This window comes from Dendrobates tinctorius, unplaced genomic scaffold, assembly GCF_039654945.1.
Source record: "Dendrobates tinctorius isolate UK_male_01 unplaced genomic scaffold, ASM3965494v1 ptg000097l, whole genome shotgun sequence".
Classification (NCBI taxonomy): domain Eukaryota; kingdom Metazoa; phylum Chordata; class Amphibia; order Anura; family Dendrobatidae; genus Dendrobates; species Dendrobates tinctorius.
This window is the reverse complement of record NW_027361765.1, coordinates 9,816,763-9,934,106: the sequence shown is the minus strand read 5'-3', so window position 1 is coordinate 9,934,106 and position 117,344 is coordinate 9,816,763. Positions and strand designations below refer to the sequence as shown.

The 117,344-nt window shown below is 45.8% G+C and overlaps 1 protein-coding gene across 5 annotated transcripts; it reads right to left on the bottom strand.

The window, feature by feature from the left end:
• Positions 1 to 12,886: 12,886 nt before the first annotated feature.
• BNIP2 (BCL2 interacting protein 2) lies at positions 12,887 to 80,038 on the bottom strand. Of its 5 annotated transcripts, XM_073586884.1 has the most exons (13): positions 79,800 to 80,038; positions 58,169 to 58,248; positions 51,972 to 52,088; positions 51,283 to 51,344; positions 47,606 to 47,671; positions 46,291 to 46,476; positions 27,201 to 27,377; positions 22,034 to 22,136; positions 21,557 to 21,688; positions 20,729 to 20,815; positions 20,532 to 20,630; positions 19,369 to 19,404; positions 12,887 to 16,800 (listed from the first exon to the last, which is right to left on the bottom strand). In XM_073586884.1, exons 2-13 carry the CDS (start codon positions 58,195 to 58,197, stop codon positions 16,749 to 16,751), a joined length of 1,146 nt encoding a protein of 381 aa, XP_073442985.1. In that variant the 5' UTR covers positions 58,198 to 58,248; positions 79,800 to 80,038; the 3' UTR covers positions 12,887 to 16,748. The 5 variants fall into 5 exon arrangements, with proteins under 5 accessions (XP_073442985.1, XP_073442984.1, XP_073442986.1 ...); XM_073586883.1 differs by lacking the exon at positions 58,169 to 58,248 and having other exon boundaries at positions 79,800 to 80,037; XM_073586885.1 differs by lacking the exons at positions 19,369 to 19,404; positions 58,169 to 58,248 and having other exon boundaries at positions 79,800 to 80,034.
• Between the last annotated feature and the right edge of the window lie 37,306 nt (positions 80,039 to 117,344).

The window sequence follows — 117,344 nt, the reverse complement described above, 5'->3', positions numbered from 1 at the left end:
GCTCCACCGTACACTGCACAGACAGACTCTGCAACTGTGCAGTCTGTCAGGGGAGCCGGCTTTGTGCCGCTCTCTCCCTGACACCTCAGATACTGGCCATGTCTGCCAGTGGGCCCCTGCGTGTGACTGGGCCCAGGGCACTGGCCCCCCTCTGCCCCCCCCCAGTAGCTACGCTACTGGTAGATGTACTCTATCAATGACTATATTTACAAAATAGTAGCCCTCCGTTCAGTCACCTCAGAAATGACTAAACACAATAGAACATACTAAAAGGTCCTGTCTGCCTGAATGACCCACACCAACTAACACGTGTAGACACAAGATGTGGGCTCCAGGCCCACCGGGGTGCTGTCCCCTACATTTAGAGAACTTGAGATTGGTGGCGTAGTACAGCAATCCAGGATGTCTCATCTTGTTGTCTCTGACAGTTCCCGCTCATCCGTATGGTATGACAATACTCCGGTGTATGCCAAGGATTTTATTTATATGTAGTTGGCATGGTTGACACTTTTGTAAATCTGATGGTATGTGAGCTGCAACATGAACAGAAGAAAACATACCAGACAAATGTAAGATTTGATAATGAGAAGCTTTGGGGCTGGCATTGGTCTTGACCTCTGACATGCTTTAATGAACCTAGCCAACTACTTATCAGCCGCTAGGTTAGAGTTGTATAAGGCCGCTAAGACAGATGCCTGCACCTTAAGGGTGCTGGTGGCTAGGCCCATCTCCATACCCCTCTGCAGGAAATCCAATATTGCTATGATTGGGACCCTAATTCCGACACTGTCCTGAAAAAGCTAAAAACTTAGCCCATATCCTGCCGTATCCTAGTTGCTACAGGCTTCCTACTCTGCATCAGGGTAGCACCTAAGGCCGGAGAGAACCCTTTCTGTGCTAACAGCGCCCTCTTAAACTCAAGGATGTCAAAAGTAGACCTGACTTCTGAGGATGTGATACTGGGCCCTGCCTGAGGAGACCCGGAACGACTGGGAGAATCCATGGATCTGACAAGGACATCCTCCTCATCCATGAGAATCATGGTCTCTTGAGCTGTCGGGATCAACATCAACGGGGAAATGCGTAAGCCAGTTGAAAACCCCAAGGAATTTGTACTGCATCCACTGCGTACGGCTTTTCTCTTGGATTTAGAGAGCAGAAGATTTTTGTCATCCTGCTCTTTCTGATGGCAAAAAAGATTCACAATCTGATGAAAAATTGACGGATCCAATTTCCCGTTTTAGGGTTGTTCAGCTGAGGAAAATCTCCTTCCTCGATTTCCTTTCTATTTATGTGTAGAGCCGATAGCTGTAGATGATGTTCCTCCACAACCTGGAGAATTGCTTGAGCTAGCCGCATTAGGGGCTGGGATTTTGTGCCCCCCTGGTGGTTGATATAGGCAAATGATGTTCGGTTGTCTGACATTATGCGAACATGGTTTCCTTCTAAAATGGGAAAGAAACTATTACTGCCTTCTTTATTGCCAGCAGCTCCTTGTAGTTTGAGGAATGACCAGCTTCTGCCCTCTGACCAGATGCGCACCCTATCCTTCTACGCTTGCATCTGTCACGATCACGTCTAATATCTGGTAGGACCACGGAATTCCCCATGAGAGATTCCTTGGATCCCACCACCAGGTCATGGAGTCTACCGCTTCCTGGGAGAGAATAATCTTCCCCTATAGGCGCCCAGCAAGCGTCCTTTCTCCCTCTAGGACATCCTGCTGTAAAGTCCTGGAATGGCCCTGGGCCAACGGTACTGTTGGAATGCACGACGTCATTGATCCTAGTAGGGACATAGCTTTCCTCAGGGACATAGCTTTCCTCAGGGACATTATTGGATTGGTCAATGCTGCCGATACCAGGGCTATAATTCTGTCCTTCTCCTCGGGCAGGAGACAGACCTGCCTCTCCGAGTCCAGAATAAACTCTAAGATGGATTGAACCTTCAGGGGCTGCAGCCTCGTCTTCTCGATATTCACCATCCAACCGAGTCTTGACATAATGGCTTGGATATGCCTTAGTTGAGAACTGCAGTCATCTTCCGTTCTGCCGATCACTAAAAAAAAAATCCAGATATGGCACTATTTACAGTTCCTTTCCCGCAAATGTGCAGTCACCTCCAGAATTATTTTGTTGAAGACTCTTGGGGCCATGGACAAACCAAAGGGCAGAGCCCTGTACTGGAAATGTCTGAGTTGTCTATATACCCTTACTGGTGGTCTTGATGGATGGGGATATGGTAGTATGCGTCCTTCAAATCTAAGACACTCATGTAGCAGCCTGGGAACAAGATCTTTATTGCCGATTTTATCAACTACATCTTGCATGGTCTGTAGACCAGGAACTTGTTAAGACCTTTTAGGTTGATAATTGTCCTGAACGACTGGTTTGGCTTTCTTATCAGAAACGGGAGAATAAAAAGCTCCTCCCCTGCTGCTGAACAGGCACTTCCACCAGTACTCTACGAAGTTCCAAGTGTGACATGATGCAGTGGCAGGATGGCGGAGATTCCAGGGTCATGCATTCCTCCTGCCGCCATGTGTGGGTCCCAGAAATACATAAAGTGCAATGATAGGTGGGTGGGCGGTGGTAGGTGCCCCGGAGCTGATTGCATCATAAGGAAAGTAAAAGGGAGTATTAGGCTATGTGCACACGCTGCGGATTCACCTGCAGATTTGTATCTGCGGAGCCGCAGGTAAAATGACCTGCGGATTGGCCTGCGGTTTGCTACTTGGACAATGGAATAGGCGGCAAACCGCAGCGGAATCCGCAGAAAGAATTGACATGTCAATTCTTTCTGCGGATTCAAAACCGCAGCTTTTCCGCACTTGAAAATCCGCATGTGCACAGCAGAAGGTAAATCACATAGACTTACATGCTACTGTACATTGTCTGAAGATCTGCAGCGGCCAAAACCGCAGCATGTGCACATAGCCTCAATACTCCCCTTGAGAAAGCGGTGCATCAGTCACACGAAACATACATCGGGGTTAATTCACCTGGCCTAGGGTCCCTTCCACCTTGTAATTGGCAAGCTTTACCCCTTTTTTGTGGTTATTTTTGATCCTTAAAATATTCAACCTCTCTCTTTCTTCAGGTATATTTCCCTCCTCATTTAAACATGCCATCATAACCCCTTTACTTAAAAAGCCATCCCTGGACCAGAACTGCACTGCTAACTACAGACCTGTCTCTAACCTTCCCTTCATCTCTAAACTCCTGGAACGCCTGGTCCACTCCCGTCTAATCCGCTATCTCTCGGATAACTCTCTTCTCGACCCCTTACAATCTGGTTTCCGCTCTTTACACTCTACTGAAACTGCCCTCACTAAAGTCTCTAATGATTTAATAACAGCTAAATCGAAAGGTCATTGCTCCCTGCTGATTCTCCTGGATCTCTCTGCCGCATTTGACACTGTGGATCACCAGCTCCTCCTCACTATGCTCCGCTCTATAGGCCTCAAGGACACAGCCCTCTCCTGGTTCTCCTCCTACCTCTCTGACCGCTCCTTCACTGTATCTTTTTCCGGCTCCTCTTCTCGTCCCCTTACTATCGGGGTCCCGCAGGGCTCAGTCCTAGGCCCCCTCCTCTTCTCTTTATACACTGCCCCTATTGGACAAACAATCAGCAGATTTGGGTTCCAGTATCATCTCTATGCTGATGACACCCAATTATACACTTCTTCCCCTGACATCACCCCTACCCTAATTCAAAATACCAAGGATTGTCTGTCTGCTGTCTCTAGCATCATGTCCTCCCTCTATCTGAAACTAAATCTCTCTAAAACTGAACTTCTTGTGTTTCTCCCCTCTACTAACCTCACTCTACCTAACATCGAAATAACCCTGGAGGGTTCAACCATAACTCCCAAGCAGCATGCCCGCTGTCTTGGGGTCATATTCGACACTGAACTTTCCTTTACTCCGTACATCCGATCACTCAGTCGCTCTTGTCACCTGCATCTTAAAAACATCTCCAGAATCCGACCTTTTCTCACCTTTGAAACTGCTAAGACTCTTACTGTCGCTCTTATTCATTCTCGCCTGGACTACTGCAACTCTCTTCTGATCGGTCTCCCTCTTACCAAACTTTCTCCTCTCCAATCCATCTTGAATGCGGCAGCCAGGGTCATATTTCTGTCCAGCCACTTCACCGATGCCTCCATCTTGTGCCAGTCATTACACTGGCTACCTATTCGCTACAGGGTCCAGTATAAACTAATCTCTCTCACCCACAAAGCTCTCCACTGTTCTGCACCGCCTTATATCTCCTCTCTCATCTCTGTCTATCGCCCTACACGTGCCCTCCATTCTACAAATGACCTAAGACTAACATCCCCCGTAATCCGAACCTCGCACCTCCGCCTCCAAGACTTCTCTCGTGCTGCTCCAGCTCTCTGGAATGCACTTCCCCAGGCGATCAGACTGATACCTAGCCCTGACCTATTCAAGCGCGCTTTGAAAACCCATCTCTTCAAACAAGCCTACCACATCAACTACCCAGCAAGCTAACTTTGCCCTGTTCCCTCCTTCCAAATATTATTCTGAATCTGCACCCTACTATTCATCTGTCTCCACACCCTTCATGCACATGATAACTGCACTTGATACTTGTCTATTGCACTTAAACACACGGGCTGATGACCGGATCATGCAGCTTTATATGAAAATCCCTATTATAATTGCCAGACCTGAATTAACAAGCATTTTTCACCTACTGTGTCCCCCCATTTCCTTGTAGATTGTAAGCTTGCGAGCAGGGACCTCACTCCTAATGTCACTGTTTGAATTGTCTTAACTTGTATTGAATTTATTGTCTGTACATGTTCCCGCTTAATTGTAAAGTGCTGCGGAATAAGTTGGCGCTGTATAAATAAAAATTATTATTATTATTATATACTCTCTTTTGCAGTAAAAGTAACACTTCCACCTCTAGGGCCTGTTGTTCCTTCCAGGATCTGGGGGACGAGATCCTGAAGCTGTGCCTGGAATTGGATGAGAACTCTAGTCTCAGCCCTGAACTCATTCTGAGTACCCAGGCATTGGCTGAGATTTCCTCCCAGGCAGGTTGGGTGGGACAATCTTTCTCCTACCCGGGACAGCCCATCACTTGGAGGATTTTCGTCTCCTCGCTGAGGAACCCCCAAACATGAAACCCTTGCTCCTCAGAGGGTCTATTCCTGCTATACCTTCTCCTACGAAAGGAGCTTTTGAACGTAGGACAGGACACATTGGGAAAGCCTTTTTTCTTATCTGCTGCTTTGTCTAGTATATCGCCCAGGGCTTGACCGAAAAGATATTTCCCTTCACATGGGATAGAGCATAGCCTAGTCTTAGACTGGGCATCTCCTGGTCAGTTTTTGAGCCATATGTCTCTGCGGGCAGCATTGGAGAGGTTTGCCGATCTGGCTACTAATCTACCATAATCGATCGAGGCGTCAGCCAAAAAGGAGCTGCTTCCTGCAACAGCGAAAAGTCCGCCAGGATCTTTTCTCTCAGGGTGTTGTCTCTAAGATGGTCCTCAAGCTGCTGTAGCCACACCAGCAAAGACCTGGCCATGCAGGTTGCCGATATCGCCGGTTTTAATGAGCCTCCCGATGACCCTCAGGCTTGTTTTAGGAAGACTTCTGCATTCTTATCAAAGGGATCCCTGAGAGTCCCTAGGTCCTCAAAGGGCAACGTAGATCTTTTGACCGATTTTGCGCCCAAGACGTTGATCTTTGGGGTCTTCTCCCACATGCCCACCTCCTCTTCATCAAAAGGATATCTTCTGTTTGAAGAAGAATGTAGTGAACCTTTCCTTTCCGGCCTCTTCTCTCTACTATTGAGCACTTTGATTTTCGCATTAACTGGAAAAGAACGCCACTTCCTCTGCTCCATAAACTGAACATAATGTCCTGGACTGTTCTGGTAGTCTTGGGATCAGATATGCTCATAGTGGACCTTATTGCCCTAACCAGCCTGTCAGTATCCAAAGCTGGGAACCAGGGTCTACCTCCGGTGTCCTCATCAGAGGTTGGATCCGTCATATCCGAATCCTCCCCCTTGAATGCTACTTATCCCTCAGACTAATGACAGTAGTTCTGGATTCTCCTCTTCTCTTTGCCCCATCAGGTGGTTTAAGGACTCCTGGATCTCAGACCTAATAATGGCCTTTAGGTCCGTAACAAAGCCGGGGATTTCTTCTGAGACAGTCTGTTGTATACAACCTGGGCAGAGTCTCTTACTATAAGTGCACGGTAAGTCCCCCTTGCACAGGGCACACTCCCTATTGTTCTGCTTTGAACTACACTTCAGGGGCCTTTCCTAGTAAAGGAATACACAGAAAAAAAGAAAACCTGTTTTAATACAGTGCACTTTTATGTAGCTCACTCACCATCCAGCTGATTAATCTACGGTACCGGAGAGGGAGGCCGAACTGGTTCCAAAGAATGTCTCCTTCTGGAGGTGGGCTCGTGACCTGCCTTGCTTTTCAGGCTGGTCCTGCTGCTTGTACGACTGCCATCGCTGCGTCCTTGCCGATGCTGCTGGCGGCGCTGAAATGGCTCCTGTGTCGTCCGACGGTGCTGCTGTGGCTGATGCAGTTCATCCATGATCCAGATTGTTGCAGGAAATTCCACCAGCTTTCTGGGCACCTCCCCTTATATACCAGATGGCCCAGCCCTCCTCTGGTTCAGTGAAGTGTTCCAGAGTTACCTCAAAGTAAAAACTGGTCAGAATTGTAAAATTTGGCTTGGTCATTAAGGTGCAAACAGGCTCCGGAGACGTGTTTTTCTGTCAACCAAGTGCATGTATTTTGGGGTTAAAAGTCATTTTTTGCAATTGGGTTTCATTATAAATGTTGCATTGTTTGGCTCGTATAGGCAATTGTTTCCCTGCACATCTAGTTTCATGTGGGATGTAGTCATAAATCAGCTGAGAGGAGACAAACTGGTTAAAAATGGAGTTTAGGGAATTTTTCAAAATTGGATTACGATCGGCGGCGAATATTGTTTTTGCACCACAAAAGCCCGATTGCAAAGTGATTTTTTGTTCCTCCATTTACAAACAAAGGGGAAAAAAATGAAAATGTCCCCAAAAATGGACAACCCCTGTAATTCAAGTGGTGTTAGAAGTTTTCATTTCTTGTTTACTGTTAGGTTCTTATTTTGGGTGTGTGGAATTCATGGTTTTGCATATTATTTACACATAACCTTTAGGCCAGGTTCACATATCGCATATTTGTTGTGCACCAAAATTTCTGTACAATGTAGTTGAAAAGGTTTTGACAAACACTATTCACTCCCAGCATATAAGCTGTACCGCGCATGCCCTATGTGTTGCAGAAGATCTACTTATTGTCACCTGATATTTCATCTATTAGAATGTAATAGGTAAATCAGTGTATAAAAAAGGGGACTTTTTTTTTGTGTCAATCTATTTACAGATTTCTAGACTATTACTCTTCCTACAGGTTCCCATTGCTTGGTATCCATATTCGGAACCGGGTCCTCCTAATCTCTTACTCACATTGACACATTTAAAAGGTTTTAATACTATAGGTTAGGACCATCCAGATTTGGGTACACCTTGTCGCTGGTGGGACGGCTCTTCCATTTTTTTTTTTTTTTATCAAAAACTGTGTTTACTAAGTAGCCTACATTATTTATATGCACTAGTGCTTTTTCCTATAGGAGGGTATACGGTATGTTAATTTTCTTTCCGTCTTAGGTTTTGTAGATTTCTAGACTAGTTTAACCCCTTTCTGACATCAGACGTACTATCCCTTCCATGGGACCCGGGCCCCTATGCCCATGGACGGGATAGTACGTCTACCGCGATCAGCGGCGCCCACGTGACGAGCGCCGCTGATCGCGGCCGGGTGTCAGCTGATTATCACAGCTGACACCCGGCACAATGTGTCAGGGGCGGTCACGGACCGCCCCGACACGTTAACCCCTTGCACACCGCGATCAAACACGATCGCGGTGTACCGGGAGTTAAAGGGAAGCATCGGCAGGGAGGGGGCTCCCTCCGTGCTTCCCTGAGCCCCCCACGGCAGCGCAATGTGCATCGCTGCTGCGGGGGGCTCCTTTCCTGCAGGCCCCCGAATCCAAGATGGCGACGGGGGCCTTCGGGGGCCTGCAGGAAGCTGGCTTCCTCAGTGCCTGCAAAGCGCAGGCATGAGGAAGCCTTCGGCACTGCCTGTGACAGATCGCTGATCTGTCACAGTGATCTGTGATGTGACAGATCAGCGATCTGTCACAGGACAGTGAAGTCCCACCTGGGACTATGTAATAAAGTAAAAAAAAAAATTAAAAAAAAAAAAGTGTAAAAATAATTAAAAAAAAAAAATTGCTAAATAAATTAGTAAAAAAAAAAAAAAAAAAATATTCCCCAATAAATTCATTTTTTGAAAAAAAAAAAGCAATAAAAGTACACATATTAGGTATCGCCGTGTCCGTAACGACCCGCCCTATAAAACTGTCCCATTAGTTAACCCCTTTAGCGAACCCCTTAAAAAATAAAAAACAAAGCAAAAAATAATGATTTATTATCATACCGCCAAACAAAAAGTGTAATAACACGCGATCAAAAAGACGCATATAAATATCCATGGTACCGCTGAAAACATCATCTTGTCCCGCAAAAAACGAGCCGCCACACAGCATCATCAGCGAAAAAATAAAAAAGTTATAGCTCGCAGAATAAAGCGATGCAAAAATAATTATTTTTTATATAAAATAGTTTTCATTGCATAAAACCGACAAAACATAAAAAAACAACCTAAATGAGGTATCGCTGTAACCGTACTGACCCGAAGAATAAAACCGCTTTATCAATTTTACCGCACGCGGAACGGTGTAAGCGCACTCCCCCCAAAAGAAATTCATGAAACGCTGGTTTTTGTTCATTCTGCGTCACAAAAATCGGAATAAAAAGCGATCAAAAAATGTCACGTGCCCGAAAATGGTACCAATAAAAATGTCAACTCGTCCCGCAAAAAATAAGACCTCACATGACTCGGTTGGTCAAAATACGGAAAAATTATAGCTCTCAATATGTGGTGATGCAAAAACTATTTTTACAATAAAAAGCGTCTTTTAGCGTGCGACAGCTGCCAAACATAAAAACCGCCATAAATAGTAAATCAAACCCCCCGTTATCACCCCCTTAGTTAGGGAAAAATAATAAAATTAAAAAAAAAATGTATTTATTTCCATTAGGGTTAGGGCTGAGATTAGGGTTAGGGGTGTGTTGGGGTTCGTGTTGGAGTTAGAATTGGGGGTTTCCACTGTTTGGGCACATCAGGGGCTCTCCAAATGCAACATTGCGTCTGATCTCAATTCCAGCCAATTCTGAGTTGAAAAAGTTATATGGTGCTCCTTCCCTTCCAAGCTCTGCCATGTGCCCAGTGTTTTACCCCCACATGTAGGGTATCAGCCTACTCATGACAAATTTCAAAACAATTTTTGGGGTCCAATTTCTCCTGTTACCCTTAGGAAAATAAAAAATTGGGGGCAAAAATATCATTTTTGTGGAAAAAAATGATTTTTTTATTTTCACGTCCGAGCGTTATAAACTTCTGTGAAGCACTTGGGGGTTCAAAGTGCTCACCACACATCTAGATAAGTTCCGTGGGGGGGTCTAGTGTCCAAAATGGGGTCACTTGTGGGGAGTTTCAATAGTTTAGGTACATCAGGGGCTCTCCAAACGCACATGACACCCGCAGACCATTCCATCAAAGTCTGCATTCCAAAACGTCACTGCTTCCCTTCCGAGCCCCGACGTGTGTCCATACAGTAGTTTTCTCCCACATATGGGGTGTCAGCGTACTCATGACAAATTGGACAACAACTTTTGGGGTCCAATTTCTCCTGTTACCCTTGGGAGAATGAAAAAATTGGGGACTAATTAATCATGTTTGTGGAAAAAATACAATTTTTTTATTTTCATGCCCGGGCATTATAAACTTCTGTGAAGCCCTTGGGGGTTCAAAGTGCTCACCACACATCTAGATAAGTTCCTTAGGGGTTCTCGTTTCCAAAATGGGGTCATTTGTGGGTGTTTCCACTGTTTAGGTACATTAGGGGCTCTCCAAAGGCAACATGACACCCGCAGACCATTCCATCAATGTCTGCATTCCAAAACGTCACTACTTCCCTTCCGAGCCCCGACGTGTGCCCATACAGTAGTTTTCTCCCACATATGGGGTATCAGCATACTCAGGACAAATTTGACAACAACTTTTGGGGTCCAATTTCTCCTGTTACCCTTGGGAAAATAAAAAAAATGGTGACTAAAAGATCATGTTTGTGGAAAAAATACGAATTTTTTATTTTCACGCCCGGGCGTTATAAACTTCTGTGAAGCACTGGGGGGTTCAAAGTTCTCACCACACATCTAGATAAGTTCCTTAGGGGGTCTAGTTTCCAAAATGGTGTCATTTGTGGGAGGTTTCCACTGTTTAGGTACATCAGGGGTTTTCCAATCGCGACATGGTGTCCGATCTCAATTCCAGCCAAAAACGTCAAATGGCGCTGCTTCCCTTCCGAGCTCTGCCATGCGCCCAAATAGTGGTTTACCCCCACATGTGGGGTATCAGCATACTCAGGACAAATTGCACAATAACTTTTAGGGTCCTGTTACCCTTGGGAAAATAAAAATTGGGGTGAAAAGATCATTTTTGTGGAAAAAATATGATTTTTTAATTGTACCGCTGTGTGTTATAAACTTCTGTAAAGCCCTTGTGGGTTCAAAGTTCTCACCACATATCTAGATAAGTTCCTTGGGGGGGTCTAGTTTCCAAAATGGGGTCACTTGTAGGGGGTTTCCACTGTTTAGGTACATCAGGGACTCTCCAAACGTGACATGGCGTCCGATCTGAATTCCAGCCAATTTTGCATTGAAAAAGTCAAACGGCGCTCCTTCCATTCTGAGCTCTGCCATGCGCCGAAACAGTCGTTCCCCCCCACAAATCAGGTATCAGCGTACTCAGGACAAATTGCACAATAATTTTTGCAGTCCAATTTCTCCTGTTACCCTTGGTAAAATAAAAAAAATTGAACCTGAAGTACTTTTTTTGTGAAAAAAAGTTAGATGTTCATTTTTTTTTAAATATTCAAAAAAATTCCTGTGACGCACCTAAAGGGTTAATAAACTTCTTGAATGTGGTTTTGAGCACCTTAAGGGGTGCAGTTTTTAGAATTATGTTACTTTTGGGTATTTTGTATCATATAGACCCCTCAAAGTGGCTTCAAATGTGATGTGGTCCTAAAAATAAAATGGTGTTGTAAAAATGAGAAATCGCTAGTCAACTTTTAACCCTTATAACTTCCTAACAAAAAAAAATTTGGGTTCCAAAATTGTGCTGATGTAAAGTAAACATGTGGGAAATGTTAGTTATCAAGTTTTTTGTGTGCCGTATCTCTGTGATTTAAGGGCATAAAAATTCAAAGTTGGAAAATTGCGAAATTTTCAAAATTTTTGCCAAATTTCTGTTTTTTTCACAAATAAACGCAAGTTATTTGAATGAAATTTTACCACTAACATGAAGTACAATATGTCACGAGAAAACAATGTCAGAATCACCGGGATCCATGGAAGCGTTCCAGAGTTATGACCTCATAAAGGTACAGTGGTCAGAATTGTAAAAATTGGCCCGGTCATGAACGTGCAAACCACCCTTGGGGGTGAAGGGGTTAACGGTGGAATAATTAATGGGACGTGAAAACTGTGCCTGAAGGAGGACAAAATTAACAATTTTAAACTTGTAGAAGTTTTTAACTATAGGATAACGAAACAAAGTAGAAAAAAAAAAACAAAATAAACAAAAACTTTTGACATGTCTGAAATTTTATCTGATCACTGAAATAAAAAAAAAGGTTCTGAACTGGGACCCCGCATGGGCAGATATGTGTGAGAATCTTTCAGCTAATCCTCACATTCTGGAGATCAACAGCATGCAAGGAGAAATGTTACCCCTTGGATCCTGGTCAGACGCCTCTCACTCAGCCAAACTAGATCTCACACTTTGCACTGTCAAGGGGCAGCCTGACATGCCAAGGTAAGGAGACTTTTAAGGCTTGCAATGCTCCTCTGGGAAATATGAAAATTGTCTCTTTGAAGAGGAAGAGGACTAGAACTCTAGTGCCACCTACTGGAAGCAGGAATCTTAAAAGTCAATATTGACCCTCCAATGAGCCTTTCCACATGATTTAGGATAAAAGTCAAAACTAAAATCTCAATTTGCAAACAAGTCATGTGGCAAGGCACGTTAGAGGGTCGATATTGACTTTTAAGATTGCTACTTCCAGTGGGTGGCACTAGAGTTCTAGTACTCTTTGACAATTTACATATTTCCCAGAGGAGCATTGCAAAGCTCTAAGGTCTCAACACCTTAGCATGTCAGGCTTGACATGTCATTCTCTGCAAAGAGAAACCTTAACCCACACAATGTCTGTAAATTGAGATTTTTTCCTTTATCCAAAGTCATGTGGCAAGGCTTGTTAGAGGGTCTGTATTGACTTTTAGGATTGCTTCTTCCAATAGGTGGCACTGTCACTAGAGTTCTGGTCCTCTTCCTCCCTTAAGAGATAATTTGTAACAGGGATAACAAGTCCATGATCTGCCAATCAGTGCAAAAGTAGGAAAAAATGCCAGTATCATTATTCACTGACATAGTTGCATTTTTCAGACGTTAAATCCCTACCAAATCTTGGAAAATAAAGGAAAAAATTTACAAATGTCATAAATCAGATATTATGAGAAATGGATTAAATATCAGAGATTCTTTTTAGCTAAAACATTTAAGAGTAACCCATCCCACAAAAAGGCAGCACCAACTGTATAAGAATTATTAACATCAACTCTGTGACGATGTCTTGTGAAAAAAATAAAAAAAATTCCTAACAGAATTTTATTATTTGTAATAAAAACAAAAAAGGAAATGAGCCAAATCGTTATATTTTTGCCTGCCCAGTATAAAGGGATCATAAATGAGCAATTTCACAATTTTGCAGATAATGCACATTTGTAAGAACAGAAACATTGTCTGATCACAGCTGCATGTACAATACAGCTAGGTAGGGTTTGTGTCTTGTTACAACAGACATGGAGGAACACTTACCTGGGGCAGCAAGTACATTAGAAAATATTGTTCACAAAAATGTCATAAAAATATATATTAGCTCTGTCCTTTCCATTTTATGAATATAAATATTTCATTAAAGAACATGCATCCTCCAGGTAAAAATTGCAGAGTGAATTCTATATACATAAAAGAGCAAACAAGAGAAGAATGGGATTTGCCATTTTACATTATAAAATATAAAACAATACAATATTAAAAAGGTAATACACATGAAATAGCAGTTTCCTCTGAAAGCATCTAACATCCACAGAGATGCAACTTTACTTTCCAATATCTTTGGGATCTAGGCTCCAAGGGTTAATTTCCCTTCTAACCAGTCATTTCCCTGTAGATTATTGTGGAATCACCGGTGATATGATCCAGATATATAGGTTGTCGAATCATGAAGACACCTATGACCCATCAGACCCTCAGCATTGATAGAAGGGTTCCCCAATTGGAACTCATCTCTATTCTAGAGGTGCTCTGTAATGCAACATTTCCTCTAACAGAGAAAGGGTTAACGGTCCCTTTTTCTGCCAATCATTTCCTAAGAAGAACATTAAAACAAAAAAGTGGTGTGTGTGTAGGGTGCAACACCTTTGTATCTCTAGAGTTCATAGACACGATGGCCATTAATCTCCTGAACACATTTGCCATCACCTGCGGGCAAGTAGCTTTAAAAGGAAAAAATATTTCTCCTACAGGTTTTACAATAGCCCTTGCATAGTAATTGGGCATAACACAAAGGCGAGACATATGGTAAGATATATAAAGGACGGGATCACACAAATCAGGTCATCACCAACCATGGCAGACATTAGCGACCAGTGACCATCCAAAGCCTCTCCCGTAAACAATTTCTGGATAATAACTTAGAGGCTGGACGCTTGGACACTGCTATATTATAAAGACTGATTGTGCAGACACTATACAAAACTATTAAGGGGGATCTGATGGTTGTCACTGGCAGCATGAATCAGCAACAGACTTCATTATTGCAGCCGTGGTTGTTTTAGGCCAGACTCAGTTGGGAGTATTTCATGGTCTTTCATGGACTTCAATACATGGACTTATAGCCTCATGTGTGTCAGGGAGGTCGTAAGTCTGAGTTGGCAAATCTAACGTCAGCCTGGGCGTTGGGGTCTGTATTCAAACAATGAAATATACCTGTCCCTGCGTATAAATGAAAACATACTTTTAAAGGCTGTACGAGGCTAGACAACTAGCCTGTTCCCTTGTTGGTTTCTCTCCTAGTGCGACAACTCTTTGCCTATGTGTGTATATAGGAAAAGATCTGGGAGTCAAGGGGAGTGGGGTGTGGACAAGCCACCAGGGGTGTGGACAAGCCACCAGGCCGGCTCTAGGACTTTTTACAATATGTTTTCTCTGATACGCTGAAGATTTTTAGAGTATGAAACAGAGCTGGTCTATTTGCTACTATGCCACCTGGTCTTAACTTTAGTAAAGCAATGTGAAGGAGCTGGCAACGTCTTGTAGGTAGATGTCAAATACAGTCTTCAAATATACCCTATATCAGTCAATGTCCGTCATCACTGCACATTACATTCAGTAACACGTGTACAATGGCTTTAACATTAATGAATTGCGTGTGTGTACGCGGTCCGTAAACAATTCTTTTTTATAAGCTTCCATATTTTTACCATGTTCATAAGCCACATGGCTAAATAAGACTATTGCTAAAAAATTACTTGAAGAAAACCAAAAGGGCAGTTTTCATGGCACCATAAGTACTATAGGATCTAGGAACAAAGATGACAGAACAACTATTTATATTCGCAATGCATGAGAAAATATAAGCATTGATAAAAAAAATTAAAAAAAGAGAAATATTAATGCGGTAACACGACTAGATGAATTTCTTATATTGCAATTTCTGGAATCCTTCCACTTCACAATGAACGCTCTCCAATAATACAGATACCAGTGCACTAGGATTGTCAGCAGACCACATCCGCTGGTTGGTCAATGAGCGCTAAATGGCTGTAAACGGTCCGTGTCTACAGTAACCGATGGACAACACAAAATCCCTCACAGCCATGTAAGGCTCGCTGCATCTGACCCAAATGTTCACTGTATATTCTGGGGAAAGTTCCTAGTGTATATGGCAAATACAGAGACCACTTTCTTATTATCAATGTAAGTAGCATAATGTACCACTTACTAATATACCGTTCTCAGCAGCTCAGTCCCACTGTTAGTACAGTCTGGTCTAAGGACTCTCTGGTCCTAAACATGGTAGCTAATGTATGTGATCAAATCTGTCCATAAGCAGCCTCCACCGAAGAGAACTGCGTAGCACAGGAGAAACTAGCGCACACGGGAAGCTAGCGCACATGCACAGTGTTGTTAAACAGATGGTGCCGATTTACCATAGGGCGGTGCTTCCAAGAATAAGATGACATCTGGGCTGCTGACAGGCTGATTACAGTATAGAAAAAACTGCAAATAAAACAAAAAGAAAGTGTCCATCTTGTTTAAGTCTAACAAAAGGCTTCTTTCACCCAAACCCCAAAACAGTCTCCTTTTGACCCGTCAGGATGGGCTACCATTTAACAAGTATATGGGTGAGAATGGAACTTACGGTACTTTCTTACTGAGGGCCATAGAAAACAAAACATACAGTACATTTTTTCCCCCAATAAGACCCTATGAGTGACTCCTGTCACTATATGCCTATACACCGGCGCATGACGGAGCCTTCAGGCTCAAACACAAGTAATGAGCATATGATGTAAGGCTCCAGACCACCTACAATGTCCTATGTGCTGGAACACAATTCTGGTATCCATATTATTACATGTTCAGTGAGGAGGTATGTGGAAGACTGATTCACTTGGACTTGTAAGAACTTTGGGTGTGTTCATTTACTGCCCAATTTACTACTACAAAAGTTGGCAATAGAAAACTAAAAATAGGAAAGCGGATATTTGAAATGCTTAAAATAATGCAGCAATTTTTTGAAATGCAAGCTACCAAACAATGTGGTAATCTCTTACCTAGACTGACACTAGGTCAGGCACTAACAAGTTAAACTCTTTGCACATGAAACCCATAACGCGTAAAAGCTTTTCTTAGGTCAACATTCAGTGTTCTCAAAGCAAAGTTATGAGTCCCCTAATATAACCCACTGGACATGCAATATATATACCACCAAGAGATGTATCATATGAGTTAAATATGACAAAAACCATTATAGCAAAAGTGCATCTAAACAACCCAAACGGCAACATCTGAACACTTACTCAGTGGCCTAAAACCAACTTCTACAACAAGACTTGTGGTGTCTACTTCACACAATCGGCTTCTTCTCTGGTATAACCATGTGGTGTGCACACTTTCATTGTCACTATCACATACATTAACTATTCAAAGGTAGGGCACCAGCAATGGGTTAACAGTCAATATATTGCAACATGTCCAGTGCCTTTGTATATTTGTAACAGTATGAATAAGGATCAAGATGCCTTTTCAAAGAAAACCCATAGTCATATCTGAAAGGCACGTTTCAGAGCAGGAAAACTTTGACAACAGTATACTGCAAACAGGAGAAACGGACACGTGTCCCCATCTTGATGGACGTTCTACCGATTCATAGGACGTCATCTACAATCTTATTGCACATTGGTTTGGTCTTCCGTCTTCTTGTTAAGTTCTTTATCAACACTGGATAATAAATAGAAAATTAAGAAATTAAAGTTTGTTATTCGCTTAAAAAGAAAATGTAAAACGGCTCAGTCTAAGTAACTGCACTTGCAGATAATTGTAGTTATTTGCCAAAACGGAGGGATAAAAGTTCTCAGCTGGAAGTCGCTCTCCTCCGAGACTGAAGACTTTCTACTGAGCCTCTCTACTCGTGAGCAAAGCTCTCTGCTGTCCACTTCTGCCCATCCCATTTAGTGATCTTCCAAGGTCTTAAACCCCCACAGATTAAAACATCAAAAGTGCAGGTACATTTTAAAGGGGTTGTCAGCACTTTCTGGACTTATTTTTCTTCAATTGTGCATTAACACTATGTCTTCAACAAAAAAGGGAACCCATTGAGGGCGAATTTACAGCACTTATCTTGCAGACAGGCAGGCCACATTTCCTATTCGTACAGAATGATCAGTAAAGCATCGCTCTGTGTGCTCAGACTGTCATTGTTCTCGGCAGCAGATGTCCTGTTACACAGGGTCATGAGATGCCAAGCTTAAAAATCATTTCACCTGACAAATGAGTGTTTTGCGCTTTTGTCGGGAGAGTGGCAGGTTTCAACTCAACAATTATCATAAAACAGGCATTCCAGTGAAGGCTTATTCAAGATAACTGGCCAGTGTAAATCCAGATAAAGTGTGAGTATTTACGCCCCAGCTGATCACACTCCATAACAGGTCGCAGCAGCAAAGGCTTTTTCTTGAAGCGGCTATGCCTAGAAAAACCTTGGCAGGTGCGCCGAACTCTTAAAGATGCCTTGTGTGCATTGGGAGTTTTTGGAGATTTTATTTTACTTTCTCTGACGCAGGTTTGTAGAATTTGGACTTTTTTTTTTTTTTGAGTGGACATTGCCTAGTTTAGAGTGGTTTCCAACAGAATCCACTTCAAAGTGACATGCACTTAATTTTTTTCCACTAGGCATTTTTCAAGACATCTTTAGAACAAAAAAAAATCATGTGAACAGCAAAGTGGATTTTTCATAGAAATGAATTAGAAGTTTTCCAAAAGTATTTTGAAGAGGATTTTGGTGAGGATCCACTATATAAAAAAAAAAACCCTCAGTGAGAACATATCCTGAAAAGCTTCAAATGGCAGTCTGTCTTAACATTGCAAAACTGATAATTTTTAATACATTTCATGATAGAGAAAAAAAATATAATTGCATTTCACACAAAATCTTGATTTAAACAAAAGGTCATTTTCTGATGACACATTCCCTTTTCTAAAACATTTTTTAAGTATTAATTTATACAATTTATCTTAAAAAGTAGCCATGATTATATTAGGACATCCATAAATACCCAGCTCCCTCTGCATATGGCACATTTCTACCACTAAGGAGAAGCACACTGAAGTCAGATTTTAAAGGGGTTCTCTGGTAATAGGAAAAAAAAAATAACTAAAGAAAATATTATTGTAATTAAATTTCTAAATACATTTTCATAGCAAATCACGCTCATTTTGTCTAGGGAGGTAATCACTATAGAACTAAAGTGGCCGCCGTCTTGTTACCCCGACAGAAACCTGTCCCAGAAGCAGATGGGCACGTGTGCATGTGTCACCATTCTAGGACAGGTTTCGGTCATTGTAACAAGGGCAAAACAATTGAGATATGCCAATTAATAGTAATCGGGAATTTATTTATAAGGACATTTTCTTTAGTTATTTTTTTTCTATTCCTGGAGAGCCTCTTTAATGAACCTGTAAAGTATGCTGTGCTGTCCCTCGTGGCGATGGGTGTTCTGCAGAAAACATATGTGGATAAAAGGCACCACTGTTCAATAGTTATTGTATGGTTATACAAATTTACAGAAAGACAATGGTGAGTAAATGAAAAGAAGATGAAATTATCTGAAAAGCATTTGAGATGTGTCGTTTATGTAAAATAACTGGAATTGATTGTGCTTCTAATTAAATGATGCACCAACATTTCATTAATATAATGGACTCATGCAAGCTGTGGGAATTTGGTAACAGCATGTCAATGACAGGCAGGAGCACATAATGCAGATTGGAAAGTGCCTGTGTCCCTGCCGGCCGCATGGAAGCTGGGAGAGAAGGGATCAGGAGCAGACTCCGCTTTGGTGTAGTGGTTAGCCTGAACACCACAGCACGGCAAATACAAACATTGCACTGGTTATACACATTGCCATCATGTGTGCCCACAAACAATCATACCATGCCATATATGCCTCTGTATCACTCAACAGCATGCGGATATATGTACACACAGACACTGCTTTAGGCTCCTCTCCATCAAACCAATTAGATACTGGGACCAATAGTGAACAGAATAATAGATGTTGATTTAATAGCATCGTATAGAAGATGGATGGCAGAAAAAGACCACGATGTCCATCATGTCTGCCCTTATATTTTTATCCCATCATTATGTACAATATAAGATTACGTATAGGGTGCATGTTTGTATTTAGTAATGCAATATGGTATTCTCCAAGCCGACCAAGAAGGGAAGGGTTAGTTTGTGCAGAGCAGATGGACTTGTCTTGGTGCAACCCACAGAAGGTGTGCAGATACCTTTTGTGTTTCTTTTTACTTTTTGCGTCGTCATACCTTAGTAGGAGAGAGTTGGAATTCAGTAAACAGAAACAACGGCTAGATAACGGATATGACAGAGGAGTATTTAGTTACTAGAAATCAGCACAATAATGCAAACTATAAAGTTACGTGCTTCCATATTTTCAACAGTTAATGCTATAAAGACATGACCCCTACTGTCTAGAGATCTGCCTATATGGAGCAATGAAGTGCAGGAAGCACATCAGAGCGACAGGGCATCTGTGGGACACTATGAGGTGTCACGAAGATAACAGGTGACCCACACGTTCTAATGTGGAAACATGGATAAAATATCCTACAAGCAGCTGGTGTGTGGGGACAGCAATCTACTGATTAGTCACAGTCACAAAAAAGATTCCTTGACATAGGCCATCTCCGGTTTAAATGTAATAAGATGCATAAGTTAAGAGGTTCTCCGATCCTAACTATTTCACTAGAGAATACTAGAAAAAGGCCTCAGGTGTAGTCAGAACTACTATCATTGCACTTACAGAACATTCTTGCTCCCCCCCCCACCAAATCACAGGGATCAGACACTGGCGGAGCCATCAGCTAAGTTTTATTTGCTCTTAAACTTTGAAGCATGTCAGAGAAAGCTTACTTTTAAAAGCCAGCTTGGGATTGTGCTTTGGATGGCTAATCCGATGCAGGTCCCTGGCTGCTTTTCTCTGCCCCGCTCCCCATTACAGACAGGTCTCACAGAGGCAGGGAGAGACACTCCAATCAGTCTGGGGGACAGCGAGGGACCAGTTTTGGACTAGTCATATGAGACACAGTCCCTGGCTGGCTTTTCTAAGCATTTTTTTCTCTAAAATGCTCTGCATTTTAGCCAGAGTCGGATTCCCACTGCCCCTGGTTCATAGTTTGGGTGGCATGAGTCAGCTGACAGGTTTATATGATGTATTTAGATAATAGAAATATATACATAAAGACCAAATAATACATATCAACACGCGGAACTCTACAGTTCCTGCAAAACTTACAGCAGTCTCTGAAGACCTGTTGCCATCATGGATTGCTGCGAGTTATATTCTTGCAATAACCGGTGATCCAAAGGTGATCACTACTAATAATTTAAAACATTTGCTCAATTAAAGTCCAAAAACATAAATAGAACATACTCTTTTATGCAGTCTGGTATGACGACATACTCCATAGGAATAAGCTCGGCTAGTTCTACCAGGCTAAAGACATACTTAATCTTCTGACTGAATTTCGAGCTAAAGAATGGAGAAACAAAAAGCAAAAGAAATAATGAGGCTACACGAGATGAACAGCTTATAAAATTTATTGTATAAAACGGATCAACCAGCATTACCTGATGAAGGGCTTGGTAATAGCGAGCAATGTTCTGATAAACCAGGAAGGATGGACTATGATGAGAGACTTCAGATTTTTCCGTAGCCTTCAAAAAAAGAACATCATGTTATTGGGAAAAAAAATAAAATAAAAATCACATCTCAGGTTTACATGACTTTCACCTGATGGGCCAGGAACGTCCTTTGCAGTCAGGGGGGTGGTACATATGGAAATGTGCTACTGACACCTGACTACGTTTCTATGGATGTCTATCACAGACCTTATTGCCTGGCTATTACAGTGAACTCATGGAATGAGGTGACAAATCATAAACACCAGGTGGACCACCAGGATTCCGGAGAATGAACAGGAGTGAATCTCCAAATGTATATGTGATCACTGGCCATTGGACGGAATAGGGATTACATAGTGTTTATTTTCTGCTTAAGCCACAGTGGAGTGGACCATATACAGGGGAAAGTTGTAAAGGAGATCATTCTTCTACAAAATTCTTTAACAATTCCTGAGCGCTTGCATGTACAATAGTGTTTAACGGAGCGGTAGTGAGCACGATCAACCAACTTTACGTATTGCAATTTTTCTATAGGCTATGGTACAGTTAGTTTGTCCTCTCTGGAGGAAATAATGCAGACAGAAAAAATCTTTATGCCTGTGTCATTGCATCCTGTGCTGCTCCTGTGTGTACATACCAATACAGCTTAAACACAAAGTGTAGCAAGGAAAACATTTTAAAAAGAGATGACTGTGAAAAACAACTAGAAAACACTTTTCAATTAAAAAGCCGAAATTCTTAAAAAAGGAGGAAATAATGGTAAATCATGCTTACCGCCTATCGATTTGCTGATAGCATCTCCGCAGCCAGCCAAGACTTGGCATTTTTCTTCTGGTTGTGGCCCCATTTAAATAAACAATCATGTAGTTCTCTGCAACTAGCATTTCCAAAGTGCCAATGACATACCTGCCAAAAAAGTGGGCACAGGTCTTACATAGCTGGAAATTGTTAGACAGAAGCCAGAATGTATCACTGCTGTATGTGTGCGTATGAGAGGTGAAGGTGAATAACACCTTAGTATTCCTGGATCTGGTATCCTCTGTGGAGTCATAGATTGTAACGAGATCTATGCACAAGCTGCAGAAACAACGCTATTCGTACAAGAGTCAGAGGACACACTCCGCCACACAGGTCTTTACCCTAATGTGTTCCTACAATGCACAAACTGCAGTGCGAGCATGGCCAGGTGCAGCAGGGAGAAATCATTCATATACACCCCATCTACATGTTACCCAACACATCATCACTTACTTGAAGAGATTGTCCATTAGATATCGATAGTTCGGTTGACTGCTGTCTGGCATAAAACACACAGCAAATACAATAATGGCATTCAAGCCATCACCATAGTAACCTAAAAACACAAAGGAACAGGTTGGACAAAATTTTCCTTCAAAAATGCAATGCATATAACTGGTTTATATTTTCAAAATGTTTTACATGTAGAAAGTAACATTTATGAACATAGTCACCTGGCACATTGTTAAAATGCAGAGGGTATTTAGATGTGCAACTGCTCACTCCAGTAAACAAAGACCACCCTCCTTACATATTAGAGCACATATCACCTCTCCTTGGTAAGACTACTGGAGCTTACATTTAGGTTGGACAAAAAGGCCAATTTAGACCAGTCCTGCCGACCATCAACACGTTTTTTCTGACACGAATAGTAACAGATTCCAATCGATGACAGACGTGTCAAAAAAGTTAACTTGCCATGTTGGATTTTTCGGGTGCTGTAGTTCAAAATTAATTTGTGCGGATTGACATGTCCGAACCTCAACCAAAGCATTTAACTAGTTAAGAGCTGTGGGTGGATCGCGACTCCACCCGTTCCTGTTAGGGGCACGTCAGCTGATTAGATCAGCTGTCATGTTACGGAAAAGGTGCAGGCTCATTGCCGGAGCCGCACCAGAGGGGGAAGTGACCTACGACGGACACTGCACGTCATGGGTCATTGAGGGGTCAATGCTTCAGTATCAACCCCATGTCTGACATGGGGCCTTGTGTTGCAGTAGTCCTATAGCCTTGTAATTCTAGCATGTCTTACTGCCTGTCGTTTAGCTTTGCGCTTATTTAGGTTCTGTGGCTTAGTTGGTCAAAGCGAATGTCTTGTCAACAGATCCTGCGTTAGAATCTCAGTAGTATATGGCCTCATGCTTTGTACGTTGGACCAGCTGCCTCATGTCTTGTGTGTTGGGCTGGCCGCCTCGGGTATGGCCTCATGATTCAAGTTTGCCATGCCACCACATGTCTGGTCTTAGTACTCATGTTTGGCCTGCCTGAAGGTTTTCTGGTCGCTTTGTAGTTGTTGAAAAGCCTGCCACCTCAGGTCTAGGGTTTTCTTCAGCTGCCTCTGCCTTACGGCGTGACTTGATGGAACCTTCAGTTAATAGAAATAACCGTCCTGTGGATAGCTCGTGAGTCCAACAGATTTCCAGTCAATATCGCACACTTGAACATATTCAACTGGTCCGCATTTCGTATCTGTGTCCCAGTTTGTCCTCTTGGTAGGAGGTGTAAATTGTTGCGCTAATCAGAATGAAACCATTTTAAATCCAGTGTGGACTGGTCTACTTTTAGTTTAGCCGAATTTATAAGTCCCAGTTATCCTTCTAGTTGGAGTTGGTCATGATTGTGATAAGCCAAAACACTTTATTGTAAGTTCAGTTAATCTTCAGGGTCTGGAGTCATAATTTGGACTGTTGGGCATTTAAGTTGGTTAATCATTTAGGTTCCAGGTTATCCTTCTATTGGGATTTGCAGCTTGGGCATGGCTAAGCTGAATAAAACCAGTGTAAATCCAGTTGATCCTCCCAGTATGATGTCATAACATGGACTGTTAAAAGCATTTATGTTGATAACCATCTATATCTCAGTTTACCCTCCTAGTTGGAGGTGCAAGATGGACATAGCTACTTTGAGCTGAATAAAACCACCGGAAGTCCAGTTAGGACTCCTTGTTGGGGTCACAAAAGAGCCTTGTGGATGCAAAGACATTAAACTCAATGCTCCAATCTAATCTCCTGCTTTGGAGTGGTAAGATGAACTTGATTGTGGCAAGTCGGGCGGCACTATACCGGTTGCCGGTATGGGGCTGATAAACCATCAATATACAAGTACGATATATCCGCCTAACTGGCGTTGCACGACAGACATGGTTATACAGGATCTGTTGAAAATATTCTTCTAATACAGGTGTATCCAATGAGTCCATTTTCTGACTTTAGTCAGGGGGAAATTAAGTCGGTTGAGATAGAATACGCAATAAGTATTTCGGGATTGAAGTATAAAAACTGATAGTTTGAACTAAATGATGAGTTGGTTAAATATTCATTCAATGTGCTTTTGGAGGGATAAAACAGAAACTCTGCAATAAACTTATAAGGTGAGGAATCAATGCATGAGTTAAAATGTCCCCTTACCTGTTAGACTCCTGTGGCGAAGGAGGAACATCTTTGCTAGTGAAGACGAATGCCTTAGCACTGAGGTAGGATCATTCTGATTACTTAAGAACAGGATCACACGTCCATAAAAAGGTACATGGTTGAGGGGACATGGTTCTAATGCCTTGGTTTAAGACCATCTGAGCTTTGATTAATATCATATGAGATCTATATCTTTCTGACTGAATAGCTTCCTCATGGGGGAAAAAAACAAAAAAAACAGTGGGGCATCAGAGGTTATGGTTATCACTTGGTTTTTTAGTCTCTTCATTCAAAGAGCACCACATGAAGACCCCACACAGGCCGCCCAGGGGAACGGGCATATCATTAACTCAAAACTGAAAATAACTGTTAAACAACAACTAAGACAGATTTCAACCACCATGGTATCATTTTAAGGTCGGTTTCACACGTGCAATTGCAATGTGAGAAACTCGCATCAATACCCGGCACTGCCGTCGGCACCTCGGAACCGGAGTGTGCGGCTGCATGTACTTCTATGCAGCTGAGCGCTTTGGTCCCGAGTGCCGGCGGCAGTACCAGGTATTGATGTGCGAGTTTCTCGCATTGCAATCGCAAGTGTGACCCCGGCCTAATCACTATAACGGCGAGGACCTGACACTGTCTGTAGGTTACTGTGCACATTCCTGCAGACAGGTTCATTTTAAGGTTACCAGGTTTTTTGAATCACTCGTTTTCTACTTCCAATAATATCCTAACTCTTAGTACAAGTTCCTATATACTTCAGTCGTTGGTTAGGTGATTTAGCAAGTATAGAATATCTAATTAAATCTGAGGAAGATAACCAACCATACATATAAATGAAGGCCATAAATATATAATCTCTAAAAAAAAAAAAAGTTATTGTAACCAGTAAAGGAGTTCCTTTTTTCTCTGGTTGGTGCTTTTTTTGTTGGAGCTCCAAACAAGAGACATTATCTTGATTGAATGATAGTGCATCAGGAAGGAGGACTGTGAAAATGTTTAACTATCTGTTGAACTACAATATTTTTGCGATCTCTCCTCAGGTGTAAGACTTTACACCTATCAAAGGATTTCTGGATCATCATCTCTCAGGTGCAGTCATGGGTGAGAGGAAAAATAATAATTACATACAGGTAAATTTGATTTTCCTGAAACCCATGACAACACCCCTATTAATTCCTTCTCTGTGTCTAACCGGTAAGTAATTATAATGTTTAAGGGTAGTTTCACATGTCAGACCCTCACGCTCTGAGCATATTCACACCACAATCATCTCTCATGACCTGAACACAACAAACTCAAGAGTTTGTGATTTCAGGTCAGGACACCCACGGCTGGTCTGAACATCACAGCACACTCTGAATCAGTCAGTCTTGGATGTGTAAAAACAGCCTTACATGTACTTAGTATGTATAAATTAGACACTTGCATTTGAGTGTGTGTTATATACATATGTAAAAAAAAAAAAAAAAAAAAGTTGAAAAATCTGCCTCCTAGGTTTCTAACAAAATTAGATTTATGCAAATCTCAATACTGGAAATCTTGTAATTGCTGACAACATACATGTGGGACAGAAGAAACAGACCTGCTGACCATAAGAGCTTATACTCCAAAAAGAGAGAGAAAACCACACTGACCACAAGATCTTAGCCGCTATGAGAGAGAGAATCCCACTGATCATAAGTAGAGAGACCTTGAGACTCCCACTGATCAGACAGAATGCACAAAAAGAGAAAACGTCGGTTCTATTCAAAGAGACCATACCTTTGCCAAAGCACAGGGATTGAGTGCAGCTGATTGGCTTCTAGGACCAGTTACAATACCCCAGACAAGCAGAGTCTTAAGAAATCCTGGTAAAATGTTGAATAGTTGGCACTCTGTGTCCAGTAAAACTCTTCTTTATTTCAAGAACCTGGATCCGTTGATGCGTAGTCTGTGCACATAACGGCCGTCGTCCACATGGTGACCCACTCCCCCTGCATTCATGTTTTAAAATGTCTTCAAATAATGAAGAGTTTTACCGGACACAGGGTGCCACCCACTCATCTTTTTACCAGGATTTCATGAGAGAGAGAGAGAGAGAGAGAGAGAGACAGATGTAAACTCTTCATTAGAGTGGGACTCATCCAATGACTCTGGAGATGGAAAATTAGTCTGCTGTACGAACTATGCTCCACTGGAAACCGCTGATCTATGATGGCCTCATTACTGGCCACCACTGTATAAAGATATCTGTAAGGTGTCATAGCTGCAGGGAATTATGGGGAGGCCTGCGCAACAACCTAAAACTACATGAACCTGTTCTCTTATTCCTCAGCACTGTATGAAATGGTGCTGGACAAGTTTTTTCCTATTGCAATCCAAATCTCAAAATATTTGTATTTGGGGGAAATTTGCGAAATTCGACTCAAATTCAATCCTCCGCAGATCAATCAGCTCATCACTGACAGGTCTGCCTTGAGGGTAAGTAGTAGTATCTACTCTCTTGAACCCCCTGGAATGAATGCGGTGCGGCCTCTTTGCAGGTCAAGAGGAAATATAAATAACCCACAGCTATTTGTAGACTAGAATCCATAGAGCTAGAGTTGCTCTAATGTTGGTGTAGTGACTAAATGGACTGTTCTGCACATTCAGGTCACGCTTATAGTGCTGCAAGAAAGACTACTAGATGTTCTGCTCTCTCATTTCACAAGCTTTAGAAAGCCCCATTGAAGTCCATGAAGAGCCCAAAGGCAAAACTCAGAGATGGGAACTGTTCATGTCTTGTTATTATGTCAGGAGATAAATTGCTCTTGGTCTGTTTTATGTACCAGTGCATAGAGGTGGTTATTGTACACATCCTCCATCTCACCATGTAATAGATCATTACACATCGGTACTGTTCCCATTGTCCTCATAGCAGTGAACATCGGGTATTCATTTTGAAACATTAGCACTTCATTACACAGAGTGCCAGGTGACCACACTCAGACCATTGCCCAGGTTACCTCCATGGCTAATGACTTTCTTGTAAGGCTCGATGGCTGACATGTCCACTCTGTGATCCTGCTCTCCAATCCTGAACATACGCCAGCGTCTGCTCTCCTCCTTCTCCTCAGCAGCACTGTACTCTGGGATTGACCCTTTCGGAAGCACTTCAGAGGATTTTGGCTTTGGAAGGTCATCTGTTAAAACACAGAACAAAATGAAGGTGCGTGCTTCCAGAGATATCATGTGCTAGGATCTTTAACCACTTTCCTGTGGGTCTCTGGGAACAATTCTCTCTGGGAGAATTCTTTTCGGTTAAGCAAGAACATGGCTGCTTGTGTTGAAGTGGGATATTACCGACAACCTGTAATACACTTCATACACCGCACACCATTTGTAGGAAACAGTGCATTGATTTTGGAAGACAACACTGTGCGGCCTATCATGACTATGAATTACGTCACCAGCAGATCTCATGGTGCCACTGGATGGAGAGGACGCCCCTGTTAACATTTTAGTAGCTGTATAATACAAAGCGGGAATAACAATACCAGTAAGCCATATAGCGCACATTTAAAAAATATTACGGTACCTTGATCATACAGCAATCTCGGATATAAAACCCTTTTACTTCATGCCTTATTTTCTGTTATCCAATAGTAGGACTTCACTGATATTTCTGAAATATTTTCTCTCCTAACAGCACATTCATGGTGTTGCCTCCCAAATTCAAGACACAGCATTGCTGGATGATTTGGACATGTTCTTAAAGTTCCCAGAGTCCTTTCGCAGAGAGTGATTACTTGCACACACGGGGGGCTAACAACTGCTTATCGCACAAGACATACTAATGGTGCTGTGTAAGCGGGCAAGCAAACGATCAGATATGAATTAACACGTGGACATGCACCAGATCACAGCTAGGTATATACACTGACAAAGCATCCCATTACGGGGTACACAGTATTTTGGTTGATTATGTGATTAATTATAGGTTTTCATGATTTCTGCAAACCAAGAAGCCTGCTCCCTTACCACAAAGCAAAGAGGAAACGACCTACTGTTAGATGCCTCTTTCCAAGGCTTAGCTGTTAGAGTACACTATCCTCCACGGCAATGGAAACAGCAGCATAGAAAATAAAACAACAGATAGAAAGGAACCCCTTTACAGTGTCTTTCAATGAAGGGCACACCTCGAGCTGATTAATGGCTTCATGAGCACACAGGCATGGCATGCCGGAGAGAAGCCATGAAAGCATTAACCAGCTCGGTACATGAGTACTATAACAAGTAATCGGCAAGCCACCCAGTACGTGATACAGTTGTGCTCAACACCATAAGTGCCCCTGATTATTAGGTAAATCATGAAAAACTTCTCCCGAGGGTTTAGTGACACTCCTGGAAATACAGATTTATTCTTTTTGGGTCTTGCACAAACTTGGCATGGGAAAAAGAAACAGAACTGAAAGCAATGCAGACACGAGTAACCCTTGCGTCCACAGCCGGTTTTTGTATTTCTGTTTGAATTTCTTCCTTACCTTCAAGAGCCATAACTTTTTTTTGCCCATCAACCTAGCTGTATAAAAGGGCTTGTTTTTATTTTGCCGGTTGAGCTGTAGTTTTTAAGAACTCTTGTCCATTTTTATCACACAATGTACTGAAAAATGTGAATAAAAATTCCAAGTGGGATGAAATTGTGAAAAACAAATGCAATCCTGACATGGTTTTCTAAAATTTTGGATTTACTGTGTTCTGTGGAGGAAAAGGAAGCATGATTCTCCAGGTCAGTTCAATTATGATTACACATTATCAGATTAGCACAGATTTTTACAATAAGTGGCAAACAAAAATTCAGAAGTTTGCACCAAAAAAATAAAAACTGTTGCATTTGTGATGTCCTTTAGCGTCATCTGTATTGTTATTTTTCTGTCATTGGAGCAGTGTCGGGGCTTGCTTTTTGTATGGCGATTTGCTTTCTGGGTTACATACAATGCATTTTATTTAGGGAGGTGAGGTGACAAACACCACAATTCACCACATTTTAGATGTTTTTTTCTCTTCATGGCGTTTGTTTCATTTGATCATTTGACTGGACTATTATGGATGTAGTGATACTAAGTATGTTTGGGGATTTTTTCAGTCATTTCTTTATTTTTAATGGCAGACAATGGGAATGGGTGTAATGCAATATATGCATTTATTATACACGCTTTTTTTTCTTTATAATATTCTCTCTTTTCTTAGTCCCCTCACTGGGTTTGAACCTGTCAGAACAGGTTCCACAGTATTGCAGTACATGTTGTAAATCTCAGTCTCTTATGGAGGCGACCGGAGTCTTCGGTAGACCCCTAGGTGCCAGGGTAACATGCATGTGCACCAGCAGCTGCTCTGTTAAATGCCTCCGTCAGAAACTAGGTAGCGCTCAGGTGGTACAGTAGAAAATGGTGAATGGTAGGCAAGCTTTCACCTAGAGGGTGGGAGAAGGCACCAGAAGAGAACGCACTCAGGACTGAACAGGTTGACAATTTATCAAGGATTTGTCACTTTTTGGACTCAAAGGTAACATTGTTTGCCAAATATTGTATTTTATACCATTACTGGGCAGAATACTGCATTTTTTGCTGAATATTTATCTTTTGTCAAAGAGTAAGCAATCTGAATGGCTAACAGTACCAGAGGGCCAATCGCTGCTGTTCTAGACAGATGACAGCTATGTAAACAGCCGATATCTGCCGCGTGTGGAGGGAGCTCGGATTCTGACCGCAGCGCTGACGTACTGTACTTGCAGGTCATTTTGCAATGAGGGGTAAATGGCATGCGCAGTTCGGAGTGAAACAAAATACATTATCAGGTTAATCTGTAACTAACTTCAAATTAAGGGCCCCGTCACACATAGCGACTCACCAGCGATCCCGACAATGATATGACCTTGTCAGGATTGCTGGTGTGTCACTACATGATCGCTGGTGAGCTGTCAAACAGGCAGCTTCACCAGCGATCAGCACCAGTGACACAGGGGTAACAAGCAACGCACGTCGCTTAGTTACCCGCAGTGTACGTTAGATACCAGCTCGCTGGTTCAGGGAGCTGGTAACCAAGGTACACATTGGGTTTCTAAGCGCCGCGCGGACCTTAGAAACCCGATGTGTACCTTGGTTACCAGCTCCCTGCACCAGCGCGCAGGTATCTAACGTACACATCGGGTTTCTAAGCACCGAGCAGCGCTTAGAAACCCAATGTTTACCTTGGTTACCAGCTCCAGCTCGCTGATCTCCCGCCTGCCACACGCAGTGATGCGTGCTGGCCAGCGGGAGACCAGCGATCAAAAAAATGTCCTGGCCATTCCAGGACGATCAGCAATACCGGCAGGGGGGCGGTCGCTGGCAAGTGTCACACACAGCGATCTCGCTGGTGAGATCGCTGTTGCGTCACAAAACTTGTGACTCCGCAGTGATTTCGCTAGCGAGATCGCTGTGTGTGACGGGGGCTTAAGACTCACCTGCCCAATCTTGTTAGGGTACGGCCAAATATTGCTGTTTGATTTTGTGAAGGAAAGCTGTAATTTGCAGTGTGGTTTTGCAAATGAAACAGCTGTTCCTCAGCAAAATTAAGTGATTGCTGCTTAAATGAGTGGCATCAATTCACAAGCACCAGCAACTTTCTCTGGAAGAGGGGGTGTGCGCTTCTTAATGAATCAGGAGTGCCTAACCAGTGTCGTGCGTCTCCATGTGCAACGCCAGAAATCTCACTCTAGTCTCAGACTAATTGGGTAAGATTTCTTGGGTAAGGAATGACACAGCTTGTCATGAATTAGATGAGTTATGGTATCACACCCCTGCTGCGCCCCCTCCCATCTCCGCTCTGTATTTTATCAGAGCTGGGATAAACTTGTGTGAAAACACCAAAAGTCACAAAAGTTTTATGCAACTCCAAGATACTTAAAAATGTAGCAACTTTTCAAGAGCAACTTACGCCAAAATTCTGGTGAAATCGTTTTGATGAATTGGGGTCCATAGATCGGTTTACAGTGCACATTTGCTGACTTCAGATGCACATTGAACGTTCTTAGGAATGCTCCTTTCACGATAATTGTGTAGTTTAAACAAGATTCCCAGCATCCAATAAATGAGCAAAACACTCTTTCCAGTGAAATGATATTGCACAAAAGATCATCATTCTTGGCAGTGCATCATCCTGTGTAAACAGGACTCGCACTGTCAAACAATGGAGGCTGATGCGCACTGAACAATCTATTACAGATCATTCCGAGCACATCTGAAACAGAGTCGGCCCATGTAAAATAGGCTATCAAATAACTGCCAAGCATGTTGTCAGTCGAAGGACACTTAGCACTGCTAACTGTGCAGCATGTGTAGACCTTCGCATCCTAGCTTCAATATCTCAAAATGTTATTATGAAGCTTGCTACTCGCACAACTGTCAGCTTTCTATGCTATGGAATAAAAAGAAAGTTTGATGGTGCAACGTGCAACCCAATATTTGTTCGAAATGAGGCAAAGAAACCATGTACAACATTCAAAGCACTTCAGGTTGATCTGAAGTGATGGTTTCAAACTGTATTCTACGCAGCACATGGAGCAACATCTGCCTGTATGTGTGAATGGGTGCCAGACAGAACTTTGCCTAGACATATAGAAAAAGCACAATATTTTGGGAAAACATTCTATGGACAGATAACACTAAACTAAAGATTGCTATGTTTACAGGCAATAAAAAAATGCCTATAAGAAAAGCGCACACTGAATATAGTGAAACATGGTGGAGGATCCATAATGTTGTAAGGTGCCTTATTGCATCCGGAACTGAAGGCTGTGTGCCCACGTTGCGTTTTTAAGCGTTTACGCCACGCTTTTGCCGCAGCGGAAACGCTTAAAAAGCGCTAACAAAATGCATCCCCATGCAATCCTATGTGATTCCGCAGTTGCTGTGCCCATGCTGTGGATTTTTTTGCTGCGGAATCGCATCGCGGTAAAATCCGCAGCATGTCCATTAATTTTGAGGAATCAAGGCGATTCTGCTGCTATAGGATTGGATTGTAACACTCACTTTTCGCATGTGGCCATGCCCACCATGCGAAAAGTGAGCGCTTCATGTGCGGATGGTACCCAGGGTCTGGAGGAGAGGAGACTCTCCTCCATGCCCTGGGTACCATATAAGGAAAAAAAAAAAAAAAAAAAAAAAATCGGCAGCATCAATAGTAAAACCGGATTACTTACCGGTAATACTCTTTTGTAGAGTCCACGACAGCACCCACTGAGAGAGGGGATCCGCCCCCGGAACAGGAAACCTACAGAGAGATAAATGGGGCGGTCCCCCTCGCTCCCTCAGTTTGTGTTACCGAGAACAACGGAGGAACCGCCATACATGTTTTAGTCAAACTGTTTGGGCGATTCATCTATCTTACCCCTATGCAGTTTTAAGCTTACTAAGTTTAATCACATATCTAATTTAAATCATAATCTCCACCACCAAGGAGACCCATGTGTGAAAAAATTCTTACGGGAGGGAAGTGAGCGGGTGCTGTCGTGGACTCTACAAAAGAGTATTACCGGTAAGTAATCCGGTTTTTCCTCTTCGCCACGACAGCACCCACTGAGAGATTTTCAGAGATAATCACTTGGGCGGGCACACCGTGTTAAGGACTGATCTACCAAAAGTTAGATCCTCGGTAGAGGACAAATCTAGTCTATAGTGACTATAAAAGGTAGATGGAGAAGACCAGGTTGCAGCCTTACATATTTGTTCAATTGGGACGTTCGCCCTCTCGGCCCAGGAGGATGATATGGCTCTAGTAGAGTGCGCCTTAATCCCCAGTGGAGGGTCTTCTCCTTTTGTCAGATACGCCATTGTGATCGCATCTCTAATCCATCTGGATATCGTGCCTGATGTAACTGCAGACCCTTTCCTGCTGCCCTGGAATGAGACAAAAAGAGACCTACTCTGCCTCCAGGGACTGGTCCTATCAAGGTAGGCTAGCACAGCTCTTTTCACATCTAAGGTGTGATATTTCTCCTCGTCCTGTGTTGACGGGTTCTCATAGAATGAAGGTAGGCATATCTCTTGAGACCTATGAAATTTAGTTGCCCGTTTGGGCAGATAGGACGGGTCCGTCTTTAAAATGAGACTGTCTCGTGTTGTTAACAGGAACGGTGGGTCTACTGACAGAGCATGAAGATCACTCACTCTCCTGGCCGATAATAAGGCCACCAGCATAGCCGTTTTCAATGAGAGGCACTTTACTGATGCTGAGCTTATGGGCTCAAATGGTGCCTGAGTGAAGGCATCCAAAACCAGAGTAAGGTTCCACGCTGGAAGTCGAGGCACATGCACCGGTTCTGCTCGTTGACAGGCCGAGATAAACCGAGTCACCCATCTATTTGCTGCCACGTTATAGTTAAACAGGGCTCCTAGGGCTGACACGTGGACCTTAAGAGTGCTTACTGAGAGTCTAAGTTCTCGGCCTCTTTGTAGAAATTCTAGAATGGCCGTAATGGGTACTTCACCAGCTAGTTTTGTTGGGTGAAAGGCCAGGAACTTCCTCCACACCTTAGCATATATTTTTGTCGTGGACTCCTTCCTGCTTTGTAGCAGGGTATTGATTAGGTTCTTTGAGAAACCCTTCTGCCTCAGTAGCTCCCTTTCAAATTCCAGGCCGCTAGGTGCAGGGCTTTGGCCTGTGGATGGTAGCAGGGTCCCTGCGAGAGAAGATTCTGGTGCAGCGGCAGGATCCACGGGTCGGTTACCGACATGGCTCTCAGCCATGAAAACCACGGTCTTTTTGGCCAAAACGGGGCTATCAAGATGACCCTCGCCCTCTCCTGTCTTATTTTCCTGACTACTGTTGGTAGTAGCACCATCGGAGGAAAGGCATAGGCTAGTTGGAATGCCCAGGGTGCTTGGAGGGCATCTAGAATATCTGGGTTGTCCGACCTGTAGAGAGAAGCAAACCTTTTTACGCGCCTGTTGGCTCTGGTTGCGAATAGGTCTATCTCCGGTCTGCCCCATTCTGACGCTATCATTTCGAAGACGTCTCTGCTGAGGACCCACTCTCCCTGGTATAGGGCCTGGCGACTGAGATAGTCTGCTCGGGAGTTGTCCACTCCTCTTATATGGAGCGCTGACAAGGAGAGAAGATGGACCTCGGCCATCTCCAGAATCTTTCCAGCGATAGACATCAGTGGCATTGACCGCGTGCCTCCTTGCCGGTTTATATAGGCCACTGCGGTGGTATTGTCTGTCTGGATCTTTACGTGGGCGCCTCTTAACTGCGGGAGGAAGTGAGATATCGCATAAAAAAATCGCTGTTAGCTCCTTTACATTAGAGGAGGCCTCTATTTCATTCTCCCGCCACCAGCCTTGTACCATGTGCTCCTCTAGGTGGGCTCCCCAACCTAAGGGGCTGGCATCCGTGGTGAGTATCTTGGAGGGAGTCACCCACCACTGTACTCCCTTCGATAGATTGGAAGGAATTAACCACCATTTTAGGGATTGAACCACCTCGGGCGATAGGGACATCTTCCCTTCCAGCCGCCCCTGCAGTCTATCTATCTCCTGCAGAATAGCCCACTGTAGTTCTCTAGAGTGGAACTGAGCCCATTGCACCGCTGGAATGCATGATATCAGTGACCCCAGCAAGGACATGCCCTGTCTCAATGATATTACGGGTCTTCCTGTAGCATTCTGTACTTTGTCGATTATGGCCATTACTTTGGCGTTTGGCAGAAAGCACTCCTCAGTTACGGAGTCTACTTGCAGGCCCAAAAACCTTTGACAGGTCACTGGCTCTAGTCTGGATTTCTCCCAGTTAATTAGCCAACCCAGTGTTTGTAGGGATGAGATAATCCTAGCTATTCTTGCTTCACACTGTGAAACAGAATTCCCCACTATGAGTAGGTCGTCTAAGTAAGGGACAACTAGGGTGTCATTCAACCTTACATATGACATTACTTCCAGCATTAATTTGGTAAATACCCGAGGAGCCATGGATAGCCCGAATGGCATTGCCGCAAACTGGAAATGCTGAATCCGACCTCTGAACCAGACTGCTACCCGCAGGAACCTCTGGTGCCCTCGATATATGGGGAGATGGTAGTAGGCGTCCTTTAGGTCCAAGACCGCCATATAACACCTGGGAAACAAAAGCTTTATTGCAGACTTAATCGACTACATTTTAAACGACCTTAGTCTTAGGAAGGTATTAAGTTTCTTTAAATTTATTATAGTCCTGTAAGAGCCATCTGGTTTTGGGACTAAGAATAGAGGAGAATAAAAGCCCATCCCTGTTTCGTCGTCTGGGACCTCCACTAGGACCTGTTTAGTTAGCAGTACCGCAATCTCCATCTCCAGTGCTTCCTGCTGAGATCGGGACTTCATAGAAGTCAATAAGAAGGAGTTCGGTGGATACCGAATGAATTCTAATTTTAGGCCTGATGATACAATACTTAGGGCCCACGGGTTTGATGTCACCTTCATCCATTGGCGGCTGAATCTTAATAGCCTGCCACCTACCGGTGTAACGGTTTTATCGGGATCTGTCTCCTCTGAAGGGACGTTTCCCGAATAGGTTGCCTCTTTGCTTGGGGTCCTTATTTCCCCAGCGGTCCTGGGGTCTAAAGTCTTTCTTTTTACCGAACGGCGGCTTCCTGTAGGCCCTCCTGTTGAACGGAACATACGGGTTAGGGAACCCCTTTTTCCTCTCCCCCACTTTTGTCAAAATCTCATCCAGCTCTGTACCAAATAGGTACTTACCCTGGCAGGGTATAGCACACAATCTAGTTTTTGTTTGTGTGTCTCCTTTCCACCCCTTCAACCCTTCAACCATAAGGCCCGCCTGCCTGCATTGGTCAGTCCCGCGGCTCTAGCCGACAAGCGGAGAGAATCCGCGGAGGAGTCGGAGAGGAAGGCCGCTGCTCCCTTAATGAGGGGCATAGAGGAAAGAAGCCTACTCCTAGCTACTCCATTTTTAATATTGTCCTCCAAGTCGTTCAGCCACACCAACATAGATCTTGCCGTACATGTGGCTGCTATTGCGGGCTTAAAGGCTGCCGTACAAGCTTCCCAAGATCTTTTGAGGAATGTATCGGTCTTACGATCCGAAGAATCAGCCAAAGTTCCCGAATCCTCCACCGGCAAGGAGGATCTACGGGAGGTAGAGGCCACTGCCGCGTCCACCTTGGGGGCTCTCGACCAGGCCGTTAACTCCTCATCGTCAAAGGGATACTTACGCTTTGACGTTAAGGGGAGGAAGGTCCTCTGACCTTGTTTCTCCCATTCCCTCTTAACTAGGTCTTTTACAGCTGGGACCACTGGGAATGCTCGGAGCTTTTTACGGGAAATACCCGCAAACATTATGTCCTGAGGGGTCTTGGGGTCCTTACTCTCTGGCAACCCCATGGTATTTCGAACAGACTTCACAAGATTACTGACACTGTCCGTGGGGAAACACGTCTGATCCTCGTCCTCTGAGGAAAGGTATTCCTGGGACTTATCGGAATCTAGTTCTCCGGTATCTGACGGCGACCTTGACGCCAGCGAGACTCCTCCTTTAGATGAACGTATTTCTCTCACGGAGGAGTGGCCCCCTAGACTACTGGAACCGCCTAAGGCCCGTAGTTCCTCTCTTATCATTGCCCGGATATCCTCCTTCTTTCGTGAGGATTCCTCCTGCAAGGCCTCCTCCACACATGATTGGCATAATCTCTTTGGGTGGCCATCCGGGAGGGGCTGCGAACATAAGACACACTCTCTATGTTTCGCCTTCTCTGTTCTTTTATCCTAAAGGGGGTATGGACCAGAAAGAGAATACTATCAATTATCTAACCTGACCAAAAAACACTCACCCGTGAATTTCGTCAGCAACTACCGGCTGCGGTGTCCGGGACCCAGGCTGAGGCGAGGCATGGGACGACTTCTTTTCCTTACGTTTCTTCTCTAACGGCTCATCTTGCCTGGAAGGCCCAATGGATTCCTTCCTAGAGCTGCCACTTCTTCTGGTGCTATTGGATCTCCTCGTAGCACTGCTCTGTCTACTGCCAAGTGGGGATACCACTAGCTGACCTAATGGGAGCGAAGCTGAGTCATCTAAGGACGACATGACTGCGCACTAGCGCTGTGTCTGTGGCTTCCTTTTAAAGCCTTTGCTATAGCTGCTCCTCCTCTTTTTTTTTTTTTTTACCATTTTTTTTTTTTTCCGCCCTACTGCGCATGCGCGGGCGTTGTCCCGCGGTCTCTGCCTTCAGCCTGATCCCGGAAGTCCTCCTCCACTTCCGGGTTGCCTCTCCTGGAGCGCTGGGTCACCGCAAATAGTAATGCGGCCGGCGACACCGCGCGTCTGCGCCCCCTCTCCACGCATGGGGTCCTTCTCCTGCCGCAGGTATGACTCCCAGCAGCGCCGCTCAGCACACACCGCACAAGCCCTTCTGCCACTCGGGGGGGGGGGGGGGGGGGGGGGTGCCGGCCTCAGTACGCCCGATGGCGTTTGTGATGCGGGAGTATAGCCATAACCCCAGTGAGCTTTGGCACCACTTTCGCCTCCAGCCTCACCTGCATTACACCAGCTCTGGGGGGGGGGAATACACCTCTCCGCCCGACGCTGCCTCCGGTCCTGGGGCCCCTGCTGCTCATATTTTGCACGCAGGCGGTTACCAGACCAGGCATCCTCTTCTGGGGGTTCCTTTCCAGGAACAGGAAACCAAACTGAGGGAGCGAGGGGGACCGCCCCATTTATCTCTCTGTAGGTTTCCTGTTCCGGGGGCGGATCCCCTCTCTCAGTGGGTGCTGTCGTGGCGAAGAGGAAAAAAGACAAGTGTGACCAACCTGTCAATCACTTTTCCAAGCGATGCTTCAAATCGCTTGGAAAGCGCAAGCATTCTACAAGCTAAAAACGCTTGCAAAATGCTTGTGTTTTGCGTGAAAAGTTAACGCATGCGAACTCCGCATGCAGTTTACCTGCGCCAGGGAGTTGAGGAAATTCTGCGGACAATTCCGCAGCATTTCGGCAACGTGGGCACATAGCCTTAGAGAAACAATGAAATCAGAGGATCATCATAGCATTTTATTGACCCGTGCGCTCAAGTAGCAGAAACTAGGTTTGAGTAGAACAAACTTGGCCCTACAGAAGCATAATGACAAAAGAACACACGCAAAAGCACAAAATGATTAAAAAAAGAAAAAAATGGACTGTTTTCTCCTGGACATCTTTAGAGAGTTGAAATCTACTATTTGGAAAATAAATTCTGCAAACATTTAGGACCTTGAGAAATGCAGTAGAAAAAAACATGGATTTTTGTGAGTACTCACCGTAAAATCCTTTTCTCCGAGACGCTCATTGGGGGACACAGAGACTGTGGGTGTGTGCTTCTGCCGTCTGGAGGCTGACACTAAGTATACAAAAAAAGAGTTAGCTCCTCCTCCGCCGCATACACCCTCGCCCCCAGACCGGGCGTAACTCAGTTTAGTGCATAAGCAGTAGGAGAACGCGCCTTAAATTCAGGCAAGAAATTATACGTCTGGAAAAGGGACCACCCCGATCCTTACATAAGGATTTGTATAACTCAAAATAAGCAAAAGCCAACTGGCTAGTAGGGTGGGTGCTGTGTCCCCCAATGAGCGTCTCGGAGAAAAGGATTTTACGGTGAGTACTCACAAAAATCCATGTTTCTCCTTCGTCTCATTGGGGGACACAGAGACTGTGGGACGTTCTAAAGCAGTCCCTGGGCGGGATCTTAGCTCACCCAATCCATGCTATTTTGCGCCCCTGATTAGAGGTGCGCAACTGCTGCCTGGAGAATCTTTCTTCCCAGGCATGCATCCGAGGATGCCTGGGTATGTACGTTATAATGTTTGACAAACGTATGCAAGCTGGACCAGGTAGCTGCTTTGCACACCTGTTCCGCTGAAGCTTGGTGTCGCAGTGCCCATGAGGCACCCACTGCTCGAGCCGAGTGTGCCTTGATCCCTGCCGGAACCGGCGTGCCACTAATTTCATAAGATTCTTGGATCGTCAGGCGAACCCATCTGGCCAAAGTCGCTTTGGACGCAGCGAGCCCCTTCCGCCGCCCTTCTGGGATCACGAATAGAGAGTCTGTCCGGCGGAAAGGAGCTGTCCTTGTCACATACCTCCTAAGAGCTCTTACCAGATCCAAGGTGTGCAATGCCTTTTCTATCCTGTGCACCGGTGCCGGGCAAAACGAGGGTAAGACAATGTCTTCGTTGATATGGAATGCAGAGACAACCTTCGGCAAGAAGGGAGGAGCTGGCCTTAAAACTACCTTATCCTTATAAAAGGTCAGGAACGGCGGTTTACAAGATAAAGCCGCCAATTCCGAAACCCGTCTAATAGACGTAATAGCTACCAGAAAAACGACCTTCCTGGACAGGTAAGGTAAGGAAACCTCTTGTAACGGTTCGAAAGGAGCCTCTTGAAGGGCCCTGAGCACCAAGTTCAGGTCCCATGATTCCGTCGGCGCCTTATAGGGGGGTACTAAATGTGCGACCCCCTGCATAAACGTCCTAACCTGCCAGACCGAAGCGACCTTTCGTTGGAAAAGCACCGACAGAGCCGAGATCTGCGTTCTGAGCGAACTCGGAGCCAATCCTGCGTCCAGCCCTGCCTGCAGAAAAGCCAGTACGTTGGGGATCGAAAAAACCAGAGGAGCCACTCCGCGATCCCTACACCAACGGAAAAAAACTTCCCAAGTCCGATGATATACTCTCGCCGAGGAAGGCTTTCGGGCACTCACCATCGTGGCTACCACATCGCGCCTGAATCCTGCCTGTGTTAACAGCCAAGATTCAATGGCCACGCCGTCAAACACAGGGCCCCTAAGTTCGGATGGTAGATCGGCCCTTGGGACAGCAAGTCCGGGCGATCTGGGAGACGCCAGGGTACGTCCACCACTAGCTGAACCAGATCTGCATACCAGGCCCGCCGAGGCCAGTCTGGGGCCAGCAGAATTGCTGGAACCTTCTCTCTCCTTAACTTCCTGATGACTCTTGGAAGGAGAGGTAGCGGGGGGAACAAGTACGGGAGACAAAACTGGCTCCACGGAAGCACCAGAGCGTCTGCTGCGATTGCCTGTGGGTCGAGGGATCGAGCGACGAACCTTTGTACTTTGGCGTTCTCTCTGGATGCCATAAGGTCCACGTCCGGTGTCCCCCACCGTTGGCAGATCTGTTGAAAAACCTCGGGGTGCAGGGACCATTCCCCTGCCGCGACCCTCTGTCGGCTGAGGAAATCTGCCGCCCAGTTTTCGACTCCCGGAATGTGCACCGCTGAGATTACCACGCGGTTCTTCTCTGCCCAACGCAGTACCAGCCCGACCTCGCGCATGGCTGCCTGGCTGCGCGTGCCCCCTTGATGGTTGACATATGCTACTGCTGTAGCATTGTCCGACTGAATGCGCACCGGCCGGTGTCTCAGAAAACACTGGAAATGTTGCAGGGCCAATCGTATTGCCCGTATCTCCAGAATGTTGATCGGGAGAATTATCTCCTGACTGGACCACCGCCCCTGGGCTGTGTGACTCTGGAAAACTGCTCCCCAACCATGCAGGCTTGCATCGGTCGTCACCACTAACCACTGCTCCGGGGGAAAAGGTTTCCCCTGGACCAGGGACGAGTCGCGAGTCCACCACCGGAGTGAATGTCGGACCAGCGGAGACAACTTGCACCGATGACTGAGAGAAAGCAGCCTCCGGTCCCATGCAGACAAGAGCGCATGCTGAAGCGGACGGAGATGGAACTGGGCAAACGGGATTGCCTCCATCGCCGCCACCATTCTGCCCAACACACTCATGCCGTACCGGATGGGTCTGGTGCCCGGCTGCAGAAGGTTGCGTACTCCTTGCTTGATTTTTTGCGCCTTGTCCTGAGGGAGGATCACCAGCCCCCGGGAGGTATCGAAAATCATGCCTAGGAACACGATTCTTTGGGCTGGAACCAAGGACGACTTGCTCCGATTGATTAACCAGCCTAGACGGGCCAGGGTATCCAGCGTGATACTGACATTCTCCTGGCACGCCTGAAACGACGGCCCCTTTACCAACAGGTCGTCCAGGTAAGGTAGTACCGTTATGCCCCGAGCATGCAGGATGGCCATAACCACCGCCATTATCTTCGTAAAGACTCTGGGAGCAGTGGCCAGACCGAAAGGCAGAGCAACAAATTGAAAATGTCGCCCTCCGATCGCAAAACGCAGGAACCTCTGGTGTGGAGGAAAAATCGGAATGTGCAGATATGCATCCTGCACATCGATCGAGGCCAGGAACTCCCCTGGATCCATGGCTGCAATGACCGAACGGAGGGATTCCATCCGGAACCGCCTGACTCTGATGAATTTGTTCAGGATTTTTAGATCTAGTACTGGCCTTACTGTCCCGTCTCTTTTGGGGACCGAAAACAGGTTGGAGTAAAAACCTTGTGCCTCTTCGCTTTTCGGCACTGGGACAATGACCCCGTTGCGCTGTAGCGTCATTATGGCCTGTAACAAACCCTCTGCCTGCGATCCTGTTCCGGAAAACCGGGAATGAAAGAATTGCCGTGGCGGGAGTCCGACAAACTCTATCTTGTACCCGGACGATATCAGTTCTGCCACCCAGGCGTCGCGTGCCACTGCGACCCAAACGTGGCTGAACTTTAGTAGGCGTCCGCCCACCCTGTCGTCCGTAGGTACGAAGCGCCTCGAGTCATTTTGCTGGAGGCTTTTGGGATCTGGCCCCCCTCGTTCTGGGCAAACGGCCTCGGCCTCTGCCCAGCGGATTGGCTCTGTAAGAGATTTGCCTTTCCCTAATCTGACCATCATTTGCGGAGGTGGATACTCTGGCCGAAGTCCCCCTCCAGGGGTTACGAAAGGGCCGAAAACGCCTCTGTGTCTGCCTGAATGCTGGCCAAGTCCTCTGCTGCGGGAGGAAACTACTCCTCCCCCCCGTGGCTTCTGAGATAAGCTTATCAAGCTTCTCACCGAACAACCGATTGCCCTGAAAAGGCAATGAGGTCAAGGATTTTTTGGAGATAGAATCCGCTTTCCATAATCTCAGCCATAATGCTCGCCTAACGGCGATTGCATTTGCTGCTGCCACAGCAGAACACTCGGCCGCGTCCAGAGAGGCGCTGACGAGAAAATCACTTGCCCCTGATATCTGATTTGTAACCTCCAAGACCTCCGCAGGCAGATCTCTGTCCTGGAGGGCATTATGCAGAGCGTCTGCCCATGAAACCATGGCCTTAGCCACCCAAGTAGCCGCAAAGGAGGGGGCCAGGGCCGACCCCGCTGCCTCATACACTGAGCGGGCAAGCCCCTCTATAAGGCGATCAGTTGGGTCCTTGATAGAAGAACCGCTGGGTATCGACAATAGTGATCTTGACGCTAAACGTGATACCGGTGGGTCCACTACTGGCGACTCCACCCATCCTTTATGGAGTTCAGGAGGAAACGGATACTTCGCTTGCAGCGCTTTTTGCATTGCAAAACGCTTATCCGGGTGTTCCCTATGTTTCTGGACTAGCTCCTCGAACTCCGGATGTGTGGCAAACCTTCTATGCGGTCGCCTGGTCTTCTTGAAGGAGACCTTGTGACCTGAGGCCGTGGACACATCGTCCTCGATCTCTAAAGTCTGGTTGACTGCCTCAATGAGGCTGTCCACCGAGTCTTGGTATCCCAGGCTTTCTGGATTCCAGGCCTCCTCTCCCTCCTCCTCGCCCTCATCCTGCTCGCTTCCCGAGCTCGGCGACGGGGAACGAGATGCCCTAATACCCGCCGCCGAAACCCCAGAGGGTCCGGCCGACGGGGAACGAGCTCTTTTGCTAAGAGCTTGTCTGGTGCTGGAGCGGCCTCTAACGGTCGGAGGGTCCTGAGACGTGGACGAGCTGTCTTCCGCTGGCAGACCACCATCCTTGTCCCTGCCCGGGCCTCGAAGAGACTCAATTGCCCTTGTAAGGGACATCATAGAGTGTGATAAAGACACCACCCATTCTGGGGGGTCCTGACTTCTGGGCTCTGCAACAATGGGGGGCTCCTGGGCTCGCTCCGACTCGCAGGCTTCACAAAATTTATCTGGCTGCGCCTTAGGCAGCCTGACCCCACAGGAAACGCAAACAGCATATAGGAAAGAATGAGCTTTCCCTTTGCCAGACATATTGCAGGGTAGGGTAGGAGGAGGAGGATAACCCCTTCCTTGACCACTAGTGCGGCACTCGAAACGGGGTTGCACTCACCCACCGGTAATGTCCACCTTGCGTCTCTTCCACGGGGCGTGCGGCGTTACTCGCCGGGGCACTTGCGGCGCACTCCGGGAGATAGGCGGCGGCTTCCGGCCGCACTTTGCAAGGAAAAGAGGAGAGGGAGGGGGGCGGAGCTCCCCGGTGTCTGTGCGCGCCCGCCGCTCTCCGCCCCCGGAAGTTAGTGGGCGGAACTTCCGGCTACCCCCGGAAGTCGGCGGGCGGGCGCGCGGAACTCCGGACCTTCCCATACAGCGGGGACCGCGGCCGCCGCTGGCCGCACTACACGTGCGGCGTTCGAGGGAGGAGGGCGGGAGCTCCCCGGTAACTGAGCGCGCCTGCCGCTCTCCGCCCCCGGAAGTTAGTGGGCGGGGCTTCCGGCTACCCCCGGAAGTCGGCCGGCGGGCGGGCGGCTCGGGCCTCACCACACAGCGCGGCCGCCGACGGGGCTCTGGCTACACTCCACGCCCATCAACAAGAGAGGTGAGCCGGGCCTCCCCCCTGTGGCTTCTGCGCCGTGGGCTTGTGGTGCTCTCAACCCCATCCCTGCCAGCCCGACCTGACCGGGAGGGGGAGGCTACTGCACCAGTCTTCGACGCTTCGCTCCCTTGGCTCACCTGCGCCTCCAGGACCACCCCTGGTGTCCTACCTAGGGGTGGTCGGGGCATTAATGCATTCCCACGTTGCAGGAGAGTAACAACGTGGAGGATCACTCACACGTGCTCGCCCGCTGGGGTTCATGGGGAACCGAATCCTTTTATCAGGATGCGTTGCCACCTCTTTAGAAAAATAACAAAGAAAAATAGTTGTCTGGGGAAAAGTCCCAGATGTGTCCCTCGGTGCGGGAGAGAAAACACGTGGAGGGCTACTCACACGTGGTCGCCCGTTGATGATTTGGGGAGATCGGACCCTCTCTATAGGATCCGTCGCCCCTATCTTATCTTCATAGAAAGAGACCAAAAAAAAAAAAAAAAATCTAGTCTGGAGCTCCAGACTGCGTGTGCCTCCATCAGACACTAAGCAAAAAACTGAGTTACGCCCGGTCTGGGGGCGAGGGTGTATGCGGCGGAGGAGGAGCTAACTCTTTTTTTGTATACTTAGTGTCAGCCTCCAGACGGCAGAAGCACACACCCACAGTCTCTGTGTCCCCCAATGAGACGAAGGAGAAATACCTGCAGAAATAAGCAAGGGGCTTACAGAGGCAGGCATTGTTGCCAAAGCTTGCGCAACCAAGTGTTAGTGAAGGAAGCCATAAATCCCATCCATGCCATGTACTATGCTTTTTTATTTTGATTTTTGAAGTGACCGCATGTATTGTGATAGGACAACATTTAAAATATTCTAATACATAGAGTGTAAATAACCAATTATTTCTGAAGATATTGGCCTTTATGAATAATCGAGGGTGGCAGTGATGTCAAGCACAACTGTATAGTCCATGTATTCTAATGAATGAACATAAAAGGGCCAGGTTACAATATCATCAATCACCTTTGACCATTAACAATGTGAACTATTGGAGCCACCAGGATGCACCACCATAATGACTACAGCCAATCAGAAGCTGTAGCAGTCAAATGTGTGACATTTTCTGCAAGACCAGAACAATTTGGTGCTCGTCTGCTAACAACTTCCCTGAGAGGAGAATATTTATAGATTTTTTGTGGAAAGCGATCCCCAGCAATGTGTGAACATACCCTTACAGAAAAGAGTGTTTCAACACATCTCATATTTTGAGGCCGATAGATTATGTTTGGCCAAAAAACATTATTTGGGCACCACAGATGCAGGTGACAGGCCATGGAGACCATAACCTGCATCTGTTCTATCTAGTAGCCTGAAATGTACCCATTTATATCTTCAGAAATCATTAATAAATGAATAATTGTAATATATCTTTTTAGGAAAAAGGTCAAACCTTCCCCATTTTTGTGCAGAATCTCTCCCAAATTTAATAAGCCTGTAGGTTCTCTTTATGGGTATGTCCACACGATGTCTTTTAGACACTGGCATACCCACAGAGTTATTGAGGCGACTTCTTTCACATCTCTTTTTCATACATAAGATAGTGAAGCCACCTGAAGAATTGTCAGATTACTACTTTTAAAGCCTGAAGTGGTTAAAAGAAGAGAGAATAGATGAAACATATGAACAGCAATTCATTTTGACATTGCTGTGCTTATGTTCATTATTTTGGCATTTTATTAGCGCTTTTTCAGGTAGGTTCCAGGAGGAATCAGCCAGAAAAGAAATGATCTGCGCACATACCCTAAGGATCCGGAAACCTCCTTATTTTATTAAAAAGTCTGTGCGCTGTGGACAGGAGGTAAGAGGGAGGAGGGGTGTGCAGGTGCAGTTTCTTTCCTCAGTGTGTCTGAGACTGCATGAGGAGGGGCACAGCAGCTGGAGCGGACGGGCTCAGAGCAAACAATACAGCTCTTGCATCTCACCAAGAAGAGCCCACCCCTTCAGCAAGCATGGAAAGAGAAAAAAAGTCCATTAGCGAAAACCAGCAGAGTGCAAGAAAAAGACCAAAATCATTTCTTGTGGTTAGATGTAGACACAGACAGACAAAACCCATGACATTTGGCTTTACACAGGGAATTGCAGGTTATAACTGTTGCATCTGGGGAAAGAGGACTTCTCTATAAGCAAGCTGCATTTAGAGGATTAGCACTAATCCAGCTCTATGTATTCAAGGTCCCCATAAACCATGCGGCTCACGAGTTAAGCGCCTCTGGCATCTAAAAGTCATTATACTGCAGGAATGGCTTATCTCACAGACACGGGGAATACTATCGACCGAGTCACTACGAGCGCTAAAATAATTGCATGTAAATCATACTAAATACACAGCATGAAATAAATCCATTACCTTCCCATTCAAATTCATTGCTGTTTTCAGACGGTGTATCAAGATCATCTAAATCCAAATCTCCACTTTCATCCAAGTCTTCAGATAAGATGGAGCCTTCGCTGCGATCCAGAGTTAAGCTTAGGTTGGGAGCCATGAGTTTCTTCTTTGCTTTTTTACTGCCATTTATTTCCTCTGGACTAGGTACTAATAAGAAGAAAAAAAACAAAAAGATATGAGCACAAGTGTCACATACAAGTTCTGACAAGTCTCATCGGATACATAAATGTGTGCATCACAACATGGGAGAGCATGAGTAATAAAGGCGGGATGGGAACGCTTCTCGCAGAAAATAAAAGCATGGAAAACCATGAGGTATGCCATCTGCGATTGGTATTGGCATGTAGTGGTCTTGAAATTGCCTTAAGAGAACATGCTTATGAATCATCATTTCACCAAATGGTGAATTGCATCCTTATAATATATAAAAATGGGTCAACTCACAGTTGAAAAAGTAAAAAAAAAAAAACAAAAAAAAACAGTACTCATCTTTTTGCCCTAGCAATCCAGTGCGGTCAGTGGACGCAGCAGCCAACACCATACTGTACTAGCACCATAGCTTAGCCCTGAGGTATGACGACAGTAGGACACGACTGGTCACTTGTAGATAAAGGCTGGGAGGACCCCAGGAGTTTATTAGCCAGATCACAGTCGACTACGCTTTCCTATACAGTAAAAGAAAGGTATCCACGCATACTGCCCCAACAGTGACCAAAAGGACACCCATGGACTGCGTTGATTGAATGGGGTCCTATATGGAAATACAGACTAAATGTAAAGCTATAAAGCAGTGTGCACACACATAAGCTCTAAGGAAAGGCACACTCCATCCCTACGACTCCATACTACAGAGCTCTAGGCATCCTGGGAGCTACTGCCCGATGGATTTGTAAAGTGCTGTATTCCAGGAGTATTCTAGATACAGCCAGAATATGAAATCAGAGACATACGGAGGTACAGCACACCCCAAGCCATAAGATGTGCAGAGGCTGAATATAATACTGTCCATAGCTGGAGTTCTCTGCCCCATATATCCTTAGAAAGCCAAAGGTTTAGTTGTAATTCTTTAGTGCCAACAGTCTCCTATCCACATGTATATGCTATTATATGTGTAGGTTACACAATGTGATCTGTATGAGAGAAGTCATGCCTTGTCATAATCTTCTTCAGAAGGAAGTGAGTCAGGACGGTGCAGACACAAGGACAAACCACAGATGTTAGTTAATACAGCAGGCACAGAGTAGCATGCAGATATAGCTAGGAGGTAGATACTTGCGTGAGTTAGGAGATGCTGAGAAAGGGGTACAGTAAACTGACTGATCCAGCACTGGAAATGCCCAAGCTAAAGCAGACACACAGGGTCCACAGACAATAAAGGGACACAAAACATACATATATTAAAGGAGGAATACGGAGAAGAAATATTTCTACAGAGAAAAACTAATCACTTTATAGCCATGTTTTGTATTACTTGTATTCCGCAAGCGCGTCGTCATCAGAGGTCATTCCAGCAATGCATCCCTGGGAACGGAACTTGCTGGCAGCACCGCTAAGGGCCGGGCGGACTCTGGGGGGCCGACAGAAGGTGAGTATATCCCTATTTTTTATTTTAATTCTATTTTTACAGGAATTTGGTACCCAGGGCCTGGAGGAGAGTCTCCTCTCCTCCAGACCCTGGGTACCATCCGCACATGAAGCGCTCACTTTACGCAAGGTGGGCATAGCCACATGCATAAAGTGAGCATTTCAATGCAATCCCATGGCGGCGGAATCGCTGCGAATCTGCAAAATTAATGGACAAGCTGTGGATTTTACCGCTATGCGATTCCGAAGCGGAAAAATCCGCAGCATTGGCAAAGCAACTGCAGAATCCCATAGGATTGCATGAATGTGTTTTGTTAGTGTTTTTTAAGCTTTTCCGCTGCGGCAAAAACACTTGAAAAACGCAATGTGGGCACACAGCCCAAGATGTCCAAGAAACTGTGATGTGCTGCAACAAGCACCATTGTATTTAGTGGCATTTTTTTGTTACTTTTGTCACAATTAGTTTGTGCATTTTTTAAGTTATAGGAAAGCACATTGAGAAAAATGCCTGAAAAAGCAGCATACCCAGAGCATGCTGTAACCTGGATAGAACTTGCCTAAACCCATGTGTTCCAATATGGTAAAAATAAAGAAATAAATGGACAAAGTTTAACAACAAACAAAAATGTGCAAATTTGCAGATTATACCAACAAACTGGCAAAAAGTCCAAAATGATACTATGGCTGCTCTCTTGGCAGTAATACCACCTGCTTTGCAGCGCAATCCTGGCATTCTTTAGGTACGGATTACACGTCTGCTTTGTCTACAGTACATATTTATTGATGTTAGTTTTATACATCAAAAATTATGCGAAAACTGTTACAGCATTTTTTTTCACTTTCTCATCGCTTATGGGTGGAAAAAAAATTACAAAACTCATGATAGATGTGACATGCTACAGATTTAGAAAACACTGCAGTTCTCAAAATCAGGCAGAAAATAACATAAGCGTGTGTGGGATTCCTGACCTTGCCTAGCTTTTATTGGTACTGTAAAGGCAGAATTTAATTTGCTTATATATTAAAAAAAAAGAACATAGCCTAAAAGTTAAGATGGCCTAGCTGTAGCTTTTACTATGAAAAGACAAAAAAAAAAAAAATAGAAAATCATGCCTCCTGTTCACATTATTTGCTAAATGCAGAGCTGAGGTGGAAAAAAGGACATGACGAGCGGCGGATAGGATTTGGGACGAGGCGCACACAGGAGTGCGCTCATCTGATGCTCATTCTTCATGATGAGGCGTGCACCCCCTCCTGAATCAGGAGCGTTTGACTCCAGTAACGTCAGTCTTGATACATCCGGCTTAATGACTACAGCTTCACAATTTTATGAAAGCCATTAGTGGCTGGAGTCCCTGGTCGGGGTGGGGGTGGGTGGGGGGGGAATAGCGCATTTTAGTAGTAATAGATGAAGCTCATTATGGCCTCAAGCGTCACATTCTGTACGACACCCCAATGTATAGGGGGATACAGTGGAATACAACTGTAACATCTTATTACGGGTTTTCTGACAGTACCCATATTCAACAGACGCTCCCAAAATTGTAACATATCTGACTGATTATCAGGATGCTACGCTTTAGCTTAAAATGAATAGGGGTGGCTACATAAAAGGTGCTCGAAGTACAAATACACAAAACTCCACCTCACTCTATCCCCCATAACAATATAAATGTATGACGACATGGTGGTGGGCAGCCACTCAGGATCCCTGGCACAGGCATTAGGCTCAGCCTCCTCTGCCTAGATTGGGGGGCATGGCTGATGCACAATGTGGAGAACAGTAAAGAACTCCTCACTCTCGCTGGAGGGTTTCACAACATGTCATCCCGCAGGCTTCCCCAGTGGTGACCATGCGCTCAGCAATGCTGATAAATAGATGTGTGTGGACATACGCAACATACAACTATAAAACTGGGGGGTGCTGTACTAATGAGCTATCATTTTTTTTATATATTTTATATGTTACACAACTAGGAAGCAAACTATATGTACCTAAACGCTAAACTTTACTGCGAGGACGGTAAAAGCAGCCTTAAAAGGGTTAAATCGCACTTTTTCTTTCACTTTCTCATAGGAAGAACAAGCTCCTCAACAGCACTGACAGGAGTGAGGCTTACAGAGATAGCTATTTCTCCTGTCATCATGATGATTAGCGTTGTGATCAGTCATCTTGTGACTGATCAATCATGCCGATCGGCGAGCAGGACAGCTGGGATTGGCATCGTATCTGAGCTCCGTGATGATCAGCTGTCTGTCTATACACGCACGCAGGCAGAGGCTTGTCACTCTCTGTCAGCCGGCAGGGAGAAGCCTCCGGAGACCAGCCTGCACGACTAGTCACCTTTGTGGATTGGTACTCCATGGCGATTAAAAGTAAGTTTTTCTCCAAAACGCCACAGTGTTTCAGAGTAAAACATACATGGTTTTGGTCGCAGAGCCAGGGGCAGATACATGTTGTCCATGCTTTGAGCAACATGCATCAGCTAAAATAAAAATTACCTTTCAAGAAAAAAAAAAAGCCAGTTTATAAAAACATTCTTCTGGCTCGCATGCTCAAAACAAGCAAGAAATCGGCTAAAGTGTATTGTATGATATATATATAAAAAAAACAAACAAACATGGCAACTTGTTCTAAAATCAGCGGCACTCTGGATGGTGTGCGGTACAACAGCTTAGGTTCATTTACACGAATGGGATTCAGCAGCAAAAAAGCCTCTATCTTTATATATGGACGTGCAAGACCTTTAAGAGGACTAAAAATGTTCATCCTCAATGTACACAAATGATCACCTATTTACTAGAATGTCTTTTTAACAAAGGTTCGCAGTCTGACCTTTTCTTTTTGTCTTTCAGGAAAATATGGAGAAATATTCCTTTAGGGCTCATACTCATCTGTGAGGAAAACAGACCAGAGCAATCCGATAAAAAAAAAAAGAAAAAAAAGAAAGAAAATCGGATTGCACTCTGACCAATGTTAATCTATGAGTCCCTGCTCATCTGCAATCTTTTTTCTCAGCTCAAATCAGACTGAGAAAGAAATCGCGGCATGCTACATGATGCTGTATTTCGGACTAGACTCGCCAATGCAAATCAATGGGTGTGGTTTAAAAAAAAAAAAAAATAGGATCGTACTGGCATGAAAGTCACATGACACTCGTCCCACTTTTCTGGACAGAAATTGGACCTTTTTTTCCCTCACAGTGATAGATATGAGCCCTTCGTTATAGAACAGCATAAAAATAATAATCGCTGTACATTTTTGTTAGATGGTTTCAATAATATGGATACTGGTATTTCTGAATATGTACATACAGAATTTACATACAAAAATATAGGTGGTACTATAATTGCCAAATCCTCTCTTACCTTGCCTGCCATCTGCTCCAGATAAGAAATCCCCTTCAATATGGTCATCTTCTGGAAGTGGTCTATTAAAAAGTACATAGCAACATGATTACCTAAAAGCACACCAAGTGTAGACCTTGAACATATACTAAGGTCTTCAGGAGGCATCTGTTACACATGTGATAGAATTACGCACAACTGCAGCGATGCCAGGAGGAAAATGAAGGAGAAATAGATATATAACCTATATATTTTTCTATCTGAATTTAGAGGGTTAATCCAGGAACATTTTTATTTTATTTATTTCTTTAGATCCAACTGGTTATAACCAAACACTAGGCTCAGCGGTGATGCCAATGACAGTGACTGACTGCAGTAGTCACATCACCGCTGCAGCCAGTCAACAAGACCCAGAGCAGAGGCTGAGTAACTGCAGAGTTTGTTATCCTCAAAGAGCACAAGTCGATAGGACCTACAAAATTAATCCAATAAATCCCCTTGAAAAGGCATCTAGGGTAAATGTAATAGACTTCCCTCTATCAGCCAGACGGAGAAACTGAAAAACTGCTCTACTACGCCTGTGCCTTTAATAAAAAGGGATGGCTGGCATCTGATGAGACATGTCCCAGCATTAAAGAATTAATCTATTACATAGAGTATCAGGAAGATAACAAGCCGCATAATACATAGTTATAGTAAGAAACACACACCTTGGAAAATCTTCGTCCTGCCATTCCTCCTTAAGCTCTACGCCTTCCATCCTAAGCCTTGCTTCGGTTGTAGCCACAGACTCCTGTCTGTCAAAGGATCCAGAAAGTGTGTCTTGCCTAAAACACATTTAAGTGAATTAAAAGAGGATATTTAGAACCTGAAAATATTAAATGTTAAGTGAAATAAATGTGGCATAAAACTATCACACGTGCACCAAGCAATGCAAAGGCTACATAGAAAGTCGCCCAAACTGAGATGAAGGCTGCATTCACACATCTCTGCGCAACTGTATGTGGTACACAGCCTGGCCCACAATCTCATGACCCCAACCCAACAGCCCCAGAGGCATACAAGAGGCTATGGCGTTATCAAGGTCAGGAGAGCGGTGGCCTGTAGTGCACACAGATGTGTGAATCCGGCTTTAATAAAACATCTCTTGAACACCCTTTTCTCCAAGCACAACCACTCCAAAAGTATGTCTACATGTCTGTGGCAGTGAAAACGGAACACCTGACCAAGAACAGCAGAATGTAGATTTGGATTTCTCATAAGTTGCTCTGTCCAGTAATGAATACCAATCTAACGAAGAACAAGACAAACGCTCCTTTGGCCTTCATCTGGCGAATGTGGTCCTATGGGTAATGTGGGTACATCAGGCGCATGTACCAGGAACTTTCCTGCAACATGTCGTAAGAGTATGACAGTAGTTTGACATGTAAAGCACCATGAAAAAATGGCACTTTAGTAATAAATAATAATAATGTATCGAAAACATATCAGGAGGTAATTTTAACTATATTCCCCTCTAAACGCAGCCTACAAAAGGGTCTTGCCCCATGCTTGTAGCTTGGAGCACTCAACTTGAACAACAATTCAAATAAGTTTCACTGAACCTTATAGAAAGGAAGAACCGAGAATGACTAGAAGATGCACCAGATAATTAGGAGGCAACACATCTGGGTAGTAGTTTACACCTGGCTAGTGTGCAGCCAAGCGTGAGCTGGCATCCTGTCCTGATGCTCAATGAATGCAGCTGAACAGAACTGGTGTAAGGCAACCCATGATATATAAGGTAACATACAGAATTGCCACCGATAATAAACAGACATGTACGACTACAGTGAGATGTGCAATATAATTCAATTGTACCTATCCAAGCAAAGAAAGTATTCATAAGAAGCAGTGTCCTCCCAAAAACACTGAAGATGTCCACCAGAGGAATAGGTTAGGAAATCCTCTAGACACATCTCAGAGAGAAGGCTAGAACGCAGAGAACAAAGCCAAAATTTAAGTGGTTATCCACTACTAGGACAACCCCTTCTTGATCTAAATGTTTGGCCGCGATAAAATAAAAAAAAAAAAGCTTATGCTCACCTTCTGTGCAGACGCCATTTCAGCGGTGTCGGCACTCGCAGTCCCGGGGCTCTTGCGCGGTTGTAGGACACAATTAGCGCTGGCGTCACTGGCTCCACCTTTTTAAGACTTGAACATGAAGAGGAAGCTGGGCTGCGGCTCATTCCTGACTTCCTCTTCATGCTCAATTCGTATGAAAGTGGGGAAAGGGACGCCAGCGCTGATTGAGCACCACGTGTCATATAACTGCACGAGAGCCCTGCGACCACGAGTACAGACACTGCTGAAATGCAGCCAGCACAGGAGGTGAGTAAAAGCTCTTTTTTTTATTTTATCGGGGCCAAACATTTAGATCAAGAAGAGGTTGTCCTAGTAGTGGACAACCCTTTTAACAAATTGGGTTTCTAAATAAAACCCAGCTTGGTTTTAGTGTGTGGAGATGGTGAGAATGGCTGTGATACTCATGTTGGTGGATGACCGATAGGAAGTAATGTGGTGATAGCCAAGTGGTAGAAGTTTCTCGGTCATTCTATGCTGGAGTATGATGTATTTTTGCACAGACTTGTGTACAGGCCTAGAGGGCAAAGTTCTCTTGCTGCATGTAAAAAAAAAAAATGCTCTTAACCTATTTATCACAGATCTTAATTGACCTCCCTAATAGTCATGTGACATGCAGGTCCTCATGTAGCTAAAACTTCTTCTATTTCCAAAACATTGAATATTATATCTGCCCCCTAAAAGTGACATTAGAGTCCTGCAAATGACAGGGTGGGACAACTTTCCGCGTGGGACTTCCATAAGCATTCTTTGTGCAGGAAAGGACTCAGATCTCGAAAGCAGGAAAAGCATCCATACCCCTGGCAAAAAAAAAAAAACAGACAAGAAAGCTACAGAGAATCTTTTCCACAGAAATGGACAGACCCTAGTACTATATGACCAATGTATTATACATATTAACTTAGAACAAAACCAAAATGTGCAGGCAAACTGCAGTAGCCAAATAGTAAAACATTTAAAAAACATAGGGCGCTTAGTTAACATTCGTTATCAAAAAAAGTGTAACCACGAAAAGATGCAAGTATGTGCCAAACAGGCCTTAAGATAGACAAGGGCAAAGCAGAACCTGCGTCTGACTGTGTTGGGACCGGTCTGTGGAATGCTAAGTAAAGTGCACAGCCAAGGAGGTCACATTCCCAAATGTACCGAGCACAGGAAGCTAAAGCAAAACCAAGAACAAGGGCGAGAAAACCCTTTTTAAAAAAGTGTAAAGCCATCCCACCGCAACATTACACAGCAAGAGATATTTCTAGAACTTGTTTTCGTCATGTATCTCCTCAATAGGAACACTGACTTCTATTCTGAGCAATGTACCTGCACACTATCTAATTATGATAAAGAACATTTCAATTCTAATTTATACCTATATATTTTGATAGTAAATGGCAGTCAAAGGTCTTCTGACATAAGCAAATAATATTTTAATAAATAAAAAAAATTATATAACTTGCTATTAAACTAACACATCTATTTACGGTAAGAAGAAGGGATCCAGCGATATCAGTGGAAGAATAATCGAGGATAATGTAGGTAAAGCGCTGCGGAATAAGATGAAGCTATATAAGCAAAGCATAAGAAATAATCATCTATGGGAACAAAAAACAATGAGCTTAGGCTTCAAACACGCTTATCAGCTGTACAACAGGAAACCCCAGAAGGAAAACCGCTATACAGTGCTGGTGCCTGAGAGGAAGCAGGAAAGCAGCAAGGACTGTCACGCTACACTGGGAACAGCCTCCATGTGCACACAACCAAAACATAATGGCTCGCCTTAACATGCAGATTTATATAGAGTTGCTTCTTTAGTCTCTTGAAGACCAGTCACCTCTTCCTATTTGTCTATATTAACAAACAAGAGTGTTCTACATGAAATAATTCTGGAAAATTTTTAGAACTCTATTGTCCAACACTATGATGAGCCTTGCTAACAGATATTAGCTAAACCAGACCATCTACACTTAGCTGTTTCAGGGTACTTACCCCTCATCAGGGTAGTTACCGCAAGTAAGTGGCAATAGCAGTATAGCATTCTGCTGGTTCAGGAAAGAAAGCTATTGTGCATTATCTGTGAAGCATTTCCAATGAGTCTCAATATTTAGTGGAAAAACCTTTAGGAAAATCAACTACCAGAAACTGTGACCAAATGACTGTACTTGCAAACCAATAAAAACACATAGTCCTCACCCTCCACGAGGCCAGCGCCGGCTCTTTGGTGCTGTTCCGTTCTCTATATTGGCTGCAGTGCTGACGTCTACGTCAGCAAAGCAGCTTGAGCTAAAGGATTGGCTGCAGCAGTTATAAGTGCTTTAACTGTGATGTGCTAACGCTGTTATCGCAAAATAGAGACCAGAGCAGCGGCGGAGAGCTGACACTGGAGCCTGGGAAGGGCGAGCACCATCTGTGTTTCTTGTTTCACAACTCACAAGCATACAATCATTTGGGTACAAGTTCTTTGATAGTGCCCATTTAAGAAGAGCCATTCTATCTTCCTAAAACTCATCTGACATAGAAATCTACAGGTAAAATGAGCCCCTCTAGAATATGACGTGTGTATTTTTGGTCTAATTGGGACTGTATTGCTGGCTACTCACATCGAGGAAGTCATGAAAAATTTATTTTGCTATTCCTATTTATCATAGGTAAAATGCACATTCATTAAACATTAATGCATGAAATAAAGTCCATCAATTATGTAAAGTGCACTGCTACATAATACTCTATTATATATACTAGAATCAAAGCTACACAAAATATTCTGCCACCAGCACGGTCCAACGAGGGTCAGTCCCTGGCATGTAAATGACACAAAGTAAACCCTCAATAACAAACACACTGTGAATGAAAATGAACAAGTACAACCACAGGTGTGTTTCAAGAATGTGCACCTATGAAATACATGACTAGGATCTAGAAGTGGTCAAAACCTATTTTTATGTGGTTATACAGAATTAGTCCGGAGTCACACTACCGGATAACACGGCTGGGTGCTATGTGATAAAACCTGGCATAGCACTCGACCAGTGTTACTCTATGGGGCAGCTCAGATCTGCGGTTATTTTCTTATGCCGATTTGTCATGACAGAACAATGGCAGCATACGGAGATTGGCACCGAGGCTCGGCGCACTCGCACCCATACAAGTGGGCGAGAGTGACACATCGCACTGAACTCGGAAATCACCCGAGTTGCGGTGCGATATATGCCGACACCAGCAGCAGAGGTGGTGGAGAAATTACTTTCTCCGTCTCCTCCGCAGCTGTGCTCCGATCACGTGAGAGGGTCCGAGCACAGAGCACTGACACTCCGCTCCTGATCGCAGCAGCGCAGGAGCCGAGGATCATTAGCAGATCACATCCGATGCCATACCAGAGGAAGAAGACTGTACAAACAATTATCAATTTTCATTATAAAAACACTAAAGTAAGCATATTTTAGGTGGCATTGTATTTGGCCTTTCTCACTAAAGGTTCTCAGACCACCCAAATGTGGATTGTAGTCACGGAGGGGCTCTATGATGTAGAACATTTGGTGTTACATTTAGCCATTATATATAGACAGACTCCCCAGGTCAGCAGACTTTACACTGTTACTTCACAATTGTGTTCTTTTAGATCTTTAATCAAGGTTAAAAAAAACACCACTAAAATCCTTGTTAAAAAAAACCTCTGCAGACAATCTACAGGCAGAAATTTAGCCTAAAATACCCCATTCCACTGACTAACATCTTTTGCACTGGTTGTAGTAATGATGAATACTAAGGTCATGTGCACACGTTAAGTATTGGGTGCAGACATTTCTACACCATTTCTGCATCTCTTGGAAGGAGAAACAAACGTCTTTGCCGTGATTTTTACTTGCATTTTTTGTGCAGATTTAAATCTGCACCAAATCTGCAAGCAAAAAATAAGTAACGTGCACATGAGACTTCAGGACTCACTCACTTTGCTGGCATCAGGAAACCCTTCAGGTTTTGTGACAAATCTGCACTAAAAAAAAACACAGCAAAAAATGCAAGGTAGACACACAGCCTTAACCCCTCTCTGACCTTGGACGCAATAGTATGTCCAAGGTCAGATCCCCCGCTTTGATGAGGGCTCCGGCGGTGAGCCCGCATCAAAGCTGGGCCTTGTCAGCTGTTTTGAACAGCTGACATGTGCATGCAATAGGCGCAGGTGGAATCGCGATCCACCCGCGCCTATTAACTAGTTAAATCCTGCAGTCAAATGTTGACAGCGGGATTTAACCAGCGCTTCCGGCCACCGGGCAGGAAATACACGCATTGCCGACCCCCGTCACATGATCGGGGGTCAGCAATGCGTTGGCATAACAACCAGAAGTCTCCTGGAGACCTCTATGGTTGTTGATGCCGGATTGCTATGAGAGCCACCCGGTGGTCGGCGCTCATAGCAATGCTGTAATTCAGCTACATAGGCAATCTGCTCATCGCCTATAAGTAGCAGAGCCGATCAGGCTATGGCAGCTTCTAGCCTTCCATGAAGACTATTGAAGCATGACAAAATTTAAAAAGAAAAAAAAAAAAAAAAAAAAGGTTTTTAAAAAAATATGAAAAAAAAAATAAATAAATAAAAATAAAAAAGTTTAAATCACCCCCATTTTGCCCCATTCAAAATATAAAAAAAACAAAAACCACACATATTAGGTATCGCTGCGTTCAGAATCGCCTGATCAATAAAAAAAAAAAAAAAAAAAGACTAACCCGATCGCTAAACGGCATAGCGGGGGGAAATAAAACAAACAAAAAACATGGATTTTTGTGATAAACTCACCGTAAAATCCTTTTCTCCGAGACGATCATGGGGGGACACAGGTACTGTGGGTGTAAGCTACCGCCGCCTGGAGGCTGACCCTAAGTGAAAAAAAAGAGGTTAGCTCCACCTCCGCCATATACACCCTCGCCCTGATTGCGGGCGGAAACCATTTTACTGCAAAAGCAGTAGGAGAACAACAAAAATCAGACTTAATGCAGATAACAATATATCTAGAAAAGAACCACCCTAACATCAACAAAAATGCATATTAATTAACTAAACAAGGGCCAACTGGCTCAAAGGGTGGGTGCTGTGTCCCCCAATGAGCGTCTCGGAGAAAAGGATTTTACGGTGAGTTTATCAAAAAAATCCATGTTTCTCCTTCGCCTCATTGGAGGACACAGGTACTGTGGGACGTCCTAAAGCAGTCCCTGGGTGGGAAGTTGACTCACCGATCCAAGCTACATGCACCTCGTGTCTAAAGGTGCGCCACTGCTGCTTGGAGAATCCTTCTACCCAGGCTCCCATCCGCCGAAGCCAGAGTATGGATATTGTAGTGTTTGGCAAACATGTGCAGGCTGGACCAGGTTGCTGCCTTGCAAACCTGTTCCGTCGAGGCCTGGTGCCGAAGCGCCCAAGAGGCGCCCACTGCCCGAGTAGAGTGTGCACTGATCCCTGCTGGAACCGGCGCACCCCTGATGTGGTAGGCCTCCTGAATAGTCAGACAGACCCACCTGGCTATGGTCGATTTTGAGGCTGCGAGTCCCTTCCTGCGTCCCTCGGGGAGCACGAACAGCGTGTCTGTCTGTCGAAAGGGTGCCGTCCGTGACACGTACCTCCTGAGGGCTCTTACCAGGTCCAATGTGTGAAGGGCCTTTTCCACACGGTATACCGGTGCTGGACAAAATGAAGGCAAGACAATATCCTCATTAATGTGAAACGAGGAAACGACCTTCGGCAGAAAGGGGGGAGCTGGTCTGAGGACCACCTTATCCTTATAGAAGGTGAGAAACGGTGCTCGGCAGGACAGGGCTGCCAGCTCCGAGACTCGCCTGATGGAAGTTATGGCTACAAGGAACACCACTTTCCAGGAAAGGTCTGACAAGGAAACATCTTGTAGCGGTTCAAATGGAGCTTCCTGCAGAACACTTAGGACCAGGTTAAGGTCCCAGGCGTCCAGGGGCGCCCTATAGGGAGATACCAAGTGGGAGACTCCCTGGATGAAAGTTTTCACCTGCATATTGGTAGCAATTCTGCGCTGAAAAAGGTCAGATAAAGCAGATATTTGTTTTCTAAGGGAGCTCGGGGGCCAACCCTGAGTCTAGGCCAGACTGGAGAAAGGCCAAGATGTTGGGGATAGAGAATCTCAGTGGAGAATAACAGCGGTCTCGACACCAAGCAAAGAAAACCTTCCAGGTGTGATGTTAAATTCTTGCCGAGGTAGGCCTTCCAAGAGCTAACCACTGTAGCGACCACCTCGCACCCAAACCCCGCCTGTGTCAGAATCCAAGATTCAACGGCCATGCCGTCAAAACACAGGGCCCCTGAGCCCGGGTGGAAGATCGGGCCATGGGACAGTAGATCTGTGAGCTCTGGGAGTCACCAAGGAACGTCGGCGAGCAGCTGCACTAGGTCTGCGTACCACGCTCGACGGGGCCAGTCTGGGGCTAGCAGAATTGCTGGAACCCCTTCTGTTTTGATCTTCTTGATGACCCTGGGAAGTAGTGGCAGCGGGGGGGACAAGTATGGAAGGCGAAACTGGTTCCATGGCAGAACCAACGCATTCACGGCGACCGCCTGTGGATCCCGAGACTGAGCGACAAACCTGAGTAGCTTGGCGTTCACCCTGGAGGCCATCAGGTCCACATCCGGTGTTCCCCACTGTTGGCAAATCTGCTAGAAGACCTCGGGGTGCAGAGACCATTCCCCGGACGCAATACCCTGCTGGCTGAGGAAGTCCGCCGCCCAGTTTTCCACGCCCGGGATGTGGACCGCCGATATCGCCAAATGGTTCCTCTCGGCCCAGTGAAGAACGTGCCCTACCTTGCGCATGGTTGCTCTGCTGCGGGTGCCCCCTTGATGATTTATGTAAGCCACTGCCGTGGCATTGTCCGATTGAATCTGGATGGGGTGGCCTGCTAGAAAGTGCTGAAAATGTTAAAGAGCCAGCCAGACCGCTCGTATTTCCAACAAGTTGATCGGGAGGCGTGCCTCCTGTTGCGACCATTGTCCCTGGGTCTTGTGGTGGCGAAAAACCGCTCCCCAGCCGAGGAGGCTGGCATCGGTTGTGACTACTAACCACTGGTCTGGTGGAAAAGGCTTCCCCTGAAGCAGGGAGGAACTTGCTGTCCACCACTCGAGCGACTGCCTGACCTGAGAGGATAACCGGCACCGGTGATCGAGCGTGAATGGGTTCTTGTCCCAAGATGACAAGAGGGCGTGCTGCAGGGGGCGAAGATGGAATTGGGCGAACGGAACCGCTTCCATTGCTGCCACCATTTTTCCTAGTATCCTCATCCCGAAACGAATGGTGTGAGGGACTGGTTGGAGAAGTGTCCGGATTCCCTGCCGGAGCGCTATGGCTTGTCGCAAGGGAGAAATACCCACCCTCGGCAGGTGTCGAAGATCATCCCTAAAAAAGAAATCTTCTGGGCTGGGACAAGAGATGATTTCTTCATGTTGACTAACCACCCTAAGCGGGAAAGGGTATCCAGCGTGATGCGGACACTCTCCTCGCATGCCCAAAACGAAGTGGCCTTGACCAGGAGGTCGTCTAGCAAGACGACTATGCCCCAGAGTGCAAGATGTCCATGACTTTTGTGAACACCCTGGGGGTGGTGGCTAGCCCGAAGGGCAGCGCTGCAAACTGCAAATGTAGGCCATTGATGGCAAAGCGTAGAAACTTGTGATGCGGAGGAAAAATGGGGATGTGCAGGTAGGCGTCCTGGATGTCGATAGAGGCCAAGTATTCTCCCTGCCCCATGGCCGATATAACTGAATGGAGAGACTCCATTCAAAAGTGTCTGATCCTGATGAATTTGTTCAGGAGCTTCAGGTCCAAAACAGGCCTGACAGTCCCGTCCTTTTTGGGGATCGCGAATAGAAGCCCTGAGCCCTCTCGTGCTCTGGCACGGAGAGAAGGACTCCGCTGTGCTGGAGCGACTCAATGGCTCCTAGCAATGCCCTTGCCCGGGTCTCCCCTTTGGGAAGACAGGAAAGAAAGAATCGTTTTGGGGGGTACCTGACAAACTATCTTGTACCCCGAGGACACCAGCTCTGTCACCCATGAGTCGTGAGCGACAGTGACCCAGACGTGGCGAAACCTGAGTAGGCGGCTGCCTACTTTGCTGATGTCGCCTAAAAAATGCTTCGAGTCATTTGGCTGAGGATCTTTGGTACCTGGTTCCCCTCGATCTGGCCTGGCAAGCACGCATCATCCTCCCCAACGGGTTGGCTCTATATGAGACCTGTTGCTCCCTATCCTGGTTGGAGCGACCTGGAGCGGTGGAGCTGGCCGCTGTAGTCCACCCGGGGTTGCGAAAGGCCCGAAACCGTGCCTGAAACTGGTGGCGAAATGGCGGCTTGACCCTTTGTTGAGGGAGAAAACTACTCTCTCCCCCTGTGGCATCAGAGATGAGCTGGTCTAATCTTTCTCCGAATAGGCGGCCGCACTGATAAAGCAGGGAAGTTAAGGACTTCTTGGAGGTAGAATCGGCCCGCCATGTCTTTAACCATAGTGCACTTCTAATAGAAATTGCGTTTGCGGCCGCAAGCACCGCGCTATTGGCCGCATCCAAAAAAAGCATTGATTAAGTAGTCCCCAGCCATAGCGATCTGACTCGCGATCTCTGATACCTCCGCAGTTAGGCCTCTATCCTGCAAGGGTCTGTTCAATGATTCTGACCAAGAAATCATGGCCTTGGCTACCCACATTGCCGTGAATGAGGGAGAGAGTGCTGATCCTAATGCTTCAAACACTGAGTGGGCCAAGCTCTCTATGAGACGATCAGTGGGATCCTTAATAGAAGAACCACTAGGTACAGACAACAGGGTCTTAGAGGCCAAGCGTGACACAGACGGATCCATCGTTGGGGATTCCGTCCATTTCTTAGAGATCCGGGGCAAACGGATACCTCGCCTCGAGTGCCTTCTGGCCCGAAAAACGCCCGTCTGGCTGTTCCTTATGTCGTTGCACTATGTCCTCGAACTCTGGGTGAGTGCAAAATACTCTATGCGGCCGCTTAGCCCGCTCAAAAGACACCTTATGGCCTGAAGCCAGGGTGGAATCATCCTCAATCCCTAGCGTCTGATTGACGGCTTCGATAAGGCTGTCCACTGTTTCTCGACACCCCGGGGTTTGTCCTAGTCATAATCTGAGCTTTGCCCGCTCTCAACTACTGGTGAAGGAGAGCGAGACACAGAGCTCACGGATGCCTAGGCACCGGATGGGCCGGGAGACGCTGTGTGGGTTCGTTTCCCCCGCGTCTGCCTGGAGTGAGAGCGGTCCCTGCAGGCCAGAGGCTCTTGTGAGGTGGACCCCTCCAAGACAGGTGAGCCGCTACCCCTATCTGGGGCGCGAAGGGACTCGATCGCCTTTGTAAGCGATGCCATAGACTGCGACAGTGATAGGACCTATTCCGGGGGAACACTGGGCTCGGTCGCAGGGGAGGGCTCCTGGGCGCGTTCGGAATCGCAGGCTTCGCATAATTGTTTACCCTGCACCAACGGAAAAGCGGGGGGGGGGGGGGGGGTTAGGAGGGAACCCCTCAATTACACATAGCGTGGCTCAGGGGTTGGGGTGCAGCACTTACCCTCAGTTCTGTGTCCCCACGTGCCCTGGATGCACCGAGCGCTGCACCTCTGGGCGCCTCAGCTGCAGGCGGGCCGTCGGAAGCAGCGTCCTGCTGGTACTTCCGGTTGCGGCCTAGCACTGCTCCGAAACCGGGGGCTCAATTTATTCGGCGCCCGCCCAGGCCCCGGGGGCGGGCCGCCGAAAGTGACGCTGAGAGGGGAGGCGGGACTTCCGCCCGCGGCCTAGCACCGGCCGAAGCCGCGGGCTGGATACCGCGACGGGGGGGGGGGGGGGACCGCGGCTGGATACCGTGACCTGAGGAAGCGTGGCCGGACTCAGGACACGCCGTCATGCACGCCAGGGGGGAGGAAAGGAGACTACCTTCGCCGACCGCACTAGGCTGAGGGCTCCAGCCCTGTGAACGCTGCTGCAGGAGCCCTCCCCGGCCATCCCCTCAGACGATGCGGCAGGATCCTTCCAGAACAGGTAGAGGGGAGGGGGGCCACAATCAGGACGGTGCAGGCACCCTGGCTCCATCGTTCCTTACCCGGGATGAGGAGAGGGACTGTCCGCCGCCTTGCAGCACCGCAGTCTAGCATTGGTTGAGCAGTGGGGGCCGCACAGACTATGCTTGTGCCTCTGTACAGCCCATTGTTTCAATACCTAGGGGTGGTCAGGGCTAAGTCTGGCATCATGTCCCACGTTGCGGGAGAGGATACATGGAGGCGACACTCGCACATGCTCGCCCAATGATGGTTTGGGGAAATCGGACCCTTTCGATGGGGTCCGTTGCCCCTGTCTTATCTTCATGGCAGGAAAAAAAGTCTGGGAAAAAAAAAAGACCAGACATGTCCCACGTTGCAGGAGAGGATACGTGGAGGCGACTCTCACACGTGCTCGCCCGTTGTTGGTTTGGGGACATCGGACCCTTTCAATAGAGTCCGTCGCCCCTGTCTCATCTTCACAGAAAATGAGAAAAAAAAGAAGTCTGAAGAAAAAAAAACAGACGTGTGCCTCCAACGGACACCAAGCATGAACTGGTTTCCGCCCGCAATCGGGGCGAGGGTGTATATGGCGGAGGAGGAGCTAACCTTTTTTTTTCACTTAGTGTCAGCCTCCAGGCGGCGGTAGCATACACCCACAGTACCTGTGTCCCCCAATGAGGCGAAGGAGAAAATGAGAAAATCGAAATGCCAGAATTACGTTTTTGGTCGCCGCGACATTGCATTAAAATGCAATAACGAGCAATCAAAAGATCATATCTGCACATAAATGGTAGCCTTAAAAATGTCAGCTCAGCGCACAAAAAATAAGCTCTTACCCAACCAAAGATCACAAAAAATGGAGACAATATGGGTAACGGAATATGGCGGAATTTAATTTTTTTTTTAGCAAACTTTGGAATTTTCTTTCACCACTTAGATAAAAGAGGACCTAGATATTTTTGGTGTCTATGAATCTATGAACTCATAATGACCTGGAGAATCATAATGGCAGGTCAGTTTTAGCATTTATTGAACATAGAAAAAAAAAGCCAAACAAAAAACAAGTGTGGGATTGCACTTTTTTGCAATTTCACCACACTTGGAATTTTTTTTCCCGTTTTCGAATACTCGACATGCTAAAACCAATGATGTCGTTCAAAAGTACAACTCGTCCCGTAAAAAAAAAGCCCTCACATGGCAATAATGATAGAAAAATAAAAAAGATGTGGCTCTGAGAAGAAGGGGAGCGAAAAACAAAAACGCAAAACTGAAAAAAGCTCAGGTCATTAAGGGGTTAAACATGCACATTTTCTTCTTCGTCACAATGCTATTTTACAAGTATAAAAGTAATCTTCTAAATCAATTAGGACATTAATTACATGAATTTGGACATAGTGCAGTCTATCAGATCATGTTCTGTGCCTCTTTCTTCCTCTTTGCAATTCAGAGCATTGCTCATCAGTGCTTTGCAACTGTTTAAAGGTGGTTTACGCCAAAGTTCTGACATAAAAACCTTAATGAAAGGGGCATTTGATTCCTATGTCTTAGTTATGTCTGCATCTCAGGCTGCAGGGTGACCATATATTTAGCCTCTATTAGACTTTTTCAAAGCCCTGTAATGTAAGCCTGCCTGGCTATGTAATGAAACATGCTGGTGGGGGGATTCCTAACTCAAACATGCCAGGCTCTTCCTCAGAAAGACATGACCAGCGGACGCATAGCGACTAATTTACATATGATGCAGGAATGTCTGGTAAAGCAGGAGCAGCTGAACCAAACACAGGTTAGTGTGGCTGGAGATGCTGCCGAGTGCAGGGCACAGATGGGAGGCTATGTGCACACGTATGCAGAAAATTCCTGACAAAAAAACGGACTCCTTCCAAGAAAACGCGAGTTGTTTTCCGCGCAAAAAACACACGTTTTTATGCGTTTTTTCCGCGCATCCCCAGTCTCATAGAAAATAGCTAGAAATGTGGATTTTTCCGCAAAATTAATGAGCTTGCTGCGTTTTTTACCGCAATGCATTTTTTCGCGGAAAAAAACTCATCAATATGCACAAAAAGTGCAGAATTCATTAAAATGCATGGAATGCTTATTGTAAGCGTTTTTGACGGTAAAAACGCTTAAAAAAACATGAAAAAAAACGCTTACGTGTGCACACAACCAGAGGGTTTAAATTCGATGACTTCTTAAACCCCCCACATCAAGCTGTACATTCCTGCAGAGCTTCAATGTGGACACTGACTGTGAATGTAGCAGGAGCCACTCTTTACGCTGGTGAGTGGGTAGGACAGCATTGTTCTTCCTCAACCACCAGCCACTGACTGCTGAATGTGAACCAAAGTCCTCCATAATGTAATTTTTTAGGTGTCAAGTCCCCCTCTATTGACCCACATACAGTCATGGCCGAAAGCGTTGGCATCCTTGAAATTGTTCCAGAAAATGAAGTACTTCTCATAGAAAATTATTGCAATAATCCATTTTTTTCCTTTTCTGTGTATTGGAGCAACACAAAAAAAGAGAAAAAAAAGGCAAACTGGACATAATTTCACACAATACACCCAAAACAGGCCAGACAAAATTGTTGACACCATCAATTTAGTATTTGGTTGCATACCCTTTGGAATAAATAACTGCAATCAACAACTTTCTATAACCATCAACAAGCTTCTTACACCTCTTAACTGGAATTTTGGACCACTCTGCTTTTGCAAACTGCTCCAGGTCTCTCATATTTGTCGACTCCGTCTCCCAACAACAATTTTAAGATCTCTTTACAGGTGTTCAATGACATTTAGATCCGGACTCACTGCTTAACGTATGTTTGGGGGTCATGGTCCTGCTGGAAGACCTATGACCAAGGATGCAAACCCAGTATTTTGACACTAGGCACTACATTGCGACCCAAAACCCTTTTGAAATCTTCAGGTTTCACGCTGCCTTGCACACAGTTGAAGCAGCCAGTGCCAGAGGCAGCAAAACACCAAAACATCTTTGACCCCCACCATATGTGACTGTAGGTACTGTGTTATTTTCTTTGAAGGCCTCATTTCGTTTTTGGTAAACCGTAGAATGATATGCATTAATAAAAATCTCTATCTTGTCTCATATACCCACAAGACGCTTTTCCAGAAGAATTTTTATCTTACTCACGTACATATTGGCAAACTGTAATCTAGCTATTTTAGGTCTGTGCGTCAGCAGTGGGGTCCTCCAGGGTCTCCTGGCATAGCGTTTCATTTCATTCAAATGTTGACATATAGTTCGCATTGAAACTGATGCACCCTGAGCCTGCAGGACAGCTTGAATTTCTTTTTTTTTTTTTAAATTCATTTATTAAACCATAAGCAGTTTTACAATACATACATTCAGTACAAAATGTTAAGCCTAGTACAAAATAGATATGTACAATTAGCATGAAGACATGAGGCATAATATGTGCATCAATTGTATGTAAATAAAGCAGACATAATATCAATTGAATCACAATGGTGTTATGTTATTGTACCAGTAATAAAACCTGCCTGGCTTCTAAACTCTACCTACATCTACTAAAACATTAACTATTCCGCAGCCTTCTTCTATATAGTAAGCAGTTTATTGTGCGATATCTCCGCTCTGCAAGGTAAAGTGAGAGGAGTTCCAACTCTCCCAAATCTTTTTAAATTTACCCGGGCACCCTCTATTCTGATACAGTGTCCTTTCATATGGGATAATCGAATTTACGAGAGTGATCCAGGACCCAAGAGAAGGAGGTGAATTCCACATCCATCGTAGTGCCTGTATCTTTCGTGCCATGAACAGTGTCTCCCGTAGAAAAATCCCAACAAAATGACCCCACGTCTCCTCATCCCACACTCCAAACAGACATATCAGCGGTTCGAGGGGAACAGGTGTTTGTACCAAGGATGTTAATAATGACGTCACCCCTCTCCAGAATTGCACAACAACAGGACAGCACCAAATCATATGAATAAAGTCTGCATCCATTGAACGACATCTCAAACATTGCGATGACGGATATCGGCTCATCTTAAAGAGTCGAATTGGGGTCAAATATGATTGATTAATAATGTACAATTGTATCATCCTGTTGTTGGCAGACGGAGACACCCAGATTGGCGACTCCAGAATTTCTTCCCATTCCTCATCCCGTGTATCAGGAATGAGCCTCTCCCATTTCTTCTTAACAGAGTCTATGGCGCATTCTGTCCCCACTGACAACATATATGTATATAGAGAGGAGATGAGACCTTGAGGGCCCTGTGACTTGAGGATCCCTATCAAAGGCAGAGACGAAATGGCATCACTCATATCTAGATTTCTCATATGCGATTGAAAAGCTGACCTTAGTTGTAGATAACGGAAAAACTGGGATCTCGGGACACCGCGATTGACTTGTAATTGCTCAAAGGATATTAAAGTACCATTATCGTATAGATCACCTATCGTAGAGACACCATACTGAACCCAGAACTCGGCAGATGGATGTTCACGCAGCACCGGGAGATAGTCATTATTCCACAGGGGCATTTCAGCTATAACATCGCCAAATCCAACCACCCGCTTAATCTGTCTCCATATTGATCGTGCCAGACAGAGCAGAGGCAGCAGTCTCGGGACATTTATTTTCCTCATTTCTAAAATACCTAGTGGGCAACCAGTCCCTGTGTTAAATATTAATAATCCGTTAATTTCTTATAAGACTCAGTTCTGTAGATTGCTTTAGCTTACACGACATAGGCTATTTTTAAGCTTGGCTCATGGTAGAAAGACAGCTCCATATATGTAGAGACCACGTGCTTTAGGAGACGTATATAATTCATGGCTAACTGTAGAGGGTGCTCTTCTTCTTCCCTCACCATCATGAGACACAGACGCAAGATGACATAACTCAACAGCTGGTATGTTACTTGACTACGAAGAAGCCGAACTGAGGGACAGACGCCATTTGCCATGTGAGATCCCGGAGAGACAGAAGAATACATGCTGCTTTGCTATGAACAATGGACAATATCTCTTTCACTTATTTTTATTCACCTGTTTTTCTGTAATAACCTTTCTTTGATGGAAGAATCCAAATAAACCACTATATTTTTATCTGGTAACTAGTCCTGAGTATTTTACAGGATATGCATTATTTTACACCCTGCAGCATGAAGAAGATGACTCTCAGAATTCGGGAGGTGGCCTCCAGGCATCCATGCACTTAAGGCCTTGGCCTGTCCAGCTAGATAATATAAAAAGAAATTGGGTAATGCTGCCCCCCTCCCCTCTTGGGCCTCTGTAGAGTGGTCAGCTTTAGTTTAGGCCTGGCTTTCCCCCAAATAAAGGATGTGGTTTGGGAATTTAAATGAGCAAAAAAGGATTTGGGCACCACCACTGCCCTATGTTGAAGAAAGTAGTTAAGCTTGGGGAGTAATATCATTTTAATTAAATTAATATGTCCGGCTACAGACAATGGAAGCTTACCCCAGATCGCAAATTTACCCCTAACCGTCTCCAGCAGTGGTTGTATATTGAGTTGTAGATCAAATTTAATGCCCTTAGAGATATGAACCCCCAAATATTTGAAACTGGTCACGATGGGCAGTAGGGAGAGAGTCTCAAGTCGTGGCATTGGAGCATGGGAAAGAGGCATCAAAGCAGATTTATCCCAATTTATGTAAAGGCCAGAATATTTACTAAATTTATTTATGGTAGTAATCACTTGTTAGGGTTTCCTCTGCTTTGTCCATAAATATCACCATATCATCAGCGTATAGGCCTATGGTATCTGTCCGACCCGCTATCTCTATACCAGCGATATCAGGGGATAATCTTATACGAATTGCCAGCGCCTCAATAGCGAGAGCAAAAAGGGCCGGGGAAAGAGGACACCCCTGACGGGTTCCCCTATGCAATGAAAATGATTCAGATATGGAGCTATTTACGATGACCCGGGCCTTGGGCTTCATGTATAAGACATTGACCCAGTTTTGGAATCTTTCGCCAAATCCATATCTCTGCAAACATGCACGGAGAAAAGGCCATTCAAGTGAGTCAAAGGCCTTGGCCGCATCTAGTGATGCCAATGCCCATTCATTATCCGGTACCAGAGAACTATATTGGGCCACTGACTGGACACGTCTGATATTTGTGGAAGTGCTTTTACCCGGCATAAAACCCGTCTGATCAGGGTGTACAAGATCAAATATAACTGTATTTACTCTTTTGGCTAAAATTTTTGTAAAAATGTTATAATCCACATTTACTAGTGATATAGGCCTATAAGATCCACAATCCAAAGGGTCCTTCCCCTCCTTTTTTAGAACTATTATATTGGCCTCATAAAAAGACTCCGGCATGCATCCCCCCTCCCAAATCCCACGAAACACTGTCAACAAAAGGGGCGCCAGTATATCCTGATATTTTTTATATAACGCCACAGGAAATCCATCCGGCCCAGGGGCCTTCCCGGAGGCCATGTCTTTTATGGCATCCTCTACCTCCTCCAGAGTAAACTCAGCATCCATATAGGCCTGTTGGGAAGGACTTAGCGTGGGAAACTCTATATCTAACAAATAGTCCAAACACTCTGGGCCATCCACATCAGTCTTAGAATTGTACAATGAGCCATAATAGTCAGAAAAGCACTTTAGTATCTCCTCCGTTGAGGAAACCAATGTACCATCTGAATCACGGATCTGTAGAATTGTGTTGGTTGCATTATGCTGTCGTACTAAGCAGGCCAGAAACTTACTCGCCTGATTCCCCATCTCAAAATAAGACTGCCGGGCAAAAAATAATTTACGTTTCGTCTTGGTGTCCGTGTATTGAGCATATAACCTTTGAGCGGTCAGCCATTCTATCCTATTACTGTTAGATTGATCCGATATATAGGCTGCCTCCGAGTCCTTCAGACGTCGCTCCATCTCGCCATCCTCCTCCGATGTCACCCGCTTAATGTGAGAAATCGTAGAGGATAGACAACCCCGTAAATAGGCTTTAAGAGCATCCCAAAATATATTAATATTTCGGGGTTCGGGGTGGGACGAGACGAAGCAACGTAGCTGATCTATCGTTCTATCAGGGGGTGTTATCAACTTCAGCCAAAAAGGGTTCAGCTTCCATGCTATTCTGTTAGTCAATGGCCCATATTTAAGTTTGAGAATGACTGGACTATGATCCGAAACTCCCCTGTTCCCGTGTTTAATGTCCTCCACCCACGCCGCCAGACCGCTGGATCCAAAAATGTAGTCTATGCGAGACAGAGAGCGTTTAGTGGAGGAATGGCAAGTGTATTCCCTCGTCTCTGGATGGTGCACTCTCCATAGATCTAGCCACCCACTACCCGCCATGAATTGTGACAGTTGGGATGTGCCCGGGGGGGGGGGGGGGGGGGGGGAACCTCACCCTGTATTCCATCGCCCAGTCTCAATTTATCAAGATGGCTAATCATGACCAGATTAAAATCTCCCATACAGAGGACATGTGCGTCTGGGTAAATTAAAGCGAAGCTCAATGCCTTCTGGATAATTGATATATTGGCCGGAGGGGGATTGTAAATACAAAGGATGACATATTTCCGAGAGTCAATCAGCACATGAACAAACACAAATCGTCCCTCGGGGTCTTTCCGGGCTTCCCTGACCTCCCACCGAACATCCTTATGAATTAACAGAGAAACTCCCCTTGAGTAGCTGGTGTGAAAAGAATGCATAAACCATTGCACCCATGGTTTCTGCACCCACCGAACTGTATCCCTGGTCAGGTGCGTCTCTACTATGGCCAATATGTGAGGACGGTAATGTCTGACCTGTGAGAATACCTTAAATTTTCTTGCGAGGGGTTTTTATGCCCCTCACATTCCAGGTCATACAAATCAGCTCAGAACCCATTACCATCCATTCAAATATGGTGTATAATGGTGCCCGAGCCAGGTGCAGAGAGTCCACACAGATAGCAGAATTTGACGTTGGCTGCAGCATCTATCTAAACAACGACAAACATAAAAAAAACTTTTAAAAAAGAAAAAGCAAAAGCAATGCAGGAACCTAGTAACATAGGCGTACAGTCTTACGCCCCCAACAGAAAATGAACAAGGGGATACAATCACTGAGCACAGTGTCCGGTATAGCTGGTATCTGGGAACTCGCCGGGAGAGCTCCAATTAGACCTTTGGTTGAAAGGATCCGAAATAACAGTCGCCGCATTAGGACTCCCTCACAGGGGATCCCCCATGGGACCGCAGCCATTCAGTCGCTTCAGCCAGATCCGTAAAAAATACAGAAGAACCCTCATGGACAACCAGGAGGCGGGCTGGATATATCATAGAATATACAATGTTCCTGTCTCTGAGTCGCTTCTTGACCTCGAAGAACTGCGCCCGCTGTTTCTGCAGCTCCACGGAGAAGTCCGGAAAGATGGAAACGACAACATTATTGAATTTAATAGGACTTTTGGCGCGCCAGACGTAAGATGGTGTCTCTGTCCTTGCAGTTGAGCAGGCGTGCCAGGAATGGTCGAGGTGGGGCCCCCGGAGGCAGGGGTCTTGTAGGGACCCAGTGAGCTCTTTCAACGGCGAACATTGAGGAGAATTCGTCCCCTAAGGAGGTCTTAAGCCAATCCTCCAGAAACTGCTCAGGATGCTGACCTTCCGAGCGCTCAGGCAGTCCAACAATACGTATATTATTCCTGCGCATTCTGTTTTCTAAATCATCCGCCTTTTGCTTCCAGGCATTCATGGAGCCCGCCACCTTCGTTAATTTAGCCTCCATAGGTGTAATGGTATCTTCCACCCTGGACACCCTCGTCTCCACCTCCGTAATGGGTCCCTTCATGGCCTGCATATCCTGACGGAGTCTCCCCACCTCTGTATAAACATCCTCAATTTTCTCTGTCAGGGATGTCCTGGTCAATGAGATAGCCTGCATCAACTGCGCAGACGCTTGTTTAAGGGTCAATTCTTCCTGATCCGTCTCCTTCTCACCCCCAGAAGGGCGATAGCTTGAATTTCTTTGGATCTTGAAAGGCTGCTTTATCCACCATCCTGTGTTGCAACCTTTCATCAACTTTTCTCTGCCGTCCACGTCCAGGGATGGACTTGTAACCTTGAAATTGTTGATATTTTTCAACAATTTTGGCTCTCAAGCCCTCAGACAGTTCTATTCTCCTTTCTGTTCTCTTTGCTTAGTGTGGCGCACACAAACATAGACACACATTGCAAAGAATGAGTCAACTTCTCCCCTTTTCATCTGGTTTCAGGTGTGATTTTCAAATTGCCCACACCTGTTACTTGCCACAGGTGAGTCTGAATGAGCATCAAATGCTTGAAAAAATTATTTACCCACAATTTTGAAACGGTGGCAACAATTCTGTACGGCCCATTTTTAGGGTTTTGTGGGAAAGGATATCCAATTTGCCTTTTTTGTGTTGTTCCAATACAGACAAAGGAAATGAACATGTGTATAACAAAACGTGTAATTGCAATAATTTTCTTGGACAAATACTTCATTTTTTTTTAAACAATTTCAAGGGTGCCAACCAAGGCTATTGAGTCGGAGTACATTGTGGTGGAGTCGGAATAAAATGGACTGACTCAAGACTCCTAAAATATATAAATTCCATTCAGTAGTTCAGTACAGTTAATGTTTTCATAATAATTTGGGAAAGTTATGAAATGTCATAAATGTTTGTTCTGTTCCTGATCTAAAGATCTCGGCTTTTAATTGAGATGAATCTGTGCTGCACTTTATGTACATGCTCAGTAGTGACCGATGCTGTGGGGTCATAGATGAGATGAATCTGTGCTGCACTTTATGTACATGCTCAGTAGTGACCGATGCTGTGGGGTCATAGATGAGATGAATCTGTGCTGCACTTTATGTACATGCTCAGTAGTGACCAGTGCTGTGGGGTCATAGATGAGATGAATCTGTGCTGCACTTTATGTACATGCTCAGTAGTGACCAGTGCTGTGGGGTCATAGCTGAGATGAATCTGTGCTGCACTTTATGTACATGCTCAGTAGTGACCGATGCTGTGGGGTCATAGATGAGATGAATCTGTGCTGCACTTTATGTACATGCTCAGCAGTGACCAGTGCTGTGGGGTCATAGAGGAGATGAATCTGTGCTGCACTTTATGTACATGCTCAGCCTAAACCGCGGAAAAATCCGCAAAATTAATGAGCATGATGCGTTTTTTACCGAAATGCGTTTTTTTCGCGGTAAAAAACGCATCAATGTGCACAAAAAGTGCAAAATGACTACAAATGACTGGGAAGCTTATTTTTAGCGGTTTTATAGTGAAAACCGCGGTAAAAACCGCTAAAAAAACGCTGTGTATGAACACAGCCTTACACCAAGCGTTCTGATTTTGTATTGTTACATGGGACATTGTTTTCACTAACCACATGTGTGCAGTGTGTTTGTTTGGGGAAGTTTTTTTTTAGCTCTATTTTGGGCTAATAGGGTTTGTCATTTGTCATGTCAATTGACTTTTTAAAATGTTTTTAATTGGTCAAGTCTTTTTGTATCCTATAAAATTACAGTATTTGTCTATTCAGGTGATCCTGGTTTAAGTCTGTAGCTTTTCTCTATTTTTATTCTAAAGAGTGGTTTCATACATGGAAAAATTAGTAGTTTTTCCTGAAATGTTTCTGCATGTGTTTTCCATGCCTAAAAATGTAGGCATGTGTTCCAGAAATTTAAAAAAAAAAAAAGTGTGCATAAAGGAGACCAAAAGGAAATCTTCTGACAAAAGCCGAGACTCCGCAGTTTCATTACGATTATTCGAGATTGGCGGCAAGAGCAGGTGGGCACATGACCGTAAGTGTGCGATTTTCTTACTTTCGGCCACATTCTGACTACATATACTAAGCCTCACTCAATGTATTGCATTACAGAAGCGTATAGTATTGTATTACAGCGGTGTGCACACGGTAAGGATTCAGAAGACCGGACAACCCCCTTCAAAAGGACTCGGTCAGCACAGAATGACCGCTCAGCGCTTCACAGCGGGGCCATTTATATACCCCTTCCCACCTGCTTGTCATCCATCTAACGCCACCACCTATTATTTGATTGACAGTTCTGGCATCATAGAGCCAGAGGAGGGAGGCGATAGATGAAAAACAAGCAGGTGGGAAGGTGTAAGTGACTGGCAGCGCCATGAAGCACCGAGTGCCTTTACTTGGTTTGAACAGTCATTCTGTGCTGACGGTCCCTTTAACAGTGCAGCTGCACAATGAGAACAACATGAAAGCGATAAACTCCAAAAGGTTACAAGTCCACTAAGGTCCCTGCCGGACATGACCTGTCGAGCATTTCAGCTACAGTCACAGCAGATCTTCCAAATCTCAGCGATGAATAACAGTCAGCTGCCAACTATTGAGATGTGTATCAGTGCCAGGCTGATACACATGGAGGACTCAAATCTTCTGCCTCTGACAGAGCAGGAATTTTCTGACCGTGAAGTGAAATGTTCTATATTTTGGGTAAACCATCGTGATCTACAGGTATAAAGGACAACCTGCTCAGACCAGATGGAAGACCGTTTAGTTTCAGGCTAAATCACAGCTGTTTAAAGCGATATATAACGGGATAAAACACTAATAAGATTATTGTAAGATACAATATTGTATCCCCTTCTATAGCATTATTCGCAATTATGCACAGTTTTCCTGACCTGTCTTTTTATTGTTTTTTTTTTTGCATTTGTCAGGTGACTGGGGCCTGGTTAAAAACTACAAGGTTTCTAATGGTAAACAATTCCGGAAATTCTCTGTCGCTGGAGGGGGGACTTGGAGGAGTTTGAGGGAATGTGCACACAGCGGCTTTTTCAGGTGATATTCCGCCTGAAGGAGCTACAGAAACACTACAAAGAATGAACATAACACAGAGCAATGTCAGAGCCAAACTTTGAAAGGCTGGAAGCAATGACAGATGCAAAACGTTTATTCTTGGGGCGGCTTCCGATTAGGATCTGATCACTGCAAGAACGAATAAAAGAAAAGGGGAAAATATCGCCAGTGTTTTCCTGAAGCGTCTTCTGCTTCAAAAAGGCAATCTAAGGCTAGTTTCACATTTGCGCTTTTAAGCGCAGCGACGGCCCGCGCACGGCCACCGCTAAGCCCCGCCCCCTGCCGCGCCTCCGCCGGTAGCTCCACCTACCAGTGCATGCGTCCTGCGTCCCCTATCTTTATCACTGGGGGCGCAGGCCGTGCGCAGTATGCGTTTGGCGGCGCATGCGTCCTTTTCACGGTGCGCCGACCAGCGCCAAACGCAACCTGCTGCAGTTTGGTTGCGCTTGGCGCACCGTGAAAAGGACGCATGCGCCGCCAAATGCATACTGCGCACGGCCTGCGCCCCCAGTGATAAAGATAGGGGATGCAGGACGCATGCAGCGTCATGCGCTGGTAGGCGGAGCTACCGGCGGAGGCGCGGCAAGGGACGGGGCTTAGCGGCGGCCGTGCGCGGGCCGTCGCTGCGCTTAAAAGCGCAAATGTGAAACTAGCCTAAAGGACGCTCTGTGCAAATTCCCTAAGGGTGTGTTCACATGAGGGATTATTTTTGCACAGCAGAAAGCCTCCAAGGCTAGGTGCACACGATGTCCTTGTTCTGCCAGCACAACCGTTAGGCCGGGGTCACACTGGCGAGGAATACGGCCGAGTGAGAGGCGCTAAAAGCACGCATTAGACACGGACCAATGAATCTCTATGGGGTCCCTCGCACCAGCCGTATATTTCTCATCAGTATTCTACGGCCTGTGCCAATCGCAGCATGCTGTGATTGTCAGTGTACTACGGCCGTAATACGCCAATGCAAGTCTATGGGTGCGCAAAAAAATACGGATTACACACGGGCCACACATGTGACCTGCGAGAAATACGCACCAGGTGTCTTTTACAAAAGCCGGCAATTCAGTGCGCTATACAGTAAACTCACACTGACAGGTTTAATAAAGAAACAAAAGAATATATATATATATATATATATATATATATATATATGTATTCTGTGTATATATCTTTTCTTTGGTTTCTGGTAGAAACCCTGTCATAGGGCTCCATTATATGTCCATTTTGCAAGCCTGCGAGAAAATCTCGGCATACGGATGCCATACGGATGCTTACATGCGCAAAATACGCGACCACACCTTGCTTACAGATGACATACGGAGCACTGTTTAGGGGTCATTCATCCGTATTACGCCTGTAAACTACGGACCGTATTTTGAGTCGGTTAGTGTGACCCCGGCCTTACATTTTTCTAGGCAAAGCCGCATGAGGAAGATGCCGGCGGTCTTTTTTCTGAATCAGATTCGCTGGCGGCTCACGCACTTCTGCGGTGACTCCGCCACGGACATCTTATTACTGTGCAAAGTGGCGATCAGCTTCGTAGCGGAAGAAGCCCGAAAAATGGACAAGTTACTTCTTTCAAGCACTTCATGGTTTTTGAACCATGAAGCGGTTAAAATAAGTGACAAAAGAGAGAACATGTGCACAGCAGTGTCGTCTGCACATTGCTGTGCATTATACTCATGCTTTGTGTCAGGTAGTGATGAGCGAAGGTGTTATCTGAGCACGCTCGTGTGCTGAGTGTGTTTGTCGGCACAAATGATATGTTCCAGTCATCGCGCTTGCATATCTCGCAGCTGTTCAACAGGGGCAATACATGCAGGGATTGGCTAAGGCCGATGTCACACATGCAGCTCAATCCCCGGCACTCGGGACCGGAGGGTACAGCTGCATATATTTCTATGGAGCAGAACGCTCCGGTCCCGTGTACCGGGTATTGAGGAACAAGTTTCTCGCATTGCAGTTGCAAGTGTGACCCTGGTCTAACAAATCGAGAATCCCTGCATGTGTTGCACCTGTCGAACAGCTGTGGACATGCAGCTGTGGGGACTCAAACTTATTTTTCGAGCACGCCAAAGGCATTAGGCTACCACCTGAGCACGCTCGGATAACACCTCATCCGAGCACGGTCGCTCATCACCAGTGGCAGCATTACGGTGTTTTCAGGCAAAGGTCAAGTGGAATCCACCTGAAAAAGTCGAGCGCACACATCCCGGACTCACCAATGTGACCCTTTCTTTCCTGAACTCCTCGTAGTTTTTGTTCCAAAAACTCAGTGAAAAATAAAAACAAGTTCTCACACTTTTTACATCTTTGAATAGTTTTTGCAGAGTTTTTCGCCAGCTTTTTTGATTGGTCCGTGACAGGTTTGGAGCGCACGCGTGCCGTCAGCAGCCAGTTTACCGTGACACGCGCTTGCTTTTCTTTTTTACCGACAAGTGTTCAAAACCTGAAATGGAAAAAAACGCTCAAAAGACTGAGCGGCAGAAATGGATCGGACGAGTCTCTCGGGCGTTTCTGAACTGATCTTTCCAGAGAAACGGCTCCAAATAGACTCCGGCCGACGTCATTTACAGCGGATTCCCCCAGAAAACACGGAACGTATGCGCCTCTATAGAAAGACCACTCGCTGTTCTCATGGTCCGTCTCCTCAGCTTTCCAAAGACACCAAGAAGGGAAAGGAAGCGACCGCTCTCCCCGAAGACGCCTCGTCCTTATACAGGTCAGGAGAACTAACAGTGGGGTCTGGGAGACGGCAGACAGAGGGGAAAGGCTGAGGCAAGACAGAGGGGAAAGGCTGAGGCAAGACAGAGGGGAAAGGCTGAGGCAAGACAGAGGGGAAAGGCTGAGGCAAGACAGAGGGGAAAGGCTGAGGCAAGACAGAGGGGGAAGGCTGAGGCAAGACAGAGGGGGAAGGCTGAGGCAAGACAGAGGGGGAAGGCTGAGGCAAGACAGAGGGGGAAGGCTGAGGCAAGACAGAGGGGGAAGGCTGAGGCAAGACAGAGGGGGAAGGCTGAGGCAAGACAGAGGGGGAAGGCTGAGGCAAGACAGAGGGGGAAGGCTGAGGCAAGACAGAGGGGGAAGGCTGAGGCAAGACAGAGGGGGAAGGCTGAGGCAAGACAGAGGGGGAAGGCTGAGGCAAGACAGAGGGGGAAGGCTGAGGCAAGACAGAGGGGGAAGGCTGAGGCAAGACAGAGGGGGAAGGCTGAGGCAAGACAGAGTGGAAAGGCTGAGGCAAGACAGAGGGGAAAGGCTGAGGCAAGACAGAGGGGAAAGGCTGAGGCAAGACAGAGGGGAAAGGCTGAGGCAAGACAGAGGGGAAAGGCTGAGGCAAGACAGAGGGGAAAGGCTGAGGCAAGACAGAGGGGAAAGGCTGAGGCAAGACAGAGGGGAAAGGCTGAGGCAAGACAGAGGGGAAAGGCTGAGGCAAGACAGAGGGGAAAGGCTGAGGCAAGACAGAGGGGAAAGGCTGAGGCAAGACAGAGGGGAAAGGCTGAGGCAAGACAGAGGGGAAAGGCTGAGGCAAGACAGAGGGGAAAGGCTGAGACAAGACAGAGGGGAAAGGCTGAGACAAGACAGAGGGGAAAGGCTGAGGCAAGACAGAGGGGAAAGGCTGAGACAAGACAGAGGGGAAAGGCTGAGGCAAGACAGAGGGGAAAGGCTGAGGCAAGACAGAGGGGAAAGGCTGAGGCAAGACAGAGGGGAAAGGCTGAGACAAGACAGAGGGGAAAGGCTGAGACAAGACAGAGGGGAAAGGCTGAGACAAGACAGAGGGGAAAGGCTGAGGCAAGACAGAGGGGAAAGGCTGAGGCAAGACAGAGGGGAAAGGCTGAGGCAAGACAGAGGGGAAAGGCTGAGGCAAGACAGAGGGGAAAGGCTGAGGCAAGACAGAGGGGAAAGGCTGAGGCAAGACAGAGGGGAAAGGCTGAGACAAGACAGAGGGGAAAGGCTGAGACAAGACAGAGGGGAAAGGCTGAGGCAAGACAGAGGGGAAAGGCTGAGACAAGACAGAGGGGAAAGGCTGAGGCAAGACAGAGGGGAAAGGCTGAGACAAGACAGAGGGGAAAGGCTGAGGCAAGACAGAGGGGAAAGGCTGAGACAAGACAGAGGGGAAAGGCTGAGACAAGACAGAGGGGAAAGGCTGAGACAAGACAGAGGGGAAAGGCTGAGGCAAGACAGAGGGGAAAGGCTGAGGCAAGACAGAGGGGAAAGGCTGAGGCAAGACAGAGGGGAAAGGCTGAGGCAAGACAGAGGGGAAAGGCTGAGACAAGACAGAAAACACCTCAAAAAAGACGTAAAAAAGCTGCATGAGGAGCAGTCGCCAGCCCTCTCCGAGCAGCCAGAGCGCCCACCTGGTGACTGTGCCCCCATAACCAGCAGTGACAGCCCCCGATGGGCCAGGCCGTGGGCACAGCCGTATCCAGGTAGGCCGCACAGGTACATGGACCGCTAGGGAGCACCGCACAGAACGTACAACAGCCCGGGGCTGAGGGAACACCGCCGCCAGGCACCGGTAATGGGAGCACTCACTCGGCATCCTGTACGTCCGGCTCCTCGGCAGACATGGCTGCAGCTCCGTCCCCATCAATCATGTCATCGGTGGCGGCGGCTCCGCACACACCACTATTAGGAGTGGCCCGGACCCCGCTGCGGACACACGGCCTCCCGGGGGTAGCGGCAGTTCCTATCCTACAAGGACCTTGGTGACGTCACGGCCACATGACCGTGATGTCATCAGCACGTGACCGCTCGGTGGCGGCTGGTCTGTCAGTCCGTGTGGGACTGCTGCTGTGGGGTCCGGTAATAGGGGGGCGACCAGCAGTGTCCGGTAATGGGGGGCGACCAGTAGTAGCCTGCTCTGACGAGGCTGAAGTTGGTTTCTTATTTGGCAATTTTTTCTTTTCTGTTTTTTTTATAGGTTTAACAACAAAAGATAGCATTACAATAATAACACAATGCAGCGAGGAGCCCTGATGTGACGACACTAAAAAACAGCTTCAAAAACTATCAAACGGGCACCAAAGAGCATTAATGAAAGGGTTAAATGACTGGGGCACTGATGTCAGACTGCAGCCAGATAGAACAGGGAGCCCCACATCAAACCCAGGCCCCTCCAGCCTGGCCCATCTTGGTTCTGGGCATCAGAACTGGCATCAAAGTGGGCAGTCAATCGGTTTTGGCCATTTGAATAAGTAACTGGTGTTTTTTAGGGGTTAAATGACTTTGGGCCACTGATCTCACACTAAGAGTACAGAGCTAGTGATGCCCTGCATCAAACCCAGGCCCCTCCAGCCTGGCCTCAAAGGTTTCTGGGCATAACAATTGGCATCACAGTGGGCAAAGAGCTGATTTTCACAGATTTGAATAAGTGATGTTTTTATGGGGTTAAATGACTTTGGGCCACTTGAAGGGACCTGGGTTTGATGCAGGGCATCACTAGCTGTGTATTCTTAGTGTAAGATCAGTGGCCAAAAGTCATTTAACCCCTTACAAACATCAATTACTTATTCAAATCTGTGAAAATCGGCTGTTTGCCCAATTTGATACCAATTCTGATGCCCCGATCCCATTTGGACCAGGCTGGAGGGACCTGGGTTTGATGCAAGTCGTCAAAATTCATGTATAGTGGCCTGAGTACGCTGATACCTGATATGTGGGAAGAACAAAATAAAAAACCCACTTCATAAATGTAAACTCACCGAGTACCAGTCATGCAGCACCTGGTATATTAGTCTGAGGGTATACATAAATATTCCTTAGTGTTCCATCTATATCCTTCGGCCTGCTTACCTACAGGCACCTATATTCTACTTTTTTTCTTTTTTTACCAGGAGTGGTACTTTAGCTAGAACCATTTAGTACCATCCAGACCTTGTACTTCTCCCCCTTAATTTTCATGAGTGTGCATGTCCTCTTATTAATTGATAAACATTCTTACTTGCCATGTATGGCTTGCATTGATGGTTTATGGCTTTTCCAACGCTCCATTAATAGTCATTGTGTGGGTTAAAGGGTTTATGGTGCCTATAGCATTGTTTTTAGTTGCTATACTTTCCGTTAGGCCGCCTTCTTTCTCCACCTATGGTCTCTATAATGCCGTCTCTAGTCACCATGATGTCATTTTTTTACTTACTCAGGATGTCTGTATTATTGCCTCCAGTCTTTATGTTACCATCTCTGTACTTTCCTGTGGGGTCTATAATATCGCCTCTCATCAAAATGACGTAATCTTTTCATTTATTTACCTAGGGTGTCTATAATAATGTCTCTTGACAGACCACATGATTATAATGGGTCTTCTATGCTACATAGACCTTCTACGGGGCGATTAGATTGGACACCATTATATAGTATCTAAAATAAGAGTTGTAGGCTGGTGGCCATTTCGCTACATGATATATGTGATATTTTCAGTTATTGAGCATGACTCTAATTTTGGCCCACACATCTTGTATAGAGACAATTTCCTCATACTTTGCTTCCCCTTCCCTTCTTATTCCCTCCCATTCCCAACAGCTGTAAGCAGTTCTGTGGGTCATCGCCCACCAGTGTACTGTTGGGTGACACAGCGCAGAGCGCGCCGCGCATGCACCAGTAAGTGATACTATTTCAATGATATTCATTGCTTTCTTTGGGCCGCGCACGCACGCCATCAAGATGTGGCGGAGAAATTTCCACCCTACTTTATTTCCTACGCGGCTTCCACTTCCGGAGGCTTGTTTTCCACCTGCTTCTTACGAGCCGCGCATGTGATGATCAGACACCGGCAGGCAAATCCCACCAGCTAGGTTATGATTCTTTTTGGTTTCTGTGATTTGCCACCCCACCAGTACATACTCTGGTAATTAACCTGTAGATATGGTTTTTGAGTGCATCATAGATTACATTTCCCCTGATGAAGCTGCGATACGCATGGGGTCTATCTTGTACTCCCCCACTAATAGCACCCTTCCTGAGGTTCCATTCCAACAACATAGGTGCCAGTAGGTATTATTGATCCTTCTTTTTTCATGCAATGCTATTTTGCACTGTAATTGCTTGGGCTTGGCCGCATTCTCACCTTCCATTTATAGACGATTCGGCAGTAGTTTTACCCTTCTGATACAAAAACTTTCTGATTACATGCTATAGGTGGTGCATATTATCGTTACTAACTTTTTTTAATAACTAATTTTTATGTAATTTTCTAAAATTTAACAATCAGAAATAAGACAAGACAGTCACAATTTGACTTGCATATTATACAGTGCTAGCAAAAAAAAAAAACTTTACATGTAATATTCGCATCATGACTTCACTTCTTAAAAGTGCACAGAATGGGGGAATTAATCAAAAACTGTCTAATAGCAAAACTGGCTTAGTAAAATGTAAATAATAATTAATACTAATTAATGACTAATTGTAATGAAATATCCACAATAAAACATTTGAATGTTAAGATTTTGTGGTTTCTTTGAACTTGTAAAGATTTTTTTTTTACAGGCAATGTAGAATCAGAAACAATGGAGAACAATGAGAATGAACTCTTGGGAGACGTTTCCCCCTAGTGGCATCTTAACATATTGTTTAATGGAGCAGAAAAAGACAAAGTCCAATAGAAGTTATAATTGACGCCAAGTTAAGATGACTCCTTCCACATAATCATAGTATATATCTTATAAAACCACTAAACAAGACGAGATGCACACATAGGGAGGGGAAGGGAAGAAGAAACCTGTTCAAAAATCAACATGGTCCTAACTGTTGCTTTGGGCCCTTATATAGTCCCAGGGAGCCCAAGCAGCTTCATATCTGTCCATTCTCGCATTAAGTAAGGCTGTTGTGTGTTCAGTCCTGCAAATGTTGGCTATTCTAATCAATAACATCTGATAGGAGTAGTCTGTCTCCAATGAAGGGCAATCAAACACAGCTACTGTCAATACATGTAGCAGCAATCTGGCCGAATTCTTCCCCATCCCTCTAGGACACTGATGGCGAACCTTTCTGAGACCGAGTGCCCAAACTGCAACCTAAAACCCAATTATTTATGACGAAGTGCCAACATGTGCCAAATGCCCATCATGATCCCCTTCTTGTAGTAATATGCCCCATCTTTTTCCCCTTCATGTAGTAATATGCCCAATCATGATCCCCTTCATGTAGAAATATGCCCCATCATGATCCCCTTCATGCAGAAATATGCCCCATCATGATCCCCTTCATGCAGAAATATGCCCCATCATGATCCCCTTCATGTAGAAATATGCCCCATCATGATGCCCTTCATGCAGAAATATGCCCCATCATGATCCCCTTCATGTAGAAATATGCCCCATCATGATCCCCTTCATGTAGAAATATGCCCCATCATGATCCCCTTCATGCAGAAATATGCCCCATCATGATCCCCTTCATGTAGAAATATGCCCCATCATGATCCCCTTCATGTAGAAATATGCCCCATCATGATCCCCTTCATGCAGAAATATGCCCCATCGTGATCCCCCTTCATGTAGAAATATGCCCCATCATGATCACCTTCATGTAGAAATATGCCCCATTGTGATCCCCTTCATGTAGAAATATGCTCCATCATGATCCCCTTCATGCAGAAATATGCCCCATCATGATCCCCTTCATGTAGAAATGCCCCATCATGGTCCTCTTCATGTAGAAATATGCCCCATCATGATCCCCTTCATGTAGAAATATGCCCCATCATGATCCCCTTCATGCAGAAATATTCCCCATCATGATCCCCTTCATGCAGAAATATGCCCCATCATGGTCCCCTTCATGTAGAAATTGCCCATTCCACCACCTCCATCATTTCCTCCTCCCCATCACCCCATCATTGGCCCTCTCCCCATCATTAACCCTTTAGGCCTCTTTCACACTTCAGTTTTTTACAATCAGTCACAATCCGCCAGGTTTTGAAAAAAAACGGATCCGCAATTTTCTTTTGAGGATCCGTTTTTTTCCCCATTGACTTTCATTATTGGCGGATTGTGACGGATTGCCGTCCGTTGTATCCGTTTTTTTTGTGGATCCGCCAAAAGTTCCTGTCCGTCACCATCCTCAAAGATTTCAAAACGGAGCGTGCAACGTTTTTTTTCTGTGGCGGATCCTCCAGACACTCATTTAACCCGAAATTCTTTCTGGGTGCCGGTGTCCTTTTGGCGGATTTTGACTGATGCAAAAAACTGAAGTGTGAAAGAGGCCTTAATTGATGTGCCTTTCTTACATAGCCTCTCAAATTCTGTTGGTTGAGAAACTGTTAATGAGCCATATAGTGAAGACGCAAGGTGCTTAATCTACATGAACTGAAAGTACTCTCTATTATAACAAATTTGGATTTAATAGCATCAAACAAGAGAGCTTCCAACGTGTTTCCATCTGCTAAATCGACATATCTAAATAATCCTGCCGAAATCCACAGGTTGACCATTGTGGGTTCCATACTATTTGGTATCCGAGGCTGGTATATAACAGATATCATTGGGAGAGGCCAACCTAAAACACCTTGCACATTAGAGCCAAAGATCCCTTGTAAACTGCATAGGACCCAACAAACTACATGGTATCTTAACCCCTTAGTGACAGGGCCAATTTTTTAAATTCTGACCAATGTCACTTTATGTGGTGATAACTCTGAAACTCTACAACAAATCCCAGTGATTTTGAGATTGTTTTTTCGTGACACATTATACTTTATGATAATGGTAAATTTAGGTTGATATATTTTGTGTTTATTTATAAAAAATATCAGAAACTTGACAAAAATGTAAAAAAATGCCATTTTCAAACTTTGAATGATTATCCCTTTAATCTAGATAGTCATATCAAAGCAAAAACATTAATAAATAACATTTCCCACATGTCTGCCTTACATCAGCACCATTTTTAAAATGCTAAATTTTTTTTGTTAGCCTTTAAAGAGGTTTAAAAATGTAGCAGCAATTTTTCAAGGAAATATACAAAACGTATTGTCATCCTCAAATAATGAAATCTTAAATACCTTATTCTTGACTTCCACCTCTGACATATTATGATTTCGACTTATCATTGCCACTAGAGGCTTTTTACACATTACATATGGCAGGGGTTATAAAGGGCAATCCTGCATCTTGCCGTCTGAGATGTGAAAAGCGGAGGAAATACAAAAGGGCAGTTTTATCGAGGCTGATGGGGATCTACTGTATACACTGCCTTTAATGCAGTAAAAAAAAAGCTCCCTAGATACCAAAGGTTTCATTGTTTCATACAAGAAAGACTAAAGGGGTATTATGTGCACACGTTGCAGAATTTTCCATACAGAATCTGTATCTCTTGGCAGACAGCACAGGTCAAAATGCTTGCGGATTGTCATGCATTTTTTGATGTGCTGATTTGCCTTACTCAATGGGTGCAAAAATGCTGCGGATCCGCACAAAGAATTGACATGCTGCGGAAAAAAATGCGCTGCGAATCCGCTCTGATTTTTCCGCAGCATGTGCACTCCAATTCTCAAATTCCCATTAACTATCATTGGTAATGTACTACACTGCGGATTTGATGCAATTCCGCGCGTCCAAAAACGCTGTGGAAATGCATCAAAATCTGCAACGTGTGCACACAGCCCAAGGGTATGCGCACGCGTTGCAGATTTGCCTGCAGAATTTTCTGCACAGAATCTGCATCTCTTGGCAGAAAACGCAGGTAAAAATCCGCGCGGATTTGGTACGTTTTTTATGCGGATTTTCATGCTTTTTTTAATGCAGATTTGTATGTGTTTTTGTAAGCTAAATAAAGATCTATAATTTAACAAAAAAAAATAATTGTGATGTAATTTCTTTGTCCAACCTCTTATTTTGCATACTCCATTGAAGAATAATGTTTACACACACAGATAGATAGATAGCACGGTCTTTGTCAAGGACCATGCTGTGAGGTCAAAACGTTGCCCCACTTGGTGCTGGATTAAAGTCCACAATTTTTCCTTGAACTGGAGTGCTGCCTGATTTTTTTTCCATTTATATTTTGCGTTGGACGACCGCATTACTCAGGAAGTATTGCACCCAAAATCTGCTCAAGTTTGTGATCCTGTCTGTTTTTTCTATTTAGATAGCTAGATAGATCTATAGATAGATCTATCTATTATCTATCTATAGATCTATTTATCTATGGATAGATAGATATCTATAGATAGATCTATCAATAAATAAATCTATCCATATCTTTCTATATCTACAGTATAGATATATCTATATCTATAGATATATTTATAGATAGAGAGATATATCTACAGATAGAGAGATATATCTATACATTGTGGTGTAGTGACCACTGTGTCCGCTAGGGGGCGCTATGTGGGTGTCCCAGGACGGGCGTACAGGCATATCCAGTGTGGTAATAGGAGTAGGATGCTAAATGACCGTTATGTATCCCAAGGTGGGTGGCCTTGGGATGAAGGCTTGATTATGTGTTGATCAGCAGAGGTATTGATGATGTTCTGTTAGAGTGTGTCAGGGAAGCCTTCAGATGGTTGGTGAGATGGGTGGGACCAGCCACCTACAAACCCACCCAGGGGCGTGTGTCAAAAAACACCCATAGGAAACTATGTGTGTGAATGGTTGTAGGACCTGCGATTAGGTCATAGACGTGATCCAGTGGGCATGGCTACAGACCATATAAGGTGTCCAGGGTAGGTCACATGAGCGAGTGCCTGGATCTGATTGGAACACGTGTGGAAGGTCCTGGAGGGTGACGTGCTAGAGGGACGGCTGCCCTCTGCCGTGGACCTGGGGAGGCATGTGTTTAATGACTGCATGTCTGACAGTTCCAGGAAGGGAATGGACGTCTGCAATGTGAAGCAGCTAAGGCCTGTTTCACACATCAGTTTTTTCTGTCAGTTGTAATCCACCAAAATGGCGGAAAACGGATCCGCCTGTGTACGGACATCAACGTGTGCCACCAGACCATTTTTTTTTACGGATCTGGTGAAGGAAGAAATTTAAAGGAACTGCTGTCTGGGGGAGGAGAGAGAGAGAGAATTTTTCAGTCACCAGAACAAAGTTTAGGGCTAAATTTTCAGCCGAGGCAAATCCACCGGGCATGCGCAATGTAAAATGCAGATCCGGCTGGCCGAAAAAACGTTGCATTGTCCCTCCAGGCATGTTGGCGGACCCCAAAATTTTGGCGGATCCGCAAAAAGACAGATCCAACGAATGACCATCCGTCAAGATCCGCTGGTAATGCAACTCAATGGGAAAAAAAAACAGATCCGCCAAGCAAAATGGCGGATCCGTTTTTTTGGCAAAACGGCGGATTTTGACTGATGGTAACAGACGGATGTGTGAAACAGGCCTAAGAGGTAACCCGGACACTGGGAGAGTAACTGAGAGACTGTATTGCCTGTTGGCTAGATAAAACAGCCTGTGTGACCACAGGGCTAAGGCTAGTTTCACATTAGTGCTTTTGAGCGCAGCGATGGCCTGCGCACGGCCGCTGCTAAGCCCCGCCCCTGCCACGCCTCCACCGGTAGCTCCGCCTACCGGCGCATGACGCTGCATACGTCCTGCGTCCCCTATCTTTATCACTGGGGCGCAGGCCGTGCGCAGTATGCGTTTGGCGGCGCATGTGCCTTTTTGACGGTGTGCCGAGCGCAACCAAACTGCAGCAGGTTGCGTTTGGCGCAGGTCGGCGCACCGTCAAAAGGACGCATGCGCCGCCAAACGCATACTGCGCACGGCCTGCGCCCCCAGTGATAAAGATAGGGGACGCAGGACGCATGCAGCGTCATGCGCCGGTAGGCGGAGCTACCGGCGGAGGCGCGGCAGGGGGCGGGGCTTAGCGGCGGCTGTGCGCAGGCCGTCGCAGCGCTCAAAAGCGCTAATGTGAAACTAGCCTAAGAGGAGCAGAGCTTCACCATGAAGATACCCTGTTTTCTGCTGTAAGACTGTTGCATGCTGCTTTGGTTTATGATGATGAATAAACCGCATGGACTATGTTGATGTTTTGTCCGTGCCGGACCTGGTTATTTGGCTGCACAGCGAGTATCCCCAACCTGAGTAACAAGCGCTACCTTACAACGTATATACAGTGTGTCCGTAAAGTCATGGTGCAATTTTGACCAGTCACAGGAAAGTATACAGTATAAAATAAATCCCCCGATCACTTAACCCCTTCATGACCCAGCCTATTTTGACCTTAATGACCTGGCCATTTTTGCAAATCTGACCAGTGTCCCTTTATGAAGTAATAACTCAGGAACGTTTCAATGCATCCTAGCAATTCTGAGACTTTTTTCGTGACATATTGGGCTTCATGTTAGTGGTAAATTTGTGTCGATAATTTTTACGTTTATTTGTGAAAAGAAGGAAATTTGGTGAAAATTTTGAAAATTTTGCAATTTTCAAATTTTGAATTTTTATTCTGTTAAACTAGAGAGTTATGTGACACAAAATAGTTAAGAAATAACAATTCCCACATGTCTACCTTACATCAGCACAATTTTGGAAACAACATTTTTTTTTTATTAGGAAGTTATAAGGGTTAAAAGATGACCAGTGATTTCTCATTTTTACAACAAAATTTACAAAACCATTTTTTTTTTAGGGACCATCTCACGTTTGAAGTCACTTTGAGGGGTCCATATGGCAGAAAATACCCAAAAGTGACACTATTCTAAAAACTGTACCCCTCAAGCTACTCAAAACTACATTCAAGAAGATTATTAACCCTTCAGGTGCTTCACAGGGACTAAAGCAACGTGGAAGGAAAAAATGGACATTTTAATTTTTCCAACAAAATTTTTTATTTAACATCAATTTTTTCATTTTCACATGGGCAACAGGATAAAATGGATACTAAAATTTGTTGGGCAATTTCTCTTGAGTACACTGATACCTCATATGTGGTCATAAACCACTGTTTGGGCGCACGGCAGGGCTCAGAAGGGAAGAAGCGCCAAATGACTTTTTGAATGGAAAATATGCTTGAATATTTAGCGGTTGCCATGTCGCGTTTGGAGAGCCCCTGTGTGCCTAAACATTGGCGCTCCCCCACAAGTGACCCCATTTTGGAAACTAGACCCTCCAAGGAACTTATCTAGATGCATAGTAAGCACTCTGAACCCCAAGGTGCTTCACAAATTGATCCTAAAAAAGGACTTTTTTCACAAAAATTTTCATTTAGCCTCAGTTTTTTCATTTTCACATGGGCAACGGGATAAAATTGATCCTAAAATTTGTTGGGCAATTTCTCCTGAGTACATCGATACCTCATATGTGGACATAAACCACTGTTTGGGCGCACGGCAGGGCCCGGAAGGGATGGAGCACTATTTGACTCTTTGAATGGAAAATTAGCTCCAATCGTTAGCAGACACCATGTCGCGTTTGGAGAGCCCCTGTTTACCTAAACATTGGAGCTCCCCCACAAGTCACCCCATTTAGGAAACTAAACCCCCAAAGGAACTTATCTAGATGTGTAGTGGGCACTTTGAACCCCAAGTGCTTCACAGAAGTTTATAAACGCAGAGCAGTGAAAATAAAAAATCATTTTTTTTCCTCAAAAATTATTTTTTAGCCCGCTATTTTTTATTTTCACAAGGATAACAGGAGAAATTGGACCACAAAAGTTGTAGTGCAATTTGTCCTGAGTACACCAATACCCCAAATGTAGGGGGTGAACCACTGTTTGGATGCATGGGAGAGCTCAGAAGGGAAGGAGCACCATTTTGGAATGCAGACTTTGATGGAATTTTATGTGGGCATCATGTTGCATTTGCAGAGCCCCTGATGTGCCTAAACAGTAGAAACCCCCCACAAGTGACCCCATTTCAGAAACTAGACCATCCAAGGAGCTTATCTAGATGTGTAGTGAGCATTTTGAACCCCCAAGTGCTTCACAGAAGTTTATAAACGCAGAGCCATGAAAATAAAAAAATCATTTTTTTTCCTCAAAAATGATTTTTTAGCCCACTATTTTTTATTTTCCCAAGGGTAACAGGATAAATTGGACCCCTAAAGTTGTTGTCCAGATTGTCCTGAGTACGCTGGTACCCCATATGTGGGGGCCCCCCCACTGTTTGCGCGCATGGCAGGGCTCAGAAGGGAAGGAGCGCCATTTGATTTTTTGAATGGAAAATTAGCTACAATCGTTAGCAGACACCATGTCGTGTTTGGAGAGCCCCTATGTGCCTAAACTTTGGAGCTCCCCCACAAATGACCCCATTTTGGAAACTAGACCCCCTAAGGAACGTATCTAGATGTGTAGTGAGCACTTTTAACCCCCAGGTGTTTCACAGAAGTGTATAACGCAGAGCCGTGAAGATAAAAATATTTTTTTTTCCTCAAAAATTATTTTTTAGCCACAATTTTTTATTTTCAAAAGGGTAACAGGAGAAATTGGATCCCAAAAGTTGTTGTCCAGTTTGTTCTGAGTACGCTGGTACCCCATATGTGGGGGGGGGAACCACTGTTTGGGCACACGTGAGGGCTCGGAAGGGAAGTAGTGACGTTTTGAAATACCGACCTGATGGAATGGTCTGCTGGCGTCATGTTACATTTGCAGAGCCTCTGATGTGCATAAACAGTGGAAACCAGCCACAAGTGACCCCATTTTGGAAACTAGACCACCCAAGGAACTTATCTAGATGTGTGGTGAGCACTTTGATCCCCCAAGTGCTTCATAGAAGTTTATAACGCAGGGCTGTGAAAATAAAAAAAACATTTTTTTTTCCTCAAAAATTATTTTTTAGCCCCCAATTCTTTATTTTCCCAAGGTTAACAGGAGAAATTAGAACCCCAAAAGTTGTTGTGCATTTTTCCTGAGTACGCTGATAGCCCATATGTGGGGGTAAACCACTGTTTGGGCACATGTCGGGGCTCGGAATGGAGGGAGCACTGTTTGACATTTTGAATGCTGGAATAAATGGTGGGGCCATGTCGCGTTTGGAGACTCCGTGATGTGCCTAAACAGTGAAAACCCCTCAATTCTAACTCCAACTCTAACCCCAACACACCCCTAACCCTAATCCCAACCCTAATCATAACCCTAACCACAACCCTAAGCCCAAAAAAACCCTAACCCTATTCCCAACTGTAACCCTAACCACAAGCCTAACCCTAATCTCAACCCCAACCCACCCCTAACCCTAATCTTAACCCTAATTCCAACCCTAACCCTAATTACAACCCTAATCCCAACCCTAACCCTAATTCCACCCCTAACCCTAATTCCACCTCTAACCCTAATTCCAACCCTAACCCTAATTCCAACCCTAACCTTATTTCTAAACCTAACCATATTTCTAACCCTAACCCTATCTCTAACCCTAATTCCAACCCTAACCCTAATTCCAACCCTAACGCTAATTCTAACCCTAATGGAAAAATAAAAATATTTTCTTTATTTTATTATTTGTCCCTACCTATGGGGGTGATAAGGGGGGCGGTGATTTACTTTTTTTTATTTTGATCACTGTGAGAGTTTATCACAGTGATCAAAATAAATGAATGAATCTGCAGCGTTTTCCAAGATGGCGCCGCCTGTAGTGAATTCACTTTCTGACCTACCTCTGGTTGCTGGTGAAGGTAGTGGAGATGGTTGTATTGACAGAGGGGTCGTGAGTTTTCTTTCCGGGCTCCCTCTGGTGGCTACAGGAGGTAATGGAGCTGATCTAATTAACAGAGGGCTGCCACCTGATAATGAGGAGGACGATTGGACATTGGGAGTTTCTGACTGGATTTAAGACAGCCGACTCCCTCTATCCCTGCTGGTGATTTTTTCCTGCCTCCTGAGGTCTTAGTTTCCAGCTCATTCCCTGCATGCTCAAGCTAAGTGTTCTTTTGCTGTTGTTAACATTTGATTTGGTTTTGTCTATTTCAGTTTCGTGCGGTCAGCCAGCCCCGGCTGGGGCTGTGCTGAATTTCCATCCTTATGTTACTGTTTGTGCCAGTTTATGTCCCTTATTAGATTCGCCTCTCTTTGATCTGTTTTCAGAATATACCAGAGTGCTGATATAGTGGGCGAAGTCTAGTGACTTCAGTATTTTTTCTATCAGACGTGTTGGGCATTTTTTGCAGGGTTTTTTGCGTGATTGCAGACAGTGTCTTTCCTTTCCTGTCCTGTCTAGTTAGTTTGGGCCCCATCATTTGCTCAGCCTATTTTCCTACCTGCGTTTGTGTTTTCATCTTGTCTCACCGACAATATATGTTTGGGGGCTATCTATTCCTTTGGGGTCTGCTCTGGGGCAGTTTAGATTTCCCCTTTCTTGCTTTAGGCTTATTTAGTTCTCCGGCTGTGTCGAGGTGTCTAGAATCATCGTAGGTATGCTCCACGGCTACTGCTAGTTGTGTGGATAGGATCAGGGGTCTGCAATCCACTTAGTTGCCAACCTCTCTGGTTTCTGTGGCTTGGCTTGGTCTTGCTTTCCTCTTCGGTGACCCAACCATAACAGAATCACCAGCCTAAACCGCAGATTCTAGGGTACTCAAAAGCAGGAGAGAATTGTAAAAAAAAAAAAAGTGTCAGAATTTTTTTTTATATATATTTTTTCCTCTTTTTCTCTGGGGCTGTAGGAGGATTTTTTCTTTAATGGAGATTAAGCAATTGTCTGATTGTGTTGAGCAGCTCGCTGCTGAAGTGCGGGGAATTTCTGCCTATCTCGCTCAGTCACCTGCTGTTGAACCAAAAGTCCCTAAATCCCTACTCCTGATGTGTTTTCTGGGGATCGGTCTAAATTTTTGAATTTTAAGAATAATTGTAAACAATTTCTTGCCTTGAAGCCTAACTCATCGGGGAGCTCTGTGCAGCAGGTTAAAATTGTCATCTCCTTGCAGCACGGCGATCCCCAGGATTGGGCTTTTTCTCTGACACCTGGAAATCCTATTCTAACTAATGTGGATGCATTTTTTCAAGCCTTGGGGTTGTTGTATGATGAACTTAATGCTATTGATCAAGCTGAGAGAGCCCTATTGGCATTGAACCAGGGTCAGGATTCTGCAGTTATACTGTCAAAAATTCCAAAAGTGGGCGGTCCTTACTACATGGAATGACGGTGCCTTAGCAGCTCTCTTTCGGAAAGGTTTATCAGATACCGTAAAAGATGTCATGGTGGGATTTCCTGTTCCCTCTTGTCTTGATGATTCTATGTCATTAGCAAATCAAGTTGATCGGCGTCTACGTGAACATAAAACTTCACGAGAAGCGTTGCCACCTTTTGAACAAACGTATGAACCCATGCAATGTGATAGGGTTTTGTCTAGGGTGCAAGGTCAGGATTTTAGAAGGCGTAATAAGCTGTTTTTTCTGTGGAGACGCCTCTCACACTATTTCTGTCTGCCCTAAATGAGAGAAACATTTTGCGCACACATTTGCTGTGGGCAGTGTACAACCTAAGTTCCTTTTGGCAATTACTCTGATCTGCTCTCCTTATCTACATTTTCCGCTAAGGCTTTTGTGGATTCAGGAGCAGCTTTGAATCTGGATTTGGACTTTGCTAAACGTTGTGGTTTTCCTATGATACCCCTGCGGACTCCTATCCCTTTGAGGGGTATTGATGCTACTCCTTTGGTGGGGAATAATCCCCAGTTTTGGACCCAGGTGATAGCGCGGGTCGCCCCGGACCACCAAATAAATTGTAAACTCTTGGTGCTGCACAATTTGCATGATACTATTGTTCTGGGTTTTCCCTGGTTGCAGACTCATAATCCTGTTTTGGATTGGAAATCTGTGTCTGTGGTGAGTTGGGGTTGTCAGTGTGTTCTTATTGACACTCCTGTTTTCTCCACCTCTCCCCAGTCTCATGATATTCCTGATTATTTGGCTGATTTTTCTGATGTATTCAGTGAGAGTAAGTCTGCATCTTTGCCTCCTCATAGGAGTTATGACTGTGCAATTGAGTTGATGCCCGGGTGTAAATTTCCCAAGGGTCGGCTTTTCAACTTATTGGTACCCGAACATGATCCTATGCGATCTTATATCAAGGAGTCGTTGGTGAAGGGTCATATTAGACCATTCTCTTCACCCTTAGGTGCTGGGGGTTTTTTTGTGACCAAGAAAGATGGTTCGTTAAGGCCTTGTATTGACTATTATTCCCTTAAAGGGGTTGTCCGGGCTTTTCACATAATTTCAGTGCATATCTGGGCTGCAGAATGCTGACAATAAGTAATTTACCTTCTGTGGCCAGTTTGCAGGGTTTGCTAGATATCATCTCTTGCTTGTAAGAAAAACGTCCAGGGGGGGTGTGTTCTGGCACTGAAATGAGAACTGGTTGTTTCCTCCTCACTAGTTTCACTTTCCATAGATCACTGTTCGGCGTGTGTCTGGGGGAGGAGCAGCTGGGGGGGTTCTGCTCTCTGCACTGAGGCTGCTAGAGGGGGAGGATTTGTTACTGTGTGAGGAGGGATAGGCCTGTTCATGTGGTCGGGGAGGGCCTGAAGCTATGGAGGGTGGGGTTGTTGCTACAAACGGCATGTTTTTAGTAGAGTAGGAGGAAACGTTCGCCCCCACCAGACAGTGTGGGGGGGCCGGGTCTCGGTCACCTGCCATGGCCGATGCTATTGCAGCATCGGCCATGGGTGGATTGTAATATTTCACCAAATTTCATTGGTGAAATATTACAAATCACTCTGATTGGCTGTTAAAAGTGAAACAGCCAAACAGAGTGATCGTAGGCACGTGGGGGCTAAGCCATGCCCCCTGGGGTTAACTATAAAGGGTCCTCTGTGTGCGGGTCGGGTGACCTTTCAGTGACCCCGGTCACCCGACCCACAGGGGGCAATCAATTCATGACGCCACATAGACGTCATTGGTCACATTGGCACCACTTTTCATGACGCCTATGTGGCGTCAAATGCCGGGAAGGGGTTAAGACAGAGAATCACATACGTAATTCACTCTCTTAGACCAGACGTCCTTACCCATCTGTGGCAAGAACTTCACTATCGTTTGGATGTGTGTAGGGCAATAAATGGAGCCCACATCGAACTGCACTGAATAGGTATGAAACTGTTTTTCTTTTATTTGGAGCAGATTTCACATTTCTATCGCCTCTTGTTGCTTTTCAGTGACTGGTTAAAAATGCACCATGACTTTACGGACACACTGTATATCTATAGATAGATAGATATATAATACCAAGGCCCATGTTTATTAATGAACAATATGTTTCATTTTGAAAAAAAAAGTAAAAAAAATGGCGTGGGCTCCCGCGCAATTTTCTGCACCAGAGATGGAAAGCCGACGACTGGGGCAGATATTCATAGCCTAGGAATGGACCATGGTTATTGGCTCCCCACTGGCTACAAACATCTGCCCCCAGATGCCCCAGAAATGGCGCATCTCTAAGATGCGCCAACTCTGGCACTTAGCCTCTCTCTTCCCACTGCTGTGTAGCAGTGGCATATGGGGTATTATTTGTGGGGTTGATGTCATCTTTGTATTGTAAGGTGACATCAAGCCCGGTTAGTAATGGAGAGGCATGAATAAGACACCTATCCATTACTAATCCTATAGTTGTTAAGGGGTAAAAAAAGACAGCCAGAAAAAGTATTGTAATGAAATAAAACACTACACAGTTTTGCCATATTTATTAGACGCCTAATCCATGCGACGCCCTCGATCTCCTGCAAAAAATTAAAAACAAAAACTCCCTGTTCCGACGTAGTCCATTTAATAATGAGTGTCTCACGATAATCTCCCCTGTAGAATAGTGGCATCGGGTGATGTCACTGCTCTACAGGGCCTCCTACGATGCACTGACAAGAGACAATGGCTCCTGCAGTGCATCACTGAAGAGGTTACCGGAGTTCATCCTCTCATTTTACGGCAATGCTGCGTGAGAATTTTCTTACACAGCGTCGCAGGTGAGAGAATGAACATAGGGGTAGGGGATCTTTCTCCGGGTGGCGGAGGGATACAACGTGGAGGATTACCTCTGCCTGTCAGTTCATCACGGGATCCCCTGTAGAGTACCATGACTTTTTCTTATACTGAAGATGATGCTTTACGGATCCTCTCTGGATCCCAAACAGATATGTAATTTTTGAATAAACCGACTGCAGATATGCTCAAGAAGAGATTTGAGAATGAGAAAAGGAAATTCATCTCTTTTGAGCTGCATGTAACAACCCTCTGTGAATATTATAGGTTACATAGAATTCCACGTGGGTTGAGACCTCATTTACGTCCGACTCTACTTGCGGACAATGCACTTTTCTGCAACAGGTTTGAGTCAATCACAAATAAATATGCATTTGACTTAATGCTTCTTAATATTGAGTTTCTCCGACTAGAGATGGAAGTAGTTAGAAAATCAATTATGGACCTTGAACAGCAATTATTGTCACAGATGACGACACAGGAGGTGGAACTCTATAAGACCCAGTTGGATGAAAAATTGTTGAAATATCGTGCTGACATTGAAAGGACGAAGAGGACTAAGTGGTTCCGTGATGCAGAGGACTATAGAGTGGGCCGTATTTTTTCGTGGCACGTGGTGGCTGGTGCTCCTTCTTATTATAGGAGGGATAGGCCGAGACAAACACGTAACCGGAGGAAACCACATGATAAACGGCTACAGAACTTCGGCTTTACTACTGCTGAGTCAGACTCCACTGACGATTCCAATATTGGAGCCTCTTCTTCCTCTCTTTTTTTAGGGAAGGACACAGTCGACAGAGTTACGGGAAGAGAAGGAACCGGAGAGGTGGCAGGAAACACAGGAGAAAGAAGGACTGTGCACAAACAGGGGAAGACATATATCCCCAATGAAAACTCGTCATATGGAGGGGAAGAGGAAGGGCCCATAGGACATGATAATTTGGTGGTAAATATTTCATCTTGTGAATTGTCTGAAGTTGATTATGATGTTCTTTCCAAGGGATTGTCTTTTAGTCCTGTGAATTCCCCTAATTGGTTTGAGATTGAATGCGATTTATTTGCATTCTTTAGGAGATTACGTTTGACATCTTATTTTTCTGATAAACACCAGACCTCTAGTGCACTACCAGAGGGTGATGTATCTATGTTTACACTTCATGGTGTGGGTCTATATGCTAAAAGTAATTTTCAGCCCCCTGTTAAAAATAACTTTGTGGAGTCTTATATACAGCTTGTAGAGAGGGACATTACACTATTGAGGAAAAACACATGTTTTACAGTTAAAGGTAACCTTAGCCTTGTTGAAAGACAAGCTTTACAGCAATTATCTGATAACACAGCCCTCACAATCAAGAGTGCGGACAAGGGTGGTGCTGTGGTTGTTATGGATACTGATAGGTACAAGGCTGAGATTATGACCCAATTATCCGATAGTGATGTCTATATGAAATTGGCTGGTGATCCCACCTCAGGTTTTCTTTTAGAGTTGCGACTTCTGGTAGATGAGGCCCATGTGAATGGGCTCATAGATCAGAAGTTGTCTGATTTTTTGATTGTGGATAATCCAGTAACACCTATTCTATATACCTTGCCGAAGATCCACAAAGATCTTTTTAACCCTCCCGGACGACCTATTGTATCCGGGAGGGGCTCACTTTTTAATAAAGTAGCTATTTTTTTGGATAAGATCCTACGACGATTTGCAACAACAGCACGATCCTACATTCTAGATACGAATGATTTCCTTGACAAGATCAAGGACATTCAGGTTAATTCTAATGCAGTGTTAGCCTCTTTTGATGTGGCTTCACTGTATACCTCCATCCAACATGAGAGGGGTCTTGAGGCTGTCGATGTGATGCTATCGGGCTCGGACGTGGCCCCAGAATGTGCACAAATGATCCTTTCCCTGTTGGAGTTCATCCTTAGGAAGAATTATTTTCTTTTTGGGGATGATTACTTCCTGCAGGTGAGGGGTACAGCCATGGAGTCCAATGTGGCCCCCACTTACGCTAACATCTATATGGCGGTATTCGAGGATCGTTATGTGTACAAATCCATCTACTGGGGCTTCGTCCGCTCCTGGTGGCGTTACATCGATGATGTCTTCTGTGTTTGGGATGGTAGTGTGGAGGATCTTTATAAATTTCATACTGAGTTAAATGGCATTTATCCAGAGTTGAAGTTTACTCTAGTGGAATCCTCAACTCAAGTTCAATTTCTAGACACATTGGTATATAAAGAGGGGAATATGCTAATCACGGATCTTTATGTGAAGGAAACAGACAGAAATAGTCTCCTGCTATACAACAGCAACCATCCCAGGAGGATGGTTGAAACATTACCTTGGAGTCAGATGTTGAGAGTGCGGAGGATAGTTAAAGATGAGAACAAACTGGTTAACAGACTTGATGAAATGTGCCATAAGTTTATTAATAGGGGCTATCCTGTGGAAAAAGTTACACAGTTCAAAGAGAGGGCCATTAATTTGACTGATGGAGCTCTTCATTGTAAACGTGACAGAAGTGCTATCAAGCGGGTTCCGTTTGTATCAACTTTTTGTCCCATTAGTAATAAAATTGGTGGCATTTTGAATAAGCACTGGGGTCTATTGCGGAAGGGGTTACCAGAGGTCCCTGAATTTACTAACAGACCTATTTTGTCTTATAGACGTGGAGCCAACTTGAAAGATAAATTAGTGAAAGCGGATGTTGGACCTAGTAAGATTCTACGACAGCTGACATTAGGCCCTTTGAGGTGTGGTAGTTTTCCGTGCCTTGGCTGTGCATGTTGTGGTAATATGATCAAGGGAGATAGTTTTTATCACCCACATACTGGTAAGAGATTCTTGATAAAGGAATATTATACTTGTACCTCTAGTTTTGTCATGTATGTGATCACTTGTCCATGTGGATTGCTGTATGTGGGCGAGACAACTATGGAGGTCAAAGCTCGCATCAGTAAACACAAGAGTACAATTAGAACACAACTTCTTGATTTACCGATACCGAAGCATTTTATAGAATTTAGACATTCTGTGAATCAGTTGCGTTTTAGGGTGATTGATGGGGTTCCTGTGTTGAGACGAGGTGGAGATAGGATGTCATTGTTGAAAAGAAAGGAGCTGAAGTGGATCTCCACTCTTGATACACTACAGCCGAAAGGTTTGAATCTTGAATATAACCTACAAATTTGCATTAATTGATCCATAGTAGCCTCAACAGCATCATTTTTCTGGTTTTTTGATAGCGGTTTTGATTTTGATTTTTTGTTTTGTCTTTTTAGGTTGGTACGTTGGTGTGACCGGGGGACATGGGGACTGAATTGTCCTGAAATTCTGTGGATTGTAATCGAATCGACATATATGTTCCTTGGTTCATTCCCCGTGCCCTCTTGTCTGTACACTTTGGTGTTAATAAAGTTATTTCTTTTTTTGTTACTTTGTTTATATTTTTTATACAGGTCCTTGTTAATTTATATCATTTTTTTGATAGCATGAGTATATGATAGATTGAGGATTTCGACCATTGGATTAGAATAGCTTGACGTTCTGCTGTGGACACTATCATATTGGCCTCTATAAGATCTCCTATTCTGGGAGTTACTTATTATCATATATATTTGGTTATAGTCATGTTGCTATGGGTGAATTTTGGATTCCGCTGATTTGGTAGAATATTGAGTGACAGCATTATACTATGTGATGTTAGTCTCTTCTTATCTATAACCATGTTATTATCAGCATTATGGCATCATGACTGATTATATATTTATATTATTTGGGGTCTTATATATCTTTGTTCCCTCATGAGTTTTCCAGTGAGTATGTTAAGTGCCCGTTTGAATCGTTATGTATACATTAGATATAATTTCTTTCTTATATGTTGATGCATATGTTGGAAATCCGGGGAGTGCGGTCATGTGATTTCGCCATGGGACCGCTTTGTGTTGCGGTTGGTGGAGATGTGACCAGGTGATTAATCACGTGACCGCCTGCAGTGGATTGTGGGTACCCTGGAGTATAGACTTTGTGTCATTATGGAGCTTCAATGCGCATGTGCGATCCCCTGATGCGATACCGCGAGAGTGAGGTGCATCATCTGCTATGCGACAGCGGGTGACGTCACTTGATCGCACTGAGGGCGAGGTTATGGAACGCTAGCGATGGGAAGTCTGGCACTCAGGTTTGTGCCGATAATTTCGATAGGCTATTGATCTCTGGCGCCTGATAAGGAAATATAATCATTGGCTGAGGTGGTTGGTTGTTGACACTTTATGTATGTATGTTGGTCATTGGTGCTGGGGTTGCTAGGCGATATGGGAATACTAATATCCCTTTGGTCGCCGTGTGCTTGTTTATTTTCACCATGTGCCAGCATGCTGTATAATTCTTTTTAAATGTTATATGGCTGTATTTGCACTATATCACTATGTATGTACAATGTAATTTATGTGTTCTATTTGTATTTTATACTATTTTCATATAAAGTGGGCGGATACTTGCTAGTGATTGGCCATATTGGCCTATTTAAGACCGCCATATCTTGCTGTATGTTATGCTTGAAAAAGACCATGTGATGGTCGAAACGTCACATTTTGTCATGGCACAATAAATGTTTATATATTCTTCACCCGGATGAGATGCTGTTCTTCTTCATCTTTTGGCCCCTGTAGAGTACTGTCATCGCCTGATATCAGTGTTCTACACGGGAGATTGTTGTGGGACACTCATTATTAACTGGACTACGGCGGGAAGGTAATGTATAGGTTGGTTTATTATTTTTATTACAGGAAATTGAGGGCTTCGGGGACTAGGTGATTGGTGAGTATGAACTCTGTTATATGTTACAGAGAGTACATACAACATATGTTACATGTATGTTCTGTGTGTTTTGTTTTTTTTACTACTGAACACATGCATTGTCTGATGGGACTACTTTCCCATCATCGGCAATGCTATCACTGTGAGCATTCATAGCCGGATGTGAGCAGTAGTCCCATAAGACAATGGCAGCTTACACAGACCAGCACACACACAGGGACACAAGCACACACACAGACACATATACGCAGTGCCCCGCACACAGACACGCACATAGTCTCCACCAACACACTTCGCTCTTGATCTGCAGCCTTTCTAGCACCCACATCCGCAGCAAATTCTCAGATCATTTATACATATGCAGTTTTGCTGTGGATGTGCCTGACTCAATGGAAGTCAACGGTGCAGAAACGCTGCAGATCCACAAAAATAATTGACATGCTGCGGAAAAAAAACACTGCAAATCTGCGCAGATTTTTCTGCAGCATGTGCACAACAAACCCGATTTTCCCATTCACTAGCATTGGCTGTGCACTACACTGCGGATTTGATGTGAATCCGTACGACCAAAATCGTCCATCCCCTGTCCATGGTGCATGCGAAGATGCCTCCTGCCCTGCACCTGTCGTTGCACCCACTCAACTAGCACCATCCCTCGGTACTCGGTCCCCAGCCACCACTATTTCTCCCGGTGTGCCGTCCCCGCATAACACAAGCACATGTCCCACAACATTAGCCGTGCCCTCAACAATGCAGTTACAGGGAAAGTCCACCTAACCATGGACATGTGGACACGTGCTTGTGGGCTGGGATGGTACATATCGCTGACTGCACACTGGGTTAACATAGTATAAGCCGGGACCCAGTTGGACATTGGGATGGAACACGTCCTCCCGACACCGAGGATTGCGGGCCCCAGGTCAATCAGGGTTGCCCCCAAAGTCTACAGCTCCTGCGCCTCATCCTTCTCCTCTTCAGCCTCCATCTGCGAAATGACCACATCAGTCACAAGCTGGAAGCCCTGCAGCACTGCCTCAGCCAAGTGGCAACAGACTGTGCTGAAGCTGATATGCTTAGGTGACAAACTGTAACACTCGTGCCCACACAGGGTTCCTGTCGGGGTCGCCGTTCCCCTACTGTGGTGCCCGTATCTCATAGTAACATAGTAATTAAGGTTGAAGGAAGACTTTAAGTCCATCTAGTTCAACCCATATCCTATCCTAACTTGCCCTAACATGTTGATCCAGAGGAAGGCAAAAAAAACCCATGTGGCAAACAGTAAGCTTCACATTGGGGAAAAAAATTCCTTCCCGACTCCACATACGGCAATCAGACTAGCTCCCTGGATCAACGCAATAGTAAGGAAACTAGTGTATATTCCCTGTAATATTATACTTTTCAAGAAAGGCATCCAGCCCCTTCTTAAATTTTAGTAGGGAATTACTCATTACAACATCATATGGCAGAGAGTTCCATAGTCTCACTGCTCTTACAATAAAGAATCCACGTCTGTGATTATGCTTAAACCTTCTTTCCTCCAGACGTAGAGGATGCCCCCTTGTCCCCATCACAGGTCTAAGAGTAAAAAGATCATTAGAAAGGTCTTTGTACTGTCCCCGCATATATTTATACATTGTAATAAGATCACCCCTAAGCCTTCGATTTTCCAAACTAAATAACCCCAAGTGAAATAACCTATCTTGGTATTGCAGACCACCCAGTTCCCTAATAACCTTGGTCGCGCTTCTCTGCACCCGCTCCAGTTCAGCTATGTCTTTCTTATACACCGGAGACCAGAACTGTACACAGTATTCTAAGTGTGGTCGCACTAGTGACTTATATAGAGGTAAAATTATGTTCTCTTCATGAGCATCTATGCCTCTTTTAATGCATCCCATTATTTTATTTGCCTTTGCAGCAGTTGCCTGACACTGGCCATTAAATGTGAGTTTGTCATCCACCCAGGTCTTTTTCAGTGACAGTTTTGCCCAGTGTTTTACAATTAAGCACATAATTATACATCTTGTTTGTTCTACCCAAGTGCATGACCTTACATTTATCCCCATTAAAGCTCATTTGCCATTTATCAACCCAAGCTTCTAGTTTACATAAATCCACCTGTAATATAAAATTGTCCTCCTCTGTATTGATTACCCTGCAGAGTTTAGTGTCATCTGCAAATATTGAAATTCTACTCTCTATTCCCCCTACAAGGTCATTAATAAATATGTTAAAAAGAAGCGGGCCCAATACTGACCCCTGTGGTACCCCACTGCTAACCGTGACCCAGTCCGAGTGTGCGCCATTAATAACCACCCTTTGTTTCCTATCCCTGGGCCAGCTCTTATCCCACTTACACATATTTTCCCCTATCCCCATTGTTCTCATTTTATGTATCAACCTTTTGTTAGGCGTCTGGTTTCTGCGTCTGCTCTGCAGGAATCCAGAGCCTCACATTCTGCGGTCTCCTGCTGCCCATCTACTGCAGAGAAGATTGCTTTGCAGAAGACCGCTCCAGAGACTAAGTTCCTCTGTGCTCCTTGTGGGCATGCTCACGAGACGATCTCCCATTGGAGATCGGGAGTCATGTGCCCAGGTCCTGTTTCAGATCTCATTGGTCCGTCTCGGAGATCTGGAAGGTCCCGCACGGCTATAAAAAGCGCGCATGGCCGTTCCGCCATGTGCTAGTATAGACTATACTTGCTATGTGTGAATGGTGACGGATGCATGATTCTGGTGACTGACTCATTTGAAACCCCTTCCCTCTGATAATATGCATGTGGATAGGGAATTAGTTTAGTAGTCAGTGCCAGTCAGTGGCAAGCTTTAAGCCACTGTGCTCACTGCACCGCTACGCTAGCGTCCGACATCGCGTTTGCTTTTCTGGCTTTATCGTCGAACGGCAGTGTCCTACGCTGCGCTGCAGTTGCAGCCCTCCTTGGCGTCCGCATAAGTGACGCCGCACACACGCTAGGTCTAGAGGGACGCAGCTCTGTCTTGGGTCCTGCTCCTGTGACCAGATACCGTGTGTGCATCTACCTGAAGCCTGTGTCACTAACAGTTTCAGCGTTTTGTATGTTTTTTGTTGCGGCACCTTTGTGTGTGAACAGAGGCCGCTCTGCGCACTCCGGGTGAAGTTTAACCCGTGTGCATCATACCGCCATATTGCTTGTCTGCCACCACTTAGCAGCAGTTATACCACCTACTGCACGGTGGACCCCGAGCGGCGAACGCACTTTATTATTATTTTATTTAGTGCGTTCCGCCGTTCCTAACACCTTCTATGTGGCACCGTATCAAAAGCTTTTGAAAAGTCCATGTACACCACGTCCACTGCATTCCCTTGGTCCAGTCCGGAACTTACCTCTTCATAAAAGCTTATCAGATTAGTCTGACAGGAGCGGTCCCTCGTAAACCCATGCTGATATTGGGTCATGAGGTTATTCTTCCTCAGACACTCCAGTATAGTATCTCTTAGAAAACCCTCCAGGATTTTACCCACAGTTGAGGCTAAACTAACTGGCCTATAATTTCCAAGTTCAGTTTTTGTCCCCTTTTTGAATATTGGCACCACATTTGCGATACGCCAGTCCTGTGGTACAGACCCTGTTATTATGGAATCTTTAAAGATTAAAAATAATGGCCCATCTATGACTGTACTTAATTCCTGCAGTACTCGGGGGTGTATCCCATCTGGGCCCGGGGATTTGTCAATTTTAGTGATTTTTAGATGCCGCCGTACTTCCTGCTGGGTTAAGCAGGTGACATTTAATGGAGAATTTTTTCTATCACTGATTATGTTATCCGTCATGGGATTTTCTTGTGTAAATACTGTTGAAAAAAAGTCATTTAGCATATTGGCTTTTTCCTCATCCTCATCCACCATTTCACCCAGACTATTTTTAAGGGGACCAACACTATCATTTTTAGTTTCTTACTATTTATGTAGTTAAAGAATATTTTGGGATTATTTTTACTTTCTCTGGCAATGAGTCTCTCTGTCTCAATCTTTGCTGTCTTGATTTGCTTTTTAGGCTATGTGCACACGTTATTAACTGTTCTAACCCCACCCCCAATTTCTTTATTTGTGCCCAGGTCTCTATCTGCACTGTCTTCCCTTCCTATAAAAGGATTACCCTCCCCCCAGTCCCTAGTTTAAACATTCCTCCAACCTTCTAGCCACTTTCTCCCCCAGCACAGCTGCACCCTCCCCATTGAGGTGCAGCCCGTTCCTAGCGTAGAACCTGTAGCCAACTGAGAAGTCGGCCCAGTTCTCCAGGAACCCAAACCCCTCCTTCCTACACCAATTCCTGAGCCACTTATTAACCTCCCTAATCTCCTGTTGCCTCTCTGGCATGGCACAGGAAGAATTTCCGAAAATACCACCTTGGTCCCGCTTCCTGCCCGCACATCCCCAGATATGAGACTAAGGTTGCGTGCTCTCTGTCTCTTAAAGAGACAGCGCAAATTTTTCAAAATGTGTTTAACCAATGATATCTTTGTGTGTACTATTTCTGGCCCCTCTGCCATAGAGAGAGCGCCGGAGCAACAAGTGTTTCCTGTTGCTAGTTTCCAGTTCAGTGTTCTGTTGTGTCAGTGTTCTGCTGTGCTCCGCCAGTATTCTGTCAGTACTCCGCTAGTACCGTTTGTCTTCTCAGACTTCCTGCAGCTCTCTACTCCATACCCGGGACAATACCGGTACTGCCTTAGCAAGTGTCATCCTGCTCAGCTGTCTGCCACTTCTTTGCCCAGGACGACATCAGTACTGCCTGTCCCAGCTCCGCCCCGTGCAGCTGCTTCCCGCCTGTCAAGTACAATGCTACCTGTTATCCCTACCTGTTCACCTGTCCACTGGGCAAGCTTCCACGTGTCTGGGGTCAACCTGGAGGTAGCACCTGTGTCTCCTGTATATCCCAATCTGATCCTGTTTGAGGGGTCTTGCTATGGGTGTCTGGGGCTCACATAGCCACGACCCATTCGGAGCCCCCCAGTCCGTGGTCCCGTGGTTCCACAAAAATAGCAATAAACGAATGTGCACTTCAACATCTGTGCCTCCGCTTCCATTCATTACAAAACCGCATGATGCTGAAGAGTTGTGGACAGCTGTGAAAGAGCAGGCAGATCTGTGGCTGACACCGCTGAACCTATAGCCAGGCATGGTCATGTGTGACAATGACCGGAACCTGGTGGCGCCTCTGAGATGAAGCAAGCTCACGCATGTACCATGCCTGGCCCATGTGCTTAACCTCGTGGTTCAGTGGTTTCTCAAAACCTACCCGAAGCTGCCAGATCTGCTTGTCAAAGAACGCCGTCTGTGTGCCCTTTTTAGTCAGCTCCAGCTTCCGCCGCCTTCGCCATGCTTCAACAATGTTTGCAGCTTCTGGCTCACAGACTGGTGTGATGTCCCCACGCGTTGGAACTCTACATTGTAGATGTTGGGAAGGATTTGTGAGCAGAAAAGGGCAGTTGTTGACTACCAGCATCAACAAAGCCGTTGGTATTCAGTTCAGACTCCACACATAAGACCTCAGGAGTGGACATGGATGTCAGACATGTGTACCATCCTACAAAACTTGGAGGACTCTGCCAAGATGGTGAGCGACGATGACCCCATAATTAACATCACCATCCCGCTTCTCTGTGTTCTGAAATGCTCTCTGCTCACAATCAGAGAATGCATTGCAGGCAGAGCACGATGAGATGGAGCAAGGATCCATACAAGGTGATTACACACAGTCCACCCTCATCTCATCCCAACGTGGATTGGGTTACAATGAGGAAGAGGAGGAGGAGGAAGAAAAGGAGCTAGTTTCAGGCACTATAGACGGTACTACCTGCACAACTGTCATACTGTCTGTTCAGTGTGGATGGCCAGAGGACAGGGAGGAGGAGAGCATGGTCAGTCATCATCTTGGTGAGGACAAGGAAGCCTTGCCTGTTAGCAGTCTCGCACGCATGACTGAGTTTGTTACGCTGCTTTTCCGTTGACCTTGGCATTCTCAAAATGAGAGTCATTACTGGTTGGTGACACTTTCTACCTATTTTTCCCTAGGCGGACACGTCTACAAAAATGGGGCAGTACCAGAAGGCCTTTGTTGCGAAATTATTAAAAAAATTCTCATCTGAAAACAATGGCGGCAGAGGTCAGAGTTCGTTGGACAATCAAGGAGTACAGGCGAGAGAGACTCCAATCCATCAGAGGCAAGGGAACACTGTCAAAGTTCTGGGAGAGTTTTCTCAGACCCTCCCATTGCACAGGCCCTGAGGCACAAGGTACTCTCACAAGGAGTGCAAAGTTTGGGAAGTTGCTGAGGGAGTACCTTGCTGACCATACCAACGTCCTCCGTGATTCCTCAGTGCTTTATAATTATTGGGTATCCAAGCTGGACACGTGGCATGAACTGGCTCTCTACGCCTTGGAGGTCCTGGCCTGCCCTGCCACTAGCGTGTTGTCAGAGCAGGTTTTTAGTGCTGCTGATGGAATTATAACTGATAAGCGCATCCGCCTGTAAACTGAAAATGCTGACAGGCTAACTCTTATAAAAATGAACAAGGACCAGATTGGGCCAGACTTCTCAACACCACAGAATGATAGCAGAGTAACATAAACTCAAATGCATTGTCTTTTTTTGGGAGGTATATTCCCATGCACCTCTTCACACCTACACATGGGTATACGCTTCCTGATTTTGGCTATTTGCTGTTGTCCTCCTCCTTATCCTCATCCTCCACCACCATATCACCAGAGTGACCGTGGTCCGTGATGCAACACCCACACAATTTTTTTAAAAGGTATTTAAAATTTGTTATACAGTATGTTCATGTATACCCCCAGGGGTAAATGTTTGTCAGCCCATACACTTAGTGCACGGGCATTACAAGTATAGGAGACCCGCTCCTTTCTAATGGGAACATTTTTGTCAGGAACACCGCACTGCACTTGCTCACTGAGCCAGTGCGCGTGTCCTGAGTACAAAGATTGTGCACAAAGATACCTGCGGAGCGGGCAGCAGTGGTGACAATGCATGCTCCAGGACCTGAAGCACGTGACTGCTGGGGGCGTGGCCTAAGCTCCACAGAGCTAGGAGCTGCAGGGAAACTCCTAGAAAGGTAACTACAGGATAATGTTACCAAGGGGCATAGACAGAGACAGAAACCAGATCAAGCCGAGGTCAAAGCACGAGATAGCAATACAGTACCAAAGGATTAGACAGAATGCATAGTCAGGATGTAGCAATAGATCAGAAAACCAGAACGGGCATTAGACGGTACAATAGGGGTAAACTGTAACGGAGTAACGATAGCCAAGCCAGGAGGTCAGAACCAGAAAATACAATAGTACAAAAACGAGAGAGGGAGTACAGAGTGAAGGAACAAGCCGGGTCATACATGGGAAGCAAACAAACAACGCAGAGTACACGCACACCAGGGGTCAGACACACCAGAACAGCAGTATAACTGACAGAGAATGCTAGTTTGGAGTGAGTATAAATACCTCTCCCAGATCCAAAGAGAGGCCGGCAAAAGTTAACCCTGTGAGAACAGGACATTAACCATGTCCTAACCATGACAGTACCCCCCTCTTAATGGGGGGCCACTGGACCCCCAGGTTTCTCAGGGTACCTGGCATGAAAAGCCCGCACCAGTCGATCAGCGTGCACCGAACTGGCCGGAACCCACGACCGATCCTCAAGGGAATATTCCTTCCAATGGATAAGGTACTGAAGTCTCCGGCACACCCACCGCGAATCAACGATGCGCCCTACCTCGTACTCCAGTTGACCCTCTACCAACACTGGTGGAGCCACAGATTAGGGATCTTCTCTAACTGTCCCCACAGGTTTTAATAGGGACCTGTGGAAGACGTTAGAGATTTTGAAGGAGGTGGGCAACTGTAATCTGTATGCCACTGGGTTGATCACCTCTACAATCTTGTATGGGCCAATAAATTTGGGGCCCAACTTCATAGAGGGTATTTTAAGTTTGATGTTACGGGTGGACAACCAGACTTTTTCCCCCACTGTCAACGCAGGAACCACCCCCCTCCTCCTGTCTGCAAAATGTTTGAACTTCTTCTGGGCTTTGGAGATGTTCCCCTGTACCTCCTTCCAGAGGGTTTTTAATCGTTGTACCATCCCCTCGGCACCAGGGCAATCCGAATCCATATGAGAAAATTCCCCAAACTGCGGAACAAACCCATAATTGACCAGAAAGGGAGACTTTCCGGTAGACTGATTAATCCGACAGTTGAATGCAAATTCTGCCATGGGTAATACCTCACACCAGTCTTCCTGTCTGAAGGAGGCCAGGCATCTCAGAATCTGCTCCAATGACTGGTTGGTGCGTTCCGTTTGTCCGTTGGATTCCGGGTGATAGGCAGAGGAGAATGACAACGTGACCCCCAACTTCATACAAAACGCTCTCCAAAACCTGGCCACAAATTGCACACCCATGTCCGACACCACGTTCACAGGCACTCTATGCAGTCGAACAATGTGCTGTATAAACAAGCGGGCCAAGGTTTCAGCGGATGGTAATGCAGGTAATGGCACAAAGTGGGCTTGCTTAGAAAATCTATCAACCACTACCCATACCACTGAGTTGCCCTTGGAAGGTGGAGGGTTAATGATAAAGTCCATGGACAGGTGTGTATGGTTTATCCGGAATTGGCAAAGGCACCAATTCCCCGGCCGGCCGGACCTGAGAGCTTTTAGAGCACGCGCACACCCCACAAGTATTCACAAACCTTTTTATATCAGTACCCATAGAGGGCCACCAAAAACCCCTAGCTACTGCCCCCCGGGTAGCTGCAATACCAGGGTGTGCACTTAACACAGAGTCATGAAATTCTTGAAGGAGTGTGGGATGGAATTGTTCGGGTACAAACAATTTACTTGGGGGTTTATTCCTGGGAGCTTGTGCTTCCAGAATCTCTCTCTGTAACTCAGAGGAGATTTCGGCTACAACCACTCCCGGTTGAAGAATGGAGGAAGGAGGTTCTGGAGGGGACACAGAATCAAAACTTCGGGATAAGACATAAGCCTTTACATTTTTAGACCCTGGTTGGAACGTTATGGTAAAATGAAATTGAGAAAAAAAAAAGTGCCCACCAAGCCTGTCTGGGGGTCAATCTCTTAGCAGACTCGATATAGGCCAGGTTTTTATGATTAGTGATGACTGTAATGGGATGAGCGGCCCCCTCCAAAAAATGCCTCCATTCTTCGAAGGCCAATTTAACTGCTAACAATTCCCTGTTACCGACATAATTTCTCTCAGCCGAAGAGAACTTCTTAGAGAAAAAGGCACAGGGTTTGAGGTTAGTCAGGGTAGAGGGGCCCTGTGACAATACTGCCCCCACCCCCACCTCCAAAGCATCGACCTCGACGATAAAAGGTCTTGACGAATCGGGTTGTACCAACACAGGGACTGTAGTAAAACACTTCTTTAATGCCAGGAAGGAATTTTTTGCGGCCACGGACCAATTTTTTACATCTGCCCCTTTAAGAGTGAGGTCCGTCAAGGGTTTTACCACCTGTGAGAACCCTTTAATTAACTTCCTATAATAATTAGCGAAGCCCAGAAATCGCTGCAACCCCTTCAGGTCATGAGGCTGCACCCAATCTGTAATGGCCTGAACCTTCCCTGGATCCATGCGGAATCCTTCCCCGGATACAATTACACCCAGAAAAGACAGTTCTTGCATAAAAAATGAGCACTTCTCCAGCTTAGCATACAAATGGTTCTCCCGGAGTCTCATAAGCACCATACGCAGATGATGCAAGTGTGACTGACTGTCCTCAGAGTAAATCAAGATGTCATCCATTTAAATGACTACGTAACGTCCAATCAAGTCAGAAAAAACAACATTAATAAATTTCTGAAAAACCGCAGGAGCGTTAGTGAGGCCAAAGGGCATAACCAGGTTTTCAAACAGCCCCTCAGTTGTCAGGAATGCTGTTTTCCATTCGTCCCCCTCCCGGATCCTTATAAGGTTATAAGCCCCTCGTAGATCGAGCTTAGAAAACCATTTGGCCCCCGTTGTTAGGGACAGCGGAACGCACCAAATATAAATAATAGGAGGTGCGTTCGCCGCCCGGGGTCCACCGTGCGGTAGATGTAAAAACCGCTGCTGAGTGATGGCAGACTCGCTGAATGGCAGAGCACTGCACTCGGGTTAAAGTCACCCAAGTGCTAAGGCAGACTCTGATAATGGCACAGAGAAGCCCTAAAAAGAAATTAAGTATAAATGCTGGGGCCTGTTGACTACACAGAGCCAACCAGCGGGTGGCGTCGCAGCTGCGAACACCAAATGGAGCTGCTTAAGCGCAGTGCGGCAGGAACTGCAGCCGCTTAACGACAGTGCCGGAAAGCCTGACACTGTCGGATGCTAGTGCTAGGTGCGGTGAGCACAGTGGTGCAAGACTAACCACTACCTGGTGCTGACTAAAACCAACACTCTGTCACCATTTGTAATATCAGAGGGTAGGGGTTTCCAATAAGTCAGTCACCAGCACATGCATCCGTCGCCATACACACAAAGCAAATAAGTCTACACTAGCGCATGGCCGAGCCGCCATGCGGGCTTTTTATAGCCATGCACTTCCGGGACCTTCCAGTACCTTGTGAAGGACCAATCAGATCCGACGCAGGATCTGAGCATGTGACCCCTGCTCTCCACTGGGAGGTCAACTTGCGGGCATGCCCAGTAGCATGGCAAGAGGACTTAGCCTCTGGAGCAGTTCCCTGCAGAGCAGCTTGCGCTACCATTGCTGCACCAGAGGTGGCAGCAACATCCAGACTGACAGAGCGAGTCTGAGCAGCACGCCTGGATCGCCGGGACTGCTGAGCAGGTCCCTGAGCGGCCGGAGAGGAATGGGAGACCGCTGAATGTACGGCTCTGGATTCCCGCTGTGCGGTGCCAGGAATCCGGCGCCTAACATTACCCCCCTCCTAATGCCCCCCCCCTCTGAGCCTCGCTGCGCTCAAAGGCCGCAATCAGGAGTGGAGCATGGATATTCTCCACCGACTCCCAGGTCCGAGCGTCCGGTCCATGACCCTTCCAATCCACCAAATAGAATTTTTTGCCACGGACAATCCTGCGTCCCACGATGGCGTTAACCTCGAATTCGTCAGAAGACAAGTCTGATGTCCTGGCAGATGACTCGGAGAACCGGGCCATATGAACTGGTTTGAGGAGGGACACATGGAAGACGTCCGAAATGGCTAAGTGTGGAGGATGAGCCAGGCGATAGACCACCGAGCTGAGACGCTCGAGAACCTTAAAAGGTCCAATGTATCGCGGGGCGAACTTGGGGGACTCAACTCGCAGCTTGATGTTTCGAGTAGAGAGCCACACCATGTCGCCGGGGGAGAAGCTTGGAGAGGGTCGCCGACGTGTGTCGGCAGTCGCCCTCATCCTTTCTTTAGAGGCCCGGATAGCATCCTGAGTGCGATCCCAAATGTCGCGAGCCTCCACTGCCCAGTCTGTCACCCTGGAGTCAACGGAGGACACTGGCATCGGGACAGGGACGCGCGGATGTTGGCCGTAGTTTAAGAGAAAGGGCGTATGACCAGTGGAATCAGCCACTGCATTGTTCAGGGCAAACTCAGTCCATGGTAGCAAGGATGCCCAGTCATCCTGCCTGGCAGAGACAAAATGTCGCAAGTAAGTGACCAAGGTTTGGTTGGCTCTCTCAACCAAGCCGTTCGTCTCGGGATGGTAAGCGGAGGAAAGATTTAGCTCGATGCTGAGTAGGTTGCAGAGCTCCCTCCAGAACCGAGAGGTGGGGACCTCGGTCACTAACAGTTTTGTCCGGCATGTCATGTAGGCGGAATACGTGCTTTATGAACAGTGTGGCAAGACCACGAGCGGAAGGCAACCGTGCGAGTGGCACCAAATGCACCATTTTAGAAAAATGGTCGGTGACCACCCAGATGACTGTACTGCCACCGGACTTGGGCAAGCCAACCACAAAGTCCATGCCAACCATCTCTCAAGGTCTATCCGCCACCGGCAGAGGATGCAATAGCCCTGCCGGCCTCTGTCTAGAGGGTCTGTTCCGTGCACACGAGACACATGCCTGTATGTATTCCTTGACATCTCGAGCCAAATGCGGCCACCAGTACGACCTAGCCAGGAGTTCTGTGGTCTGTTTACTGCCAAAGTGACCACCCACTCTGGAGGCGTGTGCCCAGGCGAGAACCTCCGGCCGTAGCTGAGGAGGCACCAAGGTCTTGCCGGGTAGCACTGACTCGAGGGACACTGGAGCCATGGTCGTAAAACTCTCTGGCAGGAGAATTAGCCGAGGCTCAACCTCCCCTTCCTCCGCAGAAACCACCGAGCGGGAGAGAGCATCCGCATGGACATTCTTCTCCCCAGAGAGATAATGCAGGGTGAAGCGGAAGCAGGAAAAGAAGAGCGACCACCTAGCCTGACGAGAGTTCAAGCGTTGGGCCGTCTGTAAATAGACCAGGTTTTTTATGGTCCGTATATACCTGAAAGGGAAACCGGGCTCCCTCCAGGAGATGTCTCCTTTCGGAAAAGGCCAACTTCATGGCTAGCAACTCCCTGTCATCGTGTCACGTCCGCCATGTCTGTTTTGCCTCATGAACCTCTGGAGCGGTGTGCACGCGCACCTTGTGTCTGCTATCCTGCTTGTTCCCTAGAGCAGTGTGCACACTCACCTCATGTCTGCTGAGCTGCAAGATGCCTGCGTTTCTGCTTTGCTTTCTGTGATCTTGTCGTCATGTCTAGAATCCCTGATCATGTGACGTTTCCTAGGATCCTGCACTGTCTGGTTCTGCAATCATCTCGTCATGTCTGAAACCTTGATCATGTGACGTTTCCTAAGATTCTGCACTGTCTGGTTCTGCAATCATCTCGTCATGTCTAGAATCCCTGATCATGTGTCCTTCCTAGGATCCTGCACTGTCTGGTTCGGTGATCATCTCGTCATGTCTGAAACCCTGATCATGTGACTGCGCTCTGTGATCCTGGAGCATCTGAACTAGGAAGTTCTCCCCTGGTCCTGATCCAGAAGAGGAGGTGCTGTGCCCTATATCAGACCATCCCTTCCTTTGCTCAGGGCCTGATTATTGTGTTGCTGTGACGGACTTAGCTTCTGCTGAGCCCATCTTCCTTTTTAGAGTGGACCCTCTGGGCCGTGGCACCCACCCACCTAGGGCGAGCTGACCTAGTGAGAACCCACCCCTGTACAAGGAGTGACAGGGGCAAGACCAAGGGGGTGAGCCACCACGGCAGCTGGACCAGACGGCTGGCTCAAGGAGACTATTGAGTGTCTGACAACAGGACAGACAGGATACCAAACATAAAGCAAAGTCGCACAGTTTCTTCCTCAAACGTGGATTCACACTTCATTCAGGTGCAAGACATAACAGGGAATCAGGTGCAGGGCACAAACAGTGAAACACGGCAGGATGCGTGCAAGGGCACGCCAAATGTTCCAGGCATAACACGTGCATGAAAACATACCGGGGTCCAGGACAGGATACGTGATAGGGATCACACAAGAGTTCGTAGAAGGGATGCATGCTAGGACACGCCAGGATCCAAGACGGGGTGCGATGGCATCGGACTCCGGACTACTGGCAACAACCGACAGGGTCCAGGCATCAGGCTGCGGACATCAGCTCCGGACATCAGGCCGCAGTCATCTGGTTCCGGACCTCTGACAACGGTCGGCAGGTTACGGGAATCCGGCAGGCAAGCCAAGGTTCAAGGCAGGGTGCGTGCTTGGAGCCACGCCAGGGTTCAAGGCAGGGTGCGTGCTTGGAGACGCGCCAGGGTTCAAGGCAGGGTGCGTGCTTGGAGACACGCCAGGGTTCAAGGCAGGGTGCGTGCTTGGAGACGCGCCAAAGCACAAGGTAAGACAGAGTGCATGTGTAGAGACACGCCAAGGCACAAGATACTAGACAGAGTCCTGCGCGTGCAAAGGGGCACGCCAGGGTCAGGCGAGGCAGAGTCCTGCACGTGCAGAGAGGCACGTCAGGGTCAGGGTTCCAGGACAGGGCTAGGGCCTGTGCGTGCAAGAGGGCACGACAGGGGACATGGCAAGGCCTGCGCGTACTCTTACAGAAGCATGGGGAGGTATGCCATGGGCAGGCGAGGGCCTGCGCGTGCTTTAGAGAGCACGCAGAGCACAGTGCGGAAACAGCGTGTGGTGCAAGGGAGCACAGAGAGCACGGCTGGGGCACTGGCTAGCTGATCTGGCTGTGGCACTGACAGACGGGCAAGACTCCAGCGAACCCGGCTGAGGCATGGCAGGCGACACAGCTGTCACTGACCGACGGGCACAGCTGAGGCACAAGCAGGCGGGCACGGCTGAGGCACAAACAGGAGGCTAGGTAGGCCAGGCACATGCAAAGAGCATGCGAAGAAACAGAGCAAGGGAAGACAAGACGAGAAACAAGGCAGGGCTTAGGCAGTGTACGGAACCAGGGACGGAAGCATAGGCAGAAACACGGAATCAGGTCAGAGCAAAAACAGAGCTAGCAGCGGCGCGTAGGCCGAAGCCCAGAGCCGGGCCAAGGGAGAACCTTGGGACTAGCCTAGAAACGTGCAAGAGAGCATAATAGGAAAGAGTCTAGCAGCGGAGTGTAGGCAAAGCCCAGAGCCGGGCCAAGGCAGGGCCTTGGGACTAGACATGGAAAGGAGAACAAAAGGAAAGAGAGGAGGAATGGTGCATGTGCCAGGGAGCACTACAGAGCACCATAGGAGGGAGCGAGGCAGAGCAAGCAAAGACAGAGACCATAGGGAGGAACAAGGCAGAGCATAGCGAAGGCAGGCAAGGCAGAGAATAACAGAAGGACTACAAGTCCAAGCAGGACAAGGACGAACATGGCACAACGGACAAACATAAGACAAGCACGGGACAAGAGATGGAGTACGAGCACGGAGCGTGTGCAGAGACGCACGAGAGAGCAAGAGCACAGAATAGAGGGAGCTCCCCACAGACCAAGCAGCCATGCAGGGACACCACAATACTCAGGCCCTGAGCAAAGGAAGGGGTGGTCTGATATAGGGCACAGCACCTCCTCTTCCGGGTCAGGACCAGGGGAGAACTTCCTAGTTCAGATGCTCCAGGATCACAGAGCGCAGTCACATGATCAGGGTTTCAGACATGACGAGATGATCACGGAACCAGACAGTGCAGGATCCTAGGAAAGGTCACATGATCAGAGTTTTAGACATGACGAGATGATTGCAGAACCAGACAGTGCAGGATCCTAGGAAACGTCACATGATCAAGGTTTCAGACATGACGAGAAGATCACAGAAGGCAAAGCAGAAACGCAGGCATCTTGCAGCTCAGCAAACATGAGATGAGTGTGCACACTACTCTAAGGAACAAGCAGGATAGCAGACAAGATATGCACATGCACATTGCTCCAGGAGTTCTTGAGACAAAACAGACATGACAGACATGGCGGACATGACAGTTGCTTCCCTGCATGGCTCTTGGTCTGTGGGGTTGCTCCCTCTATTCTGTGCCCTTGCACTTTGCTCTGTAGTGCGTCTCTGCACACGCTCCGTGCTCGTATTCCGTCTCTTGTCTTGTGCCATGTCTTGTGTTGTCTCTCGTGCCATGTTTGTCTTTGCCTTGTAGTCCTTCTGCTGTTCTCTGTCTTAGTCTGTTTTGCTATGTCTCGCCTTGGCTATTCTTTGACTTGTAGTCCTTCCTCTGTTCTCTGCCTTACCTGTTTCACCATGTCTGGTCTTTGCTATTCTGAGCCTTGTAGTACTTCTCATGTTCTCGTTTCTGCCTGGTTTTCTGAACTCTGTCCTATGGTGCTCTCTTGCACATTTCCAAGTCTAGTCCCAAGGTCTTCCCTTGGCCCGGCTCTGGGCTTCTGCCTACGCTCCGCTGCTAGACTCTGCCCTCGCTCTGACCTGGCTCTGTTTCTGCCTATGTTCCGTTCCTTGCCTTGTTTCCTTGCCTTGTCCTTGCCTTGAACCCCGGCGTGGGTTCCCCTTGGCCGTCTCCTGTGCCGTGGTAAGTGCCTCGTGTTTGTGTACAGCCATGTGCACTGGCCAGTGTGGCGTGCCTCCTGCGTGGCTCCTAGCACGCAGACCTTCCTTGAACCTTGGCGTGGCTCCTAGCGCGCACCCTGCCTTGAACCCTGGCATGGCTCCCAGCACGCATCCTGCCCTGAACCTGGCGTGGCTCCTAGCACGAAGGTTCCTTTGCCCGCCTCCTGTGCCAAGATCGTGCCTCATGCTGGCGTTACAGCCGTGTGCACTGGCCAGTGAGGTGTGCGTCCCGCGTGGCTCCTAGCACGCTTCCTGCTCTGAACCCTGGCGTGGCTCCTAGCACGCACCCTGCCTTGAACCCTGGCGTGGCTCCTACCACGCACCCTGCCTTGAACCCTGACCTTGGCGTGTCTCT

Coding starts and splice junctions, on each gene's coding strand:
- BNIP2 (XM_073586883.1), bottom strand. CDS start 79,861: ATGATTGATGGGGACGGAGCTGCAGCCATGTCTGCCGAGGAGCCGGAC. Junction 20,816..21,556: donor TATCAGCAAATCGATAGGCG/GTAAGCATGATT, acceptor CTTTTTTTGAAG/GCTACGGAAAAATCTGAAGT. Junction 16,801..19,368: donor AGTAAAAAGAAACACAAAAG/GTATCTGCACAC, acceptor TTTATTATCCAG/TGTTGATAAAGAACTTAACA.